At 44.4% G+C, this 144179-nt stretch overlaps 1 protein-coding gene and 1 long non-coding RNA gene across 3 annotated transcripts; one reads left to right on the forward strand and one right to left on the reverse strand.

Moving 5' to 3' along the window:
- Positions 1 to 37224: 37224 nt before the first annotated feature.
- CD83 (CD83 molecule) lies at positions 37225 to 54360 on the reverse strand. 2 transcript variants are annotated; one of them, XM_017653340.3, is made up of 5 exons: positions 54186 to 54360; positions 53985 to 54100; positions 42456 to 42672; positions 40096 to 40202; positions 37225 to 38763 (listed from the first exon to the last, which is right to left on the reverse strand). In XM_017653340.3, exons 1-5 carry the CDS (start codon positions 54220 to 54222, stop codon positions 38638 to 38640), a joined length of 603 nt encoding a protein of 200 aa, XP_017508829.1. In that variant the 5' UTR covers positions 54223 to 54360; the 3' UTR covers positions 37225 to 38637. The 2 variants fall into 2 exon arrangements, with proteins under 2 accessions (XP_017508829.1, XP_017508828.1); XM_017653339.3 differs by having other exon boundaries at positions 37225 to 38766; positions 54186 to 54355.
- Positions 54361 to 63107: 8747 nt separating this feature from the next.
- LOC140846830 (uncharacterized) lies at positions 63108 to 104036 on the forward strand. Its single transcript, XR_012126278.1, has 3 exons — positions 63108 to 63254; positions 96865 to 97466; positions 98466 to 104036. It is a non-coding gene; the product is annotated as an uncharacterized lncRNA (long non-coding RNA).
- The last annotated feature ends 40143 nt before the right edge of the window (positions 104037 to 144179 follow it).

Raw genomic sequence — 144179 nt, forward strand, 5'->3', positions numbered from 1 at the left:
CACAAATAGTGGCTTAAAAAAAAAAGAGGATAGAGGGAAATTGTTTTTCTCACCCAGTAAGTCTGGAGACAGCAGCCCAAAGGTGGTTTAGCATCTCAACCATGCTCTTTCTATTTTTTTCTCTTTGCTATTCCCTGCTTACAGACTCACAATCACAACATGGCTGCTGAAACTCCAGGCATCACATTTGGTTTAAGAGAGAAAGAATGAGGAAGTGATAGTGCCAGTTGCATCAGTTTCTTTTGTAAAAAAGACACTCTTTCCCCGAAACCCCAGTACATGGACTTTGGCTTAACTCTTGGCTCAAACTGCTTCACATGACTTTATCTAGACAGAAGGGAAGCTGGAAACAAAGAACACACATTGTGTCTCCTATCACCATGGTAGCAACAGCAAGCGGAGGCCGGAGCTGGGGTGACCCCTGGGCCTGCCACAGATTCATGATACATAGATCTGAGATCTAAATCATCCCAGGGCCTGTGGTCTCTTCTAGAACTCACTGTGACACAGCTACTCCATGCCTGAAAACAAATTTGAGAAAAGGAGATGCATGTTCCTAAGAGCCCATACTTTGCACAGTGAGCAAAATAACTGGATTCCTGATTCAAGAAAGTATAGAGGTCTTGGGTTAGATTCACCCTTTTCTCAATGAGCAAAATTACATAGCCTTGGTCAAATTCACATAAGACTGATGTCTTCACCTGTAAGACATAAATAATGACTCTTATATTGCAAGTTTGTCATGAGTCTTTGGAATCCTGCAAAGGACACATCATCATAGGAATGAAGAATGAGAGCTTTGCCCTCAGACAGCTTGGTTTGGACACCTATGAGCTGGAGAATCTGGATAAGGAGTTCCATCTCTAAAGGATTCACTTTTTTCATCTGTAAAAAGAGGGAGGTGATAAGTTAACACTTCTTCATAGGACTATAGTGAGGAATAAGTAAAAAAAAAATTGTGAAGCATTTAAAATAGTGCTTGGTAAATGATAAATATCAGCCACTCGTATTTAGGTAGGTGGATCTAACACAGATGTAAAATGTAATAGACAATTAATAATTATTAGTTCTCCTTTCCCAAGTCATAAAATTTTCATGCAGACTAAGCAAGGCAGGAATTCTGACTCTGCTTGGCGGGTTCTCAGGAGTTACTGGGATGAAAGGAACTAGTCTATGGCAGAGCGTGGGGAGATGAGGGGGCAGAATTTGCAGGCAGCAGGACCCCACTCGGTCAACTGGCCAGTGCTGGGTTCCAGCGCCCCTGCCTCATCCCAGTCAGGTACATTAGCCCTGAAGAGATTCAAGAACAAAACTGAAAGTCTCCGTGCTGTGACCAAAGCGTGGCTTTCTAGTCAATAGAATCGGTCATAGTCGCCCAGAGCAGGCGTTGAGGAAGAAACAAAGTCTTCCTGGGAGGCAGAGCCAGTCGTCCTCCCTGCAGAGGGCCTCCATTTTCTCTGCAGCTGACCCCACCTGGCAGTGAGGGCATTTGGGTGAGGGACCTGCCAGGAGAGACAGGGCAGTCTGCCTCCCTTGGGTGGCACTCCTGGAGTGCCACTGGAAGAGGAAATTGGTATTCACATCTGTGAGACCGAGTCAGCTTCTATGCGGTACAAGATTGGAGACAGGAGATAGAAAATTGAGTGTTCTGTCCCCAGAGGAGCTGGTCGCATGTGTCCCCAAGCCTAGAGAGCATCCCGTGACCTGGCATCCCACGGGCTCCTTCGGTCTGTGAAAGAGCAGCACTTGCCTCCGGAGGTGGTCACTGCGTCCCAGGAGCCTGGAGGACTGTCAGCAGAGAGGCACTAAGGGTGGGCATCAGCTGCCTCATGCACTGGGAAGGCCCTGCTGTGCCTTCTCACTGACAAGAAAGAAAAAGGGAAGTATTTCTCTTCAGTCTTGGTGTGGATAAATTGAGAGTTCCTGTGGCCAGGATTCTCACCTGGCCCTGGTTGACTAACTCACTGCACACCTGTGGGCAATACATGGCTGTTGACTCTATAAAAAGACTCTGCCCAGTGCTCTGGGCGTGACACGGTGGAAGGCCTGCAAGGCTGCAGGAGAGCAGAGCAGAGGACAGAAGCCCAAAGGACAGCTATGCGGGACGACTGTGCAGAGAAGCCCAGAGGCAGAGACTGGCAGAGAAGCCCAGAGGCAGAGACTGGCTTGCACGCAGACTCACTCTGAGTGAATGGGATTCTAGTGACTGACCTGCCACCTGGAAATAAAGTTGGGTATAACCTTTTCACCCCAAAGAGCATTCTGCTGTCAACTTTCTTTGGTCACATTGAATCCATAGCAAACTTGCCCCGGGCTGAAACCCATTGATTCTCCACATTTAATCAACCCTCGGGTTTCTCTGGCCCTCTGGAGGATGGGAGGGCAGTGTGATCCTCTACTACCAAACCCAGCAGCTCCCACCAGAGAACTTGCTAGATGTTGCCAAACTGTGAAAGCAGCAGAGCAGGGGCTCAAGACTTACTGAGTGTGTGGGACTTAGGGCTTTGTTACCACGGTCAGCTCTTCCACAGAGCAGCTGCTCTTGGGTGTGATTTTGAACTCACAACTTCTTCTGGCCACTGATTATCATGTGTAGGACTCACAGGTAGAAATAATCCACGGAGAGATGAATCATTAGTAACAAGAGGATATACGGAACACTGATTCTGGGCTGGGTTCTTACTTTGCTTAGCATTTTGTATGCACTATAATTACTTTTTTTCTTCATAAGCATCCCTTAAGGGAGGTACTATTTTAACTTCCATTTTAAGAATAAGAAAACTGATGCCTGGAGAGGAGAAGTACCTACTTGACTTTACAGGTCTCTGGATTCCCCAGCTTTCATCACCACATAATACTGCCTCTCTGAGAATGCTGTGTACATACCATCTTCCACTTGGAGCACCTGAGGGTCAGCAGCATTCACAATTCAGCGGCCCATTCTTACTAATACCAGAAAGAGTAGTTTTATTCAGCACTTCAAGAAGCGGGCTCAGTTAACAAAAGTGATGAAATCTACTGGGTGAACTTACATTCAATGGGATCTAAGCAGTTTAGAGAAGATTCTGACATTCCTCTTCCAGTCCTCTTAAAGAGGACCAGAGGGGGTACGTGAATAATCGAGTGCTGCACGCAATCCTTATCTCCTGTAACGTAGTCTGCTCTGGAATGTCTCCTTAATCAAGTCTCTTTACTAACAAGACTAAATCTTTGCTAAGACACTTTTATTAAGTGCTTTCAAACATTGCCTCAATATCAATTGATTTCTCCAGGGATCTTTACTTCCCTTTAATGCGCTTTGCCAAGTGTCACCTTCAGCCTCTGATGGGCTCCCTGCCTGAGCAATCTAGGTTCCCTGGGTTGGCCCTCCTTCCTCCTGGGTATGCTCTTCAGGAGCTGTGGCAATGCAGGGCATGGTGGGTGTGGAACCGTGGAGGCTTCCCTGTTAGAGTGCAACTGTAAGGCTGCTCTGTTGGGAAGATCCATGAATGCCCCAGCCACAGAAGTTCCCATGCAGTTCCCACCATTCAATGTCCCTTGGACAGCCATAGCTGGTGAACACGCTGTTTAACCAGTCAATGCATTATGTCACGTGGGCCTCAAGAGCACATTGGCGAGAGTTTTCCTTGGAGTTTTGCTCTGGGTGTCTCAAACCAACTCAGATGAGCATAAAACACACACCAGCTTTCTTGTCTATTACCCAGGAGCATTATCAATCAACAGGTAATTATTAGAGACATCATCTAACAAACTAAGTCAGTCTCCAGTTTCTGAAATTTACCCCTTAAATTTCCTGCTGCAGCCACACCAAGTTTCCAGTTGCAGTTCTATTGTTTTTACTCTCTCTGTTCTTACTGCTGCTGGACAAACCCAAGCATGGTTCAGTGTGAAAATGGTGCTGTGACACTGGGTCAGCCTCCAAACGCAAGTCCCCCACTGCTGGTCCACTGCTTCTGTGGAGACAAGATGCTTATGGAGTTCCATGACTTTAAGTGGACATTAAGGTATCTTCTTTGGCTGGGTGCTGCCTGAAAGGTTCGCTCTCCTCGCTGCCCAGCACTCATCCTGGGCTGTGGCTTCCTATCTCTCCTATAAATGAAAACCCTTTCCTGAGGGACGAACGGGATCTAACAAACTGCTGCTACTTAATCACACCACCAGAGGGAAGATCAGACACTGACACTCTTACAGCCCAGGTCTATCAGTTTCCTACAGCTGTGAAAACAAAATACCATCAACACCATGGCCTTAAAACAGCAAAAATTTACTATTTTCTAGTTCTGTGTGTCAGAAGACTGAAGTGGGCTGGCTGAGCTCCCTTCTGGAGGTGCTCAGGGCTGATCTGTTCTCCTGCCTTTCCCAGCTTGGAGAAGCCACCTGCATTCCTTGCTCACGGCCCCCTTCTTCCATCTCCAAAGGTGGCACAATAGCATCTCTTTCTCTCTAACTCTGACGCTCCTGCCTCCCTTTCATAAGGACCCTTTCGATTACACTGGGCCCAGCAGGAAAATCCAGAGTAGGCTCCCAGGTCAATATCCTTAACTTAATCACATCTGCAAAGTCCTTTTCCCACTTAAGGAAACAAACGCGCAGGTTCCAGGGATTAGAACATGGATGTACTGTGAGGGAGGGAGTATCTTTGCACCTGCCACACCAGGGAAGAAGTAAAGGTGTCCAAACAGAAAAAAATTAACACTTAATAGAATGGGGTACATAAATTAACAGCAGATTCTTAGGCCATCAGGACTTCATGGGAGCCCATGAAGCAGACTTAAAGGATCAGCTCACACCCTCATTTGCAGAAGAGGAAACTGAGGCCCAGAGAAGTGAAATGCTTGCTGCATAGATGCACCTGTTCAGTGACCTGGTGGGGCCTGGAGTCCAGCACTTGGCTCCCAGTCCAGTGCTCTCCACAGATCAGTTGGACCCTTACAGGTGGTTTCTTCCACTCCACCTTTTCTCCTACCTCTTCTTAAAAGAAATGTGTTGCCAGATGTAGCTTCTTGGTTTCCTGGAGGCTTCTAGGACAGCAGGCTTCTCTTGAAGCTAAGAAGCCCTTCCTGCAGGCCTGTGTGTCACATACTCCAAATGCTGTGCATTGTACAGCCACATTATTTGAAGGTCCTTTTCTTTCATCTCTGCTCTAAAAAGCACCTGCAGTAGTGTTAGCTTCAGAAACTTCAGAGGCAGGACCCAGAGGAGTGGGTAAATTTATCACCTGATGAACTGACCTACATTCTGCTTAATTGTTTTTGGCCTGACCATTACCCCAGGCATCAGAGTCAAAAGGAAGAAAAGTGATGTTAGATCTTAATGTATATAGATTTTATGGCTTCAGTTGATCTTGAAAATTAATAATTGTCAAGAAGAATTAAAAGATAAAAGATTCTTAGCATAGAGATAATTTTGCAAAAGACCTACTTTTGCTGATGGTTTAGGAAGAAGAAATTATCAAAATGATGACTTTGTACAGTTCTCAGAGGTAAATAATCTGATCTTGTTCTACTGCTCTTTTATTATGATGTGTTGGGTCAGGTTTTATTACAAAACAGACTAAATTGGATGCCATATCTTCTTTTATATGAGTGGTTCTTTCATATGAGCAAAAGACACTAGTTTCTCTCTAACGTACAAAATGCTTCATATCACCAGGTGTAATTGAAGAAACAATGATTTTTGTGAAACCTGAACTGAAGATGTTGTCAAAAGACATTTAAGATTGTTCCTAAGGTCACCATCAAATGCATATGATCTCCCTATTTTTTAACACTTCAGCTGTACATCCCTTTGGAAAGCTTCAGAAGGACACCCCTTCCTTCCTTTCTGATCATTTCATACATTTCGCAGCTGTTGAGTTTCACTCTGTAATGTGTTTCCACTGGAGATGTGCTCTCCAGGCTCGTTTAATATAATTTGTGGTTTCTGCTTCTGCAGTCCTGGTATTATCTGCCTAAATGTGCAAAGACGAGCTGGTGGATAACCGGCTTTGTTTTTCTTTTCTTTCATTTTCAATTTTTAAATCATCATGGGTTTTCTGCCTCTTACAAAATGTAATCAGTCCTGACGGAGTTTACACATTTCAACAGAAGAATGATACTTCTTCAAATCTCTCCAAACAGTTCCAAGACCTCAAATTACTATAATAAAAGTAAGATCAGTAATATTGCAGCATGTCTTGCCAATGGGTTTCAGCCCCGGGCAAGTTCACTATGGATTCAGTGTGACCAAAGAAAATGACAGCAAAACATTCTTGGGGTGAAAGTGTTATACCCAACTTTTTTTCCAGGTGGCAGGTCAGTCACTAAAATCCCGTTCATTCAGAGCAAGTCTGCATGCAGCAAGCCAGTCTCTGCCTCTGGGCCCCTCTGTCTGCACAGCTGTCCCACACAGCTATCCTCTGGGCCTCTCTGCACAGTCCTCCCACACAGCCGTCCTCTGGGCCTCTGTCCTCGGCACTGTCACCACTCTAGCCTCTGCTCTCCTGCAGCTTTGCAGCCCTGCCACCATGTCATGCCCAGAGCACTGGGTGGAGCTCTTTTTATAGAGTCAACAGCCATGTATTGCCCACAGGTGTGCAGTGAGCTAGTCAACCAGGGCCAGGTGAGAATCCTGGCCACAGGAACGCTCATTTTATCCACACAGCATAATGAATGCCATTTCAAAAGGAGTTTCTATCTGGTAAGGCATTTTTCCTATCCCAGTTGCAGAGACCAAAGGAATGAGACTTTGCTCATCTGACCACAGCACATTTACACAGAGACTGTCTGTGTCTGCTCTCCAGGTCTCATGGACGCCTCAGATTAAATGTGTCCCAAACTGAACTCACCATCATTCCTCCAAATGGAACCTTCTCCACAGCTTCCCATCTCAGCAGTCAACACCACCATCTACCCAGCAGGGTGATCCCCATATCCAACCATGTGGCCAATCACCAGCCCCACCAGTTTTCATCTTCTAGATGTTTCTTGAATCCATCCAAGTCACTTTACCTCTGCTCTCATGGCCAGAGCCACATTATGACTTCAGAGGGCCCTGGGCACTTCTACCTTCATGGGACCCTTCCGTCATAAAAAATTTAATTAAAGTTTATGTTTTATGACTTTGTTGGTATAAAGGCAAATATAATACAACCTGGATTCATTATTACATGCTCATCATTATTCACACTTAAATTATGATTTTAAGGTAAACTAAAATTAAACATTTTCACAGGCCAGTGAAAGGTGCTGTGGGCCCTCAACACAGTGCCTGCTGTGCCCAGTGGCTAAATTGTCTGTGGCCTTGACCCTCACCTGGGCTGTTCTGATTGTCAGTTACCTAGTCTCTGCATAGTCATTCTTGGCAATGCATTCTCTAGCTGTAGTCTGAGGATCTAAATATCCAAATTTGCTTCCAACCCTTTAGGACTTTGTATTGCTTTTATTTAAAAATGTATTAAGCTAAGATTCACATAACATAAAAGTTACCAAACATTTAAAAATATACAGTTTAGTGGTTTTTAATATAATTGCAATTTTGTGAAAATATCACCACTCTCTAATTTCAGAACACTACCAATAACTCTAAAAAGAAATTTGTTTGTACCTCTGAATTTCTCCCTTTTCCTTACCCTTTGTGACCACTGAACTACTTTCCGTCTCTATGAATTTGCCAGTTCTGGGCATAAGTGGATTCATACAATATGTGGTCTTTTGTTCTGCCTTCTTTTACTTGTATTCAGTTTTTTTCACATTGTAGCATTTATCACTGTGGCTTCCTAATACTTAATGGCTGAATAATATTCATTGTATGGACATACCACCTTGTATTTATCCAGTCATCAACTGAAGGATGCTTGAGTTGTTTCCACTTGGGAAAAATATCTATTCAAATCTTGATACTGTCTTTTGATGTACAAAAGTTCAAGTTTTTATGAAGTCCAATTTTTGTATTGTTTTCTTTCATTGCTTGTGCTTTTTATGTAATATTTAAGAAACCATTGCCTAATCCTAGGTCATAAAGATTTACACCTATGTTTCTTTCTAATATCTTTATATTTGTAGCTCTTTTATTTGATCTTTGATCCATTTTGAGTTAATTTTTATATATGCTGTGAGATGGGGATCAAAGTTCATTCTTTTGAATGTGGTTATCCAATTTCCCCTGGATCATTTGTTTAAAATACTATTATTTCTCCATTAAATGGTCTGATACCTTTATCAAAATTAATTAATTTTAGGTACATGGCTTTATTTCTGGACTCTTGATTCTATTCCATTGATTTATAGCTCTATCCTATCCTAGTGCCACACTGTTTTGATTATTGTAGCTTTGTAGTATATTTTGAAATTGGGAATTGTGAGCCCTGATTCATGAAGGAATAATACCTCTAAGTAGACTTATAACAAGTAAAGAGATTGAATCAGTAATCAAAAAATTCCAAAAAAGCAAGAGAAAAACATAGGACAGATTGCTTCATGGATGAATTCTGCAAAATCTTTAAAGAAGAACTAATATCAATTTTTCTCAAACTCTTCCAAAAAATAGAAGAGTAATAAATACTTCTTATTTTATGAGAACAGTGTTACCCCAATTCCAAGCCAGAGAAAGACATTACAAGAAAAAAAATTGTACACCAATATCTGAAACACCAACAAACTGAATCCAGCAGGATATTAAAAAGATTATACACATGAACAAGTGAGATTTATCCCAGGAATGCAAGGCTGGTTCAACATATAAAAATCAGTCAATGGAATATACCATATTAATATACTAAAGTAGAAAAATAAGCATGATTAACTCAGAAAAAGCACTTGACAAAATCCAACACTTTCATGATAAAAAAAACACTTAGTGAACTACGAATAGAAAGGAAATTCCTCAACCTAATAAAGGACATCTTTATATGAAAAACCATCAGCTTACACCATACTTAATGGTGAAAGACTGAAAACTTTCTCCACAAGTCAGAAACAAGACAAGGTTATCCACTCTTGCCACTTCTACTCAGTGTTGTACTAGAAGTTCTGGCCAGAGCAGTGAGGTAAGAAAAAGAAATAAAAGCCATCACTACTGGAAAGGTTAGGTAAAACCATCTTTATTTGCACATATGATCTCATACATTGAAAACCCTAAAGAACCCACAGCAAGACCATGAAACCCACAGTAAGACTAATAAATGAGTTCTGCAAGGTTGAAGGATACAAGGTAAATACACCAAAAAAGTAGTTGTATTTCTTTACACTAGGAATGAATAATCTTAATATTATTCATTGTATGAAATGGATGAAAACAATCCCATTAACAATAGCATCAAAAAGAATAAAATCATTAGGGCTCAATTTAAGTGTAAGACTAGTTTACTGAAAACTGAAAGAAATTTCAGAAGACCTAAATAAGTGCAAAGAAAAATTCTATTCATGGATTGGACAATTTAAGGTGGCAATATTCCCAGATTGATCTACAGAGTCAATGCAAACCCTATAAAAATTCCAACTGCCTTTTTTTCAGAAATGTAGGAATTGTTCTTAAAATTTGTATGGAAATAATCTTGAAAAAGAAGAAAATACATTAATACTGCCTTTTAATAATTACCTATGTAATTACCTTTATTGGTGTCTTTCATTTCTTCATGTGGATTTGATTAACTATCTCATGTACTTTCATTTCAGCCGGAAGATCTCCCTTTAACATTTCTTGTAGGGCACATCTGGTAGAAACTGATTCTCTCAGTTTAATTTATTTGGAGATGTCTTAATTTCTCCATTATTTTTGAAGGATAATGTTACCTTCTGCAGAGCAGGCCTCACTGGCAGGCATATAACATTCTCCAAAGAGTTTTACCCCCACAAGCCTAAACCTGCCTATACCTACAAATAGGATCCAATAATATAAGACTTAAGATGTTGTGTGTTAATGTCAGAGGACTGAAGTTACTCCCTAGTTTCCTGGACTCTGAATTCTGCCTATTCCCATCTATGGCACCTGCCTACTGCTTCCTACACTACCTTCCCTGGACAAGCTTCTGTCTCTTGTTCTTGCTGATTCTACTAGACCTCTATTTCTTGCCTGAAGCATGTGTCTTAACTCTCCCTAGGCCTGTTTAATTCATTCAACAAATGCTTACTGAGCACATAGTACATGTAAGGTTGTGTTCTGGGTGATAGAAATACAGCCTTGAGCAAGCAGTCACACAAAAATCTCTGCTTTCATGGAACTTACATTCTAGTTTATCTCTAAGATCCAGGCATAACAAAGAGTTCACTACCCTATTTCAAGATGATTTTGGCAGAGTAAATCTGTGTTCATCAAGTGCTAGAAGGTTCCTTTTTGAATCTTGAAGAGGATAGTTACAACTTTATATCCTGAAGAAATTTAACAAATAGGTCAGGCAAAGCCTTTGCCCTAAAAGGCGGTGCTTTGAGTGTTCTGTGTCGCCCTTACTCTCCTCACTTGCTTGCCAGCTGTGGGAGGGAGACTGTCTCACAGCAGTTCCTGGACATCACTGGGAGACATTCTCATAGATACCAGTCCTTTTGACAATCTGCCTCTTCTCTGCTAATCCATCAGTGCCCAAGGCTTATTTATTCCTGCATATTATATATGATAGAGCTGAAACTTTCATATTTTCTCCCTCAGTTACATCTAAATTCTTGGATGGATAACTTGGGGGCCTGTGGATTTATTTTTATACCCAGTTTTTTAGTTCTAGAGCAGCCTGTAATCTTATAACTTTTTTTTTCAACTACATCTGACTAATATGCTTCACAACATAATTTGGAATTGTGAATTTCTCCAATATGGAAACCTAAACAACTCGCCCATCCTCTCTATGCTTCTCTTTAGTCCAAGCTATTTTTTGTTACATGGTTATTAAGTGATTGTGATACTGATTTCTCTTTTTTGTGGAGAAAACTTTGCTACTGACTTTTGAGTCCATTGTAGTGATGAGTCTCCTAAAATTCTTTTTTCCTAATTAATGCTGATTTGTAACTGATGGACTTAGTTTTGTGCCCCTATCAAGCAATATTCTCATTTTTTCATGGGTGAGTTCTTTCATTCTGCTGGATGGCTGTGTAGGAGGGTTTTCTGGAGTGAAGTCAGGCTTTTAAAGCCCTCAGCTCCCATTTTCTTCTGACTCTCAGGTATACCATATTAAGGCTTTCTGAATAAGCTCCATGAGAACACACCTTCATCTGTTTCATTGATCGCTGTATGTCCAGCACCTAGACTGGCATTGAACAGGTATTTGCTGATAAGTGAATGAATGAATAAATTAACTTTTTAAATGATTTTTTCTTCCATTTTTCCTAACCCATTTGTGTTTTTGCTTATGATTCCCTTTTCTAGTTATAAATGGCCATTTAATGGCCCTCTTTGCTCCTTTGTAGGCTAGTTTTTCCCTTTCCCACCTGAATGCTGTGCCTTACCATGCTTTGATTGCAGTGACTCAGGGTTCCAGCACCTGTTCTTGCAAAAGCAAGTTTAAGTTACCTCCCTCCTCATAGGTCTAAAATTATTCTGCTCTAGGAAACGGAGTAGAGCACGTCCTCCATCACATGGTTGTTTTTGTGGGATGAGTCCTATAATAGTGTGGCCCATAGGCCAAAACTGAATGCTACCCACAGTGCAGTCCCCAGATCTGGGCTGGCCCATGAAGCAGATGTCACCCATCTACAATAAGTATAGAAAGTGAGAACAAGCACTTGGAAACTTTTATGTACAATTTGACATTCCCACAGTGTCCAAGTGTCTGGTTTTGTATTTTATGAAAGCACTGGTCCATGATAGATACACTGGAAATAAACAGCACTGGCCCTTCACCACCAACAGAGTGAGAAGCCCCAGTTATCAGCTGGTTCCCATGTACGGTGTCTATAGGACAGGCTGTGAGCTTGAGGACTGTCCATGTCACATGACTTTCTAGAAAAATCATAAACCTGAGGTAATGCTTCCTGATGGGTGGGAATCATAAGCCCTTGTATATGTTTCAGTAGAAAAAAAATTCTGTTTATGGAATAATGGGCATTCCCCTGAAGCTATGAAGTATGGTACAGCTTCAAAACCAATTTATCTTCTGTTTTTGCAGCATTTAAGTGTAGCTGCTCTGTGAGGAAAGCCTCATCCGCCAGGATAAAAAGCCAGCAGCTGTCCCAGAGAAGGGAATAATAGGGGAAGTCTGAACCAGGTCAGAATACGCCTCACTGACACTAAAGCTGATTGACGAGCAGGGAGCCTCTGAGTCTGGAAGAGAACAAAATGGAAGCAAGAGAGACAAATGGTGTTGGTGTGTATGAGAAACTGTAGGTGTGACACAGATGTGCATTGCCTGTGCAAGAGAAGAGTAGGATCTTTAAAGACTGACATTGTTGTCAGCGCAGTTGACATAAATTTTGCTAATGTTAATGGAAATGCACCAGCATGATTTACCAAAGCCATTTACAGCTGTTGAATTAGAATGAAATAGAAAGCAACTGGACGAGGAGGCACCCAGGAGGCTTCATACTCGTGTGAACAAATGCGTGTTTTCAAACCGCTATATACAGAGCTTTTTCCCCGTAGTGTGGCAATTTTTATCTTTCATTAAAGCTATTCTTTCAATTTTAAAACACTACCACAAACTGAGGTTCAAGAAAGCCTTCTCAATTCTCCGCTCTCTCCATTTTCAGGCTGTGCTTCTTGTGTTAACAGGCTTTTTTGTTCCCTACAAATCCATTTGCTAAGGAAATTGTGTTCTTTCCTCCTTTCTTGCCATGATGGAATTAGACATTTTTTTCTGGGGTGAGGCATAGAGGTCACAAAATATTCGTGAATGCCGCACTGCTTTCAGCCATGAAGTGGCAATGCCAAGGGCATGTGAAGGTTCTACAGATAATGGGTCACATGTAAAGGCCATCGAAGGCAACCTTGAAAGGCATGAGGCGAGCATGACATCTCTCTGCTGCTTCAGCCAATGTTTGCAAAGCAAGCCAAGAAGAGTTGGTGGTGGGAGGAAAAGCCTGGAGAGCTGGACTCTCTCCTGGCATGGAAGAGGCAACCGGATGGCCCTCCACGCAGGAACATCTCCAAATAAATGGGCAATACAGCCATCCCTGATGACTGCACGTAGTGGCAGGGACAGCCGGAAGTAAAGGTTGGGGCAATTGGAAGGATTCTGAAAAATAAAAAATAGGGAATTTGAGCAAGGATATAGGACACGGAAACACAGGAAAACAGCATTGTGAAGAACTCTTTGAAGGGTTAAAGATAAGTTGTAATTTATATAAAAGATGAAACGTGAAATCCTGGGCTGGCATCTTACATGGGATGACTTAGGGTGAACCAGAGAAAGAATAAGGAAAGAAGACAGCCCTGGTAACCAAAGCTTCTCTTTACCTAGGATGCTGTGTCTTTTCCCCTGGAACCCAGGAGCAGAATGGCTGTAATGCCGTAAAATACAGTGTTTCCACTGGTGTATCGCCCACTCAGAACTTCCAAAGCTCTGTGTTTCACTTAGTGCCTTTGGGTGATGCTCTTGCTGTCTTTCAGCATCACTGCCAAAGATGAGCATGGGAAATAGGACATCACGTGGAGGTACACAGTGGCAATTTTTAGTGGAGTCTTTCAAAGACAGAGTCGGAGCATCTGTGATGGCAGAGGTGGATATAACCCTAGCTTCCCCCAGGCTGCTCTCAGCGCCCCTTACATCTGGCCTGTAGCTGACAATGATTTTTTACTTTGGAGTCCTGCGTAGACCAGCACTGCGATTCTTTGTCCTCAAGCCCCCTCCTATTCTTTCTGAACCCTAACCTGCTCATCCTTTCATGGCAAAAAACATTCCCTGAAGTTTTCTGCCAACTTTTGTTGTTATCCCTGAAATCTCTCTGCTCCTCCCGTAGGGTGCCAATCCCTGTGCCCCCTTCCTGCCTGTGCCTCTTTGCAATTGCCCTCCACGGTTCTTTCCCAGCTGGATCCTCTGCATCTCTTCACTATTCTCTGGTCAAGGAATGTGGCTGCTTCTTCAGAAGTCCCCAGAGTCACTTTTGATGAAAGTCATTCCCACTGGCTTTTCCATTTATCCATAAGCATTTTTTGAGCACCTGAAGTGTGTCAAGACCTTAACCAGAGATCAGGCCCTGGTTTCTCCCAAGTGTCCTGTTTATTCTTTGTGTGGAAGCTCTAGTGTCCCAGCCCAAATTGGAGCTCAAGCCCTGTGGCTTCAATGAAAGCAGAAAAACCAGTTATCAGCTGTATTAGTCGGCAAGGACTGCCATAAGAAAATACCACAGACTGGGCCCTGTAAACAACAGAAACTTACTTCTCACAGTTCTGGACACTGGAAGTCCAAGATCAAGGTATCTCAGGTTTCTCCAGAGGCCTCGGTCATTGGCTTATCGAGGCTGCCTTCTCTGTATGACCTCACATGGCCTCTCTGTGCACAAGCGTCCCTAGCATCTCTTCCCTTTCTTATAAGGACATTAGTCCTGTTGGATCAGGGCACCATCCTTGTATCTCATTTAATCTTAATTATCTCCCTAAACACCCTCTATCCAAATACAGCCACACTGCGAATAGGGGCTTCAACACACAGTCTGGGGAAAGATGTAATTCAAATCATAACAAAAGTGAAGCTTTTTTTCCTGCAAGTAGCAGAAACTCAACTCAAGCTCAACTCTCATGTTGGGGTGCCCAGAAGAAGAGTATCCACTGTTCCTTCAGGAGCTCAACAGGACCCGAGTTCAACAGCAACCACTGTAATTAGGTGTAGCTATGTGTGTAGATCTGAAGACTACTATTCTCAAGTCCAAAACCTAATTTAAGACTCTGTGGTCTATTCTGCTGAAACTAATATTTGTAAGAAATACCAACTACAAACATTAAACCAGGCTGTATTATGGCAGGTGTGCAAGGGTGTTGACATCTTTATCATCACTGGAGATGACACTGACATCCTCTTCCTAGTTCATTTATCCAGAACACAGGTAATGCATAGGTACCAGCATGTTCAAGACTTGAGTCAGGAGCTTGCACAGCCCTCAGAGTGAATCAGAAATTAAATGCCTCCACCTTGTGTTATGAGTTGCAGAGCAAAATTAGCCACTTATGCCCAACCTGAGAAGATAATTTTGAAAATTCAGATGTTTGAGGAAATACAAGTAAGCAATCAATAAATATTGGCACCTCGCAGAATCAGCTCGTAACTGCCAACTTCACAATTACTTATAGCAAAGATTCACACTTCAGACGTAAACTGAAAATGCAATTTCTGCTCCTTTGTACTGTTTGGTGTTCTCTCTCTCTCTCTCTGTATATATATATATATGTATATATACACACATTTTACCTCCCTTATTTCTTGATTTGCCACAGCTTCCGGAGTTCTCTCTAAAGTTCTCCATCTTTCTTTCCACAAGCTTGACTTCTGTCTCCTTCCCTCCCTCCCCCACAAGCTTTGTTTTTAGTTCCTGCCTCCTGCATGGAGTTCTCCCTCCTCTCTTCCATGTCTCCATCCATCCTTTCCCTTGAGGCCCTGAGAGACAGATTCCTTCCAAAGACCCTGCGCCAGTGTTTTAAAGTTTCCTTTAGGAAGTCACTTCACACATGTAGATGGACCAGGCAAGACCCAACAGCTATGTTTATAGTCTAGATCTGGGACTCCCTATCAGAAGGCTTCTCCTGGAGGTGCAGCAGCAGCACTGGGCATTCTCTTTCAAGAAAGAAGAATTCTTTTATCTCAGAGCAGCAGCCATCTATGAGCACACTGAAGGTTAGATAGAGGCAGCCCAAACCTTGGCCAATGCCTCAACAACTGCATCTTCTTTCACAAGGCCTGTTTGTGTGGGATGCATCAGATTTAAAAAAAAGAAAAAACAGACAAAGGTGCACTTTGGTGTCTTTGCTGCTCATTTCTGTTTTTGAACCATGAACTTCCTTGCTTTTGAAGTTGGGTTTCTGTGGGCCTGATAATGGAGCACTTCCTACCCATAGGGGCAGAATTCTAGAGGCTCCGTAGTAACTCTGCCGCCTTGTAACAGCCAACAGCCCAACTCAGACCAGAAGTGACCTGACAAACAAGCATGGCAAATAATCCCAATACCACTGCAGTTTATAGGGCAAAGGTCAAAAAGAATCCACTAAAAGTTATAGTTCGGACAGTCCAGCACCCAAGGAGTAGGCTGTGTTGAGGACCGGGCTGCTTTAGGGACCTGCAGGGCACACACACCTTTGTCTCCTGTGGATTGGGTGTGATACAAACAAAGTTTTTGCTAGAGAGAAGAGAGCCTGGGAGAAGGGCTTCTATGAAAAGATAAAGAGTTCTTAAATGTAGTGGCTGATGATTGCAGAAAGCATCAGGAGGAAAAATAACCCTAAGAAGACAGAATCAAAAAGCATATCAAGATGCTAGTGAATAATGGGAAAATGTGACATGAGGAAGAAATGCACCCAGCCCCTGGTACAAAATACTTACTCCATGCATGTTACTGAGAAAGTGAAAACAAATAAATGGAAAATATTTAATCCACTAGATACATATATATATATATGAGTGACCTCTTCCCATAGACTGAATCTGGTGCTTCAAAAGGAAGCAGCATAAACATTTCATAACACCATGGGCAAATAAAATTTTGTGCTGTCCCTGAAAGGAAGAGACACATCACATCACGGTGGCTGGTACCCCCCTCTGAGGCTCGGGAGGCAGCCGTGGGCACCCTTGGCACATCCAATTGAAAAAGTAAAGGATGCAGGATTCCCCACTTGCTGAGATCTACCCAGTTTATCTGATCCAAATGTAAACCGATAACATCCACTAGAGAAGAAACTTGAGTTTGGGGCAGAGGTAATGTTTTTAGCTCTTCTTTCTTTGAAATTCATGACTTTTAAAATAAAGTGGCCCTTAGAGAGTAGGCCGTGCAAGTTAATTGTGTAGAGTACACTCAAGAGCTTTCTATTTGAGGGTAGGCACTGTTTTCAGTTTGAGGCAGAAGACACTTATTTTGTTTTGTAGGCCAATATTGCAGCCCTGCTGCTGCCCAGCAAGCACCAGTTAGCCCCCTGAGTCATAGTGGCAACCAGGAAATGCACCAGCACAATGCCAGCTGCCCTCCTGGGGAGTCTGATCCAGCTGAGAAATTCTGAGTACTTTCAAAGAACTCAACTAAGTCTTCTGGACCATAGTATGTTGTAATAAAACTGTAGATTCTTGGCAAAAGATAGAGTTTACCTTGTAAATATTGGACTCACATACTTAATAAGACTTGATAATGTGTTCAAGACAAGTTGAATGATGTTCACATGTGGAAGAGAGAAAAACTCAAACATGCACTGTGTCATTGCCCAGCTCAGATGTTCACTCCACTGCAGAACTCCTACCAGGTGTTCCAAGTTAGCACACTTCGGTCCGAAGACCTGCCCATTTCACTTGTGAGAATGCCTCATCTGCAACCCTGCCTGCTCCTCATTTCACCCTCTGGCTGCCTCTTCCACTTTCATCACGGTCTGGCTCCTGACCGTGGTTTGGTTTCCTGGCTACTGTTTCTGTACTGTTCCTTCATCATGGCAACCCAGACAGATCACTTTGTAATGACCATTTGCCCAACTTACCCCTGAGAGCACCCACACTGGGGAGGAGTCTTTCCAGGTGGGCTTCTAATGTTGGTCCAAGTTCAGGGGCAGGGCAAAGCCAACCCTGCCACAGAGTAGACACACCAGTCAGGAGGTAAGATCACTCTCGGGCAAATCAGCGGGGAAGAGGCCTCAAAGCTGTGCTTCTAGCTTCACACAGTTCATACGAAGCTCTCAGAGTATGAGTAATAAAGTTGCATTCTAAGAATAGGAAATAAATGTGATCACATGGATTTAACTGAGAATGGGTAGCTCATGGAACTACAAAGTCTACATGTAGATCTAGTTTTAGGCAGGGTGGATCAGGGAGCTCCAACAACATCAGTAAAATGTCTTGTTCTTACTTTCTTCTGTGTTGTCTTCACTCTTGAATAACTTTCTGTACTTGAAGGAAGATGGAGATAGCCCTGGGAAGTACAGTTTACTTTCTACCAGCTCAGTGAACCCAGGATAAAAAAATTCCTGTTCCTCGACTGTTCCAGAAGAAGCCCCAAGCTCTCATTCTTCTGGTTTAATGTTATATCTTCCTGATCCAGTCACAAAGGGAAAGCATTCGAAATACTCTTGTTGGCTGGCAGAGAGTAAGAGGTGGGAAGGACGGGTCCCCGCGGGAAAGCCAGACCACTACTGGCAGTGTAAGAAGCCAGGAGGTCTGAGCAGCCAAGAAAAACAGAGGCCTACCACACTGGTTAGCAGCACTTGGCTTGGATTTGGAAATAGAAGAGTACAGTTTCATTTACAATGTGTGTGTGTGTGTGTGTGTATGTGTGTGCATACATGTGTGTGCATGTGTGTGTGTGTGTCCATCAGTTTTCTGAAAGGCAAATACCACAATTCACAAGGGCAGGGATTTTCTGTAATCTATTTTGTACCCTACTGTATCACCATTCTCTAGAACGTTAGCTCCATGAGCCAGCAATTCTCGGTGCATTGCCTGCTAAATAAGGAATTCCATGCGTATGAAAGGCAAGATGAGTGGAAAACATGTGAGTGAAAGCTCCATGCATGTGCTATAGACTGCCCTGCCAGACAGAGGGTACAACGGATGCCTCCTTAAGATCTGCACACCACTAGTGATGGATTTACCATCTCCAGACACATGCTACAGACTGAGCGCGCTGAAGGCGTGGTTCCTTTGACGCACCTTGCTAATAATTTCGTTTTCAGAAGGTAGTGAAAGCTGTCCCTTACAATTGCCTCTGACCAAAAAGTAAGATCATTTAAGATTCACTGTGAAAGAGTAAGAATCTTGAAAAAAAAGTGGCTGTATCACCAAAGTTTTGAGGGTTTTGTTGATATTCACTTCAGAGGAACACTTTTAAAATCACAGACATAGTGATTCAAAATTTCATATCAGCAAATAAGCAAGATTTACCTAGAAAACTGAGTAAAAAGAGCAATGGGAGGGGAATGTACATATCAAATAGTAAAACGTATTCTAAAACACCAACAACTAAAAAGTACAATACTGCCTCAGAATAGACAGAAAAATCAGTGCAACAAAATAGAAAGTCTAGAAATAAACCAAAACACATTGGTAGGTGACATCTCAAATCAGTGAGCAGAAGGAAGATTATTTGATCAGTGGTGTTAGAGCAACACAGAAGCCATCTTAAAAAAAATAAAGGTGTATCCGTATCTCACAGCTTACACCTGGATAAGTACCAGATATAAAAAATTAAAACCCCAAAGTAGTAGAGGAGACCATAAGGGAATTATTTAGTGATTTTAGAATGAGAAAGACTTTTCCAACTATGACAGAAGATTCAGAAGCCATAAAAGAAAAGACTGAATAAATCCTACCATGGGCAAATAAAATAAAAATTTTCCATTCAATAAATATTATAAGCAAAGTCAGAAAGACAACAAATTAGAAAAAAATTTACTTCTTCCATCACAGACAAAGGTTTAATCTCCCTAATAGGTATGTTCAAATTAATTTATTAAAGACCATCAATCCATTCAAAATGGGCAAAGGATATAAACACACGTTAATAGAAAAGTAAATATAAAAAGGCTCTTAAAAATGCAAAATATGTTCAACATCACTCATTTGTAAAAATACAAATTAAAACTGCACTGAGATACTATTTTTTTGCCAATCAGACTGACAAAATTCCCAAAGTCCAATAACACACTGGGTTGATAAGGCTTCAAGTAAAGGGAACTCATTTATCACTGGAAGGGGAATAAATTGGAGGACTACAAAGGTCAGGGTGGCAATATCTATTAAGATTACAAATGTGCCTGCCCTTTGACCCAGCAATTCCATTTCAAGGCCTTTATCCTACAGTTAAACCCACACATATGCAAAGTGATGTATGTACAAGATTATTTGTTACAATATTACAAGAGCAAAAGATTGACAAACTGCCTAAATGTCCATGAAAAAAGAACCCAAACAAGGCAATATTATTCAGCTATAAAAAGAAGGAAAGATCTCCAAAATGTAGTGCTAGGTGAGAAAAATTAAAGTGTGAAACTATGTGTAAAAAACAAGAGAAAGATATATATTTATATTTTTTTCAAGTGCATAAAACCTCCGGTTGGATACCCCAGCAAGGGGTCACTAAGGCCAGTTTATATACAAGGGGAGAAGAATTAGACTCTATCTTTGATGGGGCGGGTGGCAAAGAATTTGCAGATGTATTTAACAACTACACTATGTTTTTATACTCCTAGAATTCTGAACCATGTGAACAAGCTACCTATTCAATTATTAAATAAATCAATCATTCTTTGAAGAGAGTGAATGGGTTTCCAGGTGGCAGCAGTTTGTTTTTACTAAGAAAAGAGAAATTCAACATTCTTCAGGATTTTTTTGCAGGTTAGGCTTGATTTCAGCCTTCCAAGAGGTCCTAGGAGAGAGTCCACCTGGTTTCTGGTGGGGAGCCTAGCCAAACCAAAGGGAAAAAAAAAAAAAGAAAGGAGAGAAATCGGTTCTTTCTGTGGCAGTGATGTGGTAGCTGTCATGGCCCTCTTTATATTCCTTTGTAATTTCTAGTATTGCCTTGAATGTATCATCTGAAAAATGTATATGTTTTTTAAAATGCACATGTTAGTTAAAGTTCACATATTTCAGATTCACCCTGCTTTCCAGTGAAGGCCAATCCCTAGGAACATGGTGCATCTTCTCACAGGAAGCTACACTGAAGGACACTAGTTGGAAAATCTAAAGGAGAATCACTTTGTCTCTATCTTTAAAAAAAAAATAGGAAGCTAGGGTGGATGAGTAGAAGCACAGGAGAAGGAAAAGGCTAAAGTGAACATGGCTTTTGAGGTTGCAGGCAAATGTCACTGGGGCAGGAGGGAGCTATGGAGAGGTCATCACAAGAGGAACATTAGGGACCTTCAGTAGTAAACATTAGTGATAGTCAATGTATTGGATATCTTTAAACAGAATGTTATGATGTTTGACCATGCAGTGTGTGATGTACAGCTCTTCTCAATTTGTTTGTGAAAGCATCAGTAATTTTGTGTGTTTGTGTATTTTTCAGGTTCCCAAAAGGAATTCAGCGGAAAAGGAGCTTATGAAAAGCCGTCAGCTAGAGAAGGGCATTCCCAGCAGTGTCTCAGGGCAGGAAACAAGCTAGCCTGGGCTGGAAGTGTAGGAAAGGCACTTGGCTGGAGCATGAGTGATGTGCAAGAAGGACAGAGAGAGGGGCTAGAAGGACAATGTCCCTCCTGCAGGGCACGTGAACTTCATCTTGTAGATTATGTGGAACCACGGAAGAGCTTGTAGTGAGAGTGTCTTCTGTTTGTAACTTAAAATGATCATGTGGCTGCAGCTAGAGGACAGGTTAGAGTGGTCAGGATTGGAGACAGGGAGACAGATTAGAGCTTTATTTCCAACAAACCTTATTCAAGTGATGGATGATGGGGACAGAATAAGGATCATGGTGAAGGTGTGAGAATAAGGATCACATACAGATGTGAGAACTCTTCAGACAATAGAATCAGCAAGATGTACTGACTGGCTTGACTGAGGTCAGGTGACAGAAGGCATCAGATGCTTCCTAGGTTTCTTACAATAGATATTTTTGACCAAAAAAAAAAAAAAGACAAAACGTATTTAGAAAAAAGCAATTGTGTATACCTTGTTTTCATTTTTGCTCTCTGTTTCTTTTGTGTGTATGCAAAACTCTGAGTTCAGTTTTGAACATGTTGCATTTGTGATATTTATGAGACAACCAAATAGAGATGTTGAGCAGGTAGGTGGACATCCTATTACAGTTTGGGAAGCCATCTGGGCTAGAGGCGTCGAAATCAATAGAATACAGACAAATGAGTGACAGACGAGACAAACCCATCTAGTTTGCCCCTGGAATATCAGCGCAGCAAGGATGATAGGTCAAGCATGAAGCCATTGGAAAGTGATGTTTGGAGTTAAGAGATATGACTCTAGGTTTGATGGCTTGCTTGTCTGGGTGGGCAATGACCTTTAGTTGCAGGAACAGAGATGCACCCATTTACCTCAAGAAGAGTGGGGGTTATTGGAAAGGTCAGGACTGGTAGCAGACTATAGAGCTCAGAAGATGAGGCAGATCTAGGGGTCTCTGCCTCTTTCCAACTTTATTTCTTTCTGTGCATCCTCCTCACTGTCAGTACCAACCAGACATATTAATTACCTCTTTTCTTGGTTTGATTACCCCAACATTTAGAAGGTCTGTGAATGCCCTGAAACTGTAAGGAAAATGTTGTCTATGTGTTCCTTTGTACATTTCTCTGTGGAGAGAGTCCATACTTCCCTAAGCTTCTCAGAGTGATCAAAGATACAAAAGAAGCTTTGAAACCTCATCATTGTCTCTCCTTCCCTAAAGGGAGGCACGCTTTGGCTCACCTGAGCCCCAACTCGACCTCATGATGTCTTTTCATTTCAGATATATTGTAAACTATAAAATTCTTTTCTATAAATTATAAAATGTTTAAATTACAGCATCTGACTGGTCCAGCTTTTTTGCACCAGGCCAAAAGTGGGGAAGGACGGCTGCCCTTGGGTCAGGGTGAGCCAGCAGGGGGCAGGGGACAGGGTACGGAGCAAGGCTGTCTCAGCAGGAGGTTAGGCAAAGGGGCTTCCTGTAGAAGGAATGTGGTGTAGACAGGATGGAGCACAAAGGCTTGGTCTAGGCAGCATGACGTGAGCATGAAGGAGGGGTAGATCCTGTGTCAGGCCGATGGCTTGGATGATCAGTATTGGATAAATGGACTGGTATTAAGCTGAAAAGAAATCACTAATGGAATCTACAGGAATCATTCCTCACCTTTTCTTTTTAACACGTTTTGTCAATAAAAGCATATTAAAACGTGAACATCAAATTTCCATTTATCAAAAAAGCTGTCTATAACATATATCGTATTGAAAGACAAAGATCAGTCTCAAAAGGATCTTGGCAAATTGGAATAATGATCGTAATCAAAGATGGTTAGATTTTGTGGGGCTGAATAGAAAATAATTGCATTTAGAGTTATTAAAATCAAACCTACAATTACAACATCAGGAAGAATAGGACTAACTGTATGTTCACATATAGCTTCAGATAATCTCTAACCAATTTGAGCCAGTAGTATAAGACAATTGCTATAAAGATAAGCCAAAAAAAAAACAACAACAACACCTGGTATTAATAGAGGTTTAAATGCCCAGATTCAGATGACTGTTCTTCACTAGTTAAACAGTATGTCCACATAGAACCCACTTGCTGAGGATGAGGATATATTTTCCCTTTAGTTTTTATGAAGACTTTACTCTTTTAAGAACAGTTTTGGGTTTCTAGCAAAATTAAGGGAAGGTACAGAAATTTCCCATATACCCCCTGCCCCACATGTTCACAGCCTCCTGCATTACCAGTGTCCCTCACAAGAGAGGGACATTTGTTACAGGTGATGAACCTAGCTGACATATCATCATTACCCAAGGTCCTCAGTTTACTTTAGGGTTCACTCCCTGGGCTGTACATTCTCTGGGTTTCTGGGCCATCTTTTGAAAGGCACAGTAAACACAACATACTCTGCCCCTTAGGACAGCCTGCCTGGCTTTGCTTCGGATTTTTTCTGAAGGTATTCTTCTCTTGCCCATGCTCTAGTCATTCTGGTCCACAGACCAATGACCCCCTGCCTCCTGCCACTGGCCCTATCCAGTACCTGAGCTCCCAGAATTTTGGAGAGCTCATGGAACCCTGGGCACAGCGCTGGTCTCTGCAGTCTTGCAATGCGGTATCACTGCACCCTTTCTAAGTGTTCCAGTGAACAGTCCTGAGCATTGATCATTTAGTCTTCTCAGTGTCAATGGCTGAAGAAACTGAGGCACACAGTTAAGCCCTAAGGGAAGGGGCTAGCTCACTAAGGTTCAGACTCCACGTATATGGCCCAAAAGGTCTGTCTAGCCCTGGTCCATCTTTTTCAATTCTTCTATGACCTATGCTAGTATGAACTCCCAGAAATCAATGTTTAAATAGTCTGTTTTGTCTCCAGGGAATTCTCCTTTTCCCCCTGAAGTTGTCAGTCCCCATTTCCTCCATCCACAAGACCTCCACTTCTCACCCTCCACCCTGGCCTGCTCCTCCTCTTCTTCCTCCTCCCTCACATACAGCGTCAACCTGCGACTGAAGGTTTTGTCTGCATTTTGGCACCAACCCTCTTTTGAGGGTATGACCTCCACTCAGAGAACACTTGGAGACGCAGCTAAGTTTTGGGTACAGTTTGGAAAGCATAGGAGTTTGCGGCCTCCGTGGTGTGGCTTACCAGACAAGCCTGCCACAAAAATCTGCACATCCCACGCTTCATCAGTGGCATCAACTGGCTGCCAAACCCAGCTGCAAATGTCCAAAGCTGAGTACATGGCTTTCTAATTGAGATGAAATTTAGCCACGTCAGAAACTGGGTAAACAAACTGCATCTTTGGGAGCCATGCAACCAACTGGATTAAACCAGACAAAATCCTCCAGGGTCACAGACTCATCAGGAAGGAACTTAGACACAGCAGTGCCCATGTTGAACTTCCTGGTATAGACTGTGTAGGGGGAGCAGGAGGCAGAAGTGAGGCCAAGTCATGCAGGGGAGCGAGGGGCAGCTGGACGGGAATGGCACAGCTACGGGAAGCAGTAAGATTTGACAAGGCCAAGTGTGATAGCCAACAGAGGCAGATGCTCATGCCAGGAAATGTGACTGCAGACGACCAACTCTTCCCCTAATGGCAAAGAGATAGGCAGGTGTTCCTGGTCTGAAGGAGGGATTCAGCCACATCTAGGGCTCCGTGGGGGCCTTGGGACGGGACACTGGCCTCGTTTGGGCAGAGCATATAAACACTGCATGGTTACTATTCCTTTCCTCAAACTTAGCAGCAAGGCCACGTGTACATTTTCAGGCTAATGATCTATTGACAGGCCAAACTAAACTTCATTTTCTGTTTGAGAGATTTCCATGTCTGGTCCTAGTGAAAGGCCTGGCACTTCCACCTAGAGTTCTCCATACACACAATAATAATAATTAACCAAAAGCAACTACGTGCCTTAGGGTATCAGAGCCCCAGAGAATGTGCAAATGAGTCCCAGGGCAGGCCACAGAGTCAGGCGGGGGGCACATCTGCTCATTTTCCTTTCCCAAGTAATCGCAGCTCTGAGATTCTGTCAGCACTTGCCAGAAAGCACTGCCCCGTGACTGGCTGTTGCCAGCAGTGACCGCACATGGCTCCCCAAGTAGCCATTCAAGGGGCTCCCCCATACGCTGAACAACAGTTCCATACATTGAGCAGTAATGCATTTCAGACTTCTGTGGCCTGTGTGTACTTAAAGAAAAATTACAGCCCACTCTTGGAAAGCATAATGAAAACTTGGTCTTTTTTAAGGGCTCTGAGCTATTTAATTGGTCCAGTAACATCTGTCCCTGAACCTTATGCCGTTACCAACTAAGTCATAGTGGGGACACGCGTAATGTGGTCACCCCCTCAGCCAGAGGGTGACTTCACTCATGCCTCTGGAAAGAGATGTTTGGAGGTGTTTCAGTTCTTACTGAGATTGCTTTCTTTCACAGACTCCTATCCAATACACTATTCATGCCAGTCAATTAACCAAAAAGTCTACTTAAATGGGGCATTATAAAAAAAGTTTGATGAATAAAATCAGCTTTTTACTTTAACCTAAGAACAAATGTCCCTTAATTTGCCAGTGTGTCCTTGAGCCAATAATTTCCCTCTGACCACAGTCAACTAGGCAAGAAAGAGAAATATTACACAAAATTCTTGCAAAGCCTAAGCCTCCTTGACCAGTCATGGGATAGTCCTGGCTTAGAAGTGACCTGAGGGATTCGCTCATGCAACTCCTTTAATGGAATTGAAAATGATGTAAAGTTTTATCATTTTACAGATAAGCAAAATGAAGTCAGACCAAGGATTTTGGCAAACCTGTAAAAGCTGTATTTCAAGTGCCAACAAAAAGGGATATCAGACATAAATAAGGATCTGCTCTCTAGAATCCTAGCAAGGTTCAGGAATTAGAGGCCCCAAGTGTCAGTGAAGGCAGAATGGAGGCAGGAGACTGTAAATAGGAGAACTGATTAGAAGTCATGAAAGAGGCATGATCTACCGGGCTGGTCCATCAGCTTGTCCAGCCAAGCAATTGGTCTCCCTTTCCACCCACCAGGAGGTGGAGGGGTTTTATTTGGTAGATGAAATGAACATGAGAGGCTCCAGACTCATACCCACCAGGTGTGTTGGAGGGCAGGGGAATGGCACCCTACTGACATCAGGGCAATGAGTAAAAGTCCACACACTGCACCTTAAGACCCCACGGCCATGTGGCCTCATCCTCTGCTCAGCTCTAAGAAGGCTGGCAGCCATGCAGTTACCCTAAGACAGAAAACTGGATTGTGACAGGCAGGAAGGGTGTGTGCAAAGGCCCGGGAGTTGAGACAGTGCTCCAAGTGATCAGGTAGGGAGAGCAGTGAGCCATGAGCACAATCAGGCAGGCATAATCAAAACAGGGAACTTGAACCTTACCTTCTAAGATAGGAGAAAATGTAGAGGATTCTAAAAAACAAAATGACACGATCCCATCAGCATTTTAACAAGGTCATTCTGCGAGCCAGCAGAATAGGATCTACATGGTTAAGAAAGTAAAATTAAGAATGACTGGTTGAGTATAGGTGATGATATCAACAACTAAAGGAAGGCCTACAGGAGGAAGGACCAGCTGAAGATGGGAGAGGATACAAGGAAAAGTTACAACTAAAAGCCAGGGTCAAACAGCCTCCCAACTGACCTCTCACTCTAAGTGCAGGACTCCAAGCTTATGATGTTGCCCCTTAACCTCGCCAATCCATAGACCCAGGGAAGACCTAACTTATTCAATAAAAAGGAATATTACAAGTTGAGAAGAGTAGCTGCTGTGATATTTGCAACCACTTGCCCATCTCTCACCATGAAATGTAATTTAATTTTGGGTTAGATGGATTTGCTAGGAAACACACCCATGTGTAGTAAAGCCATGGAATAGAGGTCAATTTTACAATTTTGAAATAGCTAGCTTTTCCAGAGGCACCAGAAGTCACCAGGCCATATCCTTAAAGGGCAGCTACTGAAATGATACTACAAGGCCTGTCACTGGTGAACAACGATGATGTGTGTGTTGGGGGGGACCTGCTCTAGGTGGGCAGCTGAGCACACGCAGTGAGCCGGGCAGCTACGGAGGGGAGGTTGAGGCTAATCTACAAGCATCATCAGTGAGGACTGGGCATTGAAATCAAACTTGTGCATCTACCAAACCCTCACTGCATCCTCTCAGAGCCTGGACAGTTTCCGGACCACCCATGATATATACAGAATTGAACTATCCCCAAGAGAAGGAATTCTACTCTACTCCTGCTTGGCACTCAAGATGACTTCAGCTGTGACCAAGCAAATGACAAAATCTGAATGTCATTCTGGGCTTAAACAGTTATCACCAAATTCAACAATTCATTTTCAATTTGGAAGCTGAAGATAAATGCCAGCTAGTACCTTCAGCCAATCTCAAAAACAGCCCCGCCTCTGATTCAGGCTCTTTCCTGCAGGGAGCTGGGACTAGGCAGAGGCAACTCACACAGCACGCCGACCTTCAAGAGACACCAGGAGACTCAGTAAGCAGGATAAGCAATACCTGCATGCAGTATTTTAAAAATCAAAATTAATGTACAACCTGATGCATGACATATCAAAAGTGTCTGAACAAGACCTGTGCTGAATCATCTTGGAATCAGAGGTAAAAGGAAAAATCAGTAATGTCCATTGCTTATTTAAAATTGTGATACGTTGCTCACTGTGGATTTTTTTGGCATTAATTTTGATATTTAAAAATATATTAAAACACTTCATCTGGGATCCTGACTTTTGGGCACCTCCTTAAATCTTGCACCAGCGCAAACATCTCGCTTGCCTTGCTCTCAGCCTGGCCAGATGGGCAGGAATCTGGAGTTTCTCACGTCTTCTTATCCCCCACCCCCATCCCTACACACTTACACACACACACACATACACACTCACAAAATGGCATGGAGGAATTAAAAGTCACTCTTTGGAAATGTAAGCACACATCCTGTTCATTTGTAGAGGTCAGAAAGGGCATTCTGAACACAAGTTTTCTCATTCATCTTTTCAAGAGTATTGCTGTTCACCTTTAAATACACACCTGAGATCAGCCTTCATAACAGAGCTGTACCCTCAGGTTGTGCTCACACACAGAAAGGAGGGAAATCAATTTCAATCCCCAAAGGACAGAATTACTGGTGCAGAAGGTCACTAAATGCTAGCTCTGCTCAGTAGGCTTGGAACAAGATCCCTGTCCGCATTGCTTCACTGCGCATCCGGTGGAGGGAGGAGGGAAGCCTGGAGACGCTCATTCTCACCAGGGAAGAGAGATGTTGCTTGTACAAGCCATAGGATAAACACTTTAAACAGCAAAGGGGAAGAGGCAGATACATGCATGTGCAATGTGGAGTCACAGACTTGTGTCTGCACCTGACACTCTAGAGAAATTGGCCAAGAATGCCTCAACCAACTGAAAATATTACTGCTGTACTTCTGTCAAGGTCACTTGTCAGGCTGGGTTATCTACTCCTCAGGGGCTTGCTGCACAGATCGGCCTTACTGAAGGGACATAACTCATGGCTCTGTCTCAGGGAAACCTCCCAGGCCTGCTTGCCAATTTGCCTGAGTATCTGATTCAGGCCATCTGCACTCTACAGTGGAGCTGGGCTGAGCCTGGAACTGGTGCCATTGGTCATGGCAGCCCTGAGCTCCTCCAGATGTTGGTGGACTCATGCCATTTCTGTCACCTCAGAGATTCTTGCTAATATTTTATTGGAAATCTCATGAAAGGTAACAGGTCTGAGGCACAGGGGGCAGTGGACCAAAGGCAACCAAGCTCCTTCTATAGAAGGCATGTGCGAACTGCATACCTTTCCCAGGAGCACACACATTCCCACCCCCAACCCCCACCTTTCCCAGTGGGAGGAATAGGGTTTCGTGGAAACAGCCAGGGCATGGAGTCAAATAAATCTGCAGACCTGAGTCTGAATTCTGACTCCACCCCTGAGCTATGGGACCTCAGCACATTACTTAACCTCTCTGAGGTTCAGTTACCTGATCTGTAACGTGGGGAAAAGCTAATGGACGTAAAGCTAATGGATGCTCCTCGCGAGTGTATTTCAGTCCCCAGCAAAGGCTTGCCACCTAGGTTCTCTTTTCTCACTGTCTCTTCTTGGGCCTTTCTTATGCCCAGAATGTCAGAGCTATTTCTGCTAACTGTCATCATGTTCAAGCCTTGGCCTGGCCCTCTCTTTACCAGGCATTTGGCCTGAAGATGATGGTATTGGATTTTCATGAGAAAAAGCCAGATTAGCACATCACATTCCAGGCAACATGATGTCAGGCAGAGGGGCAGTGAGGGGAAAAGAGAATAGAGGCACATTTCTTCCTCCCCTTTCTCCTGTGCAAGAGGTCCTGGGACACCAGGAAAACAGGCCTGGCCAGCCCCTTCCCAGTCAGTTGGCTGCAATTCTGAGCTGAATCATGGAGGGATCATGGAAGGAGATGCAGGCTCTGATGCTGACAGAGGCTGCTGGACACTTGTCACACATCCTCCCAGGAAAGGAGATATAGCCACCTGAGGAGATGTAAACAGCCCCCCAGCTCAGGTGATCAGGGGCTCTGTATGTCTAAGCAGAAAATATGGTCAGCTGTATTTTTAATAAAAAATTCAGGACTCATTTACTGGCATTGAGAAAAATGATCTGAAATTACAAATGCCCTCCCAAAACTGAGATATGTGACCGCCAACCTCAGTAGGCTTCCTGGGAGAGATTGGCGAGAGATTTTAAATCAGATGGGTGGGGCCCTTGCTGGGACTGAGAGTCTCAAAGATGAGAGAGAAGATCTGCCCCAAGGTGTGATGCCCCTGTGGGCTGGGCATCCCACCTGCAGTAACAGCTGAAGTGTGCCATAGAAAAAATTGTCCATAACACTTGTGAAAGACAGTGAGGCACACTTTATTCAGCAGGGGCTGCTACAGTGGGCTTTGTAGTAGGGAAGAGAGACCGGGCTCTGCTCTGACTCCAAGGGCAGCGGGGAGTTGTGGGAAAGGAGCAGGGTGGGGGCGCTGGTGGAAAATTACTAAGAGAAGACATCAGAGGTAAGAGAGCTGTTTGCTCGACCGACTTGACAGAATGCTTGCTGAAGGCAGGCCAGCCTGATATCCTGTGAGATCAATGGTATTCAGACACCGAGACTGCAGAATTTTCTATCAACTAACTTTATAGGATTCTTGCTCAAAAAGGATGTCAAGGACAGAGAGAGAAGCTCAAGTTTGGGCCCAGTCCCCCAGAGGGCTCCAAGGATCCTGATTAACGTTTGGTCAAAGGAGAGGGTGCCTAGGCCCTAGTGTGGGTTTTGGCTGATTGCAGGGGGACAAGATGTTTCTGGATGCAGCTCTAGGGTGGGCAGTGGTAAGTGCTCCAATGCTAGGAAATGGAAGAAATTTCAAGAAGGGGACTTCTTATGTAAGGAGCTTTTACGACAAGAGAGGCCCTTCCAGCTTTCACAGGCCCAGTAGCAGCAGGAATGGGGGACGCCAGGCGGCAGCACCAGAGCAGAATGGCGGTCCCAGGAGGAAAATCTGGTGGCCGGCCCCTCGGGCCCCACTGGGCGCTGCGTCTGTGGCTGGGCTACCAGCCATAGCTGACAGGGAAACTCAGCGGGCTGTTATGCATGCCTTTGGTTATGTGGAGCCTGGGGAAGAAGAAGTGATACTCAGCACTCATGAGCATTTGTGAACACAATGAAAAGATGTTGAGCCATTTGGCAAAGACTGTTGCTGTTTGGGGGATTTAGAGTTGATGCATTTCACTGGGGCTCAGGGATCACTATCAAAGATAAGGTCGCTGGCTTCTCTCTTGCCTCAGTCTGATAGGAGCAACTTCTGCTTCTTTGTTTTGCAGTGCTTGGCCTTGGCCTGTGAAAAGGATTCCAATGCCGGCTGGAGCTGCCTCCAGTGGCTGCCCATCCCCAGGTCCCTGTGTGCTGCCCAGCCTTGGACACCAAGGCAGGTGCAGGCACCGCTCTGGGCCATGGCTGGCCCACCACGGGCAGGCTGCTGCTCGGGGTCCCAGCAGCCCTGGGGACCCCGAGAAGGAGGCAAGGAGAAGCCTGAGAGCAGGGCTAAGCTGAGGCCGAGCAGAGAAGGAAGCAGCTTCTCCACAGTCCGCAGACTTGGCCACACAGGACCTTCGGATTGGGTCAGCTCCCCCAGCCTCACCCCTTGCCCTTCTCCAGCCCCCCTTTCCCTCTTCATCTGCCCCCCATGGGAAGGAGAGCCACTTATTAGCTGAAGCAAGTGCTCCCGATAACACGATGCACACTGTGGAACAGGCTTTGAAGCCAACATCAACTCATCTAGTTCTCCCAACAAGCCTCTGAGGACATCATCACACCCACTCAGCCAATGAGTAAACTGAGGCACAGAGAAGTCAAGTGACTTGCCTAGTACCACAGAGCTAATAAATGATGGAGTCTGGATTCTGATTCACACCTGCCTGACTCCAAGGACCACGTCCTTTTCAGAAGAGCATTTAGTCTGACGTTATTATCATGGGTTGCCCAGTCCTGGGACTATTTGCATTTTTTAAAAAGGAATCTGAAGATAGAAACATTAAAGGTGAATACAGCAGATGATCTCTTGTCCCAAATGTCTGCAACCTCAGCCATGCTGGATCAATTTTCCCAGAGGTTGGATCTTAACTCCTATAGATTATTTTTCCTTTTTGCTATTCTTGATCTGCCTTCCAGACACATCTCTCAATTTTTTTTCTATTATAGAGGTTAAGAAATAGGAAGCAGTAAATAGATTTGCACAGGTGCAGCTGACCACGTCACAGCAGGACTGACCTACCAAAACATATAGGTGGCTGAGAACCATGAGTGGGTGCCACGTCAGAAGACCGGGGTGAGGTCCCTGTTGCTGCCCTCACAATGCGCCCGCCTCGTCCTTGCCTCCATTGCTGCAGCCCAATCTTTCCAGGAAAATTTCCTTTACTCATTACAACGGTGGGATATGTTTTAAAATAAATGACCATCTATCTTAATGATCCTGAATCTGGAAACTTCTAATATTCAGACTATTAATTTCCTAGGGCTGCTGTAACAAAATACCCCAAACTGGGTGGCTTAAAACAACACAAACAGTCTCTCCAAGCTCCGAAGGCCAAAAGTGTGCCAGCCGGGCAATGCTGTCTGAAGGATCAGGGAAAGACTACTTGCTTACGTCTTCCTTTGGTGTTGCCAGCAATCCTACTCATTCCCTGGCCTGTAGACACGTCACCCCGAGGTCTCCCTCCATTTTTGCCTGGCATTGTCTTCTGTGTCCAAATGTCCCTTTTCTCATGGACACAATCATTGGATTAAGGTCCATTCTAACCCAGTGTGGCCTCATAACTTGATTACATCTACAAAGACCCTATTTTCAAATAAGGTCACATGCACAGGTGGGCTTATTTTTGTGTCCTGGGCTTTTTTGCTGAGCAGGCTAGAAATCACCACCCTTCCCCACCCAGCCATCCTGGCTACATTGCCAAGCAGGCAGAGCCAGCACCTCAGGTGAGCCTGACTTGTGTCATGAGTCCTACTAAAGGAGTGAGTCTGTAATGATGGCCAGCCAGCATGTGGTGATGAGCTTGTGGGGGAGATTATGCCAAACCCTTCAGGCCCAGGACAGGTAGCCACCCAGTCACTCTACACATAAGGTGGGTCCTGTGAGGGAGTCGTCCTGGACAGCTCTGCTGCCAGACCATCTCCACGTTGGCCCAGCAGCTATGGTGACGTGTGGCCTTAGCCTAGACTCCACAGGGGGAAAGACCCTGCTGCTTTATCTAAATCCACAATCCAAAAGCCATGTTGCCTGGCCTGGTGCCAGCTTCACTCCATGCATACATTTCCCCTCCTTCCACCCCCTGCAAATTGGAAATAGCGATACACAGCTGTCTCCCAGGGCTGTGGGGCAATTTAATTAATGTTTATAAAGCACTCTGAGGTCTTCGGATGAAAACTGCTGTGTAAGTGCAAAATTATTATTAGTTCTCAGCCTCCTGTCCCTTGACTTCTGACTCGGGCTTTTGTTGTTCCTGAATGAGGGCCGTTTATGGGCCGTCCAGCTGGCTCTTTGGGGTGCACGGGCAAGTACATACACATTTGCAGATTTTTTCCCCTTTCAAAAACAGCATTCCAACTCTGTGGGGTGTCACGAAGCTTTTCAGGGCCTGAATTTCTCTCTACTTGTCTCTGCTAAGTGCTGTAATCTACAACCTGCAAGACAAGATTGCAAACAGGCCACTTTGGAAAAGAGTGAGGGGGGAAAACGGTCAGTTTGGAAAAACAGCCCCTCTTCTAAAGAAGGATAAAACAGGATCTCTTTCTCATGCAGAGTCCAACGAACCACTAAGCGAGGTCTGCCTCCCTTGCTCAGAGGGGTTCCGTGCCCGTCTGAGCGCTGAGAGCAGGGAAGCATCCCAGGCTTGCCCCGAGTCCAAGTGTCACCTCCTTCCTTTTGCCTAACTTCGCAGGAACCATGGAAACAAAGGCAGCCCACCTAGATGATGTTTTCCTGGTCGTTCTTTGTTACCTAACTGTTCATTTGCCCAGGATTCCGTGCAGAGGATGAAATAACGAAGTGCAAAAGAAAACAGGTCTGTCCTCAAGTGAAACGCCTTGCCTCTGAAGGACACGATGAGGGGCATGTGTAATTCATCAAGCTCTGGGGCAACAAACAAGGTTATATGGTTCCATTTTCCTTTTCTCTAAGGCGCATTCATACCCACCCCACGTTACCCACCCACAACCCCGTAGGCGCCGTTGAAGGTATCCTTTAGTTTTCATAATGCTTTGTTTAGTGGGGTCTCTTAAGTCAGCCAACTGCTGGAAGGTTTTATTTTCAAAAGTCGCCAAGGAGCAATTATGTAACATGTAATCAATTGGACAAGAGTATAAAGTCACAGAACCAATAAAAGAAGCAAATATATGATGGTAAGCACAGGAAAGACTAAACCCAAAAAGCTCAGATGATGCACTCCGTGTCTACTGAGTCAGCCAACCACTGACCAAATGTTTTGAATTACAGAAGGGAAGCCCAGCAATATTCTGCTGGGACAGGAAAGTTGAAGCAGGAGTGGGAGCAAAGAAAGATAAAACCAGCCTTAACCAGGCAACATCTATGGCGCAGCAGCACCAGAGCCCTGTCAGCTGTCACAGGGGCTGGGACACATCGGGTCGCTTCCTGTGATCCTGTGCCTGTTGTGTCAGGGTCAAGAGGAAAGGGATAGTTTCTTTTTTTCCATTATTTTAAAAAAGGAAAGGGGCCTAAGTTTAAAAAGCATGCGCATCATCTAGGATCCTAAGAAAACCTAGGACTAGAAATGGAAAAGACAACATGTAGGAATTAGCTTGTTTCCAGCTTCTCTTCTCTTCTATCAGTGCTGCTTCTTTGGGCTTCCCGCCGCCTCCTCACTGGTCTTCCTGCTTCCCCTCCCCTCCAGCCCTTGCATGTCATCCTTCACTTTGTTCCCCTGGTAGGTGTCCTAGAAATGGATCTAACCATACAGTTCCCCAACCCCGAATCCTTGGGTTCTATACCACTGTGTTCTCCACAAGAACGCATATGTCTTCGTCCTTGCCTCCCCCCGATGTGGCCTGCGCTGTGGGTGCCCTACGCCTACAGAGCCTCGCTTCCAGCCCTGTTCCAGTGAGGTCTCAACCTTCGTGCCTGAGAGGCTGTGTCTTTGCCATTCCCACCCCCCTTTCCCGTGACTACCATTCAAAAGCCTGCTTATCTTCAAGCCCAACTTCAAATGGAATCCGTTCTTTAAAGCCTTCTAAGGGGATCCCACATGAACGTGGACCCTCCCACAGTCCTTCTTCTGTGTTCCCACTGTTCCTGTATCCTTGCCTACTGTTAAGTAAATCAAGTCACTGTGCTTATAGCTCTGAACCCATTTCTCCTCCCATGAGATTGTAAGTTTCTTGAAAGGAAGGCCTTGTCATGCCTTTCTTGAGTGGTTACAGAGCCCTACAGCAGTATTTTGTCCAGAGTAACTGCTCAGCAAATACACCTTGGTTTAATTTCACCCACTCAACATACACACACACACACACACACAGACACTACAGGTGACAGAATTCTATAGATGGTAATTTAAATTTCTTATGCAATTTAAAGGTGAAAATTAGAAACTAAACACATCTAGTCTTAAGAAGACAATAAATAACAATAATAGACTCTGACTAAGAGCTTACTGAATGTATCTTACAAACCAGTTAGATCAAATCTGGCTCTGCAAACAATCAGTAGCAAAACTCTGCAGGGTAACTGCTATTGAATTAAGCAAACAGTTCCTATCCTATGATTTTTAGACCTTTGACTATTTTTACACAGGAATGATGGGATACTAAACAATTACCCGGTTGATGCAGCCAAATAAAGTTGCCTGCCAATGAGGAAAGAGCCAGAGAACCGGACCGAATTTTTCTGAGACTCTGACTCTTCCTGTGTCATGGGGTTAACACATGAGCCTCGCAGACTGTGTCCCCAGGCCACCGTTGGATTTCTCCTGCAACCCCAGCCAGTCATCACGCTCCCCTGGTTCTGTGGGTGCAGCTCAGTATTTCTCTGATGAAACCTGCTAAGAATTATTATGAACACAAAAACCACAGGCCTTCTTTGGAAGGATGTGGCACTGATATTTATGTCTGTATTTCTGTCTTGGACATCCCAATGTGAAGTTACTATAACTGTAGATCTAATTCCATGGACAGAGGAGACCTGAGAACAAGCTTTCCCTGGCAGTGGGGACAGCAATGAATATGGCCCTTGATCATCTACCTTCCTCTAAAATTACTTGAGACCTCAGTCAAGGCAGTAGAAAACCAGTTCACTCTCCTTGATAAATTCCACCCTGCTCACCTTTACCTTTCCCGTCCCTCTCTCCCCCTCTCTCTCTCTCACACACATACACCATTCTTCTTATATCAAACTAGGTGTGAAATGTTGAGTCGACCTGATCTTAAATTTCCATCGTTTTTAGCTCAAGTCAACCAAAACTGATGGAGAGAAGCCCCCTCCTAGTGTTTTGGGTACTATAATCCTAATGGCCATGAAGCACATGCCCATTCATTCCTTTCAACAAAACCATTTTGTCACTCATGGTCACTGCCACTTTCTCTGCTGCCTTTTTCTTCTTTCTTGTTCCAACGTTAATTAAGGGCTTACTATTTATTTGTCAGACACTGGGCTAAGCTATGAGATATATTCTCTCATTTAATCCTCACAACAAACCTATTTGGCAAAATACAATACTATTCTTATGCTTATTTTAAAGATTTGCCCACTGAGGCTTAAAGAGGTAAGACCCCCTAGAGAAGTATGTCTACCACGAAGTGGTAAAGCTCCTAAATGATGATGGACTCCGAAGCCAGCTAAGAACTCCCTGAGCTCTTAATTACCATGCCAAATGGTCTCCCAACACTTTCAGTAAAGTATTTGAGAATGGAGTTGATTCCACTGAAAGAGTTTATAGCTTTTACAGACATTTTTGGGCATTCATCTTTACAGATCCGTTCCCCAAATGGATTCACCTATGATGCTTTGGTTACTATTATAATCATTTGTACTAGGTTGTCCTTATCATTTTGGGGGTAGTGGGCCTATTTGAGAAGCTAGAGTGAAACCCCATGAATTCCAGGTACAGAGACGCTGACTTCACACATCCTTCTGAAGGGGAAGCCCTCTTTCTTTCCATCCCTCCCACCTGTGGTCATGCATGTGGTCAAGCTGGTCATGTACTACCTGGTGGCAAGGCAATTCAAGGAGGGATTCGGGGACATCCTTGGGAAGAAGGTGGTACTGTTCCATAATACCTGCCATAAATGTCTGCCCTCCCAGAAGGACTCAGCCAATTTCCATCTCTAGAACTTCATCTTGGGCTCTGGGTCTCAAACTAGTTTATATCCTAGCACTTATCTCACAGTCTTATGCGAAGCTTTAAATGTAAAAAAGAACGAAACACTCCCTATTGACATGCATACATTTAATAACATACAAGCCGTGACAAAGAATCCAAAACACTAAATCATGTTGGCATCCCTTTTACTCTCTAATGTTAGAGCAGGCAATGTACACACCGCTAAAGGGCTAAAATTTCTTTGGAAAACAAGTAGGGAAAGTGCCAAGTTTGACAGGAGAAACCCAACAACTGCCGACATGTCAACGTAACATTTTGTGAACTCCCTTCTCCCCACAGCCCAGTGGCTCCTGTGTGTCCATGTCCTGGAGGACTTCGGGCTGGTGCTTCATGAACAGACTTCTAAGCTGGCCTCCCCACTTCCCCAAAAGGACTCATGCAGAAGACTATGGAAAAGTCCTCTTCATAGCCTTCTTTGTTTGGAGCGATGGAAAACATGAAAAATGAGAGGTGTCCTCTTGCGCCCAGAACACCACTATAATAAGGATAATGACCCACGGGAGTTTCACATTTGTATACTTTACACTTTCCAAAGCATTTCCACATATGTTATTTCAATCATCTCATGCAACAACCTTCTGGTTCACAACTAAAGAACCAGAAACGTTAAGGATCTCGTTCAAGATTATACAGCTCAGTAGCGGACAGCGGGGGACCCATGCTGTGGAACTGGCCTGGCATTTGGTCGGGTCACTAGATAGGTCTTCAGCCTGTTGTCCCCCTCTCTGACGTGTCTCTCTCCATATTCAAGTGGCTTGTCAGTTAGCCTTCATATCTAACTGTAGATACAGATTTCAAAAGGGGAAATACCACGAATCCTTCTTTGACAGGTATATGCAGATATAAAAATAAACATGGTACTCTTCTTTTTTTTTTTTTTTCATGGTACTCTTCTTTATTGCTTCTTTGTGGCTGTCTTTCCCTGGTGAAAAGACTCTGCTGAGAAACAGTTCAACCTATAATTTCTATGTAGACATCATACTCCTCCTAACGGCAATGCCTTCGCACTGGGAAACTGTTTGCTAAATATTTCCCATTGTCTCACAGTTTGGCCTGTCAATTTCTCCCACACATAAAACATCTGGGCCAGTACAAGAAAACACAGCAAATTCAAGATGTTTCCCAGATGTGGAAGAGGACAGCTGTCCTTAAGGGTTTATCATGGGGCCAGCTCTGGGCATTCGTATTTTCCAAGACCCTTTTCCAACTGCATCTCACCAAAGCTTTTACATGACTGAGAAAACTTCCGCAAGGTTGACCAGATAGCTGAATAAGATGCTGAGAAGAGAGCTGTGAAGTGGCAGCCCTGGAAAGCATGGTGGCCCCATGCTATGTGGTCATGTTATGGTTTTCAAAGTCCTGCTCACACAGCGTGGGGTGGTATTCACTCTCAGATGTTTCCGTCAGGTGAAGGATGTCACAGGAAGGATGTCCTCTTCAGTGTGGGGCTCATTCTTTCCTTGTCCAGTGGCATATCACTAAGCCCTCGACTCTGGAAGGAACAACCTGCAGAGATGCTGCTCATACCATCTCTGTCTTGTGGAGAGCCACTGGCTCCAACTGCTTATGTGGGGAGGTGACTGGAAGAAAAGCTCGTTCCATGGCAGGTTTAGAAAAATCTGGAAAAATACTCTGCTGTCGTGCAAACTTCTGAAATATAAAATAAAAGAGGTAAGTTGAGAAGTGAATAATTGGAAAACCAGATCGGTTGTCAACCTTGATTTAAACTCCCTTCACTAAGAACTGGCTGGAGAGCTCACTGGAAGGCCTCATGACACTGGTTAGCTCACGCACACTACGGTGAGCTCAGACTCTCTCACTGCTGTCTCCAAACTGTGACTGAGATGCGCTGATTACAGACTGGAGCCATTTCAAGCCCCTACTGTTAGTTAGCTGGGTAGAAAATCAGTGCCCACAGAAAACAGACATTTGCCGACAAGAAACTAAAGTCAGTCATTTTTTAATGACTTACCAGTGATTCTAATTAACTTATGTGCAAATAACCCTAACAACCCAATTGTAAGGTCCTTGAGGGCAGGAATCATGTCTTATACTTTTTTATATCCCCTACAATGCCTAGTTTAATAACTTGTATACAGTAGGTACTCATTTGGGTCTTTTGATTGACTTATGTTTAATATAGTAATGAGAGAGATGAGAACATGGCCAGAAAGGCGAGTATGTAGAGAGAGGGGCACAGTGAGTGAAAGGAACCAGCACTGGAGTAGCTCCTGAGTGAGACCTGTCCCGTCCCTAAGTAGCCAGCACTTCCTGGTGGTATGGAGACACACAGGATCAATCACTTCCTAGTGGGTGAGGCCCAGAGCTGGCCCTGCTCCCCCATAACCTGGGGCAACCCAGGTGAGCAGCCATCCAGAGAGGGGCTCCAGGTCTTTAGGCTTGACTCAGCTCCCAATAGTTCAAAGGCATGTCAGGGACGCCCACACCCTGGCCAGTCATCCTCCATGCCAGGACACTCCGTGTGCACCCCCTGCTCTGGCTTCTCAGGGTTAATTCTCAAGCAGTAGGTGGAAATCCAAAAATACAAGGGGAGAAGCCCTCAGAGGAAACAGCTCAAGGGCAGGTCAGGAGACTGACCTACCCTGGGTGACTGGCCTTGCTCACCTGTCTACTTGAAAAAGGTGCCTTTGCCCAGGTGGTGGGCAGTGAGTGCTACACTTTCTACCACTGTAACTATGAGGCCCTCTGGTGCCCTGCTAGGATGCCCTGGCATCTCACACTTCCTCCACATCTCTTACTGTTTTCTCTCCACAGGGCTCGGCACAGTGCCACAAGTTGAGAAAGAAGCTGGGGGCTTCCTGTAATGATTCTCGCAGGCCAGGGCCCTCAACCCGTCCAGAGTCCAGAGACTAACATCTCTCCCCATTATCAAATGGTTCAGACTATCGGCAAAACATATTCGGGTTGGTGCCCCAGGTGATCTTTCAATAATAACAGAGGTTTGTAAAAGATACTTACACAAGTGAAAATGATGAGTGTCGAGTAGAAAACGACCAGAGCCAACAGCAGTACGATCTCAGCTCTGTATTTCTTAAAAGTGTCCTCTCTGCGCTCCTTAGGGCATCCTTAAAGAAAATGTAAGTAAAATGTGAAGCCATTTAACAGGACTTTTCTACCATGACAAAAGGCTAAGGACGCTTTGCTCCAGCTTTTCAAAGCCTGACTTGCCTCTCCCTCCAGGCCTGTGCCATCAGGAAACACGATGGAAATGATGGGGTGACAGCAGGGGCAGCGGCCAGCACACACTCCCACTCTGTGCTCAGCTCCGCAACGGGCGGACACACAGCATCTCAGCGGACCTTCAGAGGAGGGCTGAGGGTCGCATTTACATGTGAAGGGATCGAGGCTCAGAGAGGCTGAGAGATGAAGGCAGATGGCAGAGCCAGGCGTCTGGTCCACACTAAGCCGGGGGCCCTGATGCCTCCACTGCAAATGCCAGGTGTTCCCTGGCTTTATTTTGTCTTCACAGCAGATACGCCACCATTTGCTAACCTGCACATTGTCTAAATTCCACGGTACTGTGCAGAAGGCTTGGTTCCCCCACTCAGGAGGCCTGGAGACAATAAAGCGAGGCAAGGGAGCCACCCTACTACCAAGGAAGCCGACACATTCTGTACAATCATTCCAGTCCCTCCTCCAAGGCCAGCAGCCAATGTGGGCACAGAGCAGCTCCCTATGGGGCTGCTGAAGGCTGGGGCTGCAGCACCTAGGCAGCAAGGGCAGGAAGAGCAACGCCATCAGCCCATGAAGGGACCTGGCAGGGACGGCCTCTCTCCACTCGGCATCAACATGCTGTTCGGGGAAGCGAGGTTGCTGAGTCTGCTTGGAAGGCCGCCTGGCAGGAGAGGGTTTTGTGCAGGTGACCAGAGGGGGTTCCTCCCTTGGGGCATCAGTGGGCCTCAAGAGCACAAGTGATCTCTGAAACTGGATCCACAATTTCATGCAAGAGTGTAGGGATGGATGGCTTCTCACAGGGGTTTGCGACTCAGGGAAAGAAGGGCTGAGAGCTGCTGTCCTAATGGTTGCCAGCCTCTATGCAGCGCTCGGCCTATCCCAGGCAGGGCACGAGGCCTCTCAGTGTGCTATCTCTTTGAGCCTTCACCACAAGCCTACAGTGTAGATACCATGATCCCCATTTAAGACATGAGAGAACAGACATTTCAAGTTCATCAGAGATATGCCCAAAGTAACACGCTAACAAGTAGCATGGCTAACAATTGAACCAGATTCAAATGACTCTAGACTCTGACCATACAATGTGGACAACATTGTCTTGCAAAGAAAGAAAATCAGCCCTTCTCTGTTCATTTCCTCTCTGCTCACCATATGCTCTCTCTGTTCTTCCCTGCAAGGCTGCTGTCATTTCTCATCCTGTGAATCATATTCATTGAGGGCCTACTGTGTACCAGGATACAGCAGAGAACAAAACAGGTGCAGTAAATGCAGTGAAGACAGACAAAGCAGTATAAAAGGCCAGAGACTGAGAAAGGTGTAAGGTGTGTGTGTATGTGTGGGTGTAACAGTGAACCAAATCCAAACACCGACCCCTACACAGTGACTATGTTTTTGTGAGTATTGGAATATTACAGTCAGATTCCTTTGAAATACCCAAAAGAAGGAGAAAGCAGCTATTGTACAAAATGAGGGACTCCACGACAACATGTTTGCCACTTTAAGCCTCAGCTACTAATAAGAGTTGGGCAAAAGTCAAATGTCAGGCATATTTGAAGCCACATTAAACAAAAGTTAAGGAAAACATCTAAGGAGATAATTCTGGTCTTAAGGCTCAAACCTTGGTATTACTTCTGCCACTGGAACATTATTTTCTCGATGTTCCCTTTCTCTTTGGCCTGAGTGGAGATGCTGGGAAATTCGGTCACTGCAAAGTGGGAGGGGAATGGTGTTCTCATGTGAAAAAGGTGGAAATAGGAAGCAGCTCCCTGAGGCCAGGTCAGAAAGTCCCAGGTAAGCAGATTATTATACAATCATATGATGTATTCTGACCATACAGTTTCTCTTATTCTTGGATGCTTGCCATTTGTTCCAGTGGACTCTTATGTGAATAAACAACAGCCAAGTCAGTTGTTTGGGTATATGTGGCATCAGCCCAAGGGAGGTTGGGGTACATCTGTCCTTATTTAAAGAGAAGGAAAGAAAAGAAAAAAGCAGAAAAAGTTTTGACAGCAGATTTTAGCTTTTAGCCACAGATGTGATCCAAAACTTCTGAGTTAGACTCTGATTGAGAGGACTGATTTTAGGACCTATAGAGAGTGCGCACGCATTTCGAAAGAAGAAAACAGGGCAGCCCATCACCTCACCTGTCACTTTCAAGATCACCGTGCCACTTGGGTTCCTCCACCCTCCGGGCCCCTCCAGAGTGCACCTGTACATCCCTGAGCTGCAGCTAGTAGCGTTCTGGATCTTCAGGGAATACAGCATCTCAGCAGCAGCCTCTACAGAGCGCCTGTGCTCTTTCTGGGGATAGCGCCCGCCTTGCTGGCGCACTTTGATCCTCTCTTCACCGGACTCTGTAAGCTGTTAAAAAAGCATCACATCCCATCATGACCTACTGACAGGACCGCAGACACGGGGCCTCCGTGTCAAGGTTCTACCACTTGCTTCCATAAAACCCATCTTTTTTTTGTAAAACAAGATACTGTGTGTTAGGTGAGACCTTTGGTGGAGGAGGAAAGAATCTACGAAAATTCTTTAAAGCTCCATCTTTTTTGGAGTAAGAGCAGGGCTGCATTCATGACTCTTTGCATCCCAGCTTCTGCTCTGCATAAAGAAAACGGTGCTGCTGGTCACGATGATGCCGGCAGTGGTCACGTGATCAGGGGCGCAAATCACATTTCGTTGCTGGTTGTTCTCTATTCAGTGTTCTCTTCTTTTCTTCAGAAACGATCACCCATTGACTGATACTGATTTTTGTATCCCTGCCTCTTACTTGGAAAAGTTTCTAAATCTATTAAATCATTGCCAGACAATTCAGTGAGAAACCCAGAATGCAGACAAGCAACGTCTCTTGTAAACAGGCCCCTGATCTTCAGGGGTGGTGTATCCCTGTGGTCACCCCACACACAGCAGGAGGTACCACTTTCTCTCTCTACCGAGGCAGGAAGACAGCTGGCAGTGGGGCGTGTGGAGATTTCCTGTGTCAGATCATTTGGAAGTCACACCAACATGCACCTGGATGGACAGTCACAGCTTACATCATTGTACGTGGGGCAGACCAGATTGAATGGGGAGGATGCCAAACTAACCTGGCTCATTTCCTTTCTGGAGCGATCCTTTTTACCAAATTGGTGGGGTCTTCCCATCATCTCTGACTCCAAAGATTAGGCCCACACTGCACTCACACCAATTCTCTTTTTCCCCAAATATATTTTTTAATTTGTCTAATTAACTTGCCCATTAACCCTCCACTAAAATGTTTTCAATCTTCTAAAATTGTACAGAGTAAAATGAGTCACTGTTTCCAGCACTCATGGGCAGCCCCCAGCCGTTTGCTGAGTGGCTGGGGACCATCAGGGACCCTGGGATCCTGTGGCTTCCTCACCCATCCCCAGCACTGTAACAGCACGAAAGAGCCACTTCAGGGATGAGCAGGTTCACAGCTCCTGGTGGTGCACTGCTGGTGTTTAAGCTCCTGTTCTGGGAGCACCCTACGACTCCTCTCCCACTTTTCAAATGGGAATCAGTGTAGGGAAATAAATAACCAAGGAATTAGGGAAACAGACACCCTCAGTGGCTTCTGCCTAATTTATGAAGTGGGGAATACACCATAAGGTCAGCAGCCGGCTCAGCTCCTGCTTCCCCAGCCTCCGCTTCCCGTTAGTATTCCTGTGGAGTGGGCTGCAGAGACATCTGGTGGCAGATTTACGGTTCCTGCAAGAAGCCCTGCTCCCCTCACTCCCAGCACACAGGGCTAAGACTAATGGCTTTTCTCAGGACCAGTCTATGAACATAAATCCCATTTCTTGACAGTCTCCTTGTGTTGAAATGTTCCTTCCTAAATAATCAAGGATCTACAGAGGGGGTGGCTTTAAGTGTTCAAAAATAAAGCAAAAAAAAAAAGATTTGTGGTCAAGAAACCTTAGAAGAAACTAAAGACATCACTTAACTTAGAGAACATCTAATTTAGCCCAATTTCTCCCTTTTCAAGCCTAATTAAAGGGCAAACTGCAGTGCCATCAGGTGCTCCTCCCACCCAGAACTTTTGACAGGTCAGGTGCCTGGGACCCACCAGGGCTGATCTATTCCAAGATGCCCCCCAACCCCCCAAGGCCAGTTTGAACTAATCAATTCAGCTTAGTCTCCGCAGTCTCCATGATGGTGTCTCGTCCTACTTTTCTTTTCTGAATTAACCTCCAAATGTGTCCCACTCAGCTTTCTCTCTGCTTTGCTAAATCCCTGCATCTGAAAAGAAGGAAACCTGGCTGCAAGAATTGTTTTGCGATTATCTCTGGTTTTCTCCTTGGGGGCCTCCCCTCCCACACAGTGACGCTTCCCTAAATTCAGAAAAGTCTGGGTGAACGTCAGTATCAAAACTGTGAATAGTTCTGGGGCTGGAGGATATATAAACAATCAAGCTTATTCCATAAGGATGGTTCCGCTGACCTGCTGGCTGCTGGGAACTGCTGGAGCACGCATGTGCAGGTGACCAGTGGCTGGCAGTGGCTGGGTGGCCAGATTTCCATGGACCTCTGGCAAAGCCTCCAGTTAATTCTTATAAAAGGTCTCTAGTTATTTTCAATGGCCAAAGACAGGGCAAGACCCTGAGGACAGAGAGCAGCATCACACATAGGTGAAGCAAAGAATTCCAAAACGACCTGCAGAACTGATTGACTAAACCACCACAGCTGCCAGTGCGATCATGGCAAAATATCTCAATTCTTATGGGGTCATCCTCCAAAGGCCCCTTCCTGGGTCTTCCGGAAAGACCAACAGAACTGAGAGCTACTTGGCTTAACTTGGGAATTCTTGCTAAAGTAATGAACAGCTCTCTTTGCCTGATGACTAACTACAGGGAAAGGAACCTTCTGTAAATTCATGCAAGGCACCTGGAAATATAAACTCCCTCTAGCTTCAAGCTGTAGGTATATATAATGCCTCTTCTGCTTCTTTTTGCCATTTTAAGATATACCTTCTCATGTGATCCCATCTGGGGAATCCAGGATTTATCTACAGCTGCAAAAATAGATGTAGTTTTTATGTTAATGTTGCATGCTCAGAATGGGAGGAGTGGGCACTAGCAATGCCAAGAGACTCTCTAGTTAAACGTCCAAATCATTATCTTCAACTTGGTGGGCAAGCAGCTGTCACACTGAGGTATCTGGTGAGTCAGATGCGGCAGAAGCAAGCGTGTTCAAGCACCAAAGGGGGATTCCAGTGGGAGGAAAATGGAGGAACAGCAACTGAGCCAGCCTCAACTTTGCTTTGTTTTATGAGTCCTCATAAGCATTTGTGCTGGCTCAAAATCAACCACTAGCAAGAGTGGTTCTTTGAACGTTCCAAATCTGAAAGTGTTTCACTGCCTCTCTGCAAAAGCATTTTAGGAAATAGTAATTTATAACAAAAGGCACCCTTGGATTCATTCACAGCCAAGCATAATTGACGGGAACTATTTAACGCACACTTTACAATGCTAATATTGTAGTATGCTAAACCACAACACGATTTGGGCAAATTAATTCTCCAAAACATTTGTCCCAATTATGTTTGAAAAATCCAAATTCCATGCATTAACTCTTATGCTGACAATCCTATCTTTTTGATTGAATTAGAAAAGGGTAGAATGTAGGACATCTCATTTCCAGAAAGCCTAGGGACTTCCTGGTTTTTCTCAAGGTCCCTAATTTGACTAAGTAATTTAAATAACATACTCCTTCTCTAAAATGGATTTGACCTTAAGGAAACCACAAGCCCTAAATTAAAATAAACTCTCCAATTTGATGAATACTAGATCAAGCAAATACAAGTACTTATTTTAAGGGCATGTGAATTAAATACCTTCTTCTTTTAAATGATGCACAAATTTGAATTAGAATGAAAGAAATCAAATTAATAATTAAATATGGCAGAAACGGAACCAATTATTTTGGTCAAATATTTCTCTGCTGTGGACAGTGATTTTTTTAAGTTTACATAAATTTACCCAAATATATGCTAACCTTCCAGATAGTGATATTAGAACATAAGAGGATGACAGTTCCATTCCTATATGCAAACAAGAATTTTGATCATGAACTTGAAATCCAAATTTATCATACATGAGATCTGTTCAGAATGTGACAGGGAACTAATTAGAAGAAAAGGAAGAGTTTTTTTTGCAGGACAAAATGTATGTACAGATATACACATCAAAATATTTAATCCAAGAATTTAATTAAACACATTTAAAGGTATGGACTTTAAGCATTTAAAGGTGGTGTTAAATTAAACTGAAATATTCCGATCACACTGAACAGCTTTTTTGTATTACATTTGTCGTGCACTCACTTTCACGTACCTTGGTTTCTAACTCAATTAAAGTGCCAATATAATCCCCATTCATCATAAAAAGAGCTCTTTATAATGTGCAAAATAGTTTGGCTCAGAGGTTGATGTCATAATGAGGGTAGAACGTATGAGCATTAACATCGTTTTTTTCTAAGTATAGTTTTATTGGAGAAATGATTTTCCACTTTGAAATTTACTAGGTCTAACAGACAAAGTTGGATTTATGGCTGTTAACAGAGTTATGAGTATGGCAGAGGCAACATAATTAAGAGCACAGGCTTTGGTGCTGGACAGTCCCAGAACCAAATCCCAGCCCTACCACGGCTACTTCTGCCTTCTGCCAGCTGCACGGTCTCAGGCTTTGTCTGTCGCACTGAGATGGGGGTAAGTATATCTCACAACGTTGGTGTGAAGATACCTGTGATGGGGTTTGTGCACAGTACAGCTCAGTGTCTGTCAGTTACACAGAAAGCCTTAAAAATGTTACTACTCCCTTTTTTGCACAGCCAGGGTTTCATTCAGCATTCTCAATAGTTCCCTGATCACTGGAACTCAGAAAGTATTTGCTGAATGAATGAGTGAACTTTAGAAACACTGAGCGAGTTAGATGGGTACTAGATCTGGAATCAAAAAGGCTGATGTCAAGTCCCACCTTATCCATCAGTTAGCAAGGCATCTTTGGAAAATCACTTCAGCTTCGAGTATATCTCCTCATCTGTGACTACCTTACCTACTTCATGGAGTTATTTTAAGTATTTAAGGAGAAAACACATACAAGTGCTTTAAAATTGGTGATGTTGATAATAGGAATTGCTATGTCTGAAAGTTTTCCATTCACCCACCCATCAGTCATTCCCTACTGCTGAGGCTTTTTGTCTCCTGTCTGGCAAAGTTGTAGAAATCCCAATCTCTGCTCTGGAGAGAAATTACTTTTCTGCCTACACTGTCTCCAAAATATCCACAACACCGTGAATTTTCTAAAGATCATCATAATACTGGGACAAAGCCTTTTAGAACTGGGATGTGAAGGCAACATGAGACCACGTGTTATTCATGCCCACCCCTCCTTCAACTAGCATTTTATGGGTCTTGCTAGATCTGAAAGGAGCACCCTTATGTGCTCTGAGTTCATGTCCAGATGGCATGACATCTGGTTCTAAAGGAGGCACAAGTGACTCCAGCCCTACCTCAGACATCCGTGACCAGAAAGAGCAGTTCTGATGGGCATAGGACCCAATCAAAGCCAATTAAATATCATCCAACGTTTGTTGAGATATTAGAAGAGGGACACAGTCTTTTCCTTTGCACTTGACCCTTGGAGGTTATACAAGTCTGCAGTTATCAGGCACTGTCTTACTGCCATGTGGAGGCTGATAAAAAAACCAACAAGAAGAAAGGAAGAGCTCAAAGACAGACTACAAGATACCAAGCCCAGGGTATCTTCATGAACCTCTAAATCCAGCTGTATTCACTTGCTAGGGCTCCCAGAACAAAGCACCACAAACTGAGTGGCTTAGAACAACAGAAATGTGTTTTCCCACAGTTCTGGAGGCCAGAAGTACAAAATCAAAGTGCTGGCAGGGTCACGTTCTCTCTGAAGGCTCTAGGGAAGAATGCTGTCCATTACTGGCTCCTAGTTTCCGGTGTTGCCAGCAAGCCCTGGTTTGCGGACACATCACTCCCATCTCTGCCTCTTCCTGGTGCTCTCCCTCTGTGTCTGTGTCTGTGGTTTCTCTTCTAAGGACACCAGTCATGAGATTAGGGCCCACCCTACTGAGATTAGGGCCCACCCTACTGAGTATGACCTCACTTTGACTTGATTACGGAGGAAAAGAACCTATTTCCAAATAAGGTCACAGTCACAAATACTATAGAATAGGACTGAGACTTATCTTTCTGTGGGACACAATTCCACCCGCACCATCAGCCATAACTGAAATGGGCACTGTATTTTGATTTTTAATTTGTTTCCATTTCAATTACATAAGCCAATATGTTCCCTTTTTTTTAAGCTAGTTTTGACTGGATTAAAATCACTTCACAACTGAAACAGTCTTTGGCAGACAGAGACACCTGTACCGCCCCATAAATTACTGTGGCCACCTCCACATGGCTGCAGCCTCTGGGCCAGGCCTGCTTGGTCCTTCAGGCTCACATGTCTCCCCACCCTTGGGGAATGAGACATTGGGGTCTGATTTGATTCAGAACCTTTGCGCTCCAGAACTGACCCAGAGAATCTGGTCCACAGTGATTATGAATTGTTTACGGCAAGTAGAGCCCTCTTTTCCCATAATATTTCCCCACCTGAACCCATAATCCTAGACAACTACCAAGGGTATACAGTAGATGGGCTGGTGCTCCACAAAAACACCAAGTGATACTGACAAGCCATGGGGTTATAAGTCTGTACCAGTACTGCATGGCACACACAACAGAATTTTACCCAAGAATACCCCCGTGCAAAAACCAAAACCAAACATATGCTTTTGGGTGCAAGGGGATCTTAGGGGGAAGTACTTTGCTCTGGTTTGAGCTACGGCTGTTGGTAGAAAATCTGGGGTTATTATAAGAGTAGCCAGGAATGGATTATGGAAACATTTTTAGACGGAGGAACACTTTTCTAGGTAATAAATCTCTTTTCAGCCCTGCCCTCCGGAAAACCCTCCCTACGTCACTGACCTTCTCCTAACTTCCTCCTCTTTGTGCAGTGACATAACCAAGTGCTGAACTAAGATAATACAGCCTCACATGATCCAGGTTCCCCCTTTTATTCATGGAAAATAAGTTTTTGGTCTTTTCTATCTAACTCTCAGCTGCATTCTTCCACCCCACCCTCTCTCAAACTGCAAGATTTTAGGAACTTCGCACTGTTTCATCATCGTTCAAAAATCTCAGAGATCCCCCACTGTCATCTGGCTGAGACACGGTTACAGCCCTTCCGAGGCAGCCACATTCCGCATTGCTCACTCTTCTGTAGGACCCCATGGACAGGACTGGTGACCCAGAGGGAAGGGAAGGTAAATCCATAAATGTGTTCAATCTGAGTTGAGTTAACCTGATGGGAGTTTCGCTGTTGTGAATGAATAAAGCCTCCCTCTGAAACTCATCTTCTAGGATGAACCATATTCTGCCCTTCACCACTAGAAATATGCTTTTCTTTAGACATATTTTTCATTATGTCATCCTCTTTGCTTAAAAACTTTCACTGTGTGCTGCTGTGCTGAAAGGATAAAGTTCAAGCTGTTACAGTTTGGCTTCACGATGTGTTCTCAGCCCACTTTCTAACTGTACCTCTAACATTATGCCCCTGCCATATAATTCTCCCTTATAGATCACTAGCACCCACTGGCTCCCAGAAATGCTTGTGAATTCCTCTATTCATGCTCTGCTCATAAGGGTCATATGGCAAGGTCCCATGTTGACCTTGAAAGGGCCAATGTGAAGCTCAGGACTTGGCACACATCTGGGATGTAGAAGCATTTACTAAATAATGAAAGTATAAATATGAGAGACATCTGAAGACTGACTTCATGTCTTTCACAATTTGAAGGTAAAGCCCATAAAAGTGATTTAATTGGGTCAAGTAGTGTAGGTGCCAATGAGGATGGTATGACTTTTCTTTGATACGAACACACACACACATTTTCACATTTCAGTGTTTCCCTATTAAAAGTAGGAATGTTTCCTTTTTCCTCCTAAAGACATGTTCTTAAATCTATCTCACAACAGAGGGCATTCTAGAATCAAGAAAGTACAGGGCATGGCATGCACTGGCTCCTTCCTGAGTCCATCAGACTTTGTGGCCCTACAGATCACATCTGCCCAGACCATTCAGCAGCCCCTACTAATGCACTCTACTCTCCTTACTACCCTGTTGCTTTATGGCTCATCACTCAAGATGACAGAGACAAAAAATACAGCTCTGCTGAGTAGATAAGCAATACACATGGAAAACAGCTTCTTAACAAACCAAGAACAAGCAAGATCTACGTATGACTACCCTTGAACTTTTGAAGGAGCCTCATGCAAGTCATTAACCTGTTCTCCAGCAGTTCCTTTTGTCCATGGGGTAGCCCATGACCTGCCACAGCCAGGGTTCTTCTTAATATTATAAACTTCAAGTCTGACCTATTCTCTGAAATTACAGTCTTACTTCCCCTTTCTCCCTTCCTTTGGAAAACATCTATCAAGGGCACTTGTCTTGTGACGCTTCTCTGTCTTCACCCCCACAGTGTCACTCAAAGATGACCCTCTATGTCCTCTTTCGTTATGCATCAGCATAGGCGGTCAGTGTTCCTAGCGTGATACAAGATGGGACTCTATCTCCCCGATCAGTAACACCCACTATATTAATGGTGACTGTCACCAAGCCCAAACCCTCTCATCCGTGTCATCCTCTCCCTCCAAACCTAGTGCAGCTTCACTAAAGAGTGTGAGTGCAGGATGCTCAGCATGAAGCATAGATAGAGCCCTCCAATGGATGTCCTTACTCCTGGCAGACACCAGGGTGTGCTGTGCCCTTGTTTGCGACACTCACTGTCAATGGAAGAGCGCTAGACAAATTGTTAACATATTCCCTTAAAATACCTCACCCAAACAACCGCAATCTACCCTCCACTTTGAAAGCTCAACCTAACTACTATCCTGATGGATTTGCTGTGTCAACTTTTCTATTTCTTCTCCATCGCCCACTCTGTCTTTAACAGGTACTATATAGGAAGGGACCCAGTGTCAGCTCCCAGTTGGGAGGACGTCAGTCCAAAGAGTTGGGTCCACTGGAAATGGGCTATCTCTGCCCAGTCTTGGCCCCACCTCTGACCCCCTGTGCAGTCTATATTCAGCCCCCTCCAGCTCCCTCTCACTGTACCTTTGAAACACAGAAAATAAAATGGAATCTGTTTCTTCCCAACTCACCCTAATGTTACAAGCACTAATGGGATGCTGCCTGCTTTGAGTATTTTGGTAAAAGGTCCAAAGAAAGGTCCATGGTCTCTATGGGTCTTCGGGTGTCACAAAGACTCAGTGCTAGTTGGACTGTGGCAGGATGCCCTGTGGTGCCAGAGAACTGGGCGGTAAGTGGGATTTTATGTTGTGAGCCATTATAACCATAACTGTGATATGCACAAGGCATGTGATTCAGTCTGGTTGATGGTGAGATCCCCCCCCTCCAAAGGACTCTCATCTTTCTTAGCCAGGGTACAGCCCGCAACTGTGCAAAACCTTACAAACCACACAAGTGGTGATGAAGGGAGACAGCATAAGCTAGGTGGGCTGTGGTTATCAGACTTACACTCATACTACAGCTACCTCTCTGCTTCATTGAAACATTTTACAAGAACTTTGTGGGTAAAAAATGACCAGATGCTTATATTCTGTAAAACAAAGTATTTCAGTATTTCACCATTGGCCTTATTTCCAGGACACTCTATCCATTTTTGTTGTACAAGTACAGTCAATGCAAAAATATAATTGCTGGGCTGGAAAATAAACAAATATGTACAAAATATGCTGAGACCTGTTAAGAAATCCTTGAAGAACCAATGCATATCACTTCGGAGGTATCTGATTCATTTACTGACGTAGCACAGCTCTCGGATCCACCACTATTCAATCATAGATTACTTCTTAAAAAAAAATAACTGGTGTGATTGTTCAGTGACCCTATTCCATGGACCAGCAGCAAAAAGAGAATGCCACAGAGGCTGTTATCTTTTCTTTTTTCAAACAGAGTTTTGAGAGACCTTCAGGGTATATCATGCAAGAACCATGTTCAGTAAACAAGCACATACATTATAGAGTTACATCACCAGCTGACATCCAAGGAGAGGCCAAAGGCTAATTGCTATGGCTAACTGCATCACTCCAAACAACCTTGTGCAAGATTTAACTTGACAACTGTATGAAGTTTACAGTCTGAAATTTCATCTACTTATTTCATGACCACTTTTTAATTACTCCTCTTGGGATATTAATGTTGTTTTCTTTTTTAAGTCACTCTGGAAGGAACAGTGATTTCATGTTTTCCCCTTTTAAAACAACTAACTCCCTGTCTGGCTAGCCCAAGGACACCTTTATTTTCTCTATTTTAAGCAACTGAGGTAGAAAACAGAGATATCAAGGTAGACCTCTAAGAAAGAACTCAGGCTGTGGAGTCAGACTGCTTGGTTCAAACACCAACTCCACCATTTAGCCCTCTGTGTAACAGTGATAAGGTCATTTCCCCTCCCTAAATCTCAGTCTCCTCATCTGTAAAATAGGCATAGCAGGACTACTGATCTCTTGGGTCCCCTGGAAGGACTGAAACAGATCATGTATGTAAGTATTTACCGCAGAGCTTGGCATACTGAGAGTACTCAAATATTGTTTTACAATATTTTGGTTTAAATACTATTGTTTTTAGTATGAGAACAATGTTGGGATCGTTGTGTTCCCTCATTCCATACTGAATAAAATGGAAATGAAGTAGGAACAATAACAAAGCTCCTTTCAGACACCATACAGTGAGTGCTCCAAGGCAGCAGAACCGTACTCAGTGTACCTAAGGGCTCATTAAAGGAGGTGAGCGAAGGGCAGTGGCAGACAACAGTGGCTGCTTGGCTTTGCAATGCCCCCAGAAGCGCAGTCTTAGAACCTGAAAATGTTCCAGTTGAGAGGAAGCCTTTAAAAAGCTTCCGTGCAACTCGATCCTCTTACAACAGGGACGGCGACAGTTTTCTCACAGGCGTGGACGCCTCTCTCACCCTCCCAGAAGCCCTTCTTGCTGGACCTCTCAGGACTGCCGGAGGGCAGAGCAGCCAAGAGTAAAGGAGGGGGCCCTGGGAGGATAACCCAGAAAGAGGATGACTGACAGGTAACGACCACCTATGAAACAAGCCTAAAACGCCTCTTTCACTCCTCAAACTGTCCACTCCCAAAAATGTATGGACATCGCAGCTACACACCACCAGAAATTCGCAGTCCGGGGACATTTTCCTGTCCAGCGTGCAGCTCTCCCTGCTTCCTGTGTGGCCTGCTGGCCACAACCACAGGTGGCCTCCAGAATTAATCCAAAAAAGCAGTTCGCGCTTGCAAAACGTATTATTAGCACCATTTATCTCAGGCTACCTTTAGGGATTGGGAGAGGACTGAGGTCCGAGGGGAACAAAATCTGTCGGCCTTGTATCCGGATGCCTACGGGGTTGAGGCGAGGGTCGGGAGGCTGTCGGAAGACTGCGTACTCCCAGTTCATGTGCGGTAGACGCCCCCCGACTCCAGGCCCCCCGAGGGTGGCTAGCCAAAGGGAGGCGATTCCCGCTGCCACCACCTGAGCCGGCGAAACCCCCGCCCGCGGGCCCCGCCGCGCTTACCTTGGCCCAGGAGACCGTGTAGGAGACCTGCGGGTCCCAGGAGGCGGGGCAGGGCAACTCCACATCCCCCGAACAAGTCACCTCCACCTCCCGCGTCGCGGGCGCCAGGCTGCAGGCTACAAGAGGGACAGAGAGAGCGGCGTGAGCACGCGAGCAACGGGGGTGCGCTAGGGGCCGCGGGCGACGGCGTTCCGGGCCTACCGCAGCTCAGGAGCAGGAGCTGGAGGCCGCGAGGCATGGCTGGAGCTGCCGGCCGGTGGCGCGGCGGGCGGCGCCGCCCTCTTGTACCCGCGCGCACAGGGACCTCCCCGCGCGCCAGCCCCGGGGAATCCCCGGCGGGCGGCGGAAGCGGCGGCGCGCTCCCCAACGCCGGCGGCAGCCCCCGGGATGCCCCGGCCCCGCCCCCGCACCCCACCCCCGCGCGCCCTAGCCCCGCCCCGCCCTCCGCCCCGAGCTCCCCGGGCTCCCCGGGCTGCCTGAGCTCTCTTCGCTGCGCCTGTGGCCGGGCGGAGGCCAGAGCCGGCCCCGCGGGACGCCGGGCGCGGGGGGCTCTGCTGGATTCGGCGCTGGCCGACGCCGTCCCGCCGACCTTCCCGAGGCGGCGGGGAGCGAGACAGCCCAGGTGGTTGTGTTCTTTCCACCGGGGCGGAGCCGGATTCAGAGAGGTTGAGCAGCTGCCCCAGTCACCCAGCCTGACGTGGCGCAGTTAGTGGTGAACACAGGTCCTCACTCTTTTCCAGATTCTGGGCTCATTGAAGGCTCCAAGGCTCCAAAGGCACGCTGCAGGTAGTCCTTAGCTCCCTGCCTTCTGGCGTGGGCCTTCAGACAGCCTGAGTACATTCTTCCGGAAAGGACGGCCTCTCCTATTAAAATAAAAAATACACACACAATTTTAGGAAATATCTAGATAGATAGATAGATAGATAGATAGATAGATAGATAGATAGATAGATAGATAGATAGATGATACATTAGATAGATAGATAGATAGATAGATGATAGATAGATAGATAGATAGATAGATAGATAGATAGATGATAGATTAGATAGATAGATAGATAGATAGATTAGATAGATTAGATAGATTAGATAGATAGATAGATAGATATCCTAGAAGAATTAGAAGTCATTTATCCATATCCATCCAGAAGTAACTTCTGTTATTAACATTTTGGCGTCTTTGCTACAAGTGCACAGAGTATTGTTGGGGGGTTCTCTGCGTACTGTTTTGTAAACTACCTTTTTTTAGTTTAATATTTTGCAAGAGTTTTCACATCATTAAAAACTTCAACGGCATCACTTTGGTGGCTGCGGTTTTACCATAAATTAGAACCCCGTAGATAGTGTTAGACGCTGTTAGTCTGGTGTTACTAATCTAGATAGTGTTAGTTTTAGGTTGTTTCTTTTATTATTAATAATACAAACTGCTGGGATTGCTATGATGAACTTTAACGGAAATAACCTTTGCTCTGCCATTATTTATTTTCTTAGAATAAATACGTAGAGGAAGTTGTTATAGATCAAAGGGAATTTACAATTTTGTTAAATATTGGCCAACAGTAACGCCACTGAAGTGCCCTCAATCTGTATTCCCACACCTGCAATGTCAGCGACTGCCTGTTTCCCAACACTCTTGCCAAAATACATTGTTATCAAATTTCTACATTTCCATTCAAGGGGTTACAAAGAATGGTCATGACAGTGACATTTAAAATTTGCCCTTGAAAGGGGCAATAACAAAAAACAGTCACAACAGCTGTAAGCAAGTGCCTTTTCCCCATAATCCTCACCAAGCTAACTTTTTAATTAGCAAAGTTTGAGTCATACAAAAATTAGTATAGAAAATTTTTTAAATCAAGCCCTTCAGTATGCAATATATTCTTAGCAAAACATCTGTCCCTTGCTAGATCCCATACCTGGGCATTGAGGCTTTCTTCCAACTTTTCCCTGTTATGAAGAATGTAGCCTGAAGCTGGGGAATGTTCAAACCCTCTGGCCCAGCAATCCTATCCCATTAGTAGATGGTGGCATCGCAGCCTCCAAATGCCAGTGCCTTAGCAGGGCTTGGCATTCTCAGATTTTTTTTTTTCATTTTGCCAATCTACTGAGTGTAAAGGGTTCGTTCCTTTTTGTTTCCATGACATTGGTTACTAAGAGGGAGCAACATCTAATCTTGTTTCGAGGCCTGTGGGTGCCCTCTTTTGAAGATTGCCCGTGCATATCATTTGGCCTTTTCCATTGGAGTTGTTTATAAATTCTGGGCCAAATCCTTTTTGGGTTATGCGCACACCAACTGTCTCTTCCAAATTGAAAGTTTATGTTTCACACTTTGTGGTGGCTTTCATGTACAAAAGGGTTTTTTTGTAAAAATATTTTAATGCAGTCAAATGTCTTGGTCTTCTCACTTAAGATTTGTGCCTCTAGTGTTGTGTTTAAGAAATCTTTTCCGACCCTGAGATCATAAAAACATTCTCCTTCATTTTCTTCTAAAATTCTGAAGTCATGCTTTTTCATTTGTAGGTCTTTAATCTGTTTAAATGTGGTTTGATGTAGGGGTCTAACTTATTTTTTCCGTATGGATAACCAGTTGTTCCAATGCTGCTTGCTAAGTCTTTTTTTTCCCCATTTATATGAAACAACATCTCTGTTCTGTGCATATTTCCATACATGTGGGGGCCTGTTTCTAGACTCTTTTCTGTCTGTCCCTGTGCCAATGTCCCTGTGCCAATATCACACTTCCTTATTGATTAAACTATAGTTGAGTTTTGCTATGGTGATAGAGTGAGCTCTCTCATGTGGATCTTCCTCTTCAAAACTGTCCTGGAATTCTTGGTTCTTTGCATATTATATTATATATATCATAATCAGCATTACACATATCAACTTGTGAATCTCAAAAAATACTGTTTAATCCATTCAAATTATAAACTGCAGAAAATCAGCATATTTAGAAAGTGAATCTACAAATCATCCATATTGGTGTCTTTGCATTTATTTAGATTGTCAACAATTTTTAAAATTTCATATGTAAAAGCTTTCTACATCTTTTGGGCTATTTATTCCTAGATACTTTTATATTTTTGGTTGTTAGGTTCACAGTATTTTCTGAATTTTTCTAGTTGCTCATTGCCAGTGAATAAAACTTTACTTTTGTATAGCCAGCAATCTTGCTGAACTGTTCATTGAACTGTTCATTTGTTAATAGTGGACTCTCCATTAAGATGTTTTATAGTTAGGAATTCTTTAGGGCATTTTCCTCCCAAAATTTCAAATGTATCATTTGGTTTTCATTGATGGTGCTAGTGTCTGACAGTAGAGTATGCTGAAGGATGTGGTCTATAGGACTCTGCTGTTTACCACAAAATATTTGCTGGCTAATGATCTGGTAAATGTGTCATGTCTTCTTGGAAGAAATGTGCACTCTCCACATGGGTCTGTCTCTCTGATCAAGCCTGCTCACTGTGTGGTTCAGATCTATAGACTTACCAGCTTTGTGTCATCTAAACTGTCAGTTACTTGAAAGAAGGTGTGTTCAGATTTCCCCCTAACTATGAAATAGGCTATTTAACATCGAAATTTTATCAATTTTTTGCCTCATGTAACTAGATGACTTGCTTTAAGTGCCTGCAAGTTATAATTATCTCTTCCCAGTGAATTGTCCATTTTCTCTTTATCTAGTGACCTTGTTTTAATTTTCCTGCATCAGGGACCACCTTTCCTGTTCTCACAACCACGCATGTTCTTTGGGCTGGCATCTTGCTAGTATTTTCTATACTTTTACACTCAATATTGCATTATCCTTATGGGTCTTTCTTAAAGTATGTGGTTAGAGTTTTCTAGTCCAATACAACTGGCAGTCTGTCTCTCTAATTGAGAGTTTAATTGTTCTTTTTTTCTGAATTCTGCTATATTTGAATTTCAGTCATCTTGCTTCAGACTTTATATTTAACCTAATTTACGCCTGATTTTGTTTTTATTTCTTGTTTCTATTTAATATTGACCAAATTGGTTACACTCAGTGGTGTTCTCTCCACTGGTTTGAAATTTACACATTCAATTTCTCCTCTTAAGTGATTACCTTTGTATAACTTTTGATAAGCGTTACTGATTTTATGAAGTTTGAAGTTAGTCAACATTGCCATCTTTCTCCCCAAAATGCCTGAATGCCTGACCTCTGCTCATCTCCTGCCCATCATACTATTCTGACAGTAGCATTCTGCCTGATTTTTCTGCTCCCCAATTAGTCTTTCTTATGTATTAATATTTGTTCAAACCTAATATCATGCATCTCACCACTTCTTTTTCATATCAGTTTCTTCTGAATAACCTTCCTGAGTAATTCTTTCAGCAAAGACATGTTAGTGGCAAACACTCCTTGTTTTCACTTGTCTTAAAATGTTTATTTTGCTCATATTCATAAATGATAATTTATTGTAATGGAAATCAATGGTTGTTTTCTCTTAGAACTTTGCATATATTATTCCACTGTTCTCTGGCTTCTATTGTTGCTCTTTCAGAGTTCTGGACAATCTGATAGTCCTTTGTAGACAACAGGTGCAAGTGCTTCTAAGATCTTGCCTTTCTACTTGGTATTGTTTTAGTTATACTATGTTGTGACCCATAGAGAATTTTATATCATTTAACCTGCTGAGATTTGCAGCTTTCCGTAGTTTTGGAAACTTCTCATTTATTCTCTTGGAATATTGCCTGGACCTCATTCTCTCTGTTGTTTCCTTTCTGAGCACCTGATAGTTGTGTGTTGGACCCTCCCTTTCCACACTCCAGCTCAGTAAGCTTCCCGGTACGGTCTTCATTACTCTGTGCAAGCCTCTGAATATTCCTCAGGTCTGTCTTTCCACTCACTAGTTATTTATTCAGCAATATGTAATCTTTAGTTTAACATATTATGTTTGAAGCTTTAATTTTTAAAAAATTTCTGAAGTTATATTTGATTTCTTATTTAACTCAGTCTGGTCTTCTGTTGTGTTCTTTATTACTTCTTTTATGACTTCTATAATTTTAAAGATGTCTTCCTTATAGTTTACCTGATACTTACATTATTTGAAGTTCTTGGGGGTTTAATATTGATTTTTCCTTTGTTTGCTAACTCTTTTTTGACAGATTTTTTTTTCACATATTTTGTAATGTTTAATTGTAAATTAATCTTTACTTGGGACTTCTCCCAGGGGAGTCCTGGAGGGTCTCAGTAGAGGGTGTTGCCTTGCAGAGAGATTTATGTTTGCTTCAGCCAGGTTCCCCAGAGGTATTACCAGCCTGTGACAGCATTTTATATGACTCTCTTGGTGGTGTATGTCCTAGAACACTCAAGTAATGTCAATGTAAATATCATGTCCAGGTGAGTCACTTCTATGATTATGAATTTTAAGGGGATGCTTTTTTTTTTTTTAAATATCATGCTTCCTTGTCATTTCACTGTGTGAGCATGTGATTGGTTCTGATTCATCCTTACAATGGTGGGATCTCAACCCCAACTTTCTGCTCCCCTAGAGCCCAGGCTTTCTCTGGTGTGCCTGCTGGTCATTAAAGCCTAAGCTCCTTGACTCCACAGCCAGTTCCCAAGCCTGGCCAACTGCTCCTCCCCACAGACATCCCCTCTCCCCCACCCCAATCCCAGCAGCAGCCCCAGGGGCAGCTCACACAGGCTCATAGCTTTCTTCATTTCTGACTCTCCAGATTGCCCTTGCTCTCTGCAGGCACAGACTTTACTCACTATTTCTTGAAATGTGCAAAAGGTGTTTTTCATGCCTTACACTGAAACCACACAGCTGAAAATAGAAGTATCCAACCCATTACATAATAGCCTAAAAATGTGACATCACAGCAACTCCCTGAAGCCACTGAAGTACCCAAGCATATTTTCACACTGCGTTCTTCCTCATCTGAATAGTCCTTCAGGCTAAGGTATAAACATATTTCTGAGAAGGCCATTCTTTATGCAACTCAGATTAACTACAGGCCACATTACAATAACATCCACAGCTTGTGTCTGAAGTGGCCCTGGAGATGTGGAGGTGGGCAAGCAAGAGCTCCAGGTACTAATGTGGGGTCTTCCTTGAACACATGAGAGGACTTCAGAGATGGGTTAATCTTCCCTTTCAGCAGAAGGAGGAAAAAAGTGACTACAAATGAAATGCTTATTGTCTTCCTGAAACCACTGGCTATCCCCAACTCCTCTTTCTGCTCTGTTACTTTAAAAAGAGAAAAACCCTGAATCATTAGAAAACATTGCAGTTACCCATTCTCACTGCCATTGGCAGGCATTCGCTAACCCTGGGCAAAAACAAAGATGGCTGGTGCCTCCGCCATGTCTGCCAGTTCTCAAAGCCAACTCTTCTTAGCACCTACATCAGGACTGTGGCTTTGTTATCTTCCTTCTCTCAGAGAGCCTGGCAGTAGACCATATCATAACATTTGGAACTCAGACATTTGAGAACCTGGTTTGAGTTTGGATGCTGTGGAGGAGAAAGCTCTAGAATGTTCTATTACTTCTCCTCACTTGCTCCCCCCAGTGCAGAGACACAGTGGGGTATGGGCAGGGAGAGAAGGAAGTTTTAGTTTGCTATTAAATGTTACTAAGCTGCATGTAATTTGTGCATAGGAAAAGATTGTTCTCAAGAAGTTTACACAGGAGGACACTATTTCTCAACATGGACCTTGCTTGTGTCTCAATTCTACACAATTTCCCTCTGAAGGTCTAAGGTGCAGGGAGAGGGGGCAGTGTACAGGGGTCGAGGGCACAGGGGGTGGTGTACAGGGGTTGAGGGCACTTCTGAAGGAGAGAAGGAGCTAGTGAGGAGAGTATTCAGGGAAAGTGGAGATTGGATAAGGAGAAAAAGGAAATGAGAGTAAGGCCTGCCCTTTATGGAAGAGTCCCACAGGAGGGGCCGTGAACACATTTTTGGGATTGTCTTCAGACTCCTATAAGCTCATCACAAACATGCAAAAGATGCATGAGATGGAAGAGCTCAACTGGTGACTGGTGCTGATTGATGGGGCAGAACCCAGGGTTACTGCCCTGTTGCACCCTCCCTCTGCCCGGGCTCTAGCCTCTTGGGTTGACGGACCTGAAGGATGAGGAAGTCTTATAAAAGGGAAGGTGGGGTTCCCCTTTGCCCCAAGGGTGCCTTCTGAACCTCCTTTCCAGGGAAGAGTTCTTGAGAGAACAGAACGCATTTCAGTGAATCCTGCCGACAAATCTACCGCAGCAACCCTGCCAAGAGTCAAGCTTTGTGATAAGCCTTCTGATTTTCACCCCCAAACAGCTCTGTGTGGAGAGCTCATCAGCAGGACAGGGTCTTGGGCTCCCACTTCCACAGCCCCCTCAAGCCGACGGGGTCGTTGGGCACCCTCCAGCGCTCCACTTCTCCACCCCATGGGGCTTTGAGAGCCGCAGAGAGGCACAGAGGAAAGCCCAAAGTATGGACATGTAAATAACGTTTTTTAATAAAATTCCCCCATGAGGTTTTTCCCTTTGGGCTACTTCTTAGTCACTCTGTACTTTCCAGCTATATGCTCATTTATTCACTTAATGAACAAAATAAATAGCAATAACTCATATTCCTGTACTTTTCCCACCTTCCTATTTCATGTTCTGAGAAACGAGGAGCTTTCAGAGAGCCTGCTCGTCCTCTGCAGGGGAGGAGAGAGGCAGGTGAAATAACTCCTGGGTCAGCAGTGGAGGAGAAACTAGACAGCCTGAGCAAGTCACACAGAAACAGAACAAAGACCTTGGCCTCGAACTTGATTGGAGGCACTTTGGAGGAAAGCCTTATCCCCACCTGGGCTCCTCACAAGTGCACTGCAGTCCTACAGAGACCACATAAACCAGACCCTCCATGGGATGAACTCCCCATGTTACAGGAACATCTATGCTTGGTGTGCCCTGTTCACATGTTCCTCCCTGTATCTCTGGGCTTGCTTGTCTGTCCCTCTAGAATCTTCTTGCTCTGAATCATACCCCAACTTTCTCCTTCATTTCATTCAAGTCTGTTCAAATGACACCTTTCTGGAAAAGTCTTTCTTAACTACTTTATATAAAAGTTGACCCAGCACTGTTTTTCTCTTGAACTTGATCCAGCTCTATTTTTCTCCATAGGACTTCTCACACTCTGATGTTATCTCACATATTTCTTTGATTTTTATATCTTGTCTCCTCCACGAGAATTTAAGGCTGTATCTTATTCACTTGTTTTTGTTTCTGGTCTTAGATGATCATTGAGCATGTAGTAGGTGCTCATTAAATATTTGCTGGGTTAATTAATGAATGAATAAAGATATACTTGAAAGGGATACTGTGGCAATTTGCATTATTATCTTCAATGTTCATTCCTTCTTGCTTCCATGCTGTGAGAGTTTAGGCCAACTGCAAAGATAGGGAACAACCCACACAAGACAGTGGCCTTCACCTCTGACACCACATCAAGTTCAAGGGTTTCCCCAAACCACCCTCAGTTCTGATAATTCAGGAGGACTCACGGAACTCACTGATAACTGTTACACAGTTATGGTCTATTATAGAGAAAAGATACCAATTGAAATCACTAAGGAAGAGATGCATAGGGCAGAGGCTGAGAGGGGCCCAGATGTGGAGCTCACAGGCATCCTCACCCTGTGGACTCACGGGTGGTGTTACCTCCCCACAGCCATGGTGTGTGACAGTATGCACAGAACATCACTGCCCTGGGAAGCTCACCGAGGCTCAGCGTCCAGAGCTTTACTAGGGCTCAGTCATATACTCCCCACAGGGCTGGCCTTTAGTCTCCCTCCAGAGACAGAGTTGAAACACAGCATCCACCAAAGCCTCCATCATCATTTACATTGTTAAACTGTCCAGTAACCAAAACCCTAGGCAAACAAAGACTCCTATCAGGCAGGACATGGCAGGGGTCTAGTGATCACCTCCCAGGACTAAGGCCAGACCTCTTTGGGTAAGGTTAACTTTGCACTACACAGATGCCTTATAACTTTGCCATGCCCTAGAGCTGTGGGTGGGAAGACTCCCCCACCTCTTGACCTTGGGTTTCATCATGTGACTTGCTAGCCAATAGAATGAGGCAAACTCATGTGTGCCCATTCCACTCTTTCTCTTGTACCTGTGCCATCACCATAAGAAGAACACATCTAGGCTACCACACTACTCCCACAAAGGAGATGAGGAACATGTGGAGCAGAGCCATTCCCCCTTCCCCTCCAGCTGAGCCCAGCCTGGAACAGCTGACCTTCATCCAATGGACAGTCCACTTTAACGAAGTAAGTGCTTTCTGTTATATTAAAATCAGGTTTTAACACAAAGATTTTGGATTCATTTTTAAGCAGCATTATCACAAATATAGGTAACAGATAAAGGTATCAAACTATAAAGACTGTTAATATTTTCCTGTGTTTGCTGATCCAATTAGAGTTCCTTTGGTTGTTACTGAAACAGGGTAGCTTGTGAAAATAAACACAAGCTGACAAAGTTTGGAGAGAAGCAGGTGAGGGAGGAAGCTTATAAAGTCTAAAGCAGAAACTGCAAACAGGTAAAAGACTCTAAGCACAGGGCCAGGAAGGGAAATGTGTGTAAATAAAAAGAGCCAGTTGCCTGATAATAAATTTGATCTCTGAGAGAACAGAGGCAATAGAGAGTGGTGGGGACTATGGTGAACTGAATAGTAACAGCCTATCTGAAAGAAGCAGCCACTGCTCACTTCCAGCCAATTGTTGCCAATATGAAATCATTAACTTGGTGTTGCCAAATCTTTCCATTTTTTTTCAGAAAAGCTGAAAATTTAGATATTTTTGAAATCTCTTAAATTCTGCAAATGATTAATTTTTGTTCAAAACACTGTGCAAGACAAACCAAACACATCAATGGCTGTCGCTGTGCATCCTCTTATTTATATCACGGTGTACAGCATCTGGTAGCAGCAAGCTTGCCTGGGATCTTACAGAGAAGATCCTTGAGGGCCTGGGTCAGCCTGAGGTGACCGGCTGCTGCATATGGAGCTGGGTGATGGGTTTCAGTTGAGAGAGGAAAAATCCCGCTTAGAGGAGAGGACAGAACAAGTGGATGCCAAACACAAAGTTCTCCATCACCATTTGGCCTAGGTCCATTCCCATCACAGCTTAATTGGAGTCACTTAAGTGTTACAGAGTGATTCATTAATGTTTTTCTTCCTTGGGGGTATAGCAGCCACAATAACCAGGCAAGGAAGGCAGGAAGCCTCAGTCTTAGTCCTTTACATACATAACTCTGTATGACGCTTGAGAACGTCTCAGGAACCCCCAGCTATCCAAGCAGCAGACAACAGGGTGGTCTCGGCTAGGGCAAGGAGGAGGGAGACGCTCACAAGCTCGCCCTCCACTAGGCACCGCTCCAAACATGGACCCACTGTCACGCATCTCTGCTTCAGAACTGTCCTTTTCCAAACAGAGAGCAGCAGGTGGGCTTTCTGTCTGGTGGGACTAAAACCTGAACATGAGCACCTGCTCTTTTTTCCAAACTGGAATTCAGCTGTAGACACAGTGGAGATGTCAGGCAGCCCTGTGAGTCCCTTTCAGGTATTCGTTCTCTAGTATCGGGCCTGGTGTTGACTGCCCTCTGCTCTGCGTAAGCAAAAACCATTATCCTGGGACCAGTCATTTGCAAGATGATGGTGTTTGTTCAGCACCTGATGTTACTCGCTTTCCCTCATCTCCTTGCTGTTGGTAGTCCTGGGGATGCTTTACAAATGACGGTTCTGAGGAATGCCAGGAAGAGCATGCCCCTCCCAAACTGGGCGCAGCTTGCAGGGGAAGAGCAGAGACGCAGATCCAGCATTTCTGGCTGAGGTGCCAGCACACGTACACATGCGCAAAAGCATCTCAGGTTTCTTAAAGATTTTACTTTCAAGAATATATGTCAACAGAGCCATGGACAAGACGGCCACTAGGACCAGAAAGAGAAAAGGAAGAAACATCTATTGAGTGGTACTCAACAGGTCACAGGTGCCATCGGCCTCAGCTGTGGGGCACAAGCCACAGCGTAGTCGCCAGCCCAGCCAGGACTTGGTACAGCTTTCATCTTCTGAAGGTGGCCCAGATCAGTTCCTATGGCTGGGACATTCCATCTTTCAGGATCAACAACAGGTGACGGGATTCTCAGGAAGTCTGGATGGGAAAGGAAGCTTAAGTAGGAGGGTGGCTTTCAGCACTTCGGAGTGTTTGGAGAAGGAGGTGAGGCTCTGATTTTGGAGCCAGGGTAGGCTGTCCTTGGGGTTTGGTGCCTCCCCATGTAGGCAGGGTTTCCACAGAGTTTGTCTGAGCCATTGAGGGTTTAAACTCACGCCTTTAAATTACTGTGTGTATATAATAATTAGCCTGGACTCCATTCACCTGCAAGGAAATCCCAGGATCTTTCTGATGGTGGAATTCATGCCAGCCCTTCAGAAAGAACCCACCTGGCTCTCCTATCTCCACAAGCCTCTCTGATTGCTTCTGAGTTTTAAGCAATGGCAGGCTCTACAAACTTAAGACAAATCTCTTAGGTAAGCCTCTTTGACACAGACTTTAGTAAGCTAAATCCAACTGAGAAAGTTGACAGGGAAACAGACTGAAGAGGAGCATGAGGAGATTTCTAGTGGTGACGGGGCCTTGATCTTCTAGGGCTGCAGTTCTGAAGGTCCTTAAGGAATGATTCAGAGACAGCTCTGCTGCCCGCTCCCACTGTGGTCACCTCCGGCCTACCAGCCACTGCCCCCTATTCATGAAGATTCTAGGAGCTGGCTCACTGTCTTTCACTACCGTCGCATCCACAGAAACAACCTGCCCTACATTCTGGCCCTTCAATATTTTTGTATCCTTGCTGACATCTGTCTTCCGTCTACTTCACCGGCCCACTCCCAAGATCACACCCTACATCATCACCCGGGGCCATTACCACCCCTTTCAAAGACTCCAGCATTTCCTGGATGCTCTCAGGATTTCTAATCCACTGACACTACCGCTTCTCAAATGGAACCCCTCCCACCATCCTCATTTCCCTCTTTATGCAGCTTGGATCCCTGACCTATCTTTCTGCTCACTTGCATCCATTCTCCCCTATTTAGCCCATCTCTCCACATGTCATCCTTGTTTGGCTAAATCCCAACTCTGTTTAAACTCAATTCCCTGCTTCCTCAGCTCCCAAACCCAAGCCATTGTGTGAGGCTAGAGAAAAACACATAACTCTGCCGGTAGGTCTTCTTTATGCTTATGACCACAAACCTCAAGTGGGCCCTCAGCACTGTCCGCCGCTCGGCAGTCCCCCTCTGTAAGATGATTCCTCTTCTGTCTCGCCCCACGCCCAGCTGATGACCTTGCTGCTTATCTCACTGGAAAACAAAATCAGAAGAGAATTCTACTTCTCACCAACAAGTCTACTAACTTCCTGTAACTATTCTTACCGCTCCTTTTAGAGTTCTCCTCCTGTGCCTGTTCAAGGACATCACAACTTGCCCCTCTCGCCTGACTCACACATCTACTTGGTCATTCCCATCAGCCTCCAGATTCTCTGTAATGACGCCTCTCGTTAAAAATCTCCTGTGAAAGAGGAGTGGTCTGACTTTATGTTAATACACACGACATGGCCTCTAAAATCAAAACTTTAATGCCAACACCTAAAAAGACAGACAGACCAATGGAGTGAAATAGAAAGTCAAGAAATAGGCCCAAATACTTAGAGAAATCTAGGAAATGATATCTCAGAGTCACTTGGGTAACTGGTGTTGGACTAACTGGATAGTCATTTCAGAAAAATTAAATTATGTCTATTTCTTGCACCATACCCAAGAATAATTCCCAGATGAATCAGAGACCCAAATGCAAAATGAAATTTCACAAGTTCTAGAAGAAGAGATGGATGAATTTCTCTATAACTTTTAATATGACTAAAAGTTCAGATGCTACAAAGGAGAGATTGGTAAATTTTGACCACAGGAAAACATTAACAAAAATAAAAGAACATTTAGCATAGTCAAAACACCAATGAAAACTAACAGAAAAATATTTGCCACATAGATCATAAAGAACGAATATCTAACATTTTAAAAACTCCTAAAAATTGAGAACAGAAAAACAGAAATCCAGTAGGAAAGTGGATGGAAGACATAAACAGATAAATCATGATAGAGATATAAAAATTGGCCCTTAAATATATGAAAGTTTGCTCAATTTTACTTCTAATAAAAGTACAAATTAAATTCACATTGAATAGCATTTTTTACCCATCAGATTGGCAAAAAAAATTTTCAAAACTTAACAGTATCTTCTGTTGGTGACACTAAAGAAACACACACACACTGTACCTCATTGCTGGTGGGAAGACATCTGGTACCACCCCTACAGGGGGAACGTGGCAACAGCTAACAAAACTACATGTGTGTCTACCCTTCCACCCAGCAATTCCACTTCTAGGAGTTTATCCAGAATATATGCCTCTAGCAATATAAAAATACAGATACCCAAAGTCATTCACTGCAGCATTATTATGACTGCAAAATATTGGAAACTACCTAAATACCCAGCCCAGGAGATCGGTTGAAGAAAATATGGTACATACACAGAATGAGGTACTGAGACAAAGAAGTAGGAGGAAGAACTCTATGAATTGATTCCATAATAATCGATTCCGTACCTCTATGACTTCCATAATGATTTCTAGGAGATACAGTTGTGTAAAAAAGCAAAGTGGGAAAGAGCATATATATAATAGTCTGGTATCTGTGGTATAAGAAAGAAGGGAAGCAAGAATTGCACATATCTGTTTTTCTTTCCAAAAAAGTACTGGAAGGAACAAACAGATACATAGCTGCTTTCCTACAAGGAGCTGGGGAGGAGGTGAAGGAATGAGGGACGCTTCTCTGAGCACACCTTTCTGTATAGTTTTAATTTTTAATAGCACTTCAGTGTTCTACAAAGCAAAGAACAATATTAAATGTAATGAGGGAGTTTCATACCGAGGGCCCCAGTGCCCTTCTTGGAGTGGCCATACCCTGGTTTTCCTTGGGGAAGCATTCCTCCCACATGTTCACAAATGGGCACAAGGTGTTTGGGGGTGGGGGTGGGAGGCAGGCATGTGACACAATTCTGTCTGTTGCATTTCTCTGTCATACTGACCTGCCCAGCACTGGGCACCTCACACAAACCGAGTCAGTGAAATGCCACAGCCTTTAGCTGCTGCTGTTCAAGGAGGGGCCATCTTCCTCTTTTGCACTGGGCTTGGACCCAAGAAGTTACAGACCTGGGATAACCAGCAGCCCTCTTGCCACCTCGAAATGAAGCCAAAGCAGAGGACAGCAGAGCTGAGGGATCCAAGAGACCAATTTGTGGATGTTATTGTTCAAGCCCCTGCTTAATTCTGTGAACCAACCATTTCAGGCCTTTGCCTTTATCTGTTGGAGTTGGGCTTCCTGTCACAGGCACTCAGCTCAACTGATACACTCGTTCAAGGCTCTTCTTCTAGAGATGTGGAACCGAAGGCCCAGAGAGGAGAGAGGTCCAAATCACACTGGATTACAGCAAAGGCGACACTAACACTCAGACCCTCCAGGCTGAAGTCCAGATTACAGTCAGTGTGGTAGGTAAACCCCTCGTTACCTGAGGGAAAGAACAGGGAAGAGGTTCCAGCCAAGGTGGAAGGGAAGGCTAGAGGAAGAAAGACCAGTTTCCCCCTCCCGTGCCTAACGGGCCCCAGACCACCTCTCCCCATGCAGGCCAACCTGCCCCTCCCTGCACACAGCCCAGGGATTTGGTACGAGGCCGGCTGCACACCATCAGGGGGAGACAGGAGATGTTCTGAGGCCATCCTTCTGGGCCTCCAAGGCTCCAGCTGTGGAGGGCTAGACTTCATTGGGGAGAGCAGTAAGATTTCTCAGCCCAGACAGACCTTTCTTTGGGATCTAGTAGATGCAGTATTTACAAGAGAACAAAGTTTCTGTTAACTCAGGCATATATGCACATCAGGATGTGGGTTGAGAAAACTCAGCAACTGGGAAATGGTTACTGTGACCCCAAGACGTACGCACGTGGAGACAAAGATGTGGGTTCAGATCCCGGCTATTCTGTTCACCTGTGCAGACACCAGGCCTTCAGCATTATCTGCATGATAGTAATAATTACGCACAAAGGAATTAAAGAACTGATGTACTTGTGAGGCTTCCACAGCCCACAGTCCTCCAACCAGAGCTTGTAGGCTGTTTTAATTGGCCAGCACAGAGTTTTTTAAATAAGCCAGCTAGTGTTGAAAAATGGGGATACTTCACATAAAAATTCAGATATTTGCCTTCTTTTGAAAATAAGCCTTGGGAACACTGGCTAGAACTGTGATATATGTGACCCCTTTGCCCAGGCATGGGAGGCTAATTTGCCCTCCAGTTCCCACTAGCCCCCATTACAGCTGAAAAGGGGGGTGGGTGCCAGTGGCCATTAGCAGCTCACACTGCTGTTTGTCTCCTGGCAGAGGACTACTGCTCTGCATTCGTGTGTCCCCCAAAGTGGGCAAGCAGAGGACTAGCCAAGAGCCCCATGTCATTCTTGCCCCCATTTCCTTTGCTGCCCACCAGCTTCACTCATGACATGATCCGCTTGGTGCTAGGAAGCATCTGAGTTTACAGGCACACCTGTAAATGCAAACTGTACATAAAGCTCATGGATTAGAGAGAGGGAATGATAATTAGGATTCAATTTTAAGTTCTGTTGGTTGAGATACAAAATCTAGGATATCTACCCTGATGGGGGGAAGCAGGCGATTGACAGGTGGACGAGTGGAGAACATGGGGTATCAGTGCAGGAAGGATCAAGGACAGAGGGAAGCAAGTTCAGAAGCAAGAGACCCAACGTCTGGGCACCTGGTGGGGAGATTAGTGACGCTGATGGCTAAGTCCAGGTCAGAACCTGGTCTCTTGGGTCTGTGCACAGGTACAACTGGCTGGGCGACCGGAAACCAGGCAGAACTTTACAAAGGCCAGTGACATTCTGGTGGGTTCCCATGTGGAACCCACAAAAGGCTAGGCTTGGTCTTAACATACTTACGGGAAGTTCCCTTAAATCTAGTTTTATGCTTTGACAGAGGAAATAAAAGTTCTCAGTAAATTTGGTGAGAGGTCTATCAAAGCTTAATTAAGCTTTACCCAGAGTCCCCTGGCAGATAAGCCCGCCAGCATTATTCACTATGCAGCTTGGTCAGCACAAAATCCTGGTTATCAAGCTGGGCTGACATGAAGGTCTTACAGACAGAATGCCACTTACATCATAAGATGGGATCGTATGCCTCATGTTAATTTTTAGCCCATGATTTGAAAACAGGTGAAGCACCTGTGTTTATGTGAATGGTGTATATGCACTCGGGATATAGGTTGATTCTGGTTGATTCATTCATTCAGCCAACATTTGCTAACTGAATACAAGGAGTTTACAATCCGTTATACTAAACATGATGGAGCCCATGACAATAAACAAGACACTGCCTTCCCCCTGGTGCAAGTTATAGGCAGTTAGGTCAAGTGCATGTCTGGGGGTCAGGAAAACAACGTGGGCAGGGGAGCCTAAGCAGATTACCTCCTTGCTGCCCCTCTGCAGGGGCCTGAGGCCAGAAAGTGCTGCCTGTCAATAACATTTCTCTCTGAGGGTTTTTAACCAGACTTCCCTAGCTGGGAGCTTCTGAGGAATTTTCTATCAGGGCTTCAATTGGTAACACTACTTGAGGCTAGCAGTCTCTATAAACAGGGACACCTCGTTTTATTAGTTTTGCTTTCTTACATTCTCAAATAATGTGTTTTTTTTACAAATTGAAGGTTTGTGGCAAGCCTGCACTGAGCAAGTTTATCAGCACCATTTCTGCATCAGCATTTGCCCCTTTCATGTCTCTGTGTCACATTTTGGTAATTCTCACACTATTTCAAACTTTTTCATTATTACTACATTTGTTATGGTGACCTGTGATGATGAGTGATTATGATTTGCTGAAGCTCAGATTGTGATTTGCAGATTTTAGCAGTAAAGCATCTTTTAATTAAAATATGTATATTGTTTTTTTAGACATAATGCTATTGCATGCCTGACAGGCCACAGGATAGTGTACATGTAACTTTTATATGCAAAGGTTCATCTGATTTGCTTTATTGTGATACTGACTTAACAGCAGCAGTTTAGAACTGACCCTGCAGGATCTTTGAGGTATGCCTGTAAGACCAAACTGAATTTTCAAAGGAAAAAAAAATCATCTGATTGTTTCCAAATAATGGGATGCTTTTGATGGTGTGTTTTTATTCAAGAAATGCTACCAATTATTAAATACTTACTATGTGCTGGGCACTGTGCTAGGACCTTTGCATATATTTTCCCATCAGTCTGCATGACAACCCTGCGAGGTAGCTGGGACCCTCCTCACGGCACTTTGAAGATACTGAGGCAGAGTAAGTTTCAGTAGAACTTTAGGTCACCCTGGATTCTTTCTAGGGGGTCCTAGAATCTGCATGACAACTGTGAAAATGGAATCCAGCCTTTGAAGTACAGTTCACACAAATCAGGCATCTGCTGTTCATCTGACACGATGATGTTCTTCAGCACAGGATGCTGCCATGGCTGGTGACTAGGCTTCCAGGGTGGTATCTTGGTATCAATTAGCCATTCCATGACCACAAGCCTGCAGCCTTTCACCCTCCACCAGCCTCCTACCAGTGAAACAAAAAGAAGAACTATAGAGTCTGTCCTGGGTCTCATCTCTTGGGGCATTCAGACACTAGGCCACTGTGGGGGTTTTGGGAGGGGAAGTAACATTGACGTCATGGAAACCTAGAACTGAAAGGGACGTGAAGGGCCCATCTCGTCCAGGCAGGCAGCTCCATGAGACCAGACCCGGCTCACTCTCCCTGAAGAAGCAGAAATGGACATAACCCCTCTTTCAGTTATTTCCACCAGCACTTTAGTTCCCAAAGACAGCAGATTTTTTTTCCAACTCAAGTTTTTATCTATCTTTGACCTATTGCTATTTTTTTCATCCAGGAATGTGAAGCAGTCAACATTAGTTCTATCACAAACTTTCAAAATCTTAAACTTTATTCACTTTAGGCCCCCTACACACATGATCTGTACCTTGGGCCCTAGAAGTACAGGGTTCTTGTACTGTTTGCAATGTTGCCACTATTTTTCAAATATGTGATTGCGGTAGATTGAATCATTGCTCCCAATTCGTCACCTTTCCCTGTTAGAGAATTAGATGTCCATGACTGTGCCCTGTGACTCTGCAGTGTCCTGCACTAGAATTAGTGTGGTCTGTGTCCTCACCCCATTGATACTTGGCTTGGCCGTATGACTTGCTTTGGACAACAGAATGATGGTAGAAACAACATAACAAAGGTTTTAAATGTGCTTGCAAGGTTTGAATTGGACTCTTGTGTTTCTGCCATCACAATGAGAAGACAGTGCCCCAGACAGGGCCAGTCCAAGAGGGGAACATAGCAAGAGACCCAAAATGAACCTGCAAGTAGGACCCTTGCCCAGCAGAGCCAGCCACGATCAGCTGAATCTCAACAAACCCACATACCTGTGAGCCAGAAAAATAAATGTCTATGATGTAAGCCATGGAGACTTGGGGGGTTATTTGTTGTACAACATTATCACCAAAGTCAGGTCTAATCTGGACTATAGCAAGATTACTACCTGATCCGTGCATGGCACATGCTTCCAGGTCACCTCTTCCCTGAAACTTTTCCTACTTACTTCAGCCAGCCTAGCTTCACCACTCAAAACTCTTCTTTTTAGTGTCCTATGTTTGGGCACCTGTTAATATTGAATATAATACTTTTGAGAACTCAGCCTGATACATTAATTAACAATTGCATATTTGAAACTTTATCAGCAAGATTGTGAAGTTATTAGAACAGGAATCATATGAGCACAGTATGGGCAATAAGACCCTCTTATTACATATATTCTGTACCACAGCCCCCCATCCTTGTCACAATAAGGCTTGCAATTTTTAGTTGGAAACACTTTGTCATTGTATTCATAGTGACTAGCATGAAACTATGTACACAGGGGCCATACAAGTCATTCAAATATTTATGAGATGTCCATTGGAAAGGCAAATGGGACTGAATTTTGTCAATCAGATAAATATTTCTGACCTATTAACACTCAATTTCATATGCTTTGTCTTCTTTTGATTTAAATAATATTCAAGTATCAATTTCATAAGATAGTGAATATAAACATTTCCCTCTCCCATCTAAAATATATTAATAAAAATTAAAATGAGCTAGAGAAGCCACCTATTCAACAAGGCCATGAAGTAACCTTATGAAAAGTAAATATTCACTCCCAATTTGACAGTTCTATATTCCATTTTTATTAATAAAACATTACCTTTGTGTATGAGAGTTAGTAATCTTTGATTTTCATATTCTATATTTGAGAGTAGAGAAAATTCTTCAGAATCACATTTTTTTTCCAATTGAGTTTCTAATGCGGTAAAGTTCCTCTTTTTATTTTTGTAAGCAGAAAGACTTGTTTTACATTGAAGCATTCAATGAACTGTTTTTTTTTTTCTAAGATACGTATTTAATTTTCATTTACAGGAACTTTCCAAATGACTGGTCAAATTACTACATTCACATAGTATGTTAATCTCGAGTTTAAGAAAAAGTTGAACGATGATACCTAGTTGAACAATAATAAGCTAACTTTTCCTCCCATCTATGGACAACTGTCAAAGTACCATGACTGATTTTGTGATATGCCTGAAATTATACAACAAAATCAGTTCTTCAAATCAGTTGCCTTGTCTACTTATCCCAAAGAATTTTCAGTGTTCAAAAGTGTTGTAAATCTTTTATGTGACTTCTTCAAAGCCTGTGGTACATTTAAAAGTATGTATGGCAACTACAATTCAATAAAATGTATGTGTGTATGTAGTTAAAGGTAGCAGATCTCTGTCCCTTGAGAATGAATATGATCGTGATTTTAGAAACAGAAAAAGCCATTTGGAAGCAAGTTTATTGAAAAAGAGGTTTGACATCAAGCTGGTGATACAAAGAGGAAATTCAAATTTGCCCATAAGGTCACAACCCAGAGATAACCACCATCAACACACTGGTGTATTTTCTTCCAGCAATTTTTTTATGTATGCATTTTAACACAAATAGGACATGCCATAGATGCAGCTTAGATTCCCCTTATCATCTCCAATCAATATTCCTATTATTCCTATTTTATGAGGTTTAAAGCAGGTAAGTACCAAACAAACAGTCATATTTCAGAGTCATAACTTCCAACTTCTTGCATAATGTGTAGACTCCAAAAAAGTTGAACAGATATAACAAAAGGTCTGTCTGATTTTCTCTTCCCTGTTCTTTGGTGATAATAGCTTGCGAGGATGCTATTTGGGTACGCTACCACAACGCATGACAAGTGTGAGAGAAACCAAGACTGGGAGAAAAGGAAATGAGGCAGTTCTGACAGAGAGTAAAGAGAATGGGTTGTCTTGCTGAAGTCAATCATCAGGATAAGCAGTGTGTGTGTGTGTGTGTGTGTGTGTGTGTGTGTGTGTGTGTGTGAACATGGCTTTCATTACAAGTCACAAAAGTTTACTTCCTAGTGTTCACCCATGGAATAAAATCTCTTGAAATGGAGGAAGTACCTCTTGTAGCAGAGATCAGAAAAGATGGGACAACTGTTCACATTTACCAGGTATTTTCCAGAAGTAAAGGGAATCATGCAATGTGTGAGCACTGCTCTCTAAGCTCACAGAATAAAGCCTGTTTTCTAGTGCCCACACCTGAGCGGGCACTGAGTTCAGGGTGGCCCACCACGGTCTCGGAGCCTTGTGGATCCAGTTCTAGGAGGGGGGAGATTTCGCCTCAGACTCTCCCCATCTGGATTATGTTCAATCAGTTTAGAAACAAGAGCGTTACATGGTCTCTCTCCTTGGTCCCCAAAGCTGAGGCATCTCCCACCACCCAACAGAAGATCCCGAGTAAGTTATGCTATTTGATTTGGTCCCACATAAGTCATTGCAATCTTCATACTGGAATTGAAATGCCTGAAGTTCCCCATTTTGACCTTGTTGCTTAAAAAAAATATGTTTGTAGAGCCAGGTTAGCCCAATGGAGGGAGTGGCAGCTTCTGAATCGTACAAATCATCCTTAGTTAACTTTAGGAAATTGACTACATCAGTTTAGTCAAGTTTGGGACATAATTTCATCTGCCTCAGAATCTATTTCTCTACCTTTGATGGGGGCAAAGCAATCAGAGCATAAAATGATGCCCTAAATACATGTGGGAAGAGTGTCTGCAGCCAGGTCAGCCTGATGGGACCTACAGCAAAGCCCACAGGTGGAGAGAAGAGAGGCACTCATGGGAGTCAAGGGAACTGGTAATTATAGTCGGTTCCAGAGAGAGCCCTGTGTCCTGCCCAAACCAAAGCCATTTTGTGCCAAGACCAGGGAGGGAAGATAACCAAAAGAAGAAATCCCAACTAGCTTTAAAGATCCAAGAACAAGTGTAAAACTGTTGCAATCCATAAGACCTCCAAGTCCCTTGAACCGAGCATGCTGGCAATCAGCAGAGCAGAAACTGGTTGGTGTCATGTCAAGGAAGAGATTATACTAGCACAGCTGGATATATTTCCCATGACCCAGGAAAGGCAAAGGAGTGGCCAAGGGGGAACCAGACCCAAAGGGCCTCATCGGAGTGAGGATGACTAAGTGGCAGTGCTGTGCACATACTGGCTGGAGCCTGGTGGTAAAGAGAGCACACAGGAGCATGCCAGTGCCGCCAGGTGATAACCCAAGGCATCCATGCACCCTGCTGCAGCAGCCCCACCCCTGACGTGACTTAGATTAGGGTTTGGCAACAGTGTTAGAATGGGACCACTAAACAGAGACTGAAATAGAAATTAAATACAGTTATAAAAAGTTGCATTGTTTGCAAAGCCTGAAATGAGTACTCACTATATGAATATACACATAAAGTACCTGCATGTGGTAGTTGCACAATAAATTCTAAGTATCACCATGATTACTACTGATTAGTCATATTTCAGTCTGCCTTCTTTCTGCAAAGAAGTTAAGGCACTAACCTTGAGTGTTGAAAATAATGGCAGAGCCTCTCTAGCATAATAGAAGTTGGAGAACTGTTCAGTTTTTCTTTATAACAAATGATTGAGAGATCCCCGCACTCCACACCCCCCAACCTACAGTAGGTTATGTTATTCTTCAGTCAATATTCATGGTCCTTGCCCACATCCAAGGATGGAGTATGCATCCTCATCTCTTTGACTTTGGGCTTGGTCAAAAGACTTGCTTTGACCAATGGAACGTGGTCCTCATGGTAGCATGCAGTACTAAGAGACTTTAAGAGGCATTGTATCTTTTTACTTCCTGTCTTGCATTCTGGCCACCCTCCATGAGAAAAGGATGCCCCAGGTAGCCATTGGTCCCCCAGTCTGAGTCTCCAAATGAAAGACACATGGAGGTTGGAACTGTGCCCAGTCCAGGCCAGTGGAGTCCAGCAAAGATCAGGAGAGACATAGCTGAACCTCAGCTGACCTACAGTCCCATGACAGAGATATGAAATGCCATTAATATTTGGACTTGTTACTGCAGAAAAATCGAATACACCATTAATTAAGGCGACTGTTTAGCATATTAAAGAACAGGAAGATGGACAGGTGAAACAAGAGCAAGAAAACAACTGTAACACACAGTAAGAAATTGCCTTTTCAGGACCTTTGTTCATAAAGGTGGTGTGAGATGGAATAACAGCATAGCTGGTAAAGCAGGGGGCTCTGGGGGCAGGAGAGGAAGTAAAGAGTCCTACAGATGTTAGGGCCTGAGTGACCCCAAAGGATGAGTTCAGGGAAATATTTCTTCACTCAGAATCTCTCTTTACTTCTCAGCTTTATGTACCATTCTCTCCATTTGAAGGAACTTAACTCCCTTCTGAGCTTCAAGTTTGGTAAATAAACTTCAACAACTTGCGATGATTTCTACATTGCTAGACTTACTTCTGTTTAAAATGCAGCAGGGAAGGGGGGTGGAGCCAAGATGGCGGCGTGAGTAGAGCAGAGGAACTCTCCTCCCAAAACTACATAGAATTATGAAAATATAACAAAGACAACTTCCTAAAATAGAGACCAGAGGACACAGGACAACATCCAGACCACATCCACACCTGCGAGAACCCAGCGCCTCGCGAAGGGGGTAAGTAAGATACAAGCTCTGGCCCTGTGGGACCTGAGCGCCCCTCCCCCCGGCTCCCGGCGGGTGGAAAGAAACCGGAGCGGTTTTTTTCTTTTTTTGGCGAGTGCTTTTTGGAAGCCTTAAAGGGACAGGGACCCCAATACCAGGGAAACAGGGCAGTAAGGCCAGTGAGTGGGTGCCTGAGACGGGCGCCTGAGGACAAAGAAAATCGCGCATTTTTTTTCCTTTTTTTTTTTTTTCCTCTTTCATTGTTGCTGTTGTTGCTTTGGTTTGGAGAGTGCTTTTTGGAAGTCTTAAAGGGGCAGGACAGGACACTTAGACCAGAGGCAGCAAATCTGGGGATCTCTGGGCACTCTAACCCCCTGGGCAACAGGGAGCACAGAGGCCCATTACAGAGATAAATAGCCTCCCGGCCACTCCCCATTCAACAGGGCTCCACCATTTTGGAGGAGCAGCCTCAGCCAGGCCATGCCCACAGCAACAGTGGAGATAAACTCCACAGCAACCAGGCAGGAAGCAGAAGCCCTGTCTGCGCACAGCTGCCAAGCATAAGCCACTAGAGGTCGCTATTCTCCCAGGAGAGGAAGGCCACAAACCAACAAGAAGGAAAGCTTTTCCAGCTGTCACTCATACCAGCTCTGCAAACTATCTCTATCACCATGAAAAGGCAAAACTATAGGCAGACAAAGATCACAGAGACAACACCTGAGAAGGAGACAGACCTAACCAGTCCTCCTGAAAAAGAATTCAAAATAAAAATCATGAACATGCTGACAGAGATGCAGAGAAAAATGCAAGAGCAATGGGATGAGATGCAGAGAAAAATGCAAGAGCAATGGGATGAAGTCCGGAGGGAGATCACAGATGTCAGGAAGGAGATCACAGAAGTGAAACAATCCCTGGAAGGATTTATAAGCAGAATGGATAAGATGCAAGAGGCCATTGAAGGAATAGAAACCAGATAACAGGAACGTATAGAAGCTGACATAGAGAGAGATAAAAGGATCTCCAGGAACGAAACAACACTAAGAGAACTATGTGACCAATCCAAAAGGAATAATATTCATATTATAGGGGTACCAGAAGAAGAAGAAAGAGGAAAAGGGATAGAAAGTCTCTTTGAAGAAATAATTGCTGAAAACTTCCCCAAACTGGGGGAGGAAATAATCGAACAGACCATGGAAATACACAGAACCCCCAACAGAAAGGATCCAAGGAGGACAACACCAAGACACATAATAATTAAAATGGCAAGGATCAAAGACAAGGAAAGAGTTTTAAAGGCAGCTAGAGAGAAAAAGGTCACCTATAAAGGAAAACCCATCAGGCTAACATCAGACTTCTCGACAGAAACCCTACAGGCCAGATGAGAATGGCATGATATATTTAATGCAATGAAACAGAAGGGCCTTGAACCAAGGATACTGTATCCAGCACAACTATCATTTAAATATGATGGCGGGATTAAATAATTCCCAGACATGCAAAAGCTGAGGGAATTTGCTTCCCACAAACCACCTCTACAGGGCATCTTACAGGGACTGCTCTAGATGGGAGCACTCCTAAAAAGAGCACAGAACAAAACACACAACATATGAAGAAGGGAGGAGGAGGAATAAGAAGGGAGAGAAGAAAAGAATCTCCAGACAGTGTGTATAAAAGCTCAATAAGCGAGCTAAGTTAGGCAGTAAGATACTAAAGAAGTTAACCTTGAACCTTTGGTAACCATGAATCTAAAGCCTGCAATGGCAATAAGTACATATCTCTCAATAGTCACCCTAAATGTAAATGGACTTAATGCACCAATCAAAAGACACAGAGTAATAGAATGGATAAAAAAGCAAGACCCATCTATATGCTGCTTACAAGAAACTCACCTCAAACCCAAAGACAAGCACAGACTAAAAGTCAAAGGATGGAAAAACATATTTCAGGCAAACAACAGTGAGAAGAAAGCAGGGGTTGCAGTACTAATATCAGACAAAATAGACTTCAAAACAAAGAAAGTAACAAGAGATAAAGAAGGATACTACATAATGATAAAGGGCTCAGTCCAACAAGAGGACATAACCATTCTAAATATATATGTACCCAACACAGGAGCACCAGCATTTGTGAAACAAATACTAACAGAACTAAAGAAGGAAATAGACTGCAATGCATTCATCTTAGGAGACTTCAACACACCACTCACTCCAAAGGATAGATCCACCGGGCAGAAAATAATTAAGGACACACAGGCATTGAACAACACACTAGAACAGATGGACCTAACAGACATCTATAGAACTCTACATCCAAAAGCAACAGGATATACATTCTTCTCAAGTGCACATGGAACATTCTCCAGAATAGACCACATACTAGCTCACAAAAAGAGCCTCAGTAAATTCCAAAATATTGAAATTCTACTAACCAATTTTTCAGACCACAAAGGTATAAAACTAGAAATAAATTCTACAAAGAAAACAAAAAGGCTCACAAACACATGGAGGCTTAACAACATGCTTTTAAATAATCAATGGATCAATGAACAAATCAAAATAGAGATCAAGGAATATATAGAAACAAATGACAACAACAACACAAAGCCCCAACTTCTGTGGGACGCAGCGAAAGCAGTCTTAAGAGGAAAGTATATAGCAATCCAGGCACACCTGAAGAAGGAAGAACAATCCCAAATGAATAGTCTAACATCACAATTATCGAAACTGGAAAAAGAAGAACAAATGAGGCCTAAAGTCAGCAGAAGGAGGGACATAATAAAGATCAGAGAAGAAATAAACAAAATTGAGAAGAATAAAACAATAGCAAAAATCAACGAAACCAAGAGCTGGTTCTTTGAGAAAATAAGCAAAATAGATAAGCCTCTAGCCAAACTTATTAAGAGAAAAAGAGAATCAACACAAATCAACATAATCATAAATGAGAATGGAAAAATCACGACAGACTCCGCAGAAATACAAAGAATTATTAAAGACTACTATGAAAACCTATATGCCAACAAGCTGGAAAACCTAGAAGAAATGGACAACTTCCTAGAAAAATACAACCTCCCAAGACTGACCAAGGAAGAAACACAAAAGTTAAACAAAACAATTACGAGCAAAGAAATTGAAACGGTAATCAAAAAACTACCCAAGAACAAAACCCCGGGGCCGGACAGATTTACCTCAGAATTTTATCAGACACACAGAGAAGACATAATACCCATTCTCCTTAAAGTGTTCCAAAAAATACAAGAGGAGGAAATACTCCCAAACTCATTCTATGAAGCCAACAGCACCCTAATACCAAAACCAGGCAAAGACCCCACCAAAAATAAATAAATAAATAAAATGCAGCAGGGTGCATGTTAGCTATCACTTCGGGTTTGCCAGTGTCATTGTTCTTGGGTAGGTGTTTGTCAAAGAACAGATGTTTTATCCCTGTGCGGCTGGACATGTTTTAAGTGAGCCCAGGAGGGCATGGGTGATATCGAGGTCTCTCCCTGAGCAGACAAGTTAGTTATGAGTTGCTCTGCAGTTTTCCCTAACCCTGTAATGTCTGAAGTAAAACCCAAGCAGCTGAACACTTAAACCCGTCTATTTAATTTGATTTTGATTTTTCATTAAGCTCTTGTGATGTATTTAAACAGGCTCTGAAATTTCAAATTGAAATGTCAAGTAGTTGGCATAAAAGGGGATTAAGAACCAAAAAATGAATTGAATAAAATCCATTTTCCAAATTCCAGATCTGTCTGATAAATTGCTTGAGAAACCTGCATAGAACCACTCCTGAAGTGGCTTTGAGCATCAATATTACATCTGTGTTTCATAAAATATGGGCTTCAAAATTTCCTTATAAAAGCCTAAAGCTCAGTGAGGTATAAATCCCCAAGTGTTCTCTAGAAAATTCCAGAATCTGTGCTCCAGAAATCCTCTGACACTAGATCCACCTCAAGCAGGACTTCCTCCGTAACACTTCCACCTCACCCTCCGGGACAGGCAGCCCTAAACCGCCCCAGTCTCTGTGCTGAGCTTTCCAAGATCTCGTGATCTTGCCAAGGTCACATGTAAGCACTTGTTAGTTTCCCTCATTAGCATCTGTTGTTTCCATCTGGCCTGACCACACTTCAGGCTGCCTTTTCCAGAGCCCTCTACCCCTTCCAGCACACACCCTATGCAGGAAATACACTGAACCCGCTTGCGACTTTGTATTTCTGCACATTTTTCATATCCACCCTGTGCTTGCATAGAGGCAGGACTGAGTAGTGGTTAAACACAAATGTCTGAAATCAGGATGCCCTGGATTTAAAAACTGGCTCTACTATTTATTGGCAGTGCGGCCTTGGGCCTGTTATTTTACCATCACCTGTAAAATGAGGATGATAATAGCATTTACTTCACAGGGTTGTTTTTTAGGAAACACAAAAGCAGGTGCAGGATGAGCCTTCAACTGCTGATAGAGGCTGACGTTCTTCCCCTGAGTATAATGCCCCTCATTCGGGCAACAGAGATCTCCTGAGGGCTGCCCATGTGCCATGCACTGTGCCTGATGCCTACAGTGGTGAAAAGATGCAGCCCCCATCCTCAAAGATCCTACAAGCTCATAGGGACATCAGCAAATACAAAATGATGACAAGTGCTACCACAGGATTAATTTAGGGTGCACTGGAGACACCCAACCGAAGGTTAGCCAGGGCCAAGGAAGTCTGTAGAAGAGTTGTGTTAGGAAAGTGATAGCCCAGCAAAGGGGGCAGCACGTGCAAAGGCCCAGAGGTGGAACTGGAACCGGCTCATGGTGGTTGACTCATGTAAAGTGTGCAAGAGGAAGGAAAATGGAAGGCAAAGCAGAAAGGTGGGGGGCAGTTTTTGAAGAGCTTTCAAACCAAAGGCAATGAGTTTGGATTTTCCTGAAGCAAATATTCAGTGACATAATCATATTGCTTTCTTCCAAAGCTCACTAGTTACGGAGGGAAACAGGATGAGAGAGCAGATCAGGGGCTGTCAGTCAGCTGTGCGAGGTGTGCCCTGCATGACATTGCCAAGATGGAGAGTGGGGTGGAAACCACTTGGCTGTGCTCACCAAGCTGGGTCCTCTGGTAAGGAAGACGTCTGTAGGGGCCAGCAGCTGTAGCAGCGAGACCCAAAATAAATTAGATCTATTTCTTATACTGTACACAAGAGTAATTGTGATGTTGAATATGATATCTAGATGCAAAATGAAATTGCATAAGTACTAGAAGAAAACATGGATAAAGATAATTTTGCAGAAAGCATGTGAGAGATGGGGTACTGGAAACAGGGTGGAGGCTGGGGGGACAGTGAAAAGTGAGTGGTTTCCAATGTTAAAAAGACAGCAATAATTGGATTTGGTGCTTGATTAGACATGGGTGGTGAGAAAGAGGGAGGGGTCAAGTATGACCTCCACTCTGATTTGTGCAACTGAGTGGATGATGGTGTGGTGTGTTAAAAAATTTAATTCAACTGAGTACATTTTAAAGATCTTGTTGGCTTCACTGAACAATTCGTGAAGTAGGCAGCATCCAGTCTGGCAGATAGAAAGGAGCTCTGAGAAGCTGTACAAAATGAAAGACTTTTACAGGCAGAAGGGAGCAGGAATGAGGAAGTTATCCTTGGCAAAGGAGCAGGATGGTTACTGCCAGGTTACCTCCTTTGGGAGATGGCAGGGGTCTGCCAGGCAGATTGCTCAGCTAGTGCTGATCAGGCGGTGCCTGCTTGACTGGCTGGAGATTCCTTTTCTGGGAAAGCCAGAACTGTAATTAAGTTAGGGCTCAGTTTGGCGATGGGGCTTAGCCTAAGTGATTCCATGTAGAGTTTGTTGTCTAGCTTTTAACAGGTGTAAGGCCTAAAATTACTATGTTCTGCCTTAATATTTGGTAAAATCACGAGGGCCTTGAATGGTCTAAATGCTAGATCCCCTCCACATTCTGCTCCTGCTTATAGGTTCCCCTAAACAACCACCCTCCTTTCCAAGGGGTACAGGCGCATGTCTGTGAGTGGCAGTCTTCAGTTCCCTGCCAGCCCACGGAATTATTCAAACAAGCCCATCACCTTCTCCCATGGGAACCAGAGGGCACTCTGCCCTATTGCCACTCCAAAGCCTGTCCCCACAGCCCCTGGCTATTCAAGCTCTCCCAGGTGCAGCCCCCACATTGCCCTGCATGGTGTGTGGTGGATATATGAAGTCAATAAACTGCCATTGGCCTCATCTCTGCTGTGTTGGGGCTTGTGTGCTCAGCCATCCCTGTAATCCTCAAGTGGGAATCCCTCCTTTACAAGTGGAGTGAAGAGGAGGGGATTTAAACAGGCAAAATCCTCTATTAAATCTAGGAGGAGCAGATATTAAAGGGGAAAATATTTATAATTCCCATTCTGGACAAGCCATCCCTTCACACCCCCCTTGTCCTGTTCACCCAGTGAAATCCAAAGGCTTCAACTTCATAGGCACTTCCTCAGCTACCCCATCAGAGAGATTCTCTTTGTCCAAACTTCATGCATGCCTCAGTAACGGTGTGGACTGGTGCATGATTACGGAGTGTGATTTCTCGCCTTGGCAACTGAAATCCTCACAGGTAGGAGCTGTAGGTAGCTTAGGAATGAGGATGTGCAAAACATCATGAGTATTATGAGCAAAAGACAAGACAGGCTGAGGTGCTCCATCTCCTTGTCAGGTAACCAGGAGAACGGCATGGGCCCCGGAGAGTGACAACACACATGTTCTGTGCTGAGCAGGAAAATAAGCTGGTTTTTGCTGGAGATGCTGAGCCTGAGAGAAATTGATGGAGCAGCATGGCTAGGAGTGTCTCACAGTGGCCACTCTGTGGCAGTGGAAGTGTGACGACTGGTGGGCTGGGGCGGGCGGTGGGGGGTGGGGGGCAAAGTGAGCTACCTGAACGGACAAGCCCAGTCTGAGACCAGGTTATCTCCTCCCTGCACCAGAGGCAGGCCTGACATCTCCTGCGAGGCCACATGCCAGGCCCTGCAAAGGGACACTATGTGGATTTTTAAAAAGTACTTGCACGGATGGGGTTTGTTTCTGTTTTTTATTTACTCTGATACCAGAAATCTGGAAGAATTGCTTTTAGGGAGTCAATGTTAATAATAATAGTAGTAATAGTAGTAGCATAAACTTTTATTGAGTGTGTGTTAAGTGCCTGATACTGTTCTAAGTTTTTTTTTTTCTTTTTCATGTATTTATTCCTCACACCTCCCGGGGGAGATTATATTAATTCCTCATTTGCAATAAGAAAACTGATGCACAGAGATGTCAAGTAACATGACCAAAGTCACACAGCAGCTTGTTTCTAGAGCCCACATGCTTAAACACTACACTATGTTGCCTTTCAGTGCTGGGCTCCATGTTCTTTTCATCTAGGCATCCCCTGGGTCTGCATCAGAGTACACTCACAGAGGTGTGTACAAAGTGTTTATTTCATCGAATGAATGAATGAACAGAACTTCATCTACTCGGGCATCCACAACGTCTACGTAGCCTTTAGCCATCCTTACACCAAGTCGTGATTTAAGAGGCCCAAAGCAACACGTCCCATCTCCCATCCTGTGTCATTTTACCTGCGGGCTTTATTTTCGTTTTTGTTTGTCCTGGCTGCTTTTCCTTCCTTAGGAACCACTTATCAAAATGAGGGGAGGGTTTACAGGAAGCTCAGGACTGATTTGCTTACTCACTCTCACCCTGCCCACTCCTTGGGCTAGAGCGCTGGGGGGCAAACGGTGTCCCTCTAGTCAGCATGGTGGTGGCAGCTGGGGCCATCCAGAGGGTCAGGCCAGTCACTTCTCCTCAGGGCAGGTGAGTCTGAGGGCAGAAGCTGGCCTCAGGGCTCCCTGGCTCTTCTGCCCTAGAAAGTTCTTCCAGTATCTACTTTGGAGATGTGTGGGAGCCATGTTTTTATTTGTAGAGGAAAAGGCCATTTCTTTAGGTCAGGGACCCCGAGGAGGAACATCGGTTCCAAACTTTTCCCGATGGTGTCAATCCATGTCCCTGCACCCTGACCTCACTGTCCGGTTACCTCTACGCAGACCTGTGCTGACGGGGAGGGTAGGTCCGAGGCTCCTCGAGGGCCGGGGAATGAGAGTACCCCTCCTAGAAGGAGGTGGATTTCCAAGCCGAGAAAAAGAGAGGAAGGGACGTGCATACGCAGACAAGCAGCACTCAGGTGAAATGCGTGGCTTGCTGCTGCACCTGCCCTTCCTTGTCCCCCCTCCTCCCTCCACTGGGCTTGTGTCTGTGTGACTTTTTGGTCCAGCGGGCTGCCCATTCTAAGCTGACTTCACACGAGGGTACTGAATGGAGTGTGGGCGGCTCTGCTGTGTAAAGATTCATCCAAACTCTCTGCTTTCCCGCCTAATTCTGTGGTCCTGGGCAGTATTTTTCCTTCCAGGTTCCTTCAAGATTCCCCAGTAGACAGTCCACCTGCTGCCACGCCACGGGCCCCACCCTCTGTGAACTTCCTTGCCACGTGGCTCGTGCCTTCATCAGTGATTCTGAAAGGGAGTTGGAAGATCCCTTTATAAAGGTCTTCCTGATGACTCAGTAATGGTTTTACGATTTTCAAGGAATTGTAGAAAATTCTAACAGCTGCCCACTCTCAGTTCTTAATCCCATTTACTTCCTCTCCATGTTTGGTCTGATAGTCAACAACCATAATTACCATAACAATACTTGATACTTTTTAAAAGCCATTTATGTTACTTCCAGTACTCCTCCCAATAACTTATATGATAATGTATGTCCCTGAGGAACCAGGTTCAGAGAAGTTAAGTGATCTACCTAAGGTCACACAGATAGTAAACAGTAGAACTGAGACCCATTTGGGACATTCAAAGCCAGGTGCTCCTTTCCAGCACCAAACTTCAGGATAAAATGAAGAGTAGAAACGTTAGCCAAGTCACATTGCTTTTTTAAAATATTATGGACAATGTCACATACAAAAATAGGGAAAATGGAACAGTATATGCTAGAGCCAGTTCCTACTACCAGATCCCGAGACCTGAGAATTAAATTTTCAGAAATCTTGCAAGCTGCTATTAAATAAACCATTTGGTAGCTTAAAATCTGTCCTGATGGGAAATCACAGTAATTGACAAATGCTTCAAAGTAGGGCTTTCCACTTCCTCAGCTAGTTTACCAGCTAATCTCTGCCTGTCTCTCACCCAGCTTCAAGACCCATCATTAGCGGGCTCATGTTGTTTTATGTACATCTATACACACTTATTTCTCTTGTCTATGATGGCTTGTTTGGATGCAAATCCCAGTTAACCATTTTCTCTAGATATTTCAACATATGTGTCTCCAAATAAGTACTCATTTAACATTTATTTCAAATATAATGTCTTAACATCATCAAGAAAACAGCCCTTTACTTAATGGCTTTAAGAGCCATTGCTGACCTTTGCTTAGAGCTATTGTTTCATAAGGGGTTCAAAAATGTAATTTTTAATTCTTTTAGTTATTTTGCATTTATTGTCTGAAATTGTCCATAAAGCACTTTCTGATATGAACTACTTGCTTATTCTGCAGGACAGTTCATGCAGGCAAGACAGAATAGAAGTTTCATACATTCCCTTTATTAATCAGATTTCAAAATAATGAGTTGGTACCCTAGCATCCTCCAAAAGGACACAATAAAGATTACTTTTTAGCATTAGAATTAACACATGTATTTTAACATATATGATCACTGTAATTACTATTCCTTTTGATGCCCCAAATTCCCATCTTCACACAGTGAGAGCCCCTTCAGGTTAGCTCCAATTCTTTGGGCATGGCTCCAGAAGTCCTTGATGCTCTCTTTGCTTTCTGGTAAATTAATGTGTTCTAAGTTCATCTTGTACATTTCTTGTCCCAAAGAGTATCAGCCATTTCTCCAAGGAATGCTGGTGCCTTTTATTGGAACTTAGTACTTAAAGACAAACATGAGTGCTAATTATGTTCATTACTAGATGATTTCTAGACATCTCAGTGGGTAGTGGTGGGAAATCTTTTTAAGAGAAAATATATCATGAGTTCATATCAATATTTTCAACTAAAATTTAGAATTATAGGGATTTTACTTAAATAGATTTTATGCTTCATCTCTTGTAAACTAAAAACCTTGACTCCTAATAATTTTAATTAAATAACCTATTTGCCCACACATATGTATATGTACACACACACGTTTCAGATGAACCCTAATTTATTACCAAATAAATATATGATAGTATGTAGTAATACAGTTTGACATTTATTTGTAGTTATTTAGTCCTTGAAATATAACCCACTAGTGATGTACAACTAAATTACTACGCTTCAAATTCACATGAAATAGCTCCTCTTGGTGCGTTAAGCCATTTACTTAATATATGGTCAGGTAACCTTGTTTGATTGCTTTCAATTTTTAAAAATTGCTTTCTATTGTGATTCAATTTTATTTGGTAATTATATAAAACATTCACTCAAGTCCAAAGTCAAATCAACAAAACACAGTGAATTCAGAGTCTGGCTTTTATTCCCACCTCTCCAACCTGCCCCTTCCCCCTAATAAGTAAACATTTTTATCAGTTTTTTCTTTATTCCACCATAAATATAAAAAATTAAGCAAGTAGGACTCTGTGTGTCTGTTGCTCCTCTTTCTCATACATAGGTTAGCATTTTATCTGCTCTGAAAACTTCCTCTTTTTTTCACTAAATGTACAGAGAGGTTTGAAATGTTAAGTGTTTCTTTTAATAATGAACTTCATCATCGCACACAAAAATGTTTTCCTATCATAACAGCTCCAAAATCGACAGAAAGATGGAATGTCCCTATTGGTGTTAGAAGTTTTTCATAAGTGAAAAAGGAACTGTCAGCTCTTACTTCCTTAGGCAACTTTTTAAGTTTTATGGGTCTCCCAAACAATCCTGTTTGTAACTTTCTAAATTCTAAGAAAAGATTTTCTAATAACAATACCATCCAGTTATGTGGCACTTGAGCACAGCAGGGCTTAAGGGAAGGGACTGTGGCCTGGCCAAAGCTGGGCTCACTCCTGGTGTCACAGTTTCCTAACACTGTGGCCTCAAATAAGTTAATTCCTTATGAAGAGATTAATGTGAGACCAAAATGAGGTCAGTTTAGCACTCAGGCACAGCGTCTGGCAGAGAGTCAACACTTAAGAGGTAGTGCTTATAATTGTTGTTCTTAATAAGTTCTTTCACATATATTATCCTGTGTTAATTTTCAGAACAATCTTTTGAGGTAATTATTGTAATTGGCATTATTTAGTTTTGGGTTAAATTTATAATGTGGTGGGATTGTATTTGTATATACCACATCTTCATTTAATAGATGTTTAGGTTCCTCTTAAATACTCCTTATGTGCAATACATTATGCCATGTGCTGGATTTGAACAGTGGTTTTACTAAATAAAGTAAGGACATTTTAACCAATGACTAGCTGCTTTTCTGACAGACCACTACTCATAGTTCTGATTAACTAATGTAATGTTTTGTCCTTAATCAAGAGTCAACTAACAGTTAGAGCAGGGTCACCGGGGGATCCCATTTGTGACAATCTATTATGTGATTTAAAATGTAAGACAGAACTATGGGGACAAGTGAAAGCACAAACTTCATTTATGAATTAGACTTTGATTTTCACTTTAGCTATTCTCTTTAATTTGATCATTCTCATGATTCAAAAGTCATTTTCCTTTGAAGCAAATATTCTCCCTGTGACCTTTTTATGCAATGAGAAATGAAATGATCAAATAGTGTTTTTAAACAGACACATTTCAAGACATTAAATCCAGCATGTGTGTGTGTGTGTGTGTGTGTGAGTGAGTTTTGAACTGGTCTCAGCACATTTCCCTTAGCCCATTCATTGGTTCTCAGACTCATCTGGGCAATAGAATTCAGGAGAGGGGGATTTTAAAAACTGATCCCCAGGCACATACTGGACCAATAATATCAGACTCTGTGGGGTGGCACCCAGGCTTCAACGTTTTTCTGGCCCCTACCCCAGGTGACTCAAATGTTCAAACAGAGTTAAGAACTGATTTGCTTAGCTTGTTTTAAATTGCAGGGAAAGATGGAGGTGATAAAAAGTCCAATAAAATGCCCAGCTTTCCTTTGATGTGACCTCCACAAACTCAGGGGCTTAAGACAATGGCAACCAATCTGGCAAATTCAGACCTGTTGGAGTTTGTCCTTTAAAGAGAACACTACAGGAAATAGTGCTGAAAAAGCCACTCCCGTGAGCTTAGAGAAGGTCTTTTGGCCTCAAATGTCAACGTATTTAAAGCAGCACCACCTCAGATAACCCCACTTGTGGCTGGGGATAAACTCCTCCCCTGCGGCCTCTGGGAGGGACCCGGGCTGCGGGCCAGGGCAGGCTTCCACCCACAGGGCCAGAGCTTCCCACAGCTGTGACTCAGGCTGACGCTCTGGAGAGGGCCTGAGGCAAGACCCTGACAGGAACCACTGGAACTGTTTGATGATGACGAACAGTGATGAGCTGCTTGCTCACTGCACATCCCTCCTAATGATAAGCACTGTGTCACCTTCCATTTACTCACAGTAACGGGTTAGGGCCAGGCAGAATCTCAGGAAGGTCTATTCCTGTGGCTGGTTATGCTTTCAAAGCTTGAACTTCTCTCTTCATAAGGAAGCTTCCGCACTAACCCCTCACTTAAAGGCAAGTCGCTCAGGTTAAAATGGTGGGGTGCCGATAGCCCTGTCCGCACCTGAAGTCTTTCATCCCTGGCTCCCAAGAGCTTTGGGAAAGGCGAGGTGGAAGAGCCCTGTGCCAACACAAATTTGTTTTTTTAGAGGGGAACGTGAGGCTCTCAGGAAACAAAAAGTCCAACACCTGTTACCATTCTGGGTTCCCTAAGGGCTTGCTGGGAAAGCAAGCTGAGGGCGGAACTGATCTGAAGTGGGATTTCCCCTGGTAGCCCAGCCGGCAGGCTTTGTCGTCATGAGGAAATAAACTCCAGCAAACTTTGTTAGTGCACAGGGCCATGTGGGGAGGAGGCGGGGTGTCAGCTGGACCCCCAGAGCACAGGGCAGACCTTGGGAAGCAGGCACCCAGCTGCTCTCTCAGCTCCCCAGCCTCCTGAGCACAGAGACTACCAGTTACACCAGAGCCCTGGGCATTGGGGGCTGACCTTCTGGGCCTGCAGACCTGGCAGTCTCTCCTGGAAATAAACATCTGCCGGAGTTGTTCTTCCTTGATCTCCACCCTCACACAAAATGGTTCTCTGTGGAGTGTTCAGGATAGACACCACAGAACCCTACTGGAGCACCTTCCTGTTGCCAAGCGGAAGGTTATCCCTTGTGCACAAAATGCGCCATGAGAAGCCCGGATGGTGCTCATTCCCATCGCAGATCCGAGGAGCAGTTCCCAGTCCTGTCTCCAAAGAGCCCTCAGGAGCAAGTTTGACAGGTTTTGCCCTAGTCCTACAGGAGGTACTTAGAGGGCAGGGGCTGAGTCCTGTCCACCTTTGTATCCCTACAGACAAGGGTGCAAAGGAACAAAGCGTTTTTGGTTGGTGAATGAATGGACGAGGACTGTTGTTAACACCTATATAGCATCCCTCTCATTCCAGGCACTATTTTGAGGGTATTAATCCTCTCAACCAGCCATGATAAATGTTATTCTCCTTATTTGACAAGGAGGAAATTGAGGCTCAGAGAGGTTAAGTAACTTGCCCAAGTCATTTGGCCTTGTTGGAAAGTGCCAAGATTCAAATCCAGTCTGTGCTTTCCCTGCTGATCTCTGGCTCAGATTGGATGCTCCATAGCCAAACTACAGACCTGAGCAACAGAACAGATATCAGAAACAGACCCTACTTAAGTAAGCTGTGCAAACTAAAACATAAAAGATGTATCTCCCGCAACACACACTGACCACCCACCTCTGACACTCAACCATCCCAGCATCAGTTAGTAACTTAGACTTGCACCCATACCTTCCACCACTGGGGGTCACTTCACATGCATAATAAAAGAAATACTCTTGAGACCCATTTGAATACACTTTTAGAAATAAACTTATTTGAGAATAATTGTAGGTTTGCATAAAAGTTGCAGAGATAGACCAGCGGGTTCCTATATACCCCTCACCCAGCCTCTCCTAATGTTCTTACTGTGGTACTTCATCAAACAAGAACATTAACATTGGCATATAACTATTAACTGAACTGAGATTTTATTTGGATTTCACCATTTTCTCTTTAATGCCCTTACTCTTCCAAGATCCAATCCAGGACCTACATTGATTTAGTCATCTTGTCGCCTTTGGCTTCTCAGGTCTGTGATAATTTTTCAGACTTTTCCTTGTTTTTCAGAACCATGACTGTCTTGAGTACTGATCAGGTATTTTGTACAATGTCCCTTCATTTTGATTTGTCCAGTGTTTTCCCTCATGCTGGGACTGTGGACACCTCAACAGATTTGACTCAGTAAATTTAGGGTGTCCAGGAATCTAGATTTTTAACACATACCCTAAGTGGTTCCAATGCAGGCAGTCAATATTTGAGAAATATTGTTAGTCACCAAAACAAATTGCAGGAGGATTAAAGGATAAAAAATTTTTTTAATTAAAAATTGCTTTTAAAAATCAGGAATGAGAATAAAACATTAAACAAATCTGTGGAGATGATACTTTTCTAAGATTTGAAACATTAGGAGGAATCACATACAGAGATTGACACATTTGACCATGAAAATATTAATTTATAGTAGCAAAATCATTATTTGCCTCAAATATAAATAGCAAAACATTAATATCTATAAAGAAGTCCTTCCAATATAGTGAGAAAACATGAAGTACCCACCAACATAAACTGGGAAAGATACGAACAGATAATCCCAAAAGGAGAAAATGTAAATGTGAAATGAGTATTTAAGGAAATGTCCAATCTCATCAGTAAGCAGATGTAAATTAAAAGAACTACTTCATACCCTCTAAATTAGTGAAGGCTTTATTTTTAACACAGGACCTCATGTTGGTGAATTGGTGATGAAATTAGAACATCCTTCATTGCTGGTGACATTGTCAATTTATACAACTATTTTGCAAAGCAAAATGATAATACCTACTTATATAAAATACTCATTCTGTGATCCAACTATGCAATTCTTGAGAATTTATTCTAAAATTATATCCTTAATTCAAATGAAGAAAAAGCTGTATGAAGGAAACATTTCAAAATAACAAAAACTTGGAAAAGAAATTCATATGCAATTGAAGCAAATGACTAATAAATTATGATATTACCTCCACATATACAGATAGTTGATAATTATAAAGACTGCAGACCATCATGAGAAAGAGTACATAATGTAACATTGAAATAATATGAATTATATAAAAAGGTATGTGATGTTTAATTTTATTCAAATGTTTATTGAAAGACAAAAAAAAATGAAAAGGATATTTCCCTAATGAAATGTTTAAGATATTAAACATTTTACGTCCTCTAATCTAGTCTTCATTTATTCAGTTCAAATTATTTTAGTATTTACCATCTAAAAAAATAAAGACCCATAAAAGCCAGAGGTGTTTCCCTCAGACTGCATTCCTACCTCCTTTGGAGATTTTATGATTTGCCTAGTGACATGAATTGAATGTTAGGGAGGTTGAGCACATGTCCATTTTGTTCACTGGAGGTGGGCCAGGTACTTTTAAAAATCCCTTTGGCCATTTTGGTGGCAGACGGAATTAGGGAAATGAGTGGGTATGCCTGAGTCATACTGAGAATTTCCCTTTTCATAAAGAATCATGGGGACAACTAACTTTAAAACTCCACCTGACTTCCGCACGCTGCCCTTCCGTTTCTCCCTTCCACCATCTGCCTACGCTGTGTTCTGCATAGGCCTCATTTCCCTCCTGCCCCCACCCCATTACAACCAGGCCTGGCATTGGACCGTTGACCAAGGGGGACCAGCTTTCTAGCAGGCCTACAAGTAGGATGCTGCCTTTTCCCCCTGCTGTAGTCCTGTCCCTGATCTGCTGCAGAAAAGCCACAGTGTAGATATCTGACCACAGTGGACCTTAAGCCTACACAGACCGGAGGCCTTGCGTGAGCCTACACTCCTATCTGTTGAGTAATGTACCAGTAATGCTATTAACTTGAAGGGAAGCAATGTGGGACATTTTTCTTTATGATTAGAAAGTAGAACTAAAACACCTCCCTAGATGATGTGATGACAGGACAGACCCAAAATGAATGCTTTCAGATATTTACTCTAGAACTGGTCAACAGTTTTCCCTAAAGGAGAGAAAGAATGTTTTGATATTAATTAGTTTAATTAGTTTAGATACTGAAGTTATTCAAGAAAATTTGCCTCTGGTTTACTAAGATATCTCTATTGAGATTTGACAACTTTCTGACTAATTTCATTTCTCTGCTCTTTTTCATTTTGACTTTTACTCTACTTATGAAAGGATCCATTTGTCCTTCAACACAAACTGTTGCCCCAAGGGTCACAAATCTGTGAATTCCCTAATATTGCCCGGGAGGAAATGAAATAAAGCAGAGCTCACTCCTGGGGTCAGTGATTTCTGGCCAGAAAAATCAACTTGTCACCAGAGGCCAAACAGGAAAGGACACTGAACTCAAGGCGGACCCTACAGCTGACCCATGTCCTCCACTCCAGAGGTGATAGGGCTGAAAGGGGAATACCGGGAGCAGGGGCAGCCTTGCGGCCCCCGCCCCAGGTGCTCCCCTCACCACCACCGTCACAGAGGTCTCTCCAGGCGCGCTTGTAAGCAGCTGCTGGATGCAGCCACTTCAGAGTGCTCCGCAGCTCCTTGCCGTCCAGGGAGTACAAGCCAGCAGATTCACTGAGGTGCTTTAAGGCAGATGCTCATAATCTGAGCTCCATGGACAGAATATAGGGGCCTGTGATCATGAATGAGAAACTTATTTTTACTAATACTTGTGAATTTGTCACCAATGGAAGCCACCGAAATTCTCGCATCCCATGACATTGTGGCAGATGTCTCAAAATACCAGTTTTGCTCGTCACCTTTTCTCAAGCCTGGTAGCTCTGAGGCCTGTCACTGGAGCCTGGTGTTGACGTTGCCTCATTGAGGAAGCTCAGTGTTACAGGCTGTCTCTCCCGCCCCCACCCCTCCCCGCTTCATATGTTGAAGCTCTCACCCCCAAGTGATGGTATTAGGAGGTGGGCCTTTGGGAGGTAATTAGATTTAGATGAGTCGTGAGAGTGGAGCCCCCATGATATGATTAATGCCCTTATAAGAAGAGACACTAGAGTTCTCTGTCCACCACGCAAGGACAGAGCCCAAGGGCGGCCACCTGCAAGCAGGCCCTCACCAAGAACTGACTCTGCCCTCACATTGACCTTGGGCTTCCAGCCTCCAGAACTGTGAGAAATAAAGTTGCTGTTTAAGCCCCCAGGCTATGGTATTTCATTATGGCCACCCAGCTGCCTAAGAGACACAATAATACAGTATCATATTTTCAAATAATTTGATAATTTCAGGTGCACATAGTGGATTTCCTTTACCATCCTTTGCATTTCCTCTTAAACATTGGACAGCGTCCTAAGAGTGGGTCCGCAGGCTTTACCAGTGGGGTCCTTGGCCCCAGAAACATCACAAACCCCTGCCTAAGGAGCCTCCCCTTTCTGTCAGCCCCTTCATCTCGGTCACCTCTCTACTTGAAAGCACAGTGTCCCCCCGCCTCGCAAGTTGAGCAGGCGGTTAGAGCACAGCACTAGGGGCCTTTTCTGTGGCCCTTTTTTCCATGGGTCAGCATCTTCCCCCAGCACAGACTTCCTCCTCTGACCTCAGCCACCAACTGACACCAGGAGCTGCGGGGGAGGGTGCACGCAAGCAGCGTAAACCCAACACCTCCACCCCCACCTCCACCCCCACCCCGGGAAATAGCCTCAGGCCACCAGGCCTCACCAGGGCTGGTCTTTGGGGAGAACAGTGCGTTAGTACACCCAGCCAGGACCCTGTGGGGTGCGGGGGGCCCAGCCGAAAGGCCACCAGCCATTTTCTGGGAAGAAATTTCAAGTTTTATATTGATTCAGTGTGGTTAGTTCATCTTGGAATAAAAGAGCAAGCCAACTGGCACCATCTTGCCAGCCGCTTCCTAGCTTGCAGACCTGGAGGAGCCTGCTGCCTCTGGGAGCTTCCGTTTCTTCATCTGCCAAATGTGGATGCAGCTGCAAAGGCCCGTTTTTCAAACATGAAATTTCTCTCTCTTTCTTTCTTTCTATTTCTCCCTTTCTTCCTTCTTTTGAAAGCTTATTTGAAAGTGAAACTTGAGCTTTTTCATTTTAATAATTTCACTGGGTGATTTTGCACTTTCAGAAATGGGAAGGTAGGCATCTGAAGGAAACTAAATGTTGAGGTCCCTAATATTATTGCTCTAAACTGCTCAGACTAAGGCAGCTTGCGCCCACTCAGGGTGGGGGTTACTCTCTCTTCCATCTCCGGCCGCCCTAGAATCTGTGCTTCAATGTACCAGCTCCAGGTGGCAGTAACGTACCGGAGATTTGTGCTTAGCTATGCAACATCCTTGCCATTTCAAGTCTGAGGAAAATTTCCCTGGGATTACTGGGTGCCGAGGCTGGCCTGAGGCTCTATGAATAAATCAGCTCACCGCTTTTGTCTCCTCTGGTCGACCATGCTGGAGGAAGGAAGGAAAAAAAACACAGGCTCATCAAGACATCATATGTCGTATGAGGGATACAATGGAATAAAATGAGTTATATGTTGTGGGGGTTGGTCCAAACCATCTTCTGTAGGTACCTTCACTCTATTATTTGTCTCTCTCCAAATATACATACAGTCACACATACATACACACAAGCACACTGAAACATGTGAGCCTAAGAAGAACATGTATTTGATGGACAGTTTATTTCATTCCCCTGGGCTTACTTACAAGAGTCTATGTATCACTATCCTCGTACGTAAAATGGGGTTAAAAGTTCCAACTTCATAGGATTATTATGAGGATTAAATTAGTTAATATATATACAGAGAATGAGTTGCCTGACACATCTTAAGCTCCATATAAATATCAGCCACTACTATATTTAGTGTTACCCAAGGTCTTTGCTTTTTATCTAAAGGAGTAGGGGGAGATCTGGACATGGCCACTTAGGGGAGAAATGAAAAGGGATCCAGAGAAATGCACACACAACACACAGATGTATACACATACACACATGCACACACACATGGCCTCTACAGAACAGAAACACGTGTGGAACCAGATAAATAAGAATATCAAAGGGAAAAGTGAAAGCCTGAAGGAGGGGTGGTAAGGGCTTAGCTAATTTACCTTGTGAATGGATGGATAGCATACCTATTTTTTTAGGGTGAAAGACCAGAAAAGAAGAGGAGAGGGATCATGAGCTGATTATACAAACAAACCTCGTTTTTAAGAAGCAGCTTTTCTTTCAGCACTTCTGAGATCACTAGGGGGTGTGTGCAGTACCACATGATGGCACAGCCAAATGCATTTAAAGTGGTCTTCCTTTCTGCAGCCTGAGGCATTCGCCATCCCGTGCCCTGGCAGTGCCACGAGTGGAGATGGGCTGTTTAGGGGCAGGACAGGCTAGCTCTTCTCAAGAGCTTTGTTTAGGGCTCCATAGAGCTTGGAGTCATAGGTTGATTTATGTCTCCTTCTTTCAGACAATCAACTACATGGAAATCCAAACTTAAAAATCAAAAGTGAGTGGGAGAGTCTTCCAACAGAGGGAAAAAATTCTGCACTTTGCCAAGTAATTCACCCTTGGACTCCTCTGAATCACTGATGGACTCATACTTGCATCTCCATACCACCTCTCAGAACTATATTGTGCGGTCTTCACATCTGAGGACCTTCTTCACAGCAGAGGTCATTAGAAAGCAAAAGGATTTATAAACAGCATTAGTTTCCATTAAGATTAGTCCGTTGGCATGGCCCACATGGACACTGTGCTGGAAGCGTGTATGTGCAGCTGGTGAGGGGTCCACAAAAGGCAAAGGTTTCCAAGAGTCCTTCAATTCTCTCCCAAACCCCCCCTCTTTATTATTATTTTTCTTCCTCTCCTTACTGTTATTAATATCATTATCATTATTATCCTGCAAAGGCTTTTATCTCTGTGTGAAAGTGGACAGAATTTTAACCCCTCTTTCCCAGCAGAGAGGTTTTGCTACAAATGCAGTTGTGAGGTGGAAGGAGCTGCTGAAACAGAAGGCCTTCCGCTCACAGGAACCCCCACACTCTGCGCTTCCAGAGGGCTGTGCAAAAGGTAGGCCCCACACTCAAGCTGCGAGACTGCTTCACAACTGCAAAATAAAGATCTGTAAAATGGTACATTCACTCTTCCTGGGAACAGTTCAATGTTAAGGATCATTTTAATTAAATCAGTGGCCAAATTCACAAATATTCCACATCATAACCTGTTACACTTGTCAGGACAAAGCGTCCAATTTGAAAGCCTTCTCTTTCCGAGACAATCATAGCAGTTTTAAGAGAAAAAAAACTGCATCCCTGCCAAACTAACAGAAGAATAAAATAAAAGCTTTTAAAACTCTTAATCTAATTTGCACTTATTATCTTTCCAAAAAATGCTGTGGAAATCAACCTGCCTTTAGAGGGCAACCAATTAATTAGTGGGAAAGCTGGAAATTTGTTATCCTAAGATTACTATGTTGTTTGTTAGCTGAGACATACATTTCTTTTTTTTGCTTTGTGGACAATGTGGAGACAAGACTATACCTTCTGCTTATTTTGTATTTCTCGCTGGTTCCAGCCATGTGCTGGTCAGGGTGTATAATTAAATGTTTGCTGATCTGATTTGCTGGAAGTCTACAAAGTCTCCGGTATGGAGAATATTATATTAGAAAGAGAGCTGGGCTGAAACTTTAGAGATCTAAGCCTAACCCAGGTTCTGCAAACCCATGACATTATTGTACTAGTCACTTTAATCTCTCTAGACTTCAAATATCCCAAATAAAAAAATAACAGTGCTGACATTTTCCTTTCTCTCCATCCCACCAGGAAACCATAAAAATATATAAGGCAAGAATAACATTATAACATTTCACCTTTGTATAATCCTTCATGATTTATGAAGTATGTACAGCACACATACCCTATTGCATCTGGTTCTCATATCCATTCTATATGGTAAAAGGCAATGTATTAGTTATCACAATATGGATAGGCTGAGAGGTTTCCAAACCCTCAAATTGTGGTTCCCTTCTGCTGAGCAATTTCTTAAATTTCTCTCTCTCTCTCTTCTCAGATTTTACTATAAGCAGTCAGAAGAAATCGGGCCACGCCATCAACACTTTGTTTAGAAATCTCCTCAGCTAAATATCCAATATTATCACTTACAAATTCTACTTTCCACAAACCTCTAGAACACACTCAGCCAAGGGCTTTGCCACCTTACGGCAAGGATTACCTTCCCGATGCCCATGGGAACATGGTCCTCACTGCCATCTGAATCCTCACCAGAATCGCCTTGAAAATCCCTATTTCTACCAACAGCCAAGGCAATTGAGGTTTTTCCTAGCATGTACCTCAAAACTCATCCAGCCTGTCTCCACTACCCAGTTCCAAAGCCACCTCCACATGTTTTAGTATTTGTTGTAGGAGCACCCAGCGACAAACCAAAATCTGTATTCGCCTGCTAGGGCTGCCGGAATCACGACCACAGGCTGGGCAGCTCAAACAACAGCAGTTTGTTTCCGCACAGCTCCAGAGGCTGGAAGCCCAAGATCCAGGCACTGGCAGGGTTGGCTTCTCTGCGGCCCCTCTCCTTGGCGTGGAGATGCCGCTTTCTCCCTGTACCTTCCTCTGTGAGAGTCTGTATCCAAATTCCCTCTTCTCATAAGGACACCAGTCACATTGGATTAGAACCTACCTTAAAAACTTCGTTTTAACTTAATTACCTCTTTAAGGAGCTTGTCTCCATATTTTTTTGGTTACATTCTGGGATACTGGGGGAGAGAGGAGGTTAAAACAGCATATAAATTTGAGGGGAGGACACAACTTAGCCTATAATAGGCAGTAGACTCGCAGATGAGAATTAAACCCTCAGGTGAGAACATTAATGTGCATAAAAACTTGAAGCCATATGGCTTATATACTCAAGAGCCAGACCATCTGAGTTTCCTCATTCAGTCTAGTAAGGTGGAAAAAAATGTATTGGAAGAGTGCATCCCAAGAAAGGAGACCTATGAATGGTTGTCAGGATATAAAACAAAAGGATAAGCTGTGGTCACGAGAAATGCCAATGATTTTGACAGGGCTTCTACCAGTCTGACAGATCAAAGCTTTGCAGCATGGTGAATGTCTTCTGCAAACGGTTTGAAAGGTTAAATTCATGGCAATGCTTTTAGTTTAAGGCTTAACTATTTTTGTTGCATTTTTAGAATTAAATACCTTATCTGTCCCAGAGTTATAATCCTAAAAATTATTAAAGAAAGAAATTATATTTTCATTTCTACCCTTAAAATGATAGAAATCTGTGCCAAAAAAAAAAAAATTTGAAACTAAGCTTAGTCAATATAAGAACAGGCAGCCTAGGGCAAATAAAAACCAGCTCAAAAAAAAAAAAACACCAGCTCAGTCACTATCAAGCCAATGAAATTAGTGAGAACCCTAGCACTGGATCATCCTGAGTCCTGACCTGAAAACCATTCAACTCGAACTAGTTGCCTCATTGCCAAGGTCACTGGCTTTGCCTCCATCCTAGAACAACTCATCCTCTAAGCATGCAGATCACTGCTTTGTAAACTGGGGATTAACTATCTCAGAGGCTCAGGATCACAGTGGAAATTAAAATAGATATGCAACTATGAAAGGTAAGGGAGAAATATTTTTAAATGTTGCTTTTCAAGTATGAGTATGTTCTTGGATTTACAAATGGGTGCCTTAGCTATAACACCAAAAAGTATGTTTATGTTTGAAAAGAATCATCCAATAGGTTAAAACATCACTTTACAAATGCAGAAGAGACATCAAGTTGTCTTTTAGACCTGGACTGAGGTCCCAGAAGTTGTGTTCATTATGATGAGCACGTGATGCCAAATTGCGATGAGCATAGTGCCTCTGATCTAAAGTTTTTCTTTCACTGAGACTTCATAAATATTGAGGTAATTTTCTGGTAGGTCCAGAAAAATAGGGGACTAGGAACATTCCTTACCAAGGTCCCTTCAAGTCCAAAAATGATGAGTCAATTGCACAGATTTCTTCTGTAGTCAAGACCACATAAAACCTCAAGATCCTTGCTTTTGAGGACCTTCTGCGTGGGGCAATAGCCTGTGGTCATCCAGCAGCCTCAGAGAAGACGACAACATCTGCCGCTTACAAGATTTCTCCCTGAGCTTGTCTTTAGTTCTCCAATAATTAATTTAAGAGGACACTTTAGCACTTGTGCCAAATAATAGAAAAATTAGATTAAAAATGCAACCAGCTGGCTTCTCAATCTTCCTGGCAAGTCATGATCAGAGCTGCCCTTTGGCTAGCCTCTTCTGTGCCAGACTCCTCTTGGCAGGCTTCCAAAGGAAGGTGGGTATAGGGATGGGAGCAGTCACATGGCTTTACTGCTGCTGGGGCTGAACAATCCCAGGGCTTTGTGCCTGTGGGCCGGTCAGTGGCTCTTTGAAGGCTTGCTGGAGTTTCCTCCAGCTCAGATATCCACCAGAGAGCAAATTAGTCCCATGGTCTCCCAACTGGTCTCCTAGCTTTCAATTTTGCTGCTCTGGAGTCTCATGTTCCACACAGCACCCAGAGGGATCCTTGTAAACACATGTAGGTATGCATGTAGGGTATGCAGTCCTCTGCAGAGCAGACCTTTCAGTGTTTTACCAGCACAAAATCCTTACCTGAGCTTTGATTGGGTCCCCATTACCTCCCTGACCTCATCACCTGCCGCTTTCCCACCCTGTCACTGTGCAGCAATCTTACTGGTCTCCTCGCTGTTTCTTAGCCACCCCAGGCTTGCCGTTCCTCAAAGTCTTTGCATATTCTATTTCCTCTGCCTGGAATGTTCTTCCACATATCAGTGGCTTGCTCCCTCCCTTCATCCAGGTCTCTGGTCAAATGTCACTTTATTATGGAGATCCTCTCTCACCCCAACTCTATCCCTTCCCCATCACTCTTTCTTGCTTGATACTATGTCAGACTTAATGAAGAGTAGCAAAAACAATACAAAGAACTTTTTTCCTGAACTATTAGAGAGTAAGTGGCCAATATGACGCCCCATTACCCTTATATATTTAAGCTTGGAAACCCCCCCCATCAGGGACATTCTCCCACACAACCATTATCTGCCATCAGAAGAGGAAAATTAACAACAGTGCATTACTGCTGTCTAATCCCCAGGCCCCAGTCACGTCTCACCAGGTGTCCCTGCCCCAGCCCTGGGAGCCAGAGGACCCGCACTGAGTCCTGCCTTGCCCTGACATGTCATGGTCTTTAGCCTCCTTCAACATGAAACAGTTCCCAGCGACATTCACGCCCTTGACACTTTGAGTACAGGCGACTGATTTTGTAAAGTGACCATCAGTTTGGGTTTGTCTGCTGATTAGATTCAGGTTACCCTCCTTTGGCAGGAGTACTGCAGAAGCGATGCCATGTTCAGCTGCATGGGGTGCAAGGCTCAGGGAAAAATGAAAATGCAACCCCTTGCTTAAAAAATAGTAAGAATTTCAAGATGGCAACAGCAGAGCAGGAAACCAAGCAGGAGCCCTGCGGGTCTGCAAACACCGCACACCCAGGAAGTTGGCCCTGACTGTGTTCTTCACGTTGCATCGGATGGCAAATGGTGTTGACTTCCATCACTCCCTTAAGGTGGGCCAGCTAGGCTTCTCCACCACAGTTCATCTTTCTCCCTTTGTATCTAGTAAGTGTTTAGGAAAAGTTACGTTCTTTTTACTTGTATCAATATGAACTAATGGTTTCTGATTTTATTCACTAGCTTATAACTCATTATATCATTATTATTTTTTAAAATTTACATACAGTCCACTTGGCTCTCTTTGGTGTACAGCTCTGTAAGCATTAACATGCACACAGACAAGGGAGCCCACCATCACAGTCAGGATACACAACCCCTTCAACGACTCAGAAAAACTCCCTCATGCCGTCCCTTTATAGTCAAATGCCCTCTGCATAGTCCCTGGCAACCACTGAACTTTGCCCCTATAGTTCTGCCTTTTCTAGAATGTTATAAAAATGGAATCATATTCTATGTAACCTTTTGAGACTTGAGTCTCTGACTCAGCCCAACGCCTTTGTGAGTGGTCCATGTTGCTTCCTGAGTAGGTGTCCATGGTATGGATGCATGCAACATATTTATCCACGTACCCATTTGTTACATTACATTACCATCTTCACATTGACTGTGCTTTCTGTCTTGGCCTGGATCCTTCCTGACAGAGAATATGGGCCCTGAGACTCTGCCTTTCTAACAAGCTCCAGGGGATGCTGGCGCAACAGGCCCAGGGCTCACACTTGCAATAACAAGGCTGTGGTGAGGTCCCTGGAACAGTGACAGTTGCAAGGGTTAGGGCTGGGGCCAAGGAAATAGGTTGCAAAGGAGGGCACTGAGGCAATGTAGGTGAGCAGTACTGAGGGCCTGGAACAAGCCGGTGGCTGCAAGGAGGACAGGAGAGAGGGAGACTGCAGAGATAGTAAGGAGACAGACCAACAGGCTCAAGGGGTGGGAACCCCATTCCCGAGAACACAGGAATGGGGTGGGGGATTACAGGGAAAGAAGGAGTTCACTTCAGACATGTCCACTTTGAGGCACACCACATGTGAAGGGGGATGGCAGGACGTGGCATAGACCAGCCAGTAAGAAGGTGGCTGGGAATGTCTGGAGCTGGAGTGAGAGAGTTGCCCAGGGTAAAGGCATCGATGGGAGTGCAGTGGATCCCAGGAGTGCGCGTGGAGCAGAAGGAACAGAGGTGGAGGGAGGGCAGGCCTCCTCCAGCTGCTGGTTCCCTCTACGTCCTCTCTCGAGCTTCTAGAAGCCCCTTCCCTCTTCCCCCCAACTCCATCCCTACCTCGGGCTGCCTTCCTTCTTGTATTCCATTTATGTGTGGTTGGGCTCATGGTGTCTCAGGAACTTGCTCAGTGACAAAAAATGACTGTAACTTTAAGCTGCTGACATTAGGGCGCATACTTGTTTGAGCAGAAGCTGATCTTGGCTGCCCCTGTCTAGGCCCCAGAAAAATGCTGCTTCCTTTACTTTAGAGGTAAAGGATACACCAACGCTCTTTTCTGCATTTCTTTTTAGCACAGATAACAAAAATTCACAATTAGAAAGTATTTTTACCACTAACTGACTAAGCTAAAAGAAATAATTACAGAAATATGCATTCATTTGCAATAGTCCAATTTCCAAAATTAAAGATTCTAATTTGAATGGCACTAAAAAAGACAGTGACAGGATTCCAAGACCTCACATTACCTTTTCCCAGGAACAACACATTCGAGATGAAAGAGCTTGCTCGTCCCAGCTCTCTTGGTTTCTTCTATCCCAGTCTTACATCCCCACAGGGCAGAATTTTATTTGCCTCCAGTACAATGAGTCTAAAGAGACATTTTGTTCCCCTCTTAGGACTAGGGCAAAAGCTTTATTAAAATTAAAACTTTTTCTCATTGTATGATTTTAAGTTTAAAAAAGCATTAAGTCAAGTATGATCCCAATTTTGCAACCGCATGTTATAAAAGGTGCATACATTATGTAACTAAAAAGCCTGGGGGACTACAATGAATATCTTTGATGGAGCGGAATATGGATGCTTTTCTTTTACTTTTGCTCTTCTGTATTTTATTAGTGTCTTCTTCAATAAATACTCTTGGCTGCTATAAGAAAAAGTCAATGGAGGTTTTTAAATATTGAAAATTTCACAGAGCTCCGATTCCAGGTCGCTTTTCGTCCCTTACTAATTAGATGAGGCTGTGAGTAAGGAGAGTAAGTGGGGACGAGTGAATGCTGTGCACAGCGACCCCGGCTCATCTGATGGATGGATGGCTGCCTTCTGTGCTTGCAAAGCAGTGATTTCAGCACAGCTCCAGGCTTGCCTTGTGTTGCTGCTGCCTAAACCCACAATCAGATCGTAAACAGATAAAAAATAACTTCTCAGAGGGGAGTGAGCATGACAGGAAGTTGTCTGGCCTTTGTGAATCAAAGGGAGGCTCGGAGGACCCCACCCCAGTTAATGGCAGGGATAAACGGGAGTGTCTCCCGGAGGAAGCAACCTGTAGCACCTGGGAGGCCAGTCCCTGCAGACCACACCCCTGCTAGCCAATCAGCAGGTTCTCATCTGCAAGACCTTCTGCTGGGGCTGATGGAACTGCTGGCATTTGTAAATTAGCTTTGTTAGACATTATTCTTCCAAACTGAAAAAAGTGGGCTCAAACTGTGAAGGCTGAGTTTCAAAACTTAAGCTGTGCCTCAGAGAAGGGGTGTTCTAATGTGCCTTAAGGCACATACTAGGCTGGTTAAATGAGTCACTTCCTGGGCTGCATTACCTTTTCCCAGGAAGAACACATTCGAGATGAAAGAGTGTAAGGAGAAATACTCCCTTTTCTCCATGGTGGCTTTATTCCCCCACTTCTCCCATTCACATAAACCTGATTCTGCAATCTGAAATCTTCCCTGGGCTAAGCACTGTTGAAAATCTCCTGTTACTACATATCTAGTAATAACACCTGTTCATTGGTATTGATGTTGTCAGTAGAACAATCACGGGTATTTGGGGGATGCAGGGAAAGGTGCCAGAGAAAAATGTGTCCTTGGTTTGGTGGTTGGGTCACAAGATGGAAAAGCCAGTGGTACAGAAGGCACAGCCCCAGTTCTTGCCTCACTAACCAGCTGTCTGACTCCACGTCAGTCACAGGTGAGGACCCAGGACTCCTACTGAAGAGAAGCTGCCTGTGGGCAGGGCCGTAGCTTGGTTCACTGCTCTCCCCAGAGCTTCGCATAGTGCCTGGTGCATGGTAGGCATTCATTTAATATGTACTAAATTGGATGATGATAAATACAAATTCTGCCTTTCATTGCTGTCATGAGGATCAAAGCAGTTTGCATGTATACAAAGTGTTTGGCAAACTCAGTTTTTTAAACCGCCATGTTATTAGTTTCCCCCATTAAAGCGCTGATCTCTGGGTATCACTGCCTTGCTCCCCCTGGGATTTCCTCTCTCCAACCAGGAGCATCTCTGCAGACACGATCCCCTCTGTGTTCCCAAAGCAGCTGAGCAGTCCCTCAGCACAAAACCTCACACTGCCTGGAATCCCTGATTCTACACTTACCTTTCTCATTGAACTGTGGACTCCTTCAAGGCAGGAATCTGGTTTATTCACCCCAGTATCCTCAGCTCCTAGGACTGTGGCTGGCCCTGGGTGTGTGCTCCCAGAGCAATGACTGAAAGACATGGGGACTCAGTCTGAGCCATTCAACTCATTTTCATCTGGAACAGGAGCCAGACCAGTAGGCCAAGTGAGCTGAGCCGTCCTCACAGCATGGAGGCTGCCACTGCTACAAAGCAGAAGATTTGGGACGTATTTCCAGTAGACCGATGGCATTGTGTGGTTTAAACAAGCTTTTGTGGGCTAACCTAGGAATCTATCTACCATTTTTAACTGTTTTTTCAGGCATTTAAAGAATAAACTGTGTGGACAAGATTGTTCCTAAAAAAACATGCCACCCTATCATATCAGCTGGCCCCAAATATGCCATCACTGACACTGGCTGGCTCTGAGGGGTTTGAATCATTCTACCCCAAAGATGTACATCTCTACCTTCTCCATGTGCTGGAGTCTACACTGAGTTAATTAAATAATAGCACAGCAGAAAGAAATCCATTTGAATTCAATGCAGCCGCATTTGTGGGAATTATTTCTCCCCACTGAACTCACCACGCCAGGTAAACCCATGCAAGGCTCTGCCGATGTTCACAAATCGGGAGGGACGCCTTCCCCCCCCATGGAGCCCCACCTCTGGTCACACCCTCACTTTCTCCCTTTGTCCTTTGCTGCATCCCAGGCTCACTCAGTGAAGTGTGTCCATGTGGTGGCAAGCAGAAGAGCTGCTGGAGTGGCCCCCAAACGGGGACAGGTTGGCTTTAATTATTCGTATTAACTTCTCAGAGCAACAGAGATGTCTGCCAAATGACAGCGCACATAAAAGGCAGAGCCCATAATTAATCTTCACGGAGCCTCCGATTCCTGGCAAGCTTAATGAGCTGATGTTCACCTTGCACATGGATGTGGCTCTCTAATTCCTCCACACATCAAGTAAATGTACATGAACCGAAGGCCGTGGCAGTCAGCAGAGTCCACAGCTCAGGTCTGCAGGATCAGGAGTACCAACACAGGAAGCTCCCAGGGCGCTCCGAACAGGTGCGTCAACAGCAGGAGCGGTGCTAACTGAACAGGAACCGGTCACATCTTCTTAATCGTGCAGCAGAGCCACTCCCTGCCTGGCCAGCAGAACAATTGCAGAGACAGGGGTTTGGTTTTAGCAAAATGGAGTCTTTTTCTTTTCTGCCATTTGTTTATTTTTGCATGGTTCTGTGGTTCCCTGTGAGAGACCACCCACACCATGCTGGTCTACACTCGCTCTCTTAATTCTGTTTCCCTCCAAAACCTCAGAGATCAGAGAACTGACAGGAAAGAGAACATCATCTAATCTTGGCACATGCTCACCCAGGCCCCAGGAATATATGCAAAGAAGGCAGCATTTTCCAGTAGAAGTGGAAAGCTGCACCCCCCAGGGAGTGTGGGGGTGCCCACAGTCCTGCTAGGGAACAGACTGGTTCCCATCTGTGTGAGCAAAGGTGAATTGAAGCTTAATACTTCATACTGGGCAGTCTATTAGATCCATGTGCTTCCTGACACCTCTGGCCAAACCATCAGCCCCCACCTCCTGCTGGCAGCAGGTAGATCAGTGTGACCTGCTAGCACTCCCTGCACTTGAAGGCTCCCCAGGAAAGCCATCTCAAGCCCGGCCTGGGGGTGGCCCATAAAGTGTTTCTCTGCCCCACCCACTGCTGCTCAGTGCATGTTAGCTGCCCCTATTTATCGGCCCTGCCCCAGCTCCTGTTTGGGATTCCTGCTGTCCTCTGCCATCCATTCTCCATGCCCAGCATCTAGCCACCAAGCTGGGGGAGAGGGTGGGGCCTGGGGAGGGAGGAAGCAAGGGGCTTTCAAGTGGAAGCTGTGATGCTATTTAGTAAGAATCAGTCTCCCTTGTATGTGCGTAATAAATGTGTACTATGAACATAGGCAAGGATGAAGAAGGCTTCCTGCTCCCTGCTTGAGCATTTGAGGCCATTCCAAGCTCCACCCAGGGCCATGCGGGGAATCCCAGGCTCAGCGATCTACACGGGACTCCAGGGCACACCTCTGAGAAGACTTGTTGGAAAGAGACCTCAAATCTCCACTGATCCCCCCTGTGTATCTAGAAGGCAGGATGCAGCTTTGAGCTGATACTGGGTGTTGGAGAAGACATGGGAAGGTACAGGCAGAAACTCCAAAGAGAATGCTCTGTCTGAGCCCCGGGTCAGCCTAACCAACTCCTAGTCATCCTTCAAAGCTCAGACTACAATGTCCCCCTGATTGCAGACTGCCCTGCCCACATCCACCCAGCCTCTCTCACAGACTCCTGGCTCCTTCCTGTGTTCCTAGCTTAGAAATAGTCATGGATGCTCAGCCTGTGCTTCAAAATAATTCCCCAAAATACCTGAATTTTACTAGCTTGTTAACCTGCTGAGCCATGTCCTAGTGTTACCCTCAGATTATCCCCTAATTATTCCTGTGGGTCCCCATGAGTTACCATGAAGACATTCAGCAGCCTCTCCCTGGGTGAACTTCAGTCTTTGTCCTCACCTGCAGATATGGCACCCCGAGTCCCAAGGCAGAAGGCACCCTGCTCTGCCCAGCAGATGCTCTTCTGAAAACCCGCCCACCTGGGTCTCTCTGCTTCTCTGGAGGAGGACGGGGAAGGGGAAGTAGCTCACCTTCTGCCCTCTGTCCTAATTTCATCACCGGAACCTGGATGCACTGTGTGTGCACCCCAAGTCCGTAGAGCCCCCCCTTCATTTTCTGTTGCCCCCCCACTCCCTGTTGATCTAGCCTCTCAGACCAGGCGGGAGAAAGGCACCGCATACACCCTCCCCCTGAGCTCCTGTCTTCCTCTCAGTATCCTGGGCCCACTGTTATCATTAGTAAGAGGAAAGTAACTTCTGTAATTTTCTGGAGCCATGAAGTCTTATAGTCACAAATTTAAGATCATTCAGCCCAACTACCGCTCTGAGGTCTCCATCCCACAGTCTGGTGATCCCCTAACAAGATGCTGCAATGGACCCACCAGGAGGCTTTGTATAAAACGGATTCCTGAGATATCCTCCTGGATACTCTGAGGCCTTATAAAGGCCTTAGGAAAAGGAGTCTTTGAAAACATCCCAGGCTTGAGAATCATTTCAACTGATAACATCTCCCGACAGAAGTTTCTCCAGGCTATGATCAAATGCCTCTGATGCTGCTCAAAGTTGTCCAAAACAAATTCAGACAATTCTGAGACTTTTTTAAAGCCAATTCTCTCCCTGTACCTTCTCCCAATAGATATGTTCTTTGGACATAAACTGAACTGGTCCCATCTTTCTTCCACATGACAGCTCCTCAAATATGAATGGTATGAGTGACTCCCTGGAGCCGATCTCCTCCGGATTATAAAGCACTGTTTGTGCTGACAGTTCTTCCTGCAGCCCTAGTCCTTTTCCTCTAGATTACTGCCCTCTAGAAGGCCAGAACCATATCTTATTAATGTTTCATCACAGTAACCAGCTCTGAGATATACTTGGTACTCATTCATTCAGCTAATACTTGCACACCACCTCCCATGGGCCAGGCATTCTGCTAGACCCAAGCATGCAGCTGTAGACCCAAGGAAGTCCTCGATCTCATGAAGCTTCCCTTCAAATCATAGAGACAGACAAAAGGCAAATAAATAAATGGATATATGTAAGATGGGCTTCAAGGTAAGAAGAGAGATTAGGTAAGGTAAGGAGATGAGGGTGCATTTAATAAATATGTGCTAATTTAAAATCCAGGTAGACCTTTATTTTGGTCCAGATGTACAACATGCATCAGATGAATATTTATGAACACAGGTTATTTATTCTTTAATCCTCAGAGAAACTGCCAGTGGAGAGAAAAATTCATGTTTCAGTCAAAAGAGGGCAGCTGCATGCAAGACGTATTTCTGAGAGCTGAGCTCAGAGTAAAGCATCTCATTCCAGCAAGGTGGAAACAACCCCTTATTGTCAAGAAAGTAAATTAGCCTCCAACCAGGAAAAGCTTCTTAATAGTTTTTTATTATTAAATTGTCAGTGGGCCATAAGAACACCTCTGCTATGCTGAGAATTTTCTTGCCCTTCTCATGCAGAATCAGTAGACCAGTCTCATAGGATGGCAGGGCTTAGTTTTGGAACAAAGATTTATTTTTTCCAGGATTTTTCTGTGAGCTTGAATTAGTGAGCTACTCACACAGAAATAAGAATTCCGTTACTTCTCACAGCTTAAATACATTTTATTTGCAATGTTTGCATGGCTACACTCTCACTTAATTGACTCATGAGCTAGTCCATTGTTTCAACACAATGTAGATTCTGACATAGTAGTTGTTGAGAGAAAGGGGACTAGGAAAAATGCCTGGATCTTTAGAGGAAGGAGTAGAGAGAAATAATAAATTATAATCTTGATTGCCCCCAACCTACAACAGCGACCCCATTGTTAAGATATGCTAGAATTCAGAGTTAGGTATCTAGTCGTAACTGACTTGGTCAGCGTTAGCAAGGTTTCAGTATAACTTAGCACTCCCACATCACCACTTGCAAGACTGTCATGCCTCCATATGTCCCCCATAAAGTCTAGCACACATGGGAAAAACTCAAAACATTTTGGACTACAAGGCAGGAAATGGGCATCTGATAAACATTCTCCTTGCGGATGAGCCCTACTGGACTAGACTGGATTAACAGCCCAATGGTTTGGCCTCTACAGTCACCTTCCAGAGTCACCTATGTTGCCTGCTGACTTCACCTGACTTCCCATGCTAGGTAGGAAAAACACACAGGAACATGTTGAAGCACAATAATAATTTCAATAATCACTACTATTTATTATTGAGCACTTACTATGTATTATGCTCTATTACACATTATTCTATTTAGCACCCAATAACAATCAAATAATGATGTGGGCTTTCATACATATTTTTAAATGATAGAGTTTCAGAAAGTTTTAGTAAGTGGATGGGTAAGTAGCACAGATGAGATTTTAGGCAATCCATCAAAAGCTATAAAACCTAGACTTCAATCATTACGTATTCTTATTTGACGGAATTTTCGGGGCAAATACTTTTTGAGATACATAGCTTCTGTGGAAAATGAAGGGCATTAATCAGTGATATCTTAATTTTAAAAAAATAAAAAAGAGTTGAATAAAAAAATGAAAGATATTAATAACAATAGTAAAACAAATTTAGAACAACAGACACAAAAAAGAAAAGAAAATGAAGGGCATTATAACCTGGAGAGTCATGGCTCAGAGCCGTGGGGATGGAGACCCAGTGGGATGGCCCAGTAACCTGGAGAAGATGAGAAATGAACTTTTATTTTCTTTTTCATGAGTTTATTTGTCAACATAGTGCACCCATTATTAAAATCTTACTTCACAAGGAACAGTTGTCAACCAAGAGGAGGTACTGATATAAAACAAAAACATTTATCTGGGTCTTAGAATTGCAATTCCAGGATCAGAGATCTAAGTAGCAACCCAAACTGTGTCCCATCAGAGGGGAAAAGTTGGGGGTTTTGTATTGAAAAAAGAAGGAAGTTAAGATCCCATACATCAGTTGTTTACCAACAAGTATGACTGAGAGATCTTATTACAGTTTACAGTATATTTGTTTTCTGGGAATATTGCCTTAGTTGCTAGGAAAATCCCTTTTGCAGAATGTCCAATATTTGTTAAAAATGTGGATACAGAAGCCCTATATTCAGTCATATGTGTTTGCCCAGTTCAATAGTTCGATGTAGTTCCTGTTGCAAAAACAGGATGTAGTTTTAGTCCCAAAATAGAGTGTCTCATGTTCAAAGGTTTCACACACATTCGCATTTCCCTTTTTGACTGAGATTTTTTTCCTCTGGAAAACATCACAGATCAATATTTGATACCTGGTTGCCAAAGTGGTGGCCTGCACCTGCTCTGCCATATCCCCAGGAGAAGGGCATTAGCGATCCTGTCCTGGTATCCTCAGTGAGAAGGTGGGTTCATATGGGTTGTCGGCTTTGTGAATTTAGTAATGTGGAGCATGGCCACGCGGGCAAACGTAAGACATGCAACTGAGCAGGGTACAGTAGAGACAATAAGTCTAGGCATACATTAAAAATCATTACAATAAGGAGAAGTATAAGAAGCATAACAAAATAATGATTATAAACCACTGAGGCCACATTTGAGTAAAAAAGAAAATTAGGAAAGAGAACTCTCAGGCATTTTCCATCTAAAGTTCGTATGTTAATCAAGGTCATAAGCATTAGAGATCCTCTGGAAGGACTGAGCTAATATCACCTTATTTGGTGTATCACTTTGGCAGAGACTTGACAGGCAACAGATATAAACTTCTAAAAATAAAAATCAAACAAAACAGAATTAAAAGTAATATGACAAATCTAGTTGTTATGATGGCTCTAAAGCAAGAGCTCAGAGTTGAAGGTAGCCAGCTAACTAGATCAAAACACTGGGGTAATTAGGTGAGATTTGTTGTAACCAGGGCCCTGGACCCTGGTCTTGTGCAATTGGGTTTCTATTCTCCAAAGGAATTTATCCATGTGCAACAGGTGGTATTTGCTATCATATAAATGCCTCCTTGCTCAGAAGTAGATAATCAAGGGCTTGGTGCACTGGGCATCCTGTTAAAAGGACAACAGATTCTTAATGAACTTATGCAAATACATGCACTGTCATGAAAAATAAGAATATTTAGTAGGAGTTTCAGAACTCTGGAGGGATCAGGTAGGGATAAAATGATTAAAAAAGATAAAAATGTTTCAACCTTTGTTGTAAAGGTACACTTTTCCAGATTATTGTAAATTAGATAGCTTAAAGGGGAGGCAAAAAAGGGATTCTTTAAATCTGGAAAAACAAAACATTAAAGCAATCATTTTTCCACTTGTTTTAGAATTTTTTATTGCCCACAAATGACAAAAGACACAAAAATAGCAATGGTTAGAGATCTGATGAGAATTCATTATGATGTACTTGCCAAGGAAATTTGGTTATTTCTGTGACACAACATCTCAAGATAATTACTAGAATTATGACTGATAAAGTTATGCCAGGACATATCAGACTTTTAGAAATTTCATTAGTTTTTAGAACACTTATTATAGTACCTATACAAATACAACATAAAGAAGGCTTAGAATTACTTTTTATTTGACAATAATCCAAATTAGTGTAGTATCTCCTTTTTTATAAGGAGAGGGAACACATCTTTTGAGAAGTTCCAGGCACCCTCTGAAAGTTCTCAAAGTTATATTTAGGTCAAAAAGACTTTATTTAGAATTTGATTTGGAGAAGTTTACCAAAAATATCAAATTTTTGGACATCTGACCAAATAGGATAAAAGACCATTATGAAACAATATTTAATTATCAAGTCGACTAAGGTGACAATAAAAGATTTCAAAGGTAAATACATAGGGAGACATAGTTGTATAAGAAGTTGGTTTGATAAAACACAGAATCTTTGCTTTCTAAGTAGATTATTTTAAAAGGTAAAGAAAGCCTTTTACAATATCTTATCAAAAGCAGACCATAGTCCTAGTAAACTTTGTCCTTTTAACAAATAAAAAAAGTTTTAGTATTAGATAAGCACATTATTGGTGTTAAGACTTAATTTTGAAGTCTTTGAAATAACAATTTAATTTTTAGTCAATTAGATCATATATAAAATCCCTTTCTCAAGATTCCTTTCCCATTAATCTTTTACAACTTTCTATTTAGGTTTTGTCCTATCATTTTTATTTTTCATTCTGGAACAATCATTTTACTTTAGAACACAGTAAAATATGTTTTCCTTTACAAAACAACAAAAGAAAACAAACATGTCCTTCATACCTTTCCTTAACCAAAACATACTTTGATTTTCTTTACCTGCTTTTCATATACAGTCATTTTCTTTTACCCTTATTATTTCTAGTTGTTTTGTTTGAAAAACTTATTTGCTGACAATTTCAACTTTATTAGTTCAAATGCTATTTTCTCAATTATAAAAATGTACAAATTTATCTAGAAGAGAAATGATGCAAGATGGTTGTTACAGAATAATTACAGATTTTCACTTAGGGGTTAGGAAGATTGCTTATGAATTACATTAAATTAATATAAACTCCTTCTGAATAATATAGTTAAACCATGTGCTTTTTGGAAATTACACTTTGAAATTCACTCATGTCCATAGGCTCATCCTGACATCTCTCTTTTTGACAGGGAATGATTGAACAGGCAGCTGAATTGGTTGCTCTAAGTTGAGTAGGCAGAATACACATTTGAAAATGGGGTGACAATTTCTACACTGATGTCAGACCTTTAAACATCCGGGATGCTGCTGTGAAAACTCCCAGCCTTGAAAATAGTTGTAAGAAATGGGGAAGTTCTTTAAACAGAGATCACTGAATGGCTGCAAATCTGAAAAGACAACACAACAGAGCATGAGTCTGTCAAAGAGTGATCACAGCGTGGCCTTGAGGAGTTATTGCTGTGTGCGCACAGGACAGAAAAGGTGGTGGTTCTTGCACTGGCCTTTTAAGCTGACCACCCAGACTCTTGTTGCTCAATTTACTGCAGTATAAATTCAGTGGCTTTTAAATATGTTGCATCTTTTCAGGCAGAAGTAGAGTGTATTTTATAGCCCAGCACATACTTTATATATATAAGATCATATAAGGAATTGAAATAAAAGTCTAATAAACTAACATGTATTTCCTATTTTCAGCATATGCCATGCATGTATCGTATGAGATTATTCTCTTATTTATAGATAGGAAATAAATAAATATATACTAAATCCATTTATAAATTATACATAAAGTTAAAGATATATATCATCCATTACCTATATAGATATAGGTAATATTTACATCTTCTATTTAAATAAATGTTCATCATAATTCATCAATGGTCTGAGACCATAGTTTGAAAAGCAAGATGTCACAGAAATCCTTCCACTGTAGAAGGCTCTCCTGGGAGCCCACTGTTTCACCTCTTCCAAAGGAGTGCCTGCTGCTTTGCCTGCATTCTCGCAGCGTTTAGGTGAACAGTTTGCACAGAGCTCATTTATGCTTATTATTCTAAGTGTCCTGGCTTTTGTTTCTTTGGTTCATTTTGTACTGTCAGTTCTTCTTCCAATTTTTTTTTTTGGTAACTATGTGCAGTGAAAACTAGGAAGCAGGCAATTTGAACTATTGTAAGTTAGCATCCTATAATATGTGGTAAACTTATAAATGCATTTCAAAATTTTAAGAAGTATAGTCTTCCTCATAATACATTTTCCAATGTAGCATAAAATATGTTTATTAATAGGTAATAGTAATATATTTTTGTCTCTCTATAAAAATTAGAAAGTCAAAAGTAGGTAAACTTATGTTTAGTATTTAATGATAAACATTAAATTATTATTTGGAAATGATTTAGGTATTTAATGAGTATACATTAACTTAGTATACACCTTTATCTTATTTACATTTATTTAAATTACTTGCCTTCAACAATTATACTCAGACTAGACATTAATCAGGTAACCATCACATTAAGTTATTTTTTTTATTGACAAATTTTGTAACATTGATAGCATGAGCTTATGTGATCGGTAAACCAGGTAGAAAAGATTGCTTACATGCATTTAAAGCTGATAACTCTGAAGACATGCCTGTTTTTATTAAACCAACAAACCTAAACTAACAATTATTTATCAAAAAGATCAGCCTAGATAATATGAACTTGAGAAATATCTGGGCTAATTTCTATATTTCTGAGAGAATAAGTGATTTCTATAAACATCATTTTCTCTAAGCCAATTAAACATAGTTCTTTACAAATTAACTTTGGTAAAAAAAATCATACATACACACACATACACAGATATTGTTACATAACACATAGACACAGAGGTCTCATAGCTTTTGTTTAGAAATTTTATTCATGCCTCGGGTACAAAACTAAAAAAAAAAATAGATCCAAGTTGTGTTTCTGGCACATGGGCTAAATTAAGGATACCAGCTCAGACGGCTTATCTTTTACTTAAGACTTTCTGTTTTGTTTTGTTTTGTTTTCTTTTACTTGCATGCTCTAAGGATCCTTTTAGATGTTTGAAGTCATTCTGTTTTAGACGTTTCTGCACGCCAAAGAATGCATTCCACTGTCTCCCAGACATTTGGAATCTTCTCTCGTAAGGTCCCCTGAAGGTGAACTTGTCCAAGTAAAAGCTTTCAAATGGCCATTACAGTTCCAAATGTCCACCCGTTTTCCAAAATACAAACAACAAAAAAAGGCATAATGTCTAGGTGCACGGTGACAAAAGCTTACGGGAAGAGGGACCACAGTTCTTAACAAATAAAACCAACTGAAGTCATAGATGGGAGCTGCCCTTCAGCCGCATATGATGAAACCAAAAGCCCCATAGAGTACTCACCAGACAGTGCTCCTCTGCAGAAGCCGGCAGCAAAAGACACTCCAAAATGGCTTGGACATGAACCACACAGGGGATTTCAGAGCTAAGAGGGCTCACCACAGGACCCGCCACAGGACCCGGAGCAGTGAGAGACCGCAGATCGCCAAGGTCAAGCAGGCACCTGGCTGGGGTCCCCATGCACCGGAGTTGAGGTGGTATGTCACCTCAGAGCCCACTTCGGCTGACACCAGACACGTCCACCGAGAAAAGAGGCAGAACTGAAATAACACAGAAGCATGTTTGGGGGAGTCTTGGAATTGCAGTTCAGGTTCTCCCACAAACATGGTTTCCTTGGTTGACATCGGCAATCAGTCAGTGGTGGGGTATTTTATTTAATTGTTTTCCTTTCTGAACCATTTTTATCTGTATTTGTTCACAAGACCTTACATTTCTCAGACTGAGTAGGAAAACATCATCAAAGACCACTGGACATGTGAGCCCTTAGTGGGTTAGGAGGCGTGTGTTTACATGACAGAAAACCAAAACAGTTTCAGCGGCACCCTGTCTTACCTTCCCAATGTCCTCACCCATATTCTGTTGCCTGTACACGCTCAAAGAGGCTATTTTGGGCAAGTCACAGTAGACAAACGCTCCTTGTCCCCCAAGGAAATCAGCTCACCTGGAGGGTGGAACTGAGGTTGAGGGGTGGTGGAGAGGTGGGTAAGGCATCTGCGTCTGTGCAGTGGCGCCCCCTCTGAAAGGTAGGAGAAGGACAGGCTGACGGTCCCACTTCCTTAAAGGGAACTGTTAGTAAGGGAGCTGGGCCTACTCCCCAGGCGCACAAAGCCCTTTTCACTTTAGGGGCCAAGGAACACTCTGATGTGCTCCAGTTCAAAGCTGTGTTGAAAGCAAGCAGACGTTTCTGCTTATAATAGTATCAATTCCCCACAGCTTTATGGAACTCTGCACTTTAACAAACACTTACACACCCATTATCATCTCATTTAATTTAAATGAATGAACCAGTTGAGCAAAAGCAAAATAATTCTTTTCTCAAAAATAACTGTGAATGAGCCAGCGGTTTCTGTTCATTAGGGCTTTGCACTGTTCATTATACCCACGTAATTAGCGTCACCTCCGCTACCAGCCTCCTGTGGGCCTCGTGCTCCCCTGGGGAGAAAGTGAACCTTGAAGAAAATCAACCTGAAGAAGGGAGCATCGATGTGACTCCAATTCCTCGTGGATCCATCTGCGCATCTGGGTCACCCTTTGGGGTTGAGGGCTGTTGGAGGCCCCTCCTCAACAAGTGCCAGCCACACAGACCTTGCTTCCATTCTCCAGAAGAAAACCTCACTACACAGTATGTGAAGAGACATATTTCAGAAGACTCGGTGCAGAGAGGATTCCTGTGGGCTGCTGGGGCCCTCGTTCCCCACCCTCCATCCTTCCGGGTCTCCCAGCCTCTGGTTTCTCGGGTCCTTCCCTCCAGCTCTTTATAGCCCATCTTTTTCTTTCAGGGCCTTGCATTTCTCTCCGGCCCTCTCTATTCCTGTCTCCTCATTCATATTTATTGGGCAGCTGCATGTATCGACACCATTCTAGGAACCATGGTTATAGCCGGCCACAAGCCAAAGCCCACACCCTATATGCTTTACATTCTAGCCAGAGAGACAGTGAACAGATCCACATATAGTGAATATATGGCTAGGGGGTTAATGGTGCTGTGAAGAGAAATAAAATGGAAATAGGACAAGGGGAGATTTGACACAGGGCAACAGTTCTCAGTCTGGGGAGACTTTGCCTCGGGACACCTCAGGATGCCTGGAAACACCTTGTATTGGTACAGCCATGAGGGTACTCCTGGCATTTGTGGGCACAGGCCACAGAGATGCTGCTAACCTACAAATCCACAGGACAGCCCCACACAACAAAGAGTGACCCAGTCCCAAATGTCACTAGTGCTGAACTTGAGAAACCCTGAGATGGAGCATTGCCTCATGAGGAGCCACACAGTATCTTCATCAGAGATGTTTAATATAAAGGATTATTAAAGGGCATCAATGGGGAGGGGAACTGGCTGGTGAGAGTTAAGGAGAAATCTAATAGATACAGGGGCAGCAGCTGTAGCAGATAGACCAAGGAACGGCCCACCCCCAGAGCTGAGATCTGGGCTTCCCTGGCGGGGTCCCAGCTGTGGTCCACTGGCTGGCAGGGAAGTTCAAGGGTGACCCTGAGTGCCCCCTCACTGCCCTCAGCAGTAAGGCCTCTCCTCACAAGGCAGCAGTTGGGGACTGTGAATAACACTTGTATTTCTGATGCTTCCACGATTTAAATTTTGATTGGTGCTTAATTAACGTATTTCTTTTGCTGTGGATTTGCACAAAATCACGTATGATACACTGTACCCAGTGTCTACACTTGGATCTGATTCTAGTTCCTCCATTCACTGGCAGAATTATTTAACTTCTCCAGTCTCCATTTTCTTATCCTGAAATGAGAACTGTGTCCTTTGCAGGTTTACAATAAGGATGCGCTGAGAGGATGCATGCAGCTCTGTGGCCCCATCACAGGCGCCCGGTGGGTCGGACCCCTGGCCACCACGGTGATGGTGGGGGTGAGGATGATGGAAAGACTGTATGTGGGTCCAAGGCAGACACATTCTGAGCCCTCAGCCCCACATGAGGCACTGTTCCAAAAAGCAGGGAGGGGGTACTGCTTCTTTGAAACTTTATCTAATCAACACAACACTTGTAACACATCTTTCTAGACATAGAAGGAAGAAATAAAATTCAACCTTTGTCCCTGCCCACCCACCTCAGTTTCTCAAAATTGGAGAGGCAGGAAAGACCTTGAAGAGGATCGGGTCTAACGCACCTGCTCTACAGATGAGGAAAATGGGGCGTTGGGGCCTCAGTCAGAGCCCGGTTTGGAGCCTGTTGGGCTGGGGCCTCCCTGTCTCTGCCGGGCGGGCGCAGCAGCAGGAAGAGCTCCCAGGGAGAGGGCTGCGTTGGGTGGGGAGCTTCCAAAGCAGGAGTTAGAGATGAAGGGGAGGGGGCCCACGAGGCGAGCTTCAAAGGCTCGGGGAGATTCCCTGTGGTGGACTACCTGGTAATTTCTTTTCTGTGTACTTGCTGTATTTTTCTATTCTTTTCTCCTCCCACTAAAATACACACCCTGTGAGCACAAGCTCCTTGGGTATCTGGCTCATCTACATAGCCACAGTTCCTAAAACCCTTTCAGTGCAGGATTTAATAATATGGGTGACTGTTGAACCACTCTGTTGTATATTTGAAGCAAATATAAGATTGTGTATCAACAGCACTCCAATAAAAAATGTTTAAAAGGGCAAATTTATAACAAAATTTACAACAAATTTGTAACAAAATACAAGTATGTATTTTATCAAGAAACTTAAATGCAGTGTAATTACTAAAAGTTAACAATGTTTTTATAATTAATAATGTAATACTGGAAAATATACTTTATATACTAATAATGTAGAATATATATATTAAAATGTATTTAACATTTTATTTTAAATAGGTGAATTCTATGGTATGTGAATCATATTTCAATAAAGATATTTAAATTAATTAATTAATTAAAATAAAACCCTCTCAGGCACTGAGCAGCTCCGTCATTGCTGAAGGAGAACTCACCGCCTTCGTGGGCCAAAGGCTCCCTCGGTAGCTCAGAAATCGTGACAAAGACCCAACACCTGCCTCTTCACCTTGATACCTCTTCTTCAGGTGAAATCCTCACTATAGTTAAACCACAAATGCAGTTAAACACAGCAGCTACTTATTTTTCATTACTGCCTTCATCGGTAACAACAAGGTGCTTCATATGTATAGAAATCAACAGTAAAACAAGTACTTTCACATATGTATTTGGATTCTTTCCAATGTATTAGCAAACTCTTTTTAACCATGAATATTCTGTTGTTAATCATCCTATTAACTGGGCCTTTTGTCTTGTCCCAAAGGTGTCTTGTCCCAAAGGTTTGGGCTGAACCTGGTAGAATCAATGCCGGAGGGGACGGGACCGGATTGGAAAGGTCAAGAGACCAAATACTGCCAGAATGATGTGAGCTCGGGCAATCTGCAGGTACAGCCAGGACAGAGCCAAGACTGTCATCAAGAGAACCCAGTTTCACAGCCAGAGACACCATGCACACTTCACATCAACTAAGAAATAAAACAAAGAAGAGGAAGAAGAAAGGATGAAATCAGGGAATAAGCAGCAACATCTTGACTGAGTCCAAATAAGGCGGCATGACTGAGGACGGGAGAAGGGTTTGGCCTTTAAAGGGGCTAACAGAGTGGCCACCAGCGGGCCCCTCCCACTACACAGGGATGGAACATGGGAGAGATACATTTTGATGGGGGATTAGATCTGATAGGAACAAGCACACTTCTTCTCTGAAGGGCTGTCATCATGTGCCTTTAATCCCATAAAAACTGTACTGTGGGGCAAGAAGCAGTGTGAACATTCAGTAGTGGTGCATCTTTGCTACTTTTAAATAATTTTACTAAAGCAAAAGCCTCTTTACTAGGGAAAATGGAAACTTTCTCTAACCTAACATGGGTTGTCTGGTTTTCTATGCCCATTCACTCAACGAGTGTGGCGCTCTCTCTAAACACCTGTGTTGACTAGATAATTCCTATGCTCTTCTCTATGCTGCTTGTGCAGACATAATCCTTTCTCTCTCCATAGCCGGGAGAGCTGCTCATGGCCAGGTTCAACTACAGAGGTCTACAGAGGCAGCCGGACCTTCAGGAATTCCCTTCTCACTTGCTGTTGGCCGTCAGTTTGGGCAAGTGCTCCAGAGCTTCACCAGTGCAGCTCAGGAGGCGGGACCAAGTGACCTCACTGGGCCTGCAGAGTAGTCACTGATCAGGATGGTTCCAGAGCATCTCTTCAGATGCTCAAGAATAAATGCTTCTGGTAGTGGTGCCCTCCCCCTGGATGTCGACACAGGGAAGCATAACACAATCAAGGCTCCCTCCCTAGTGACAGAATCACTGCCCATGACCCCAGCTGTACTCAAGTAATCGGTTTTTACGCAACCTGTTTAACAAAGGACATGTGACTAATCTCTCAAAGGGCAGTGGAAACAGGCACAATCTGTCTTAAAATCTCAGTTTAAAAAAAACCCACAGAGTAAGAGAATATATAAGATTAATGATCTCCCCACACTGCACAGAAAAATCAACACCAGCTGGGGGATAGATCTGTCAGAGGCAATGAATGCCATGGGCAAAGGCTGCTGATAAGTTCATTTGGTGCAGAATTTAAAATACGATTTACAGATGCACACAGCACATACAGGACTATCATTCTTTGCAGAGTATTAACACCCCCAGAATGCTCATGGTCCAGCTACAGAGTGTATTTTTTGGGTTTCTTATTTTGTTTTGACTGTGTACCCTTGCTGCCATACAATTTACAGGGTATGAAGCAGAAAAATTGTGAATATTGCTTTCTTTAAAGTAGTAATGATGGCAATGTGTTTGTAATAGGAGTTTTCATAATAAACCCATCTGGAAAAGTCAACTTTATTTACAAGGACACTTGTTTATTCAAATATTTTAGAGGTGTTAGTATATCAAGTACATATTATTTCCATGTCACACATAATATATTCGTTACATTAAACCTGAAGCTGGTGAGGTACTCCAGTTTAAGCTTTGCTGGTACGTTGGATAGCATATGTTCCCAGCTTCCCCACTTTTCCCTAAGGCAAAAATATCTATAATAACAGCATGATTAGCTGCAAGGAGAAAATAAATTCAAGCTATGTTATGTAGTTTAGTTCTTCTGATGTCAGACCAATGTAACTGATTTTAAATTATTTTTACCAGACATTAGTTTAAATTAACTTTAGACTTTAAATCCACAAATCATCTAATAAAACTAGGATTGGACACTGTCAGTCATCTAAATGTAGACAGCATTTAAGTTCCTTCCCCAAACCTTTTGCCAAAGATTATCAAACTTAATACAACGAATGGCCTTAGCTTTCCCTTATCCCTGCCCATCCTCATGATCACAAGTAGTCAAGCAGTGAAAGGGTCATTGCCTGACAAGGTAAATGAAAGAAATCTAGAGGACAAAGATTACCCACAAATTCGGGCTGCCCTCCCCAGCTAAGGGTTAGTCAGGGCCCTCAAACCTTTGAATATGAGAGTGAGATAATCATTTGGAGATTCTGTGCAAAGCCCCAAAACCAAGGAGGGGTCCAGATCACCCAACTGGTTGATGGACTGGAACCCAGCATGGCTAATGCCTCTCCTGAGCTCTACCTGAAGAGGCAAAACTAAGACAAACAGAAACTGTGGATAAGGAGCCTCCAAACCATGCAGTAACTCCAGCCCCAACTAAATTCCTGCCAGCATACAAAGCATGAACCGTAACGGATCAAGAAGCTTTTCAGGAACAATAAGCAAAAATTAAACCTCAAATTTGTGATTTTAGCCTGAAAAATATTTTTTAAATGGCAGAAAGAGAAAGTGACTTTATACTTAGGAAATGAGGAGTACCATAGCTCATATGTAGATAAAAGGGTCAGCTGAAAACAGGTAGCTGGGGGTTTTTAACATAAAACTTTTATCAGAAAATGAGAAAAGGTGAAAGTTTCCACAATACCTGTTGTTTCCAGATCTTGGGGACAAAAGAAACATTCTGGAGCTGTCCTCTTGGAGATGGTGAGGAGCCACAAGCCACTCCTCCCAAAGGGCAACACTGAGGGGGGTCCCTGTAGGCACAGCTCCACGAAGTGTGATCTGTGTATATAATAGAATATGTATATCCTATTTTCAGTGAATTACTAGGACACTGATGTGCTTCTCCACAGAAAGCTATGCTGTTGTGCTGTCTTTCTTCTCAGGACAAATGGGACCCCAGCAGGTAAGCTTTGATATAGAAAACCAGTAGAAGACAGGTTTTACTGTTCTGAGAAGGAAACCTTGATCCCACGCTGTACTGGTGCACTCATCAGGATGCAAATACAACCTCAAAATCTCAGTGGCTTGACACAGTGTGGATTTATTCCAAAGATTGGTGGCTTTTTCTCATGAGGTGACTGAGGAATCTAATTCTATCTTGTGTCACCATCATCTTAAATATGGGGCTTTTGAGTTGTCACAGCAGGAGAAGAGAGCAGGAATCATTGCACACGGGACATTGTGCCAGGCCTAGGAGCAGCTTATGTCTCTACTAGCCACAGTCCACTGGCCAAAAACCAGTCATGTGGACCCAGTCTAATTACAAGGGCAGTTGGGAAATGCATTCTCCAGGATTGATATGTAGCTCACTTCTGCCATAGGTGATGTGTTCTTCAGTCTATGAAGCCATTAAACTCTGAGTGGGTTAGATAAGCAAAGGTATGAAAGGAGCAAGGAAGAGCTAAACAAGAGGTTTTGGTGGTCTGATACAATCAGGCCTTTGAATGGATGTGATACCCCGAAATGCCAGCCCAAATGACAGCTAAATCCAGGTAGAAACACCCAATATAAAGACTTGAAAGAGACTTTTCATTCCAGTGCCTAGAGGGCTCAGCTTATGGGAAACATAGTGTCCTCTAGTGAAATTAGGACCAGGCCTTCAGGGGGAGATTGAGATTACAAAGAGCCATCAAAGGATGTGGGGGGTCTAGGACCATCCTTAGCAAGGTGGGGGAGTCCAGCAGGAAATAGCTCACGCTGCTCACCCCCATACACAACAGGTGACCCTCCTGTATTCCCCACCCTAGGGAACGACACTGTCATGCCCCCAGTTCCCAAGCCAGACTCCTCTCTGCCCTACTTTCTGCCTCCAGAGCCCCCACCCTGCTGACTCCACCTCCTGGCTTTTTCTCAACTTCTTGCCACTGTCTTTATCGCCCTGCCATTGCCTTAGTCCAGGCTGGTCAGCATCCTTGGACTTCTGCAACAGCCTCCTGCCTGATCTCTTGCCTCCTGCCTGTCTCACCCTATCCCATCTATGCTTCATGCTGCAGCCAGAGCACTCTTTCTAAATTACAAGTTGATCGTGTCAATCACCTGCTTAGAAACTTGTAAAAGTTCCTATTTGCTTCAGAATGAAATTCAGAACCATTGATGTGACCTGCAAGACCGCTCATAATTCATTCCTTGCTTGGCCCTCCAGCCTCACCCCTCCCCAATGCCCCTTCTCCCGAACTCCTCACGTGCGCAGTACACTCCAGCCAAATGTTACCACTTGAGGTTCCCAGAGGAACACAAGCTCCATCTTTCTGCGACACACATGGGCTCATCTCCTCTATCTGCCTGAAACTTCTGCCCGCTCAGTTACTTCCCACTGTCTCTGATAGGGTTGTTGTAATGCCTCTGTGGCAAAGCAGAAAGGAATTATCTGAACGTGGTGCTGCCATTCGTCTTGAAGTGAGAATGTGAGCAGCTTAGCATCGTAGCCCCTTGTGTGGCAAGGCCTGTGATCAAAGTATTGCTCTTAAGAGGACTATGCCTTCTCTCATATGGACAGGACCGCAAGCTCTGCCAGAGGGGCACTCCACAGGGCAGCCCCCTAGGTTTTCTTTTATGTCCTTGAGGAGCACTCACAGGTGGCCCGGGGCATCACTGATGGAGAGAGACCTCACTGAAATGGAGGCACCCACAGGCCCTGCCCTTGTCCCCCTTTCCATGGATCCGACCCATCTCAGCCCTCTCTCCTAGAAGTCTTCAGGAGCTGGAGCAAACGGAGACGCCAGTGCTGTCTAGCCACGGCCCGATTTGGCAGGGTTCACAAATCTCAAGGAGGTCTGAGGGCTGGAACCCAGTGTCCCTTGGATTGTGCCCTGAAGGAGAAGGCATGGCACCAAGCAGTGAGGGCTCAGAAGAGGCTGTAGGAGGACAACGGGGAGGACCAGGGAGATGAGAGGCTGTCGAAACGAGAACGCTGTGAAGGCATGACCGGTCACTCCCCCACTGATGGCCCGAGGAGGGCTGAATGCTGGCCAGTGCAGCCACCCTCGATGGAACAGGGGGCACCATCTCTGTGGGGCTTCCCCAGGGCGCCCTAAACCAAGGGCGTGACCGCAGCCTGTGTTCACCTGCGGGCTGCCCAGGTGAGCGGGTCTGCTCGGGCAGAAGGGCGTCGGGAGGATTTCCCGTTGTTTGCGGGGCCCTGTGTTGCCCCCCTGCCAACAGGAAACGGGGGTTTCTTGCTCCCTTCCCGAAGCTAGATGATGGGATTTCAGGGGAATTGCTTGAAGAATCTGATGGGACCCTGGGGTCCGGAGCTCCCAGACAGACACTGGGGCCTGACCCCTGCCTGGACTGGAAGCGATGTGAGAGCAAAGAGAGAAAGAAGGCGACGGCGAGAGCAGCCTGCTTTCCCAGAGGTCGGAGGAGGGAGTTTTCCCAAAGGCCAGAACGGCGGACCCTGCAAAAGGGCCTGAGGCTTGGGCTGTCAAAAGGGACTCTCCCAAATGGGCCTGCCCAGAACAGGAAGTGACCACAAAGGGGAGTCTGTGAAGGGTGGGCCTTCCGAAACAGACCGACACAGGTAGTCGGCATGACCTGTCCGAGGGCGCATCGCGCACCAGTGCACCAGGGAGCCATGTGCTGGTAGGCAACCCGCGAGCGGGGTGCCCGGAGGGGCATTTTCAAAGAACTCAGAAAGTCAGAGCGAGCATTTGGGCATCTGTCCTTTCAGAGGCAGGCGAGTGTGATGGCTCCTATGCCCGGTCCCTGCTCTCTCCCTCTACCTGAGGCTGAGCCAGTCTGGGGATCAGTGGGTGAGAGGAAGGCAGAAGGAAGCAAGCAGGCTTTGCTCTGCTCCCCATGGTGGACTTGCAAGCGGGAAGCTTTAAATTGGAGACGCTCGTAGTTTTAGTATTACACTTGACTAGATTTTTTAAACCTAAAAGAGAGACTGCTCATTAAGACCTAAAACTGACCAGGAGAACTGTGGGGCCAGACAGATAAGTCAGAAAGGTGGGGGAAGGGCAGTGGATGGGGAGGAAGCATCAAGTGTTTCCTGCTTATGGCGCCCCGAGTCCAGCTCATCCGATGAGCTCGGTGCATCAGCTGCACTGGGGAGACGTCCCATCACAGAAACCCGGGGCTTCCTGTGGATAAAGGAGCCTTCTGGCATCTTACATCGCTACTCACTTGGGCTTCAGGTAAGCTGAAATTCTGGCCTGTACACAAAGCTGCTCTGTAACCTAAAGCTTGGGCGTCCAGCAAAGGGTACCACCCTTGTCTTGGCTCTCTTGAGGCTACTGGGCTGCTTCTGCAGAATTTGATTCTACTTGGAGAACATTCATATCTTAACATGAAGCCTTGAGACGCACAGCACAGTCTTCAGGGGAGGGAAGGAAAAGCTGCGTCCAGGCAGCTGAAGGGCTTCTGTGCTGACACGTTGGGGATTTGTCAGCCTGCCTGGTGAGGGCTGTTGATCCCTGGCATGGACCCAAGAACTCCACAACGTCAGGCTTTGTTCAGCAAGTCCCCTCTGGGACTGAGAGGACTGAGGAGTTTGGGGGGGAATGCAAAAGGGACAACTGCTCAAAGAAGAGGGATGAATCCACCAGACTTTCCCAACCCCTTAGAGGGGGCAAAAACGTGCAGTGGAGGATAATTTCCTTTGATGGTGGATACTTTTCCATGCACATGAATTTCTCACAATCTAAATTTTAAGAACTGGTGAATACTTCTCCCTACTTACAGTTTTCTTTCCATGGTTTTATTTTGGCAGAACTCTATGTATGTGTGTGTGTGTGTGTGTGTGTGTGTGTGTCTGGAAGCTGGAAGTCAGCAGGGCCACTCTCTCTGCAACAGCTCTGGCTAGGAATCCCTTCTTGGCACTCCCAGCCTCTGGCACACTCAGTGCTCCTGCACTTCTGGCTACATGACCTCAGCCTATGCCTCTGTGTTCACACGGCCTTCTGCCCTCTGTGTGTCCACATCTTCTCTTCTTCTGTGTCTTATAAAGACCTTTGTCATGGGATTAGGGGCAATTTGGATAATCTATGATGATCTTGAGATCCTTAATTTCTTCTGAAAAAACTCTTTTTCCAAATACTGTAAGTTCACATTCACAGACACCTGGCAGATGTGTATCCTTGTGGGAGGAGGAAAGGGAACACCGTTCAACCCACTGCAGAAAACAAAAAGGAGCAGTAAAGTGATGAACTATTTAGGCTTCAGGAATAAGGAACAGAAAGTTCTTCCATTTTGGAGGTATGAATCCAGCCCGTCCTCGTCTCCATATAGAATGTCCCACTGAGGCCCCATACCACAGCCTCTCTTGGAGACTTAAACTGAAAATAATAACACCTCCCTCTCTGGTTGTCCTGAGAGTAAAGACATCTGTCTGACTAAGGTCACACAGCCAGGGAGTAGTGACGGGACTCAACCACAGATCCTTCTGATTCCAAAACTGGTGAACTTAACGACTATGCATTTTCTGCCTTCAGTGTGACTTTATAGAGCAAAGGACAGCTCCTGCCGATGGGAGACTCTGGTACTCTTGGGTATTAATTACCTTTGTCCCATTCAGGCTCTTACCTGTGAAGACACATTGAGCCATTTAGGGAAACAAGGTGGATGCACAGGGAGGGGTTAGTTGTGGCCTGATGGCAGGGTGAATCCAGCTTTCTCCACACCATGGCTCTGCATGCCTCTGACCCACCTGGTGGAGAGGAGGTTAGGACCTTAAGCAGAAAGCTACTGTTCCTTAGGTATTCATGGAAACCCTGTGAGGGAAGGTTGACCTGGTTGGGGAGAGGGAAATCAGGGCATCAATAAGGGCATATACTCAAGTGTTAGGAGGAATGCAAACTGTAAGTAGTGGGGTGTGCAGGTCACAGAGCAGCAGAGGCATGTGCCTTGTTCAAGCCCCAGCACATGTCCTCCCACCTCTACGAGGCTAGCTTCAGGCCTGCTGCTGGCCTGGCCTTGAAGGAGGCTGGCCCCCTTTCTGATGCCCAGGTGCCCTTAGCCAGGAATTGGAGCCAGTGGCTCTAGGGTGGAGAACTGTGAAGTGAATCTGACTGACTCCCCAGTGCCCAGACCCCTTTGCATGAGTCCCATGCTCACTAATGCCCTGAAAAGTGGGCCAAGCCTGTTCTCCACGAGTCCCCGAGGGATGTTGTCAGTTCCTGCCTGCTTCTCCAGCCCGTATCAGCTGCCTGGACTAGACACTAGCATTCCCAGGGCTTTTACTGTTCCCAGAACCCCTCTGCCCAAGCTTGAGCCCTGGACCACCCCTTCAATCTAAATACAGACTGTAATAATGAACAAGACTTTGGCAAAGGCTTGGAGACAACAGAAAGTTCAGTTGCTCTTGGAGCTTATGGCCAAGCCTTCTTCAGGGTCTCCACTGGGCACCACTCTCCCTAGGCCCCGTCCTACGGCCGTGATGGTGAGGCCAGCATAGCTCCCAAAAGATCACGTCTTTTCCGACCTGGAGTCCAGGCAGGTCTTTTCTGAGGCTTCCATAGGAAGGGAAAAAAAAGTTGCTTCTAGAAGTAAATCACCTGAGATTAACAATACCGCCTTTAATGAAGACATTTCAATCATATAAAATGTTTAGATTCTTACTGTCTTAAGCCACTCTTTTCCAAAAGATGATGTGGGATTTATGAGTTTCATAACCAAAAAATCCATTGAAGTGTTAATCTGCAATTAATGAAGAAGTCTGTCCTCTCTCTCTAGAGAAAAAGAAACACTACAGGCAGCTTGAGAAACAACAGTTCCTTCCTATACTGGTGTTTCTTAGGAACAGAGAGAACGGACTCCAGGCTCCCCTGGAGCACCCTGGTAGTGCAAAGAATGAAGGGATGGAAAGAAGAGAGGAGAGAGGAAGAGAAAGAGAAGGCCTCCTGGTCAGTTTGCAGCCCTTGGTCATGTAATTTATTTGTGTCCTCATTTGTCTCACTCACTACAGTAAAGAGCCAAGGCCAAAACTGTGACCTAATCAATTGCATATTGCAACATGCAATAGGGCCTAACAGGTGGTCAGAAAGTTGGAGGGAGGGAGGGAGGGGGGCAGGGAAGGCGGGAAGGCACAGATAAAATAATGTCTTAAGATATGAATTGGGTTTTTTTCCTTCCTTTATACCATTTGAAGTGAAAACAATTCTACCCGCCTTTATAGTCTTGTTAGTGATTCTTGCAGAGGTGAGGAGTGGTGAGAGGGTATGTGAATTCCCTGGGTGCATTTGGGAGCCTTGTGTCGTTTACACCCCACAGGTTCTCCCTGCTGGGGAGGGCGCCTGGATCCTAGAGAAGCCAAGCGGTATGTCTTTTGCCTCTGATGTCTGACATCTGCCTAAGCGTCTGCGGAGCAGCAGTCTCCTGCTATGATCTCATTCGGATTCCCACGGCTGCCCTGTGAGTTCATGAGAGGTATCTCCATTTTTCACGTGAAGAAACAGTGCAACAACTTATGTGCACCATCCAAGGTCAAGCAGTGGAATTTGAATCTCAGTTTTCTGACTTTCAGTCAAGGAATTATTCCATTTCACCACAAGCAGAAATACATTATTGATTTGTGTGTTTGTGTCAGAGGAAACAATGCCTTTGTCAGTGTTAAGAGTCTACAGAGTCGATGTTGCCAAAAAGGAACATCAGTTACTGATCTGACGCATCAATAGTGAGAGAATAAGCTGTCTCCAGCTTCCTAAGTAATTATTCTACTTAACTGTATTTAATAACACCCCACAGAGAGCTGGAAAACAGTCAAGTCAACTGGAGTAAAAAAGCAAAGTGCCTTCATACTGCTAGCGCTGGAGAGACCCTCTGCGCTTGCCCCTCTGAGCATCAAAGTGGTGGAAGGAAAGATCAAGTAGCTGGGACCACCCTTGTGACTGCCCCCCACCACGCCCAGTCTACAGTGACAGGCTTGTGCGTCCTTGGGCCTGTCACTCTGTAAAGTGTGTACAATGCAAAAGCAAGATGAAGGGAGGCGCCTGGAAGTGGTGCCTCGGCCAGGCTGCCAGGCCATGTGGGACAAGGGAAAGGGCAGCGGGAGGGAAAGGCACACGGGCCACGCTGAGCCACGTAGAGTGACGGTGTGTTTGTGTACAGCGTCACCAGGCATTGGCTTAGGGCAGAGGTTTCTGTGTACGTGGAAGCCGAGGCTAGAGGGATGAGATGGTTGAAAGCAAACCACGGCCAACACTCCCCACCCCATGCTGCCCACCCGCACCCCTTGGGCAGGCATTGGGGTGGCTTCTGTACTGTCTCTTGACTGTAAAATCCTCCTTAGTATTTGTGAAAAGCAGTGGGAAGATGATAATGTGACAAAAGGAAACAGGTTTCTGAACCACAAGGCCTAGTTAGATGCTAGCTCTGCACCCATTGGCTGTCAACTTAGTTCAGATTGTCCAACTCCTCAGAGTCCAAGTGCCCTTACCTGCTGGAGGGAAGATGGAAATCCTCCACCCCTGAGAGGTGTACATCCTCTGTGATGCCTGTCAGGTATCTGCATCGGCTAAAAGCTTTGGCTGTCATCCAAAGACCCCTCCATTCCTAAAGCCATGGGGTGCTCACCGGACATGGCGGCAGAGGCCCCGCAGGTAAACTGTATGTCATCATGAGTAGTAAAAAGAAGAAATTAAGGCATGCAACAATCCAGGTGTGATTATTTTCTCTGAAAATTAACACCCCTTAAAATGGTGTTACAAATTAGGAATCCAATTTGTAGTAAGATTTTTAAAAATCAACCCCCGACACACACACACACTCAGAGCTAGTACTGCCCTGCATTAGAAGATCGATGCAACACAGCTTGACGCTGGCTCGCTAGTTTACATGCTTCCTCTTAATATCCTAAATCTTTAGATCTGTATGTCCTTAGTAGTACCATGGCTATGAGGCTCCACAGAGCTATGTGTTTAAAAAATAAATAAAAAGGGAAAGGAAAGGGAGGGAAAGAGAGTATAGGGAAGGAGAAGGGAGGGAGGGAGGGAGGGGGGAGAGAAAGGAGGGAGGGGGAAAGGAAGGATGGAGGAGGAAAGCCCGCGGATTTCACAGGGCGGCATGTTACCATTGCTTTCAAGTTCTACCAATTAGCTCTGGTGCACAGTTTCTCTTGGCAGCTTTCCGCTTCCTGTCACAGATGGTATGGAAAAGTCTGCTGACTCTCTGGCTCTTCTTTCTTATTTCCTCTTCCCACAGCTAATTTAAGAAAGTCTACATGATACTGGGACAACAGTCAGCCCTGTCTCATTTCCCCTGCTTTGCCTTCTCCAGCCACCCACAGCCACAGCCACTGCCGGTCCCCTCCAGCATCCGGGCCTGATCTGACATTGACAGAGAAACGTCAGCACCTTAGCCACACGAGCCAGTGCAGCGTGGAATTAAGTCATACCCTCAGATGGGGAACCAGTGACCCAGAACTTCTGGGCTCCTGCAAGCTCCACCCGCCCCAAGTCTGAGCTCTCCCTGCCCTTGCAGCCTGGACCTGCTGCGTGAAGCTGGGCTACTCCTTGGCCCTGCCGACAGTACCCCACCACCACCACCACCTCAATGTGCCAGCGCCTCACTCTTCCTGGGCAGGGCAGTCCTAACATCTGCAGTTCATAAGCCGTACCCTGGCTGCCCCCACCTCGCCCTGGGAGGCCCCCTCATTTCTCCATGCCTATCAGGAAGCAGACAAGATTCAGCAGGCCCTGCGTGGACCTATGATGACAGGCCCTGGCCAGGCCAGCATTTCCGCTGGGTAAACTGCTAATTCACATGCTCACTTAGCTTCCAGAACACAGTGCTAGCTGCATAGGGCAGACAGGGCAGAAAGGAACCTTCTGCAGGGTGGGAGGGAGCAGGAGAGGTGAAGCAGGACAGTCTCAGCAGTGTGACGATGAAGGCCAGTGTGAGTCCACAGGAATGGGAAGAGCCCCAGCTCCCCACACACTGCAGTAATGGGACCAGAGCTTCTTACTGATGGCCGACGTAACAGGATGCACTGCTGCCAGCGATGGGGGCAGCCTGAGGTTGCTGGCTCCCCAGAACTAACAGCTCCCATCAGCCCAGGACTAGAACCTGCTCCTTTAATAAAGGGGCCTTTGTTAAATGCCCCTCTGCCACATCACTCTGCTACTTAATGACCTGTGATGGTTTCCCACTGCCTGCCAAATAGCTTGCCCCACAAATTCTTTTCATGAGAATGCAGAGGCTGGCAAGTTCAAAATCTGCAGAGCAGACCAGTGGGGTGAGGCCCCAGAGAAGGCAGGATCCCCTCTTCCTCAGGGACGGGCAGTCATTAACCTATCAAGGCCTTTGACTGATCAGATAAGGCCCACACACATTACAGAGAGTAATCTGCTTTACTCAAAGTCCACTGACTTAAATGTTGATCTCAGCTTAAACAGACCTTCACAAAACATCTAGAATTATGTTTGATCAAATGTCTGGGTACCATGGCCCAGCCAAGGTGACACATAAAGTTAACCATCAGCAACATGGTTTTCCAGCTCCTTTTTCCAGCTTGCTCCTCCTGGACCCTTCTTCTGGCCAGGTAGAGACTGGTAACTGTTCCTTGGGCTCACCAAGGACTTCAGTAGCTCTCGGCCTTGTCCATCCCCGTGCACGCCCCGAACCCTGTTCCTCTGTCTGAGCACACTGCGTTGTAATTAGGTGTTCCCCTGCCTGCATGTCCACTAGAATTTTTACATCCTCAAAGACATGTCCAGTCTCTTATTCTTCCTCATGCTGCTGGCATATAATGTAATAGTTGGGATTCAAAGAGCTTCAGTGGCTGTTTGCGGTACAAAAATAGATCCAGAAAGTTGAAGACCCACACCAGGGGCTGAGGGGGTTCACCTTGGTCAGAGATGGACAAGGAGACAAAGGTTCAGAAAGTCACGAGGAAGCGAGAATCACTTCTGGCTCTGGGAATGAGAAGGCTTTACAAGGGAGTAGCGTTTATACTGCACCCTGGAGAATTCATCAGGTAGAGGGCATTCCAGGGAAGGGCATGTTAGAGCACAGAAACGGGAAGATATAGAGAATGTTCAGGAGAGTGGCTGTAGGCTCTATAAAGTGGGGTGGGGAAAGCACCTGGAAAGACAGCTGGGCCCAGACGAGGGCAGGCTCCTGCGCCAGGCTCTGCACCCTGGATGTATTCGGATGCAGTGGTAAACCATCCAGGCTGTCTACCCCGGGCAAGGGTGGGAAAGCGACATAATGGTTCAGGCCAGACTGTCACTTCTGCCTCTGCCCAGAAACTTACTAAGTGAGGTCGCTGCTGTGCCAGTCCTGAGGGGTGAGCTCACTGATGCCTGAGTAAATTAAGTGCCGAGGTGGGTGCGGGAAGCCACATTCACTGTCATTCATTTGCCAACCCTAGACAGGGCCATACATCTGACTGCTCCAGTTTTACTTGGTGTCTGAAAGAAGACAGAAGGAAAACATTTCAAAAGCTAAAAGACCGAAACAATGGCTAGGCCTTAGTCCTGGCTGCAAATGCAGGCAAACAAAAGTATGGGTGGAAGGACATCAAGGTCATCCAACCCAGGCCCTCGGCAGGGTCGGGAGGCCTGGGCCTCAGAGGCCCCCTCTTCTGCAGGCTCAGGGTAACTGTGGTCTCTCCATGACCCCAGGCTGCCAGCCTCTGCCTGGCTGGCTGGTGCCTGGTGGCAGCCTTGGGAACACACAGAGCCTGGGCTGCACATGCTGGAGGAGCAGCTGGCCACAGGGGCTGCGGCTGCTCTACAGCTCAATTCCTCCCAGTGCCCACGCTCCATTTCCCCAGTGCAGTCGTACGTGTGATCGTGAAGCAGGGCTCCCCTAACGCTTGCTTTAGCTGATTTCTCTTGACCCTTAGCACTCAGGGAAGGGGAGACTGCTTGCTGGCCTCACTCCTGACTGGTGGGGAAAGGCTTTCCTGCTGGCACCTGCCCTGGGGACTGAAAACTGGATGGGGGCAGGGGCTGCAGGAGCCTGCCCCATCCCATCCCCACACTGGCCTGGCTGGCCCACTGGGCACTCCTGGCACCTCTGACAGGGTCGGTCTGGTTTCATGGGCCAGGGCTGGGAAGCCACAGGTGTGTTGGCATAAAGTATCAATGCCCATGTTTTGGGGTACAAGGCAAAGCCTGCCCCACTGTGCACAGACCCTGCAGGGAGATGGTAGGCGGTGCTGGCTCCTGCCATGTTTTATTCCTACCTGGGTTTCTGCCCCAGCTGCTGAGGTTTGATGGGATTGAAGTAGAACTTTAGGCAGGAGAGGGAAGGGTAGAGTACAAATTTCCCAGAATATTTCTTCCATTAAGGTCTTTCAGTGAGGAAAAATGGGCATAAGGAAGGAGGGAAGGAAGGGAGGGAGGGAGGGAGGGAGGGAGGGGGAGGGAACACACAAGCAGGCTAGCAGGAGATTAATCAATGAAAGGCTTATTAAGCACAAGTATTTTGTTTATTCCCTACAGGCTGCATTTCACAATTGTTACCTTCCTGACTTTAACAAAACACGTGGTCAAATGGTATCATAACTTGTCAGCCTGCAGCCTCATAAACCTTCACTGAGGCAAACTTTCTCAAGAAAGATCTTGTGGCAGTTTCTCTGAGCTCTGCTTTTCGCAGTAAAAGTGCAGGTGGCACATAATTCCCAGGGCTGTGTTGGGGGGGGCCCCACTCCGAAGATAAAGCATGTGAGCATCACCAATTCTCCTCCCTGAAAGAAGATCAGCAAAGACTGACCGAACAGCACCACTGGCTGTTGATGCCCCAGAGCCTAGAGGGAGGGACCCCACCAGGAATAAGGCCCCTCCCGCTCTGCCTCCTGTTCTCCAGAGCTCAGGGGGCTGCGCGGGGCAGCAGTCCCGAGAGGGGCCCGCACTGGGCACCAGAACAAGAAGAGCAGGTCCTTCCCTGGTTGTGCCATTCGCTGCATTATCTCGCTATAGCCCCGGGGGGTTAAGGAGGTATGATGATTATCTCCGTTGTTTTCACAAGAAAACAAGCCCAGAAAGGTTAAGTAACTTGTCTAAGCTCACACAGCTAGTAGAATTCCAATCCAGGACTGTCTGACACCAGTTTCTTAACCTGCCTCATGAGCTGCTCTGGGCACTCCTTTCTGTCCAAGCCCTGCCAGTTGGCCACTCACATGGGGGAAGAGGGTAAAGAATATGGGTGAGCAGCACAACCAGAGCCTAAGTATAGGGGGGAAAAGCAGGGACACAAATACGGGCAAACCCTAGTGTACTCATTCCTCCAGCAATGACCCCCACTCTCCACACTGTTCCCTGTACCTCTCAGGACAGCCTCCCATTCTACAACTCCAGCTAGCCACAGATCACCTTTTACCCAAATCACCTGGGTACTACAAATGTAAACAAAAACATCAAGCCTAGTGAGATGCAGCATAAGACAGACCAAGTTAATGTATGTGACCCCCTCCTTTCCCCCCTCTCAGTCCATGTGGGAACATGCAGGGAACACGGTGTATTTACTAATGCTGGTGTTTTTCTTCACCTTCTCTACTCTGTTCTGTTCAGCTACCTGGGTGGGACTTGTCAGGGACAAAATTAATATGGGGAATCATCATTTTCAAATGTTTGACCATTTTTGAAGACCAGCTGCAAAGGCCAGTGGGTAAACCCGCACCCCTCTGCCCTCCTGCACAGCCTGCTCTGTGCCTGACCAGCCCTGGTCTCAGCCTGCTCACTGCGGGGCTGCCTCAAGTCGGGGACGTGCTCTTTCACACCGCACAGTGTTCACTGTTGATGGTGTACAACGTGACGCGCAGGATTTGTGTAAAATCAGGCGGAAGTAACATGAGGCCTCACGCTTAGCATCTGTGCTTTCCTGTGCTGAGAGAGCGGGGCATGGGGCGCCTCCATCTGTGTGAGTAGGCCCTACCAAGACTCCTTTTGAACTCATCTCCCGAGGCACCCGTTGTCTGCATTGCTACTATTACTTTAGAAGAGTTTGGCAGGGAGGTGCCAATGAAGCTGCATATTCAGTCAACCGTCTGGAGTGTTGGGCAGCCTTCTAACTGGCAGGGCAGTGGGAAGAAAAACCCTGGTTTCTTTTTACTGAAAGTAGGAAGGGGGTCAGGATGGCTCGGGTCCCGGCAGTCCATCAACCAAACGCTGAGATCTCCAAACCCTCTGCCTCTGTGCGCCGTGAATCGCTCACAGGAAGCAGCATTGTCTCTGGGGAACACAGCTACAGGAAATCTACGCCAATGCACGGGATCAAAATGCCTCCTTTTGAACAGTCACCTCTGGTCTTGTAGGGGGTTCAGCCATTCCTGGGGCTGCTTCAGTCCTGCACTACCTCTTTCTAGTGGAAACATATAGCTGATGTTTTCTCTCTGCTGCAAACCACCCAAAATTAAAAGAACACCAAAGAAAGAGCTTGGAAGAAAAAGTAAGCACTGTCAGAGCAAGAGACACACTCAGATACTGGTCTCCTCCCAACAGCTACAAAACCTATTTATAAATAAGCAGTCGAATAGCTTGTGAACACCTCCAAACTACCACTGACCAGGGGCATCAGTCCGCCGCAGGAAAAAATTAAGGGACAAATGGCAATCTACAGACAGAAAAAAATACTTCATAGCGCCATTTTTACTAGACCTTCGCCTGCCTGACCGAGAGTGAGGCAGTGATGAAGCAAATTAAAATATTTGTTTGTGGCAGACGGCTACATGACTTCCTTCTGGGAATTGGTCCTCCCACCCTCTGTGATTTCCCAGAGCTGTCATTCCCGTAATCTTGCCTTCCCTGCACAGCAAAGAGTATGGTCCGCATCCTTGTTGTCTGAGGGGGGCAGCATCCAAAATGAACCCCAAAGATCCTGCCTCCTAAGCTGGCACTCTTGTGTAGCCCCACCCACCATGTCCCAGAGTCAGTCTGTGTGACCAATAGAATATGGCAGAAAGGATAGCATATCATTTCCCAGATTAGGTTATAAAAGGCTATGGCTTCTACACAGGGTTCTCTTCTTTTCTTTTCTCTCCTCTCCTCTCTTTCTCCCTGGGCTCAGTCACTCTGGGAAGCCAGCTGCCAATTGGAAAGGACAGTCAGGCAGCCTAAAGAGAGGCCTTATGGTGAGATACCCAACAGCCAGCGAGAAACTGAGGCCTACAAGCAACCACATGGGGGAGCTTGGAAGCAGGTGCTCCGGCTCCAGGTGAGCAGCCCTGGCCAACAGCTTGAGAGACCTGGAGCCAGAGCCCTCTACTAAGTTGTTTCTGGATTTCTGTCCCACAGAAATTATTTGAGATAAGAAGTCTTCAAAGCTGCTAAGTTTGGAGTACTTTGCTATGCAGCAATCAATAACTAATCCATTAGCCAGTCAGACTATGCCAAGCTCCCAAACACACGAAACGCTGTGACTATAGTCCAGTTGTGCAAACACAACTCAAGCAGAGTTTTCAAGAACCGATAGGGAGACTAGGTGACAGAACCAAGCCATGTTCTCTGGGCTCTTGACCAGAGGCCATGCACCTCCCTAAGGGACATTTGGAAGCATGGCAGACATATCAAAGCAGTCATGATGTACAGAAGCGCAGTGGGCAGTTGAGGTCTGGAAGCAGGACACTAGCCATCCTGCATGCATGGGACAGTCCCATGACAAAGAATTGTCCATTCTGAACCATTGGTAACACTCACATTGGGGAGCCTTGACCTAGAACCTTCAGCGCCCAGCTTTCTTTCTTTCTCCAGGCCATATGGAAAGAACTTTTATGAGAATGAAGCAAGTTTAGATGACAGCAGAACCAGATGTACTGAAAGACAGAAAACTAGAACCCTGATGATAGATTTTGAATCCCTGGATCCAGTCATGCCTGAAGCCAGAAATAATATCTTTGGATTTTCCTGACTACATTAGCCAGTACAATTTGTTTTATTTTAATTTGTTTATAAATTAAGAGAGATACACACACCTCTCCCTCACACACACACACACCATTTTTTTAATGCTAAGGAAATACAAAAGAGGAACCTCAGCTCAGTGTAATAGCAGGAGGTGGTAGTCAGGAAAGACCTCACTCTGATATAAAAGGAAATTGATAACTTATAAAGGACTGTCTAGAAATGTCAGCAGAGAGGAGCCTTGCTTGATAAACAAGTGACTCATTGCACAGGCCAAAGCTTTTAATATATCCTAGTTCTGGTTTTTGACGCTGAGATCACAGTGCTTCAATAATCACTTACAAGCCATTTGGGGAAACTCCGAGTAAGAAGACAAAGCAGCACTGATCCAAGAAACTGTCCTTTATAAAGCACTTGGGTCACTCCATTTCTTTGGGATCTCTAATATTTCATCTTACGGAATCAGTCTCTGTTAGGGAAGCAACTTTGTTTTTTAAAAGTGGGAAAGCAAGGAAGATATTCTTTCCCAACTAGACTCAGGTCAGAGTAGGCAAAATCGTTTTCATTTTTCCTGACATTTTTACATCTCTTTCACTCAGTTCACAGAATTATGGGAGGGGGTTACCTGCAGGCAGTTGGTGCCATTGCAATACTCTATTTTCTGATACCAGCTAATAAGGAGCGTCTCAATCTCTTATGAGCACTCAAACTGGCTCCTGGGTGTAAGTAAAGAGAAGAGTAGCCACTGAATTTGTCCAGAGACTTCCAAACATTCCCCAACTAGCTCCCCAACCCTGAAATATCCAGGCCATCAATCAATCACAACATAATGTCAACTGAGGGTAAGGCATTGATTGTTCCAGGCACCACAGAAAAACAGGGGGAAAGGGATACTGTCTTTGTTCTCAAAGAACTTACACTCTAATTAGGGAGACAATCATGAAGTGACATGAATTAGATGTGACATTGCTGGCTCAACTACAACAGAATAGTTAGGAGGCGGATCGTGGAGGCCTGCCTGGGCTGTGAGCCAGGCCCACAGAATGGGTGCAACTTGATCAAGAGGAAAGAAGGAAGAGCATTCTCCATAAGGCCAGAAGGAGATGACCAGGCAGCCAGACACACTCTGGAGGGCGTGTGCTGGGAAACAGACTCAGCCAAGGGGCGAGGGCCAGACTCGGGGAGCAGGCACAGGCTGGGGTCCAGCCATCAGTCTATGGCCTCTCAGCCTCCGAGCCGCGCTTCCTCACCTGCTCTGTCATGAGAGCTGTAAGCATGTCTCCTTTATGGCAAATGCAACACTAAGCTTTGTCAGCAGCTAGCTCTGGGTGCAGGAGGAAGCGGCCACCGTTCCCGGCTCCGGTGTGGTGCTCCTCTCCCCGCCTCAGGCTGCAGGGCTCTGAGGGGCTAGCCTGGCTTCAACACCCCTGGCACCATGGTGACCACCTGGCCGTGGTGCTCCTGATGTAGACCCCAAGCACCCCAGTCCGAGCACTGCCTGCTGGAGATCAGGCTCCTAACAACCCTGCCCTCTGTGCACCCTCCTGCCGACCCCAGAGGGCTGTCTCCTCTTTGCCCAGCACCCATGGACATCTGAGAGCACTTCCCGCCCCCAAGCAGCCTGTGATCACGCCTTCTCCAGCACTGTGTGACCCCCAGCCTAGCAGAGGGGGCTCTTCCTTGCTTAGACAGTAGGACCACTGATGCCCACTGCAGGATGTTAAACTTCCCACAGTCGACTTACTGTGTGGTTCCATTTCCTGATGGGCCTATGACTGACCCAGGCAGGCAGAGGATCTAGATGCTGTGATAGGGGGCCAGGCGGGTGAGTTGAGGGGTGTGTATTGAAAGCAAGAGTGGGTGAGCAAGACTAGGAGAGCCCCACGTCCCAGGTCCATGCCATTCCTGATTCATCTGACAATCGCAGAAAGTGGAGAGGCGACAGAGGAGAAGCAGAAGCTGGCAGGGAAGCATGAGAAACACAGGCTTGGAGATCTGCTCCATCAGGCTTCCCAGCCGCCATCCGGGCACCGCCGCCTCTGGCTAAGCAGCCTGGCCCTGCAGCGCCAGCTGGAGAGCCAGCTCGCCAAGGTGTTTGAGAGTGATGAGTCTCCAAAGAGCTTGGAGGGTGGGTTGGAGGGGGCGGTGAAGGGTGTAAAGGGGAAAATGGGGACCCGAGGTGACTGGCCATGGGACTAGAGAGTCTGAAGGAAGGATGCATGGGAATTGGGGGCAGACTCAGTGCAAGTGACAAAGGACAGGGGGAGGCATGGAGCAGAGATGGAGATGGAGTGGGGCAAGCACTCGTTTCCAGAAAACTGCCCTTGAGAAAGAGGACATGATGGAAGGAAAGGAAGGATTGGCCTTTCCCACCTGTGCAATGCTTGGACCGGCCATTGGCCTCCCTCACCTCAGCGTCCTTGTTCCGTAGGACCACTGATGCCCACTGCAGAGCATGATCTTGGAGATGAACTTCAAAATGCTCACTATCTGGGAAAGTAGAGGGCAAGGGGCAGGCATCCTGGCAGGTAGGCTTGGACCTGGGTGAGGGTGTCCAGGACAGGCAGGTGGGAGGGGCTACCTGCAAAGGCAAGGCCCTGTGCGCTCTGGGAAAGGGAGAGGCGGGAGGGCACCAGGTCCTGGGCAAGGGAGGAGGGACCCCCAAGTGAAGAGATGTCAAACAGAAGGCAGGAGCCGTACACACCTCCTCACAACTGCCTAGGGCTCCTGGCCTTTGAAATTCCAAACTAGTCCTCGTAACACTTTTATTGGGTGTCACTGTTCATTTCAGCAGGGCGGAGTCATTGTCACTGGGTCATTCAAAGTCTGTGAATCAAGTTTTTTCATAGTGATCTACTGACTTACATTGGCAGGTCAAGGGTCACCCCTGCTCTGCAGTCAGTCACGTTGGAAAGTCGGGACAAAATGCATGTGTTGCCTTTGTCAGGAAACTCCCTGCCTCCAACTTTTTTTAAACCTGTGATCTTAGAAAGGTCTCTGAAGGTTAATTAAAAGCTTTACTTTCCAGCCTCTGGTGTATTGGGCTAAATATATTTGTCACTTTGGGTGTCAACAGCAACTGATATTTGCGAATAGCTTATGCAACATCCAAGAGCTGAGTTAAAGGGGGGGAGCCTCCAATACTCCATGCCACAGCTGAATAACTGTCTCACCTGTGGTGCTTATTAAAATAATCTAGCTCTACACAAGAAACACCTTATCAAAAAGCTTCAGGTGAATAAATATATGCAAACAATGCAAGCTTTTAAGCAAAGCACTCCAGCAATCATTTTTGTGTATTAGAACATGATCGCACATTGACCAGGGCATGAGTAGCCAACAAGTATTATGTGATTAAAAATGATTATATCTGAAAGTCTTTGATGAAGCTGTCCCCCTCCTTCCCTCTTATTCTCTCTCTTTCACACACACGCACAGATAAGAGGCCAAGAAGACTCATTCATCACACTCTATTATGTATATTAAAAAGAAGAATCAGGGTGTTGGTCAAGAGTTTCAATCTCTTAAACTGGAATTCTAACCTTTTATCAGATTCTACATGTGATGACGATGATAATGTTTAAAAGATTTCAGAACAAAAACAGAAATTTTCAGGAAGTACATCTGAAAATGATTTTCCCTTTGAAAGAGAGTCTTACTCAAACTTACTCTAAAACTAACACCCAAGTTCTCAGGATGAGATTTATGCTAATTAGAGCTGATTCCCTTGATGTATCAATTAGTTACCATTAAAAAAGGATTTCATTAAGTCCTTGTCCAAAGTTCTGAACCCTCGGCTGCTATTAATTATTAAGCAGTTGTGCAGTGTTTAAGGGACCCTCTTGAAAACACTAGAAAAATGTTAGAGTCATTTAGCACTTGCTTACTGGGCTTCTGCTATGAGTCAATATAGGGAAGCTGAACGCAGCCATAGTGGTATTGTGGGAAGATGGGAGACTGTCCGGCTCCTGCAGGTAAGTCCTGGCAGCAGTGATCCTACCCTGCCCCAGCCATGATCCCACCATCCCTGCCCCATCCCCACTTCAGGCCCTATTGTCTTCTCTGTCAAGTGCCATCTGTTATCACCACATCCTGCAGCTAGGTGGCCCTTGTTCTCACGCCAGGCTCTGCCAATGCACTCAGCCCACCCCCGTGAGTGGCCACCCCAGCAGGCTACACTCATGCCCAGAAAGAATGCTCATGGCCAGGTAGCTGGACAGGCTAAACCCACATTAGCTATTTCCTTGTCCATGAGTGAATCCAAAGCTCTATAAAAATAAAAGGGGCTGGGGGAAAGGGTAATGGAAATCCTATGGAAAAGAAGGAGAGGAAAACATAGGAAGAATCAACTGTAAGTGGTGAGAAAGTCACAAGTAATCACAACCGAGTCTTGTTGCTCAAGATTTAGAATCCTGGACTCTCAGGATTGGATGGAACTGTAAAGGTTATTGTATTAAATAAGGTAACTGCTAGCTGCTAAAACAAGTAAACCCAGAAATCTCAATGACTTTACAAAATGAAAGTTTAAAATGCAAGGGAAGTTGGGAAGGTGGTCTAGTCAATGTCCAGGAAGGAGAAAATAGAGATTGGTAGGCAACCAGCCACACTCTAGCACAGTTCCCTATGACAATCTTTCACTGCTCCCTTAATCACCTGTCTTTAAACACCTCTTACAAGGGGCACCTCATTCCTAGTTGGAAACCATGTAGCATACTCTGGGCCCAATCAAATGAGCATGTGGAAAATCAAATAGTTGGGTGGGTCCTGCCTGTGGCTAAATGGCTTTCCACATTCAGCTCAGAAGAGAGGTACACCAACTGGCTTTAATTCTGAACTTACCCTTATATTGTTAGAAATGCACGCTCTACAATCATAAGACAACTGGAAACTCTGAAAGCCAGTCCAATTTGCTTCTGCAAGGGTTGGAACAACAGAGTCGATAGAGATAAAGCCCTAGAACATTTTGAGTAGCCAAGACTGAGTAATTGTAAGTCATTGTTAGAAATCAATGCACGACCAGTTCTTGTTTATTCATAAACTGGGACACTGGGATATTTTGTAATCTGCAAAGCTCTAGACACAAGTAAAAAATTATTCTTGCTAATCTGTGTCAACAGATATGTATTAATTCAAATTGTTTGCATGATCGATTTGGTAATGAATTCACTATTCCCGGGAGAACTGAAGAAAAAAACTGTAACACATACACACAAACCCCTAGCATGTTCTGCCTGTTTATTACCCCTGTACAGACATTTACTTCTGTTCCTCCTGGTGTTTCGATCCCAACACAAGTCACTGTAGTTCAGTGTAAGCCTCTTGTGACACCTGTCACCTTACTGAGAGATCTGTAGTACAGGATGTGTGAATTCCTGATAACGACTATAGCTGTTAGACGCTGCAAAGAGTGGAACCCTGTGAAAGAGCAAGTGAAGAGATTTGAACAATCAAAATGTGATTGTGAGTAGCAAGACATAAAATCGGCTTTGAAGGTAAATAGTGAAGAGTGTACTGGCAGAACCCACTCTCCTAAGATGCCCTTTCTGTCCTAAATTATGGAATGCCTCTAAATCTCACCTCACAGCATCCCATTTTGCAGCAGATATTCATAGACAGCCTTCATCGGTCATAGGACAGCAGCAATGCTTGTTTGGGGAGAGACTAGTGTCTCTGAATTCCCTGCATGTTTCACACATGTGCGTGAGCTTGCAAGGCAGACATGGGGGGCTATGGAAGTACAGCTGGTGGCACCTGTGTGGTGGAGGCAGCAGGTCCACTCGCACACTGGGGCTGGCGTGGGGGTTGCAGACAGGACAGCATGGTGGGAGCTGTCTGAGGACTGTGGTCTTGGTCACATCTGATGGACTGACATGCTGCTGGCTTGGGGCTGTGCCTCCCAGAGGCAGCCAGTAGGAATGGGAGAGCTCTGGGAGCAGATGCAGGAAAAAGATCTGAGCTGTCATCCTCAAAATTAGCCTGTTATTTCCTGTATCACTTAAATAAATGTGCCATATCATAAAAGGTAATGGTCTTCATAGTAATTTCACTGAAGCAACTTATTTTAACGATGTGGACAAATCCATTTCCAGCATGCTCCTGAGAGATTCTTCTCTCCTTAAAAAGAACAACTTGATTCCAGTATTTATTTCTCTAGCTTGCAATGTGGTGTATTCCACACAACCAGTAATATCTTCAGCACACTGAGGCTGCTGGCTGCTTCAAAGATCTTGATAATGCCCATGTTTATAAGAGTAATATTCAGTACAAATATCTAAGGGGATGCATTTTGTTTTTATTAAGCCCACAAGAATTTGTACAACAGGAAAACAGGAAAGGTTCTTTTTTCCTAATGAGCTCAGAACATTTTAATGCATTCGGATAACCTAATAACAGTGTTAGGAGACAGCGGAGGTAGAAACCAACGTGTCCATTTTACAAATGGGAAAGAGAAACACAGAAAAGACTTCC

The sequence above is a fragment of the Manis javanica genome, chromosome 16 (assembly GCF_040802235.1).
Source record: "Manis javanica isolate MJ-LG chromosome 16, MJ_LKY, whole genome shotgun sequence".
In the NCBI taxonomy this organism is placed as follows: Eukaryota; Metazoa; Chordata; class Mammalia; order Pholidota; family Manidae; genus Manis; species Manis javanica.

Excerpts from the sequence above, each read along its gene's own strand:
- CD83 (XM_017653339.3), bottom strand. The coding sequence starts at position 54,222 with ATGCCTCGCGGCCTCCAGCTCCTGCTCCTGAGCTGCG. Across the intron at positions 54,101-54,185 it reads GCTCCTGCTCCTGAGCTGCG|CCTGCAGCCTGGCGCCCGCG; the intron begins GTAGGCCCGGAA and ends TCCCTCTTGTAG. Across the intron at positions 40,203-42,455 it reads GGTGATCTTGAAAGTGACAG|GATGCCCTAAGGAGCGCAGA; the intron begins GTGAGGTGATGG and ends ATTTTCTTTAAG.